General features: G+C 53.2%; 6 protein-coding genes, 1 long non-coding RNA gene and 1 pseudogene across 31 annotated transcripts in view; 4 read left to right on the top strand and 4 right to left on the bottom strand.

The window, feature by feature from the left end:
- Positions 1–17,397, bottom strand: part of Trip13 (thyroid hormone receptor interactor 13) — a 19,895-nt gene extending 2,498 nt beyond the window's left edge. Inside the window, exons 1-10 of one of the 3 annotated variants that reach the window (XM_087189156.1) lie at positions 17,114–17,397; positions 16,454–16,619; positions 13,243–13,372; positions 10,681–10,736; positions 10,012–10,102; positions 8,256–8,328; positions 5,494–5,557; positions 4,819–4,905; positions 4,519–4,625; positions 2,375–2,528 (exon numbers count right to left, since the gene is read on the bottom strand). In XM_087189156.1, coding sequence (XP_087045282.1) covers positions 2,375–2,528; positions 4,519–4,625; positions 4,819–4,905; positions 5,494–5,557; positions 8,256–8,328; positions 10,012–10,102; positions 10,681–10,736; positions 13,243–13,372; positions 16,454–16,619; positions 17,114–17,397 — 1,212 coding nt within the window. Of the gene's footprint in view, positions 1–2,374; positions 2,529–4,514; positions 4,626–4,818; positions 4,906–5,493; positions 5,558–8,255; positions 8,329–10,011; positions 10,103–10,680; positions 10,737–13,242; positions 13,373–16,453; positions 16,620–17,113 lie in introns of those variants that run through there. The other 2 variants (XM_004845119.4, XM_087189157.1) reach the window with 2 other exon arrangements.
- Positions 17,388–34,578, top strand: Brd9 (bromodomain containing 9). Of its 8 annotated transcripts, none has more exons than XM_087189155.1 (17): positions 17,388–17,523; positions 17,700–17,914; positions 18,150–18,282; positions 19,635–19,695; positions 20,186–20,330; positions 21,745–21,855; positions 22,471–22,583; positions 23,577–23,709; positions 24,433–24,508; positions 25,398–25,493; positions 26,501–26,633; positions 27,922–28,033; positions 30,038–30,076; positions 30,854–30,956; positions 31,901–32,068; positions 32,920–33,023; positions 33,115–34,578. In XM_087189155.1, exons 1-16 carry the CDS (start codon positions 17,472–17,474, stop codon positions 33,018–33,020), a joined length of 1,791 nt encoding a protein of 596 aa, XP_087045281.1. In that variant the 5' UTR covers positions 17,388–17,471; the 3' UTR covers positions 33,021–33,023; positions 33,115–34,578. The 8 variants fall into 8 exon arrangements, with proteins under 8 accessions (XP_087045281.1, XP_087045280.1, XP_012927816.2 ...); XM_087189154.1 differs by having other exon boundaries at positions 22,468–22,583; XM_013072362.3 differs by having other exon boundaries at positions 22,408–22,583.
- LOC147824587 (uncharacterized) lies at positions 28,032–45,666 on the bottom strand. The gene is made up of 3 exons (XR_015442148.1): positions 43,842–45,666; positions 29,196–29,332; positions 28,032–28,509 (listed from the first exon to the last, which is right to left on the bottom strand). It is a non-coding gene; the product is annotated as an uncharacterized LOC147824587 (long non-coding RNA).
- Positions 38,302–62,858, top strand: Zdhhc11 (zDHHC palmitoyltransferase 11). 14 transcript variants are annotated; one of them, XM_087189163.1, is made up of 9 exons: positions 38,302–38,473; positions 43,698–43,916; positions 49,138–49,313; positions 49,618–49,719; positions 51,013–51,137; positions 52,173–52,298; positions 53,021–53,127; positions 54,920–55,032; positions 62,110–62,858. In XM_087189163.1, exons 1-9 carry the CDS (start codon positions 38,318–38,320, stop codon positions 62,246–62,248), a joined length of 1,263 nt encoding a protein of 420 aa, XP_087045289.1. In that variant the 5' UTR covers positions 38,302–38,317; the 3' UTR covers positions 62,249–62,858. The 14 variants fall into 14 exon arrangements, with proteins under 14 accessions (XP_087045289.1, XP_021114227.2, XP_087045285.1 ...); XM_021258568.2 differs by having other exon boundaries at positions 53,021–53,176; positions 62,110–62,854; XM_087189159.1 differs by lacking the exon at positions 62,110–62,858 and adding an exon at positions 57,408–58,875.
- LOC147824586 (growth factor receptor-bound protein 2 pseudogene) lies at positions 56,435–57,036 on the top strand (annotated as a pseudogene).
- A 15,367-nt stretch (positions 62,859–78,225) lies between the features above and the next one.
- On the bottom strand, positions 78,226–81,316 carry LOC147824585 (uncharacterized). Its single transcript, XM_087189152.1, has one exon. It carries the CDS (start codon positions 81,314–81,316, stop codon positions 80,384–80,386), a length of 933 nt encoding a protein of 310 aa, XP_087045278.1. The 3' UTR covers positions 78,226–80,383.
- Tppp (tubulin polymerization promoting protein) lies at positions 80,956–100,627 on the top strand. Of its 3 annotated transcripts, none has more exons than XM_021258567.2 (4): positions 80,956–81,037; positions 87,462–87,779; positions 95,643–95,796; positions 97,153–100,627. In XM_021258567.2, the coding sequence occupies exons 2-4, from the start codon at positions 87,466–87,468 to the stop codon at positions 97,315–97,317; spliced, it is 633 nt and encodes a 210-aa protein (XP_021114226.2). In that variant the 5' UTR covers positions 80,956–81,037; positions 87,462–87,465; the 3' UTR covers positions 97,318–100,627. The 3 variants fall into 3 exon arrangements, with proteins under 3 accessions (XP_021114226.2, XP_004845174.2, XP_021114225.2); XM_004845117.3 differs by having other exon boundaries at positions 96,104–100,627; XM_021258566.2 differs by having other exon boundaries at positions 81,019–81,424; positions 96,104–100,627.
- A 3,680-nt stretch (positions 100,628–104,307) lies between these two features.
- Positions 104,308–124,122, bottom strand: Cep72 (centrosomal protein 72). Its single transcript, XM_087189200.1, is given in 10 exon segments — positions 104,308–104,787; positions 106,583–106,694; positions 108,999–109,053; positions 109,055–109,126; positions 111,573–111,769; positions 112,687–112,825; positions 113,779–114,080; positions 114,213–114,450; positions 116,442–116,569; positions 123,977–124,122. Coding segments are annotated over 10 exon segments (1,494 nt in total). The 5' UTR covers positions 124,062–124,122; the 3' UTR covers positions 104,308–104,621.
- Between the last annotated feature and the right edge of the window lie 14,378 nt (positions 124,123–138,500).

Raw genomic sequence — 138,500 nt, 5'->3', positions numbered from 1 at the left:
TCAGCTCGAGGCACATCAAAATCCACAGGGGTGCCAGGCTGACTCGGGCCCAGGACCCTGACTGCCTTCCCAAGAAGCATCCTGAGTTTGTTAAGACGGGACTGGGTCAGCAGAATGACAGATGGAGAACCGGGTCCCGGCACCTCCCATTACAGAGCGGCTGCCTGGAGTCAGACGCCTGTGCCAAGCAGCTGTGCTGAACTGGCAGGACGGCACCCTGGGCATCACCGGGACTGAGCTCCATGTGAAATGTCTCGGGTTGGAACCAGGACTGGGAGGCCTGTCGAGGGGTTTGGTGGGTAAGAAGCAGGTTTGTGTCGGGGGCTCTCAGTGGCACTCTGGGTTCTCCATGGCCTCGGGGGGCCATCTGCTGTGCCCTCCAGTGACACTTGGGAGTCCAGCAGCCCACCTGACACAGCATGGACTGCAAGATCCACACAGACCAAGGGCCCCAGTCACTCCCGGGCCACCAGGACCAGCCGCAGGTCAGCTAACACGCCTGAATGTCTGATGTCTGTAAACCACGGAGCTATGAAACTGGCCTACACTCTCAGCCGGTGTCCCTGAGACACCTGCACCTCGGAGCTAACTGGACAACAGCCCCCAGGCCACAGCACTCACGTAAGGGCTGCATTAGGAGGCAGAGGCTGCACTGAAAGCGGGATGCCAGGCTCCAGGCAACAAAGCCTTGTCCAGCACATCACCCTGGGTCCCGTGCACCTCCAGTCCACACCCATGGAGCCAAGACAGACACCGCACAGGACAGTGCTGGCTGGCGCCCTCAGCAGGTCCGCAGCGAGGCAGCTCCTGTCTGCATCCTCTGGAGGTCACGCCACCCTTGCAGAGGACAGTGAGGCCTGCTCTTCAGTGTCAGGTCCGCCCTGCTGGCCTGCGGCAACGACTTCACCATGACAACTGCTGTTCCAGTCCTCATTCCTCTGTCCTGCTCACTGCTCAGGCTCCCTAAGTGCAGAGCTCAAAGCAGGCTCCTGCAGCACAGGATGTCAGAGGAATGCTTGAGGACTACAACCTAGGAAGACAGCAGTTCCATGAACTATGAACTTCGGTCAGACGACAGCCTATGAACCATGACCTCAGCCAGAGAGAAGCCCTTTGAACTATGATCTTGTGTTAGACCACTGGCTGTGAACTACAACCTTCAGTCAGACAACAGCCAGTAAACTATGACTATAGTCGGACAGCAGCCCTAAGAACTACAACCTACAGTCGGAAGACAGCCTGTGAACTATATGACCTCAGAAGCAGCCCTGCAAACTATGACCTTCAGTCAGATGACAGCCTGTGAACTATGACCCTCAGGAGACAGTCCTATGAATGAAGCATGATCAAAATACATTTAGAATATTTAACACATTCATGACAAAGCCATAATCTGTGTGTCCGCTGCTGGGCAGCACGGGACAGTTATGCATATAACACCAGTGGTTCAAGCCTGTAGATTTGTATTAAGTTCAGAAAAGTTTATTATAGTAAAAGACACATTGCCATTAATCCCCTGCAAAATCCTCCCTCTTGCTTTGAACACACTTATCCCATTGTTCCTGGCATTTTCTGAAGCAACTCTGATAGTCCTCTTTTGTGAGTCTTTATGAGAAATACAGCAAAAACTGCTGCCAAGTGACAGATAAAAACATGACAGTGTGTCCTCATCCACCTCATTCACCAGATCTAGCACAGTGTGACTTTGGACTCTTTCCCAAGTCAAAATGACCAACAAAGATAGATGTTTGAATGGATTCAAGACACCAAGGCAATCACAGTAGTGCAACTAAAGACACCAAAGAGGACTTTCAGACCTGCTTCAGAAAGTGGCAAGAATGATGGGATGAATGTGTTTGAAGTGAGGGGGAATATTTTGAGGATTCATAGCAATATGTCTTTAGTTGTAATAATTTTTTAAAAATTTAAACACTTGGGCGGGGATTTAGCTCAGTGGTTCCACCACCTGCCTCACAAGTCCAAGGACCTGAGTTTGATCCCCAGTACCAAAAAAAACCCAAAAAACTTAAACACAGAATTTTTCATCACATCATATATGGTCTTGTGGGCTCAGCCTCTTTCTAGATAAGGTGAACTATGACAGGGGCACAGGTCTAAAAGAACCAGGGTGCACCCAGCAGGCTGACCACAGCCCACTCACTAAGCTACTCATCGGGTACCTTTGCCGATGAAAGCTGGCGATCACGCTGTGCCAGAGCAACAGATACCGAGCAGCCACAATTTAGATTATGCCACATACAAGGAACTATGGCTTTCAACTGAGGATGGTTAATACCAACGGAACTGGTTTGCTGTACGCTGTGCCCATTAAGAACAAATCAGAAAGCCAGCGATCGGGACAGCAACTAGGTACCTTCATCAGCTCCTCCACACACGAGAGATAGATTCTGAAGATGGCTGCTGCCGAGGGCGGCCCAATGTACTGCTTGATGTCAGCTCTGTCCACGAAGGCCACGTCGATCTTTTCCGTGATGTTAGAGGTGGTCAGAATCACCACGTTGGCATGCCTGTGTGGTCGAGGCAAGGACACAGGCACCATAAGCCTGGGGGACTAACGAGTGCTCCCTGCTGGATGAAAAGGACAGGGGACGCACGGCCTGTGGGAGGCATGGGGAGGTGGCTCAGCAGCCTCACGCAGGTGGCTCTTCTCAGAGCCACTTCCTGTGCAGCCTGCAAAGCCTTGCCACGACCCCACCTGACCCCAGCCCACGCCCACGGGCACTCCTGGCTGCCACTCTCCCAGGGCGCCTGCTGTGGTCACTCCTTTGCCTTTTGGAGAGCTCACCTTGACCTCACCTGCCTCACTTCCTCACCTCCTTCAATCCTGGGCCCCACCTACTGTAACCCTGGCACCCACCATTACCCCGGCCTGAGCAGGCTACAAGTCTCATCACCACTGACTTCTGCCCTCCAGCTTCTAAACTCCACAGCCAGCCTCCATCATCTGCTCTGCTTACCAACATCCCCCAAGGCCTGGCATGAGCCAGCAGACTGGGCACAGGTGCTCCACAGGCCCTGGGTGGCCTGCTACAGAGGGTATAACTACGCTGTCCTCCTGGGCCCGAAGTGGCATGGGAAGCTGTGAAGGGGGAGCCCCAGGGGAAAGATAGCCCCTCTGCGGGTGAGCAGAGCCGAGCCAAGGATGGAGACCTTCTAGGGTTGAGCCCCTCCCGCTGCTAACTTCCAGTCAGGTGCCTGGGGCAGAGAAGACAGGGTGCATTGGTCAGGAGCTGGGTCTGGAGAGCCAGGAGGGCAGCACAGTCAGGTCACATGGAGGCAGGAGTGGACAGGGCCAGCAGGGGTGGGACAGTCACCTAGACAGGCCCCAAGGCTATGGAGGGAACAGACTAAGTAGGGCCCAGGGCAGGTGTGCCCCCCACTCCTTCCCGAGCCCACATCCCTCATCCCCGAGGGGACAAGGAAGATGGTGACTCTCTTCCAGCTTGAGCAAGTATGTGGCAAGGCCATCAGTGTGATGGGGACATGGGGGGACCCCAGATAGGTGCGGTTTTGGGGTGAAATGAGTGGCCCAGGAGTGTCTGGTGTGATGACTGGTCTATGGCAGGGACTTGCCCACTCAGAGCCGTGAGCCACAGTAGAGGAGTAGGTGACACAGAAGAGACATGTAGGTGGAGAGAGGCTGCAGACAGGATGTGGGTGAACTCCTGGCCTGATGGGGGAGCGAGGCAGCAGGAGCTGAGGCCAGGAGAGCGGGGCTGGAGGAGTCGCCAGAGGAGAACACAGCCATGCACACAGTGGCTATGGAGGGCAGAAGCAGTGAGGCAGGACAGTGCGGGGCCAGGAGGACGTCCAGATAAGGAGGGGTCCACACCTGGAGAGGGGCAAGGAGGAAGCAGGAGCTGGGCAGGACCAGGCCAAGCCCCCCCTGCAGATCCCCCCCAGCTCCTCTCCAGGACACTGCAGACATTCTCTACTGCACACAGCAATGGCCTGCAGAAAATACCCCTCCGCAGGCCAGTCCAGCGCCACCCCACTGCAGAGCCTGGCTTGAGAGTGGCACCCAGGCCCCTGGAGGGAGAAGGAGGCTTTAGAGGAGCAGCTTGAGAGTGCAGATTATCAGGTGCTGGAGGCTGCACAGAAGCTGCTGGGATTCTTGTCTGAGCTGTGTGTCCCTGGGGTGGGCTGTCAGCAGTCACCCACGAAGCCTGCTCATCTCTAGCACAGGGCAGGACGGTGCAGACCACACAGCGCTCTCTGCCCTGGCCCAGGTGGGCAAGTATGCAGCAACCTCAACCCGACCAATGCTGGCGGTGTTGACACTAATGCCCAGTGCAACCGTGGTCTATTCTTTATCTTGCGCATTCCTGCACTGTGGAAAGTGCACCATGCCCATCTTCTGTTTTACATCTGTAAAACTTAACGAATTGAAGATTCTTTTCAAAAAAATAATTTACTACCTACGCTGCATCCAGCATGGAGAAAGACAGTCAATACTCAGTGTCAAGTGCATCTTGGCACTGCCCATTTGAGCCTTACCTTTTAATCTGGTCAATTTGGGTCAAGACAGCATTGACCACACGGATGGCATCCGATGGCTCCGCACCTGCCTGGCAAGCATTGCGAGCAGCTGTGAGACTTTCCACCTGTGGGCAGAGCGACAGGTCAATGGGGTCAGTGCCTGGACCCTCGCAAGCAGCTGGAGGACTAAGTGGGCACTGCCAGTGGGAGCACAGGGCCTGAGGTGTTGGGGCAGGGGCCCTGCGGCACAGAGAACAGATGGCAGCAGGACTGAGTGAGGGGAAGCAATAGCAAGAGGCAACCACTGACGGGGCCCACCTCATCAATCAGCACGAACACCAGAGCTTCCTTGTCATCAATCAAGTCTTGGATCTTCTGGAACATCCTAGTTACCAGCTTGCCACTCTGCAACAAAACACTCCTCAGTGCTGACTTGCAGTCCCCATGCGAGATGCAGCGGGCACTGCTGTTGTTTGTACCCCCGCTGCCCCCAGGCCTCACGAGCTCCTCAGAAAAGGCCCTGGATCAGAGAAGCCAGGATGGCCTGCAAGGTCAGCCCAGATGCTCCCCCTGCTGTGTGACCCCTTCAGCACTCCCTGTCCGACACCATGCTAGGCTTGAACACCCACCATGGGGACAGACTCATGCAAGGGGCCTTCAGAGGGGCACCCAGCCACGTCATTCTCTTGGGACTGTGCTTCCCAGCCCACATGAGCAAACACGAAAGACCTACTGCCTGCTCTGTGTCGGCTCCACGTCCTCTCCTATCTGCTGGGGAGGTCTACGGTGTGACCAACAGGGTCTCCCAGGCCCGGCCTCCCTCCAAGTCCCTCGGAGCTCTGCAGCTCCTCTGTGAGCAGTCAGTCCGTCACCTTCTCGGTTCACCCACTTCTCCCATGACCTTTCGTGTTCAGAGCATTCATCTCATATACAGGAGACTGCTTTTCCAACTGCCTGTTTGACAGTCCAGACATAAGAACATTTGATACTTACTTCTGAAAACCACTTGGAAAAGAGGCTGTGGCTGTTTATTTCAATGAACTGGCCGTACCGGTACCTGTGATGATGAGAACAGGTAAGAGAGCTGCTGCCCAAGCCAGGTCCAGCCCATCCTCAGAGGCGGGCCGGCAGCACTCGGGTCCCTTTACTGCCACATCCCTGCTGGGAACTCCTAGCGTGGGGAGTCACTGCAGTTCCCCAAAGGACAGAGGCACCTGCTCTGTGACTCACTAACTCTGAGAAATCTAACAAGAGGCAGTAAATAGTTCTAGATTATAGCAAAGTTTTCCCACAGCTCTGTTTGAATTAAAGAGTAAAACCTCTCCTTTTTAGCTAGTTGTAATTTATATTTCTATGTTTAAAGAGAATCACTAATAACAACATAGCAAACAAACAAAGAACAAAAACCCCGAAGTATCAGGAGGCTGGCAGGAGCTGAGCATTTTCTTCCTCCTTCCACGGTGTGACAGCACCTTCTGGCAGACCAGAGCCCTGGGCCACTCGACCACAGGAGGCGCCCTGACACCTGCGGACTGCAGCGCTGACTCCTCTGTCCCTCAGGTGGGGGTGGACCCACAGACACAGACCCCGGCCCAGCCAAAGAGGAACCAGGACCAAGCGAGAGCAGCCAGCTTGCTCAGGTCACAGGTCCTCAGAAGAATTGCTTTCCCAAAGTGTCCCTGGCATTCCATTCAAAGCCAAGACAAAGACAGATCGTAGCCTCTGCTTAACAAGGGGCAGTGGGAAAAAGGCTGGCATGAGTATTAAACAAAATTAACTGTAAAACATTATTTAGATAGGATGAAAAACAAAAGATTCTTTTTGCCATTTCTAAGCCACTTAATACATATTTCCAGGGTTTTGTACTTGAAAGAAAGTTGTACTTCTTATTTCTTCCCTCTGATGTTTTAAGAAACTGCCCCTAGAGATCTTTTTTTTGTTTGTTTGTTTTTTGGTACAGACTCAGGACCTTGTGCTTGCGAGGCAGGTGCGCTGCCACTGAGCTAAATCCCCAGCCCTCCCTAGAGATTTTTAAAACAGATGCATTTCAGTGAGTCAAAAGAAAGGCCAAGTCACTAAACACAAAGATAAAAATAAAGCAGTCTCCTCATGTGAAAATTCAAGACATTTTTGAAAAGAAATAAAACAGATGTAATAGATCTCAGGATGTCCTCTTAGTACTAGAGTATCAGGCCCTCGATCCACCCAAAGCCTCAGATGAGAAAACTGGACAAGGCAAAGCCACATCTGGTCAGGACCAGTCTGCAGGCAGTGGAGGTCCCAGCCCCGAGAGAGGAGCAGGGAGCCCGGCCACTGCCCTGGCTGTGTGGAGGGACCGTCCCTCAGTGGCACTGCTCTGCTGAGCTAAGGAACAGGCCAGGCTCAGAGAGAGGGAGGTAGCTGGGTAATGCAGGGCAGAGTCCCAGAGGGGAGATGGGGAAAACCTCCCTGGAAAGTAGCATGGTCCCGTGTCTCTGCTGAACACTAAGGCCAGTGAGCAGGGAGAGTCCGGAGCTAGAAAAAGGCTCTGTACATCTGTGAGCTGCGAGGGCTGGGACTCTCACGGCCACCATGGAGAATACGGATTTGTCATTCCAGGTCCTCCATGCAGACCCAGACAAGCACCCTCTGTGTGAAGACAAGACTAGCCCTAGAGCCCTGGCTAACAGCACAGAAACAAGGTCCAAGAACTGTGGAAGACATGACATTCATACACTTCAAAGCACCACCTTCAGTGTTTAAGACAAACGTGACTCCAAACCAGAGATAAGCCAGTCAGCGGAGACAGAGAGACATCATGACATGACACAGGCGGCAGGCCACAACATTCAACTTGTCACACATTTTAACAATATAAGGGAGGCAGAAAGGAAAGGTACAAAAAGAACCAAATGGACTCTTCAGAGAAACATCCTACCAAAAATAATTTCTTTCTTTTTTTTTTCAGTGAAAAATAATTTCACTGAATGGAATTAAAAGTAGATTAAGCAGGCTGGGCATTTAGCTCAGTGGTTCCGCTGCCTGTCTCACAAGCTAAAGATCCCAAGTTCAATTCCTGGTACCAAAAAGAAAAAAAAAAGTAGATTAAGCCAGGCTTGGTGGCACATGCTTGCAATCCTAGCACTCGCTCAGGAGGCTGAGGCAGGAGGATCACTGTGAGTTCGAACTCAGCCTGAACAACCTAGCAAGACCCAGTCTCAAGAAAAAAAAAGCAGATTAGACACTACAGAAAAATGATGAATTGAAGATGCAGCAACAGACATTGTTCAAAGTGAAACACAGATATTTTATGAAAAAGCACATCAGTGCCTTGTAGGACAAGATAGAGCAACCTCACATGCCAATAAATAGGTTCCAGGGAAAAGAGAGGGTAGGGAAACAAGTGAAGAATAACAACCAATGACTTTCCAAAATGATGAGAACCGATACCTGAAGTCGCAGAAAGAACTCAAGGAAGGATGGACAGTCCAAAGAGAGGCCAGCACTCCTCACCCAGTAAAAGCACAGTGGACAGAAACCAGCAAGGCCATCATGCACAGGACCTGCACCTGTACCATGCACCACCCTCTTGTCAGTGAGCCTGGACATCACTGGGACGCAGGCTGCCACAGATCAAGGCCGAGATCAAGTCCTGAGATCAAACTCAGGATCACGATACGCAGAAAAGAATCCACTACTCATGTAAAGCAATCAAAAGCGAAAGCTTCACACATTGCAAATCCCATTCCCACAATGTCCTCTCTGTCACCAGTTACCTGCTGGACAGTCTGATGGTCAGTTTCTGGGCTAAGGCTTTACACAGGGATGTCTTCCCAGTTCCTGGAGGACCTGTAACAAGAGCCAGGCAAAGGTGTCTCTAAGCCAGTGTAGTGAGTTTGCTGGAACAACAGTAGTTGCTTAACCACAATATAAAATAAGGAAGAGTTAAAAGCTATTGCTCTTACAGCAGGTACTGCTTGTGAACCTACAAAGAAGTCCGAGAGGAGCCATGAAATATCAATACACTTTAGAAAGTCCTCTTTCTTCCTAATTGGACCCTTCTTATATTCCTGACCCCTCCCCTAGCACACTGCTTCTTGGCCTGCAGCCCAGCTCAGCATTCTGGGAGGCAGCGATTTTTCTGGTCTACATCCTGTTGACGGTCCTTGTCCCACTTCCTCTATGAAACCTACCTACTTAGGCACCTTTCGAAGGCCACAGACACCTTCATCAGTGGAGAATGCCACTGAGCAAAGCTGCTGCTGCTGCAACCTGCAGCAGCCCCATCTCTACCTGCAGGTGGTCCTAAGTGGGTGGCACCCTGTGCTGTGTCAGACAGCATGGTCAGCACTGTCCCCAAGGGGCACGTGTGAGGGCCCAGAGGGAGGTTCAAGTCTTGGGGGCAAGCTCATGAAGGGGAGCATGGCACCAGTCCCTTTGTTACTCTTTTGGTTCTTGGCAGGGACACAGGGACTCTCGCCCACCACGTGCTCCTACTGTGCTGTCACAGACCCACAAGCAGCAGAACCAACCCGCCATGGACCGAAACCTCTGCGACTGAGCCAACATGGCCCATTTCTCTTGGTAAGCAGATTTTCTCAGGAGGCTGCTGCTCACTAGCACTGCAGCTAAGGCCAGGCTCTCCCTGTACATTCCCCATTTACTACACAGTCCCCAGACGCGGGCTCGAGGAAGCTGAGGTGCCCCACAGGGAAGACTGAGTGCATCGGTGGAACGTGGAGATTGCCTGAGTCTGCTGCTCCACAGCACTTTCAATAACTAAAGTGGAGACAAGCACCTGATTCCAAACAGTTCCTTTCATTAATGCAAATCCCTATGGCTGTCCTCTCTGACCTTGTTGCTAGGATGCCATGCTGGGGACCATCATGAAGCTCAATTACCCAGAGCTTCTGCCTCACCTTAACGTGGGCACTCTCGTGATCTCATTCAGTCCCCATCTCCTTTCTACCCAGTGGCATGGAAACAAAGGCAAACCAACACCATTTTCTCCTGAGAGAACCTGACTAAATTCCTTTTAAAATATGGCTTTTGCGGCTGGGGGTTTAGCTCAGTGGTTCCACCACCTGCCTCACAAGCACAAGGACCAGGGTTTGATCCCCAGTACCCCCCAACAAAAGGCTTTTGGGGTCAGGGATTTAGCTCAGTGGTTCTGGCACCTGCCTTGCAAGCACAAGGTCCCGAGTTCGATCCCCAGTACCAAAAAAAAATATGTCTTTTGCAGTCCACTCTCACTAAGTGAAGATCAGGAATACTATGCAGAAACACAAAGCAGTTTCTACCTGAGGGATTCTCATCAGCTAGTGAAATAATGCCATTACTTAATACAAAAAGTTGCAGGGCAGAAATCAGCTAGCTGCCAAAGGAAGGTCAAGTGACAAAGGCCTGTGACGTGGATCAGCATTTCAGAAAGGGATGTTCTGGGACAATGCTGGCTCCTGTAGAAAACAGAGCTGAAGCTCCTTGTGGAAGGACAAGACAAAAGGAAAAGCTGAATTTCGTGTCTGTTCTCACCGTGCAGGAGCACCACTCGGTTCCAGGTGATGAGGTTGCTGTCCACATTCTTGTCTGAGAACAGCAGGGTCGTCATCACGTAGTCAAGGAGCTGGCAGAGAAAGAAAGCAGGTGAAGGCCACCAAGGCAGTGCTGCTAGGGCTTGCTACTGAGGGACAGGTGCTCGGCAACTGCCTCCCAGGCTCTCATTTTAGAAGGCGACTCGGAGAAGCAAGAGGGTTAGCGTCGGCTATTACTACTGAGAGGCAAGAGAGACAAAATGGCTGCTTTCGCCTAAAACACCAACACTCAGCAAAGTCCCAGAGGGTCCCAGGCACAGAGCAGCCCCTCCTCCAGAACCCCAGCCGAGCCATGGAGGCACACAGCAGGCCTGCCGTCACGGTTCTGGGGAGCAGCGGGAGGTGGGGGCAGGTTCCAGGCGCACCCCGAGGGGGTGAGGTGCAGGGGTCCTGGCCCACTGTCTCTCCTCTGGCTCCCCTGAGGCTCCCCAGCCTGTCCCTTGCCCTCCTCCCCGAGACCAGGTCTGTGCTAGGCAGCGCTGGGAGACGGGGATCCCAGGCGGACCAAGTCCCAAAGGCTCCCGAGCCAAGGGGCTTGAAGGCACTGCAGAGCACAAGACTGAGTCTCTTCAATGAACAGGACATTTTCAGAAGAACCACAGGAACTTACATGTGATTTGACTTCCACGTCATACACTAGGCTTTCCCAAAGCCCATGGAATTCAGCTATGAGGAAAGGAAAAAGAAAGCCCTAGTTTTAGGAAGACAGACATCACACTCACCCAGGGGGTCTGTGTCACCCACCACCCACATGGTAGACAGTGGTTCTGACACAGCATAAGCACAGTTGTACATTTGCCTTCAAATATTAGTGTTTCTTAAACTTAAAGTTCTAGTCACATGACATTCTGACAGTTAACTAAGAGTAAAATAACTTTTCTCATGTCTTCTTATCATGCACAATTTTCTATACCAGGCCTGTGCCTTAACAGAGCTCTCCCCATGTGGCAGGCTAAATCTAGCTGTTGGCATGGCAGACATGGACCCTGACAGCAGAATTAACCCCAACCTGCACCAGCTAGAGCCCATCAGCAAAGCCCCCGAAGAAGCATGGAGAAAGCAGGAGGGGCTGAGCATGGCAGTCCCTGCCATGATCCCAGCACCCTGGGAGGCCCAGGCAGGAGGACCGCAAGTCCAAGCCTGGCTTGGGGAGCTCAGCAACTCAGGGAGACCCTAGCTCAAAAAAATTATTTTTAAATGGCTGGTGCCAACTGCAAGAGAAACCACCAACAGACCTAACAGACAACCTACAATGCTGGAAGAAATATTTAGCAGCTCTACTTCAGACAAAGGACTGCTATCTAGAATATATAAAGAACTGAAAAAAATCAGACCCCCCCAAATTCAAAGACCCAATTCAAAAATGGGCATCTGAAATGAACAGACATTTCTCAGACAAAGAAGTAAAAGCAGCAAATAAATATATGACAAAATATTCAACATCACTGGTCATTCGAGAGATGCAGATGAAAACAACACTGAGATTCTACTTCACCCCACAAAGAATGGCTGCTATCAAGAAATCAACCAATAACAAATGCTGGCGGGGGTGTGGAGAGAAAGGAACCCTTCTCCATTGTTGGTGGGAGTGCAGACTGGTGCAACCACTGTGGAAATCAGTATGGAGATACCTCAAAGAACTAGGACTAGAGGTCCCATTTGACCCAGATAGTCCCCTGCTGGTCATCTTCCCCAAAGAATTAAAAGAATCATACCACAGTGATATATGCACACCCATATTTATAAGCTGCACAGTTTGTAATAGCTAGAGCTTGGAAACAGCCCAAGTGTCCATTAACTGGAAACTAGATAAAGAAGATATGTTTTTTTATAAAATGGAGTACTACTCAGCCTTAAAGAATGAGAAACTGGAGTCATTTATAGCTAATGGATGCATATTGAGGCCATACTCTTAAGTGAAATAAATAGGACACCCATGTGTAAATACCGAATAGTTTCTCTAGTGTGAGAAACTGAAAGTGTAAACAAGGGTTAAAATGATTAAAATGAATAATTGATAATTTGAAATAGGAAAAAAGGTCCAAAGACGAAGAGGTGAAGGGAGGGGAAGAGGAAAGGAAAAGAGGGAAAGGAAAAACTATGAGAAAAGAAAAAAAAAAAAAAAGGAAACGAAGTCTATGTAAATAGGGAAGGGTGGAGGGGGTGAAAGGTGCACAGGTAATGGGGAATAAATAAGAACAAAGATACATCATGTACAGGTACAAACACCCAATGATAAATGGAAATGAACTGTATACCTAAAATGTACCAATAAAAGAACTAAAAAAAAATAAAAAATAAAAAAAACCAAATGGCTGGTGCCTCATTTCTTTGAGCACCTACACTTCACTCGTGAGGGTGTCCTATATCTAGAGGCTGGGCGTGGTAGCACATGCCGGTAATCCCAGCACTTGAGAGACTGAGGCAGGAAGATAGCCGCAAGTTGGAGGCCAGCCTGGGCTACATAGTAAGTTCAAGGCCAACCTGAACTACATAGCAAGACCCTGTCTCAAAAAACTAAAAAGAAAATCAAAAAAGACTGGGAATGTAGCTCACTCTTTAGCTTACCACAAAGGCCCTGGGCTCAATCTCCAATACTGCCAAAAAATAGGAAAAAGCAAAAGCCAAAGAAGAGAGAGGTGCCCACATAGGTATGACACTCATCCTGGAAGGCTCCATTTCCTTACTGTGAACCTGCTGTATGTGGATACAGACTGTGCCCCAAGGCCATGTATTAAATGTCTGGCCTCTACTTGTCACCAGTCACCATCGGGTGGAGATGGGAGCTTTAAGAGGCGGGGCCAAGTGGAAGGTCTTGGGTCATGGGCTGTGGCTTCACCAGGCATAGTGGGACATGAGGCCCCTGTTGTCCTTTCCACCTGGCCATGAAGTGAACGCACCTCTGCCATGTGCCTGGCCAGGATATGCTACCTAGGAACAGACCCTAAGCAACAGGCAACCAAGCATTAAACCATCTGTAAGCTGATCATCCCAAGCATTTGTTATGGTCACAGAAAGCTAATAGCAATATACTTTTCATCTCATAAAAGATAAAACATCCTAGAACTGTACAAAACAGACAGAATCTCCTCAGCGACTTGGCAAACCCAAGAGTGTACAACCCTCTGACCCTGGCCCTTCTCGGTGGCTCCACACCCATCTGGCCCTGTACCTGCAGGCAGAACCCAGTGATTTGCTGCGACTATGTTTTCTGACTCCTCCTCCAGATTCTCACTACTAGGGCCATCTTCATTCAGCTGGAAGACATGCAGAGCAACAGTGCAGGCACTCAAATCAATGGGCTGTGAATGAGAGAGAAGGCAAGTAAATCAACACACCTCAAAATCTCTTCCTTTTCAATTCCAACTAATTAGATGCTAAAATCCAAAAGTATGGTTGATTCATAGCCAAAAATGAGTCATCAGTGACCGTATTTGTCAATCACATCTTGTAGTTTCCCATTTCTTTTTTTGCAGTTGGTTTTTTTTAACTGTCCTCCAGTTTGGAACCATCAAATGTTTTGTTTTCATTTTTCTCAAAATCAGACTAGGATACTGAGTTTCAATGCAGAGGTGAAGGCCCCTCCTCACCTTGGATCAGCAGTACAAGATACACACCACACAACTGATAATTTTAGCCTCAATCACTTGGTTATGGGAGGACTGTGAGATTTTTTTACTGGGAAGTCATACATCATTCCTTTTCCATAGTTTATTGTTTGGAAGTGGAATAGTGCGGTCCACACCTCAGGACTGGTCGGGGGAGATCAGATGCTACCTTGTGAGGAGACCTACATACATAATCTGCAAATATCCTATAAAGACCCCCCCCCATTTACTTAATCACTTCCTTGTATCACTATGGACTGAGACATAGTTAGGTTATGATCTAATACTAAATATCCTTTTTGTTGGTACGATTATTTCAGATTTTGTCCACTTGGCATTAATTCAGGTTAGCTCCTGTTTCCATCTGACATGTCCTTATCCTTTTAGTGTTTCTGAGCATTCATAACTTGCTGGTACTACGAGATGATCCAGTAACTTGCCTGCCCAGCTATGGATATAATCACGTACATAAGAAACCAAGATCTCTCTTACTGGAGAACATCAGGGTCCTACCCAATGAGGAGTTGAGTCTCCACTAACTTAACACCAATAAGGCAGCACAAGGCAGAGGTCAGGTAAAGGGGGTACCCTGCTCTCCTCCTGCTGTGGGACACTGGGGCCCATGGGGTGCTGAGCTTCCACCTTACCAAGCAGCAACAGCAACCTGAAATGCTGTTTGCTCCCTTCCCTCAGCAACCACAAGCCTGATGGGAGCTGCACTCCCACTCCCAGGGTAGGATGATGCCCATTTGTTCCCCACACGTCTCTGAAGTCTAGTGAGTCTGCACCTCCCTTTTGCCTGTGTGTTATCAGCGAGACCCTGTGGGATGCTGAACACAGATATTCACCAGGCTCTCCACAAATACTTAAGATTTAGTAGAGGACCAGGGATTTAGCTCAGTGGTTCCGGTGCCTGACTCAAAAGTGCAAGGTCCCGAGTTCAATCCCCAGTACCAAAAACAACAAAAAGATTTAGTAGAACACTACCTGCCACCCCAAGAACTAGAAAATAACACGAATGAGAAAAGGTAACCAAAAATTGGACATCAGAACTGAGGAAAATCATGTTCCCTGAATGTTAGTGGGCCCTACATATAATTTTACATAATGCTGTATCTGCTATCATGATTCTGATATTACTATATATTCTTCAAAGTTATCTTCCTTTTGTACTAGCCAAGTCTTATTTGAATTTTCAGGTTTAGTTAATAATTCACCATACTGGCTATTTCTTGTTCAAATGACTGTTTTTTCCCCTGTGACTGGATCCTAAGTCTACAGGATGAAGAATGGCTGCTTGTCTGGGTCTTTTCTGAGAACTCTGTAAGTGCCAGATAGTGGTCAGAACTCCTTTGACATTAAGGCACAGAGAGACAGGGAATAGGAGGAAAAAAACCCTGTTGGGCTGGGAGTTGACAAAGAGAAACATTTGTTTTACTACAAGGTATTTGGTTTCCATTGGGGTGACTGAAGTAGCCATCAAAGGAAGAAGTTTGGGGTGACAGAATACACAGGTAGCTTATGTGTACACATGGTGGTGTCACATAACTGAGCTGGTTCCTTTAATCGATGTCCAAAATATTCAGGCACAGAATTTGAGAGATTTTGAATAACTTTGTTGGACAGACTGTTTTCTCCATGATTCAGCTCCAAGATGGTATCAAAGCAGATTAGTGGACTAATGGGGAATGGGAACACATGTAGTTTTCTGACTGTGCCTTTTCCCTCTTAATACAGCTTGGAAACATACTTCTATCAGTAGATGGAAATCTAGTTCTTCTTTTAATGCCTACATCCTGTTTAATGTAAATGTATCAAATTTATTTGGCCAATTTCTGGTTGGTAGAAGGTGGCAAAGTATTTCAAATTATAGGTGCTAACAATATGGAACAAATATTTGTCTGTATACATCTACAGAACTGCATATTAGTTAAGATAAATTCCGATGAGTGAATCTGCAGTCAAAATGAGATTATTAGTTTTCGCAGGGGGCCGGGGATTTAGCTCAGTGGTTTTGCCGCCTGCTATGCAGGCGCAAGGACCCAAGTTCGATGACTGGTATCAAAAAAAAAAATGTCATGGCTACCCCTAAACCCTCTAGTCAGGTTGTGCTAATCTGGAGAGCTTTTCCTTTCAATTCAGGTGGGCCAAAACCAAGGACCATAGCATCAACTCTTAGTCTTAAAAAATGTATAAAGTACACGTCATATGCAAAATTTCAGGGCCAAGCCCACTGTTTAAAGTGGCAATTCATACGGTGCTGAGTGATGCTCTTCCCTCAGGACACATTTCTAGTTATTCTTGTGCTGGTAACAGAATGGTCCCCAGGCACCCAGCTCACAGAGCACCCCTGTTCCCCCACATGGGCTAAGATGGTGGGGCAGACAGTCCATGCTCAGGAAGCAAAAGTTTCCAGACAGGGAGCCCATCTCCCCTCTGTGACCTGCACACTTCCTGCAGCCCTAACAGATGCTCCAAGCACTTCAGGACCACTTAGCCGACAGAGTCAGAGACAGGCGCACAGACCTCAACAACACAGCCCACTACTCTATGTGCAGCTTTCCAACTCCTGGGTTCCAGTCTGTCCTCTGCTCACTCGGAGCATCCTGACACTTGGGCCGAGTCTCATGCCAGCACCCAGCTCCAGGACAGACAGCCAGAACTTGTCTGCATCCAAACCAAAAGATAAGCAAATAACAGACAGCAGACAGTCATGATACCAGCTCTGTATCAGCTGGGGTGAACTGTCACCAGTACTTCAAATCAGTAAGTTACCTGAGGATCTTTAATCTTTAGGTCTGTGTCAACAATAGACACAGACTGTACATTTCTAGTCAGAAAAGGTTCATCAAACTCCGTCCATGAGTAATCACCAAACACAATATTATGCCTGTTGAGCAACTTTCGAACATTCAATTTTATGTCTTCTTTTTTTGCAGTGCTATGAAAACACAAAATACACAGAAAAGACCTAAGTTAAAAAACAAAACAAAAACAAAAACAAATTGAGACCATACTCAAGAAATTCATGAGCTAAGGATAGGCAGATCATGTGCCCACCCAGGGATCCAACGTAGTCCCACCACCAGCTCTGCACCCTCCGGAAGTCCCCTCCTTTCGCCACTGGAGAGGCGGGACGCTCGGATTCTTGCTCTCTTGGGCTATGGTGAGGCTGAATGCACACATCCGGTGTTTATTTATTAACACTGAACAAGAGCCCGCCCCTAGTCAACCAGGGCTGTGGCCGGCACTGCGGCTCCCAAGCCCAGGTCCCTTCCAGCCCGCAGCCGGCTCCAGAGCCCTGGCAGCAGCTCCCCCAACCCCCACACTCCCGCCCGCGGCCCCTCTAACTCTGACCCTGACCGCTGGGCTCTGTTCCCAGTCAGCCTCGGCCGCGTGAGGTCCCGGGGTCCACGCCCGGGCCGCTCCGCTCACCTGCCGCCGCGCTGCAGCACCTCCACGTGCACGGCGGGCGCCTCAGCTACACACGGCAGCGCCTGCTTCAGGTCGCCCACCGCCTCGTCCATGTCGCCGCCGCCGCTCCGGGATCCGCGGGGACCTGGCTGCAGGACCCTGTTGGCCCGCCCGGCCCCTAAACTCGGGGCCACCCCGCCCGACAGCGCTTCGAATCTGCCGCGCGCGGCGCACCGCCCTCTGACCCGGAAGCTCTCGCTGCGCCGCTTCCCCGAGCCGGAAGTACTCGGCGGCGGCTCGGCCATTTCCGGCAGGCGCAGGCCGGGCTTCCGGATGCGGCGCTTCCTTGGGTCTGTGGTCTTCGCCTGCCGTCGCAGCCATGGGAAAGAAGCACAAGAAGCACAAAGCCGAGTGGCGTTCGTCTTACGAGGGTGCGGCGACCGGAGCCGGGGGGCAGGCCTGGGGGGCGGGCGGGGTCCGAGGCTGGGGCGGGCTCGGTTGAAGACTCCCGCCCCAGCACCGGCCGTCCCCAGCACCGGCCGTCGGCGCCTGTCCTCCGCGGGGTCCGCATAGCCCCGAAAGATGCAGTGCTTCTGTCTGTTCGCAGATTACGCGGACGCGCCGCTGGAGAAGCCGCTGAAGCTGGTGCTTAAGGTCGGGGGCAGTGAGGTGACCGAGCTCTCAGGGTCCGGCCACGACTCCAGCTACTACGACGACAGGTCGGACCACGAACGGGAGAGACACCGGGAAAAGAAGAAGAAAAAGAAAAAGAAGGCGGAGAAGGAGAAGCACCTCGATGACGAGGAGAGGAGGAAGCGGAAAGTAAGGAGAACAGCGGCCACCTGGCCAGGGTCTCAGTTTGCCTGTGGCTGTCCCTTCGGTGGGGATCCAGAAGCAGAGGATCCGAAGAAGAGGCTTCGGAATGGCAGGGGGGCGCTGTCCTGTGTGGTGCACCCCAGAAGGGCTCCCAAGAGGGAAGACTGCAAGGCAGCAGAGGGATGCTGTCCAGTCTAGGTGTACCCCAGCTGCTCTGCCTCTCACTCCTCTGACTCCGCAGGAAGAGAAGAAGCGCAAGCGAGAGAAAGAGCACTGTGACACAGAAGGAGAGGCTGAAGACTTCGACCCTGGGAAGAAGGTGGAGGTGGAGCCGCCCCCAGACCGGCCAGTGCGAGCATGCCGGACACAGCCAGGCAAGAGCCTGCCCTGGTCCCAGACATGCACGGCACTGGGGTCCATTGCCTGGGCCATCTCTCTTCCTGCACCAGTGTCCCCTGGACCTGGGGTTCCTCTCTTGTCTAGAGCAGGGATCTGGAATCCTTTCAAGTGACAATAGGTCCCTAGTGAGATTTCTCTCCCAGGTACCTGCTGCCATGGTGTTTGGCTAGAGTTTCCACTGGCAGTGTTGCCCACGACTTGCTGGCCCCAGTCTTCCTATGTAGGATCTACCCTGCCAAGGCTTTGTGCTTAGGACAAATCCTGTCTCCCCCTAGGGATCTGCAGTGTCTCTTGGCTCTTAGGTGGCAGGAAAACCAAGACAGCTGGGGGTTGGAATGTACGACATCAGGGACAGGCCAGAGGGAGGCTAGAGCTGGAATTGGTTATCCCTGCCACCAGAAACTATGTGCATGTGCTGGGTCACCCAAGGGAAGTCTTGCAGTGCTCATAACTTCTGGGTCTCTGTGGCCACTTTTCAGAGTATCTTCTTTTGCCTGTGGGCTTGGCCCCCTCTGATTTACAGGGGCTGCTGGTAGGTGCTGCTGCTGCTGACCTGTGGGGAGGAGTGCCATTGCCTAGTGCCTCCTCTCCCCGTGAAGATCATTGGCATGGTGAATAGCAGCACTCAGTGGGTAGATCCTGGGCCTGTGGATAAGGAAGGTCAGACGCGAAACAAGAGTCAGACAGACCTGTCTGAAAAGTCAGCACGGTTGCTGAAAATTGCCAGTTTGATCTGCTTAACTGCCTATTTGATGTTCTGCATCCATCTCAGACCCCTGGGATACCTCAGAGTTAGTGGTGGCTGTGGTGGTTTGGGGCAGACCCTGGTCAATCAGGATTATCACTGTCAGGCTGATGGTGGGCCTGGAGATGAAGTTGACAGCTGCAGCTGTCAGAAGAGCGCCTGTGTGGTGTTTCTGTGCATCTCCATTCTGCAGATAAGACCAGAGGCATAACCAGGGTGAGCAGTCTAGTAAATAAATAACAACAAGGGAATCCAGGGTCAGCCTGTGTCCAAGCCTTTGTTCCTGCTGTACCTTTTCTAGAATGTACCTAGCCTAATGGTGGTGGGAGCTGAGAACAGCTTGATGAGTAGCAGCTCCATGAGACTGAATTGAGGGCCTTTTGGACTGATGTGGATCCTCTCCCACCCACCAAGCTTCATGGGAGCCATGTTGTGGGTATAGCTTCGTGTCTTCAGTTCTTGCTTGGGCATACAGTGCTGTGGAATGCCAGATGTAACTAAGAATTGAAATTGAGATTCTTTAATAAAGTGATGCTGGAATCTGTTGAACTTTGATTGTTTGCTTTCTTTTTAATTTGCTAGCTGAGAATGAGAGCACGCCTATTCAGCAGCTCTTGGAGCACTTCCTCCGCCAGCTTCAGAGGTACGCCTCACCTCGGTGTTTGGAAGGGCCTTTCTGGGGACCTGTGAGGCGCCACCTTCCTTTCTGAGGTGTTACTCCCACCCCAGCCCATCACCTGGGACGCAGGCTTCATCTTGAGTAGTTAGCAGCCATTCACTTGGGGTGGGCAAGCACTATGAAGCAAAAGCCAGAACTTCCTGGCTGGGGCAGGCAAAGGGGCCATGGACTCCTCAGCTCTGCCCTGGATGTCATCCACAGTGGGATGAGCCAGATGTCAGAGTTGTCTTGGCCTTGCTTATCAGGGCTAGAGCTCGGACACTGGTGGTGGGATATTTATCAGATCTGAACACCTACAGCAACATTAAAAGGCATTCATTTTGTTATTTTTTACTTTTAAGAAACAAAATTAAAACTTGGTCAGTTGTATTAAATTTTAGATTGTAAGGAATTTTGTGTCACTTCAAAATCTAGACTTTAGAATTTCCCACTTTAAAGTTGTCTTTGCTTTCAGAAAAGACCCTCATGGATTTTTTGCTTTTCCTGTGACGGATGCGATTGCTCCTGGATATTCAATGATAATAAAACATCCGATGGACTTTGGCACAATGAAAGACAAAATCATAGCTAATGAATACAAATCAGTCACAGAATTTAAGGTAAATTAATTTCATTTTCTGAAACAGTTGTGACAAAGCTGTGTGTGTGTGTGGTAAACATTTCCTTCACCTCAGATTGTTTGCAGTTGTAAGCACTCATGGATGGCAGCTCTTTGTTTGGGTGATGGTTCACGAACTCTGTTGTCAAGGATACTGGTTGGTTGAAAACATTTTCTCTGTGTTTCCATCTAGAAGCTAGACTACATGCTGTATGCTCTCACAAATGAGTTTCCTCTTTTCTTGTTTTTAAAGTTACTGTGCTGGTGTAGATCATTCAGTGATGTATCCAGTTTGGCCTAACTCAAGAGTGGATATTTTTAGAGCATGGTTTTCCTGATTTTTAGCTTGTTTTGTAAAAATTAGGCATTTAATTTTATTATTTTTTGAGTATTTGTATCTCTTGGTTCACTTTCAACTCTCTTCTTGGTTCTGGCCAGGCGAATTAGAAATTGCTTACTGGCTTGGCAGCAGGGCGCAAGGCAGAAGGAATTCTTGGTGATGTTGACCTTAGTATTAGGAGGGGCATGAGTTTTCTTTCTTGGGTTGAGTGATTCTGGAAAAGCTTGTCTTTCTGTTCATGTTTAGTGGAGACTCAGAAATAACATGGCAGCCTAAGGGAGTGTGGGGGAGAGGCGCACTCCTTAGAAGAGCCAGGCACAACCAGAGGGTAGGTTGTTAAGCAGTTTGCGCCCAGGTCCTCAGTTTCCTAGCTGTGGCCCCTACGTGTCACTCTGAGTGGCAGACCCTTGAGGTGAGCAGTGTCCCCTCCATCACATAACCACAACCAGAGAGGGACCTGTGCTCCGCGGCCTCAGCCTGCCCTGTGGGGCCCAGAGCAGAGACGTGGCAAGGGCACTCGCAAATGGGGCCTGCATCTCCATCCCGATTCCCAGCTCGCCTGTTGGAGGCATCTGCTGAGAAATTTGTGATAATTAAGTAGTAGTGTTTCTCAAGGAATTCACTTTTTCTCTAAATTGTAAGTAAGGTTGTCCTTATTTTCAAGAAAGTATTTTTCTGTTGACAGAAATTTAATTTCTGGATGGAAAAACCACAGAGGCAGAGGACACCCCAGATGTGTTACTTGTTATTCCTGTTGTGTCTGAGTCCCTGCTGAAGCGAGAGGGAGCTTGTGGAGGGAGGGAGCACGGGATAGATACATTTTCTCATAAATGTGTGTGTTACGCCCCAAACCCCGAGACTTTGGCCAGCCTTTCCCAGAAAACTTTTCACACAATTGACCCGTGAACAGCTTCAAAATCTCAGTGTTCTTAAAAGTTCCTTTTAGAGCAAAGACCAAGTTTCTTTTCCACTTAATTTCAGCCTTTCCCTTTTGGCCTCTTGACAGGAGCAGAGAACTCTGCTGTTGTCTGTGTGGCATCTCAAACTTGACGAAAATCCCTCTGTTTCTTCTCAGGCAGATTTCAAACTGATGTGTGACAATGCAATGACCTACAATAGACCAGACACTGTATACTACAAGTTAGCCAAGAAGATCCTCCACGCGGGCTTTAAGATGATGAGCAAAGTAAGAAAGCCGCTAACACAGTGAGCCAAGAACCAGAGCTGTGTTCTAACTTTCTGTGCCCATCAGACTCACGTGAATGACATGCGCCATCCATGCCACGCCCTGGGCTGACCTTCTGGTCCGGGGCTGCCCTCTCCTCAGTCGCTGCCCCCTGCCCCTACCTGTGACTCACGCGCTGCCTCCCGTGGGACTGGAAAGTACTAGGTCTGGGGGTCATGCTCACTGGGTCGCAGCCTGTCCTGCGAGTTTGTTTCATGGCAACCTCCGGGAACCCAGGTGGCACGTGCTTGTCTTCCTGGCTGACTTGAGTGGCTCCCGGTCTGCTGTGAGCCAGAAGCATGCAGCCCCTGCACATGCAGGCACCTGCTGTGCTCTGGTTGCCCCCTCCACCAGCTCTGGGCTGTGCCTTCGGCACCAAGCCCCACAGCAGCCTGCAGCAGCGCCTGGGCACTAGGTTGGGTGGGGGAGGCGTGGCCATCCATCCCATGCCATCGTCAGGCTCCGTGGCTGAGGGAGAGGTAAAGTCCTGCTGCTCTTCCTTTCTGATTCTAGGAGCGGCTGTTAGCTCTGAAGCGCAGCATGTCGTTTATGCAGGACATGGATTTCTCTCAGCAGGCGGCTCTCTTGGGCAGCGAGGACATGGCCGTTGAGGAGCCTGTTCCTGAGGTTGTCCCAGTGCAAGTAGAAACTGCCAAGAAATCCAAAAAGCCGAGTAGAGAAGTCATCAGGTAAGGTGTGTGGGAGGCGTGCTGCACAGGGAAACGGGAGCTTTGTTGAGGGGGGGGTGAGGAAGACCTGCGTGCGGCCTGGGCCGGAATGCCTTCCCAGACCAGCAGCTGTCCAGCCCAGTGACCACGGGGACCATGCTGCATGGCCCTGTCAGCATCTCACCCAGAGGTGCCTGCAGACAGTTTGGTACAGTGGTCTGGACACCCACCACATGCTGCTGCTTTGTCCTGCCACTGTCATGGCAACTAGAGCACCAACGGACATGGAAGGCAGTGGCCTTCCTGGTCCTCTTGGTCCCCTGACCTGCAGAGAGAGTCTTGCCATCTAGTGCATGAAGGCAGCAACAGAGCTGCAGTGTTTATTCTGAGTCTCCAAATCTCAGTCTGGGCCTTAGGACTGATGTTCACCCCACATTGTTGTATCATGGGCCACACATGTTCAGCCCCAGGGCTGAGGTTCCCTGAGCCATGGCTTACAACACCCTCTTACCGTGCAGATTTCCTGGGTGTCACTGTGGGGTGACCTGGCAGGGCGCTCGGGGCAGGGCCTGTCCCAGGGCAGGGAGGGGCTGCCCCCCCTCTGCCTTCCGTAGGAGGCAGGCATCTCTTCTGGCACTGTGCCCAGAAGTCCTTGACTGTTGGAGTGAAATGCTCTGTGCAGATCCTGGGGCAACTGCTGAGCCTTGCCCAACCTGTAAGGGGTGTCCTGCCGCCTCTCCTGAGGGGAGCTTTGATGCCTGCACCATGCAGTGTCCATCACTTCTTTTGTTCTCATGGCAATGAAAGTGTTAGATGAGGTGTGGCAGTTAGGAGGGTGCTGGCCCGTACTGACTCTTCATTCCAAGAAGGCAGGCTGTTGCTGCGATCAGAGGTGTCACGGTGCACCCCACATCGCTGCGGGACATGTGTGGGGAGCGTGGGGAGAAGCCAGGCTGGGGACTGACCTGTGGCACAGGGCTGTGCCCCGAGTGACGCCCAGTCCCTGCCTTGCAGCTGCGTGTTTGAGCCAGAAGGGAATGCCTGCAGCCTGACGGACAGCACTGCGGAGGAGCACGTCCTGGCGCTAGTGGAGCATGCAGCCGATGAGGCGCGAGACAGGATCAACAGGTTCCTGCCAGGAGGCAAGGTAGCCACTTGGCCGCAAGCATGCATGTGGCTCTGTCACCAGGCACAGGCATCAGTCTGCTTACCACCACGGCATTGTAGGACCTGCTTGGAACACCACAGTGGCCTCAGGCCAGGGGCCAGGCTGGCTCCTTCGGGTTCTTGGTCCCATTTCCTCAGTGGGGGCTGTGGCATCCGCTGGCAGGGCCACAATGAGTGTTGTGCGCTGTGTCCTCCCTGAATTCTGCACATGGTCAGGGCCACATGCTCACTGACTTGTCACCCCACTACTTGGTGGAAGCCCTGCCCTCCAGGCTCCCTGTAGGCCAAGCTCCCTTTGCAGGAGTGCAGCACCTCCCCATGTGTCTAGGCCTTCGTGTGTACCATGTCACAGCTGCTCTCCCCACGAGCAGCCTGCCTTCTGCCCCACACATGCAGTCCTTCGTGTCCCTCCCTACGTGGGTGCCTCTTCTCCTGGGGTCTTCTCAGTGGCAGGTGTTTGGCGGCCTGCAGGCTGGTCAGTGGTGTACCATGCTGTCCACTGGTGGGCTTGCCCAGCTCGCTTTGGTTGGGCTTAGCAAGTTAGCAGGGTGCTGTTTCAGAAGCACCATGTGGAAGGTCCGATGTCCTGAGCAGTGCTCTCACTGCACACTGTGTGGCAGACAGGCTCAGTCTAGGGTCCATGTGAGGAGGAGGCTCTGGGCTGGCTCACAGAGGGCCTGCTCAGCGTGCAACTCCCTTACAGATGGGCTACCTGAAGAAGCTGGGCGACGGAAGCCTGCTGTACAGTGTGGTGAATGTGGCCGAGCCTGATGCCGATGGTGAGTGCCCGCCCCGCTGCCTCTCTGCTGCCTGCAGGCTACCTCTCACCTCACAGCCAGAGACCTGTTCATACACCCACACCACCGTGAAGGACAGCAGAGCAGCCCTGCAGCCTCCTGTGTGTGCCCTTGCCAGCACCCCATGTGTGTAGAGCCTGCAGGCGAGGTGCACGGGGCATCAGTACAGCTGCAGGCTGAAGGCTACACCCTGGGGGCTGCTGGGGTGATGGTGGTGGGAATGCTGCGGGAGGTCATTGGTTGGAAGAAGCACTGCCACAGGCAGCATCACTCAGAGAGGATGGAGGCCGACCTCACGTGCGGCCTATGGGACTGAGGTGCACCCACAGGCACCCTCAGGCAGGCAGGAAGAGGCACTGACAAGGCTGCTGAGGCTTCCTGCTTTGCCAGGGTCTCACCGAGAGGTGGGCGGCTCCCTTTCCTCCCAGCCTTCCTTTCATGGTCTCCTGCGTGTCACTATTAGCACGAATGCAGTGTGTTCTCCATAGAGATGAGGCGATCAGCTCTCAGGTTAGAGAGAGACGATGTGGAGTTGAGGTCCCTGGGAGCTCGTTGTGTGATAGTATAGCAGGCCTGCAGTGGGGCGGACAAGCAGACAGTGGGATGCCTGGCAGGCTAGGTCCCCTCTAGGTGTGGAGCCGCAGTTTGGAAGTGTTAGACACTGTGGATGTGACGGCCAGAGACGTGGCATGTTTTCACTTTAGGGACCTTGGCTACTTAGGAGGTGAAATTGGTGTAAGTCCCTTGAGGGATGCTGGCTCCCCTTTGTAAGCTGCTTCTTAGATGGTGGTTCTAGTGTCTCCGTCCCTATCCCGCTGGTCCTTGTGCTGCAGAGGGAGGTGACCCCTCACACCTCTCATGTGCCCTGTAGAAGAGGAGACGCACCCTGTGGACCTGAGTTCACTCTCCAGTAAGCTGCTCCCGGGCTTCACGACACTGGGCTTCAAAGACGAGAGGAGAAACAAAGGTAAATGTGGGGACCCTGTAGAGCCCCTGGAGTCAAAGGCTGGCGGGACCTGGCTGATGTGGCAGGTGCTGAAATCGCCAGTCCCTTCAAGAGTTTCCTCACATGGTTTTGTCGCCGTGTCTGGATTCAGGTTTTAAAATTAAGACTGGTTAAAGTAATGGGAATAAAAGTTACATCGAGTGAGTTCTTTCTTCGCTCTTCGCTTTTACCCATGTATATTTCATCCACACATGCGTGTCCCCGCTTGGTTTGAGGCCTCATGTTTTCCTGTATGTGCTTGTGGTAAGCTTTCTGGGTGCGAGTGTGTGCTTCAGTGCACACGTTGTGAGAGGCACCAGGCAGTTGCTCCTTGGCCCGCCCTCCCTGGGAGGAACATTTCTTCTTCTCTTGGAGGCCATGTAGCCATCCGGGCTCAGATCTGGATGTGCTTCAGTGAAGTCTTCTCTAACTTTACTTAAGGTGCAGAAATGTGTTAGAAACCTACAATGAGCACTTGGATTCACACCCCCTGGATTTAGCATTTCTTCGGGTTTACTGTCCCTGGAGCTTTTTCAGAACACCCTTCCTGGGGATCAGGATGTGTCCTCATCCTTTCCCTGTCTTCTGTCTGTCACTCCCTGTAGGCCCCTGCCTGTGCTGTGGTGGGGTGCCCCGGAGGGTTAGCTGAGGGTCAACCCACTCAGGCAGGTCCCTGGAAATGTGCCATCTCTCCCGAGATAGGATAGCCGTGGCCTGGGCTTGAGTGTCTTTCTAGGACCCTCTTCTCTTGCTGTGGGTGTTGAAATTCTCCCGTGTTTGGGCCTCCTATTAAGTGGATTCATTTCCATGTCCCTGGGCAGAACCAGCCCTGTTAGGCTCAGTTCCCACAGTGTCTGCCAGGGGGCACTGGGAGTGCTTCATGGAGACAGGGAGACAGGGAGACAGGGAAAGGGGAACCAGAGAGAACTGCGCGTGGCCATGCTGGGTGCCTGAGCCTGAAATGGTGCCCCTTGTTTTCTCCTCCTTAGTCACGTTCCTCTCCAGCGCCACCACTGGCCTCTCCATGCAGAATAACTCTGTGTTTGGTGACTTGAAGTCAGATGAGATGGAGCTGCTATATTCGGCCTACGGGGATGAGACGGGTGTGCAGTGTGCACTGAGGTGAGCCTGGCTTGAAAGCAGCCCTGCCTGCAAGGGAGCCCCCTTCCTGTGCGGTGCACGTTGTTTCCCAGGGTGTGGTTTGGGGCCCACCTCTGCCTGTGGGGAGTCAGCCCAGGCCACAGGTGCAGGGGCAGCAGAAATTCCACGTGATCAGCTGTCCACCCTGGCCTGCCACAGGCTTGAAATGCAGATAATTCAATCACATTTTGTTGTTGTTGTTGTTGTTTTTCGATACCGGGCACCAAACTCATGACCTTATGCTTGCAGGCAAGTGTGGCTTCACTAGGCTAAAGCCCTGGCCCTCTCAGTTACAGTTTTGAGGTGGCAATGGTGGAGGCTGCAGCTTCATAAAGAGTCTCTGTATTTCACTGGCTGTGCTTGGTAGAGTTTGTTTCAGTCGTTTTGGAACATGTTTCTCAGCGGTTATGAGTCGGCTGGGGCCGCAGTAACACAGTTCTATAGCTGGGTTGTGGATGACATTTCTCCTCATAGTCCTGGAGGCTGGAAGTCCGAGATGAGGTGTCAGCAGGCTTGGTTTGGTTGGTGTAGATGCCATCTTCTCCCTGTCTCCCCCGTGGTCCTCCTCTGTTCACGTGTCCTGACCAGCTCTCCTAGAAGGACTAGGACTCCTACCTACCTGTATCGCCTATCTGAAGGCCCCATGCAGGCCTTTATTCCGTCCGAGAGGGCCCACATGCTCCTCTGCAGTCGTGGTTGCAGCATCCCTGGTGCAGGCCTGGGTTCCTTGGGACCTCCACTTCCTAGCAGCCCTCTGTGTTCCTTCTGTCCTGCAGCTCTTTGAAGTCTGTGGAGCCCTTCAGCCATGCTTGGTGCATGGATTCTAAGGCTGTGGATTTTTCGTCTTGTCTGCTTCTTAGAATTTATTAGTGCACTGATACTGCCCCACCTGCTGCTGCACTCAGTTCAACATCCTTCCAGTTGGCTTGTGATTTAGATCCTGGACCAGGAGGTGTGGGCACCCTCCACCTACAGAAGTTAGGTGCATGCGTTACTGTTCATACGGGTCGTGTGCACATTTTGTGTCTACACTACTTCCCACCGTTGTTTTCAAGATTCCCTGGAGGGCCTTTCAACCAGTTGGTTATAGACCACAGTGACAGTCTAACGAAAGCCGAGAGTCCACCCGCAGCTCACCGTGTGGGAGGTCTCTAGAGCACTGCAGAGGCATGGACAGTGGCTGCTCCTCAGGACCACCATCACCAGCAGCTGAGAGTCTCCGGATTAGAGGTGTGCTTTGTCCACCTGTCCCTCTTATGGTCCCTTGCAGCCTGCAGGAGTTCGTGAAAGATGCTGGGAGCTACAGCAAGAAGATGGTGGACGATCTGCTGGACCAGATCACAGGTGGAGACCACTCTCGGATGCTCCTCCAGCTGAGGCAGGTGGGCTGCGTGGGGACACTGCAGTGGTGCAGGTTCTGGCCCCACTTGGGGCCTTGCCTCTGTGGAAAAGCCCGACCCACCTGACTGGTTCCCAGGGAAGAGGGACACTTATGGCTGCTCTTCTCTTACTGGTTTTAAATTTTGCTTTAAAAAATTAATTATCTGGTAAAGAAACTTGTCACGTGTATATTGTGCATGGCCCCTTTCCTGAGTTTTGCATCTGTAGGGTTCCATGTGGTTCTTTTTCACATCTTCCGTGCTCTTGCATTACGTTCATCTTCCCTTTAATCGTGAGCATGTTCATCATATTTACTGTGGCTGCTTTTGAAGCCCTCATCCCTGGACCTGCCTTGGGTTTGTCACTCATCCTGGGCTGCTCCCATGCACCCCACAGCTCTGATTGGACCTGGGGCTTTGTGAATTGCCCTTGCGGGGACTCAGGCCCGGGTAGACCAGCCACATGCAGCCTCTGAGAACTGTGAATGTACAAGTTGGAATTTAGATGTCAGTGAGAACTTTAAAGACCAACAGAAAACAAACCAAAAAAAGTATTAACTATTTTATATGAGTTATATGTTAGGATACAACTGTTTTTTGTGTGTCAGGTGAGTAAATGTTATAATTAATTGCTTCTTAAGAGTGCTTTTATTGTGCTACTAGAGAATTTTAAATTAGGTGTGTACTTATAGTGTATTTCTGTTGGACAAGGCTGGTTGAATTTCTTCTACCTGGGTCATAGGGATCAAACCAAGGGCCTTGTGCATGCTGGGCAAGCACCGAACCACAGAGCTATGTCTCTAGCCCAAGACTGGTTGGATTTTATTGTCTTTCCAAGGCTATTGACATTTCTTTAAGTCAGGAAGTTAGATTACTGGGCGTCATCTGCCCCAGCAGGGCTGGTCTGGATAGTGTTTTGGTAGGGTAGCTTGGGTCTCTTCCAGTGGCCCGAGTTTCCTGTGGGGTCTCTGCTGGCTGGGGGACATTTGTCTGCGTGGGCTGTCAGAGTACTTGGCCCATGACACTCATGGTGGTTCTGGCCTGAGTCTTGCCCTTGCCAGTGCAAGTCCTCTCAGAGCTGTGCACCAGCCATGAGCTTCGCACCTGCTCTGGCCCCATCCTTGTGCAGGTGGGAAGCCAGGCTCAGAGCACAACATTGACTCACCTGCAGTACCACGAAGGAGGCTGCTCCCTGTGGCCCTGACACGAGGTCACGCGGTCAGCTAGCTGTGGACTCCAGTTCAGCTACTTTTCTGAGCGTGAGTGGTCTGCAGTTAGAGTTGAATAATTCCAGGTGCTCCACTGCATTAAATGATAAAGCACATGATACAGCAGAAACCTTTTATGAGCAAAGAGACCTTAAAATAATGGCCACATTTCTCATGAAAAGCTGGTAGAAATCACAGCATAACTGAATCTGAGCAGCCCTTCTGAGACAAAGATCCTAGATATGTGTGTGCACACTGAATGCCTGTGTGTGAGGAATGTTCACAAAACTAAGGTGTTTTTAAGGGGATCCTTTTGCTGGAGCACAAGACAAAGGTGACACACAGCCCTGTCCACCTGTGCAGGTGCTACCAGGGGTCCAGCTGTCCTGGGATGCCTGTCCCCATAGCACTCCCACCAGGCTCTGCGCTCGGTCACACCTGAGTTTAAACCACTGGGCCTGTTTTTCTGAGTTGCCCGTTTTTGTATTAAAAACCCTCAGCTACTAACAGCCTTGGGAACCCACCTGCCCCTACATCCCCTCCTGCCCCACCGTCCCCTCTGGCACAGCCACCTTGCACTGTGAACAGCCTAGCGAGACCCTTCAGCCCACAGGCCTAACAAGGCTGTGTGTGACAAGCAGGGCCCAGGCCAAGAAAGAGCCGTTGTGGTTTCGTGTGCGTGTGCGTGTGTGTGTGTGTGTGTGTGCGCGTGTGTGTGCGTGCGCGCGCGCAGCAGGGACAAACTGCCCTTCACATACAATTGCTCTGGACAAACCGGTGTCTACTTTGTTCTTTCCAGAGGAGAAACGTGCCAGTGCGAGCTGCGGACGAAGTGAAGGTGGGTTTCTCAAGTGAGCAAAGGCCTTAGACTCAGGAAGAGAGGGCACGTCGGCCCTGCAGTGGTGCAGCAGGACAGCCTTCTGTCATCCACTGGCGACCGACCCATGTCCGAGGAGTGTCATTCACCAACCATTTGGGTGACTTGAGGGTACAGGGTGGAACCACAGCACTTCCCTTCCAAGTCCAGAAGCAAGAATTTCAGAGCACCAGTTCCACAGGTGCTGTCAGAGATGGGGGCTGCCCAGCAGGTGTGGCATGCAACAGAGCCCGGCCATCAGTGCAGTGTGTGCCCTCCCCGCCAGGTGGAAGGTTGGGTCGCGTCCCCTGAGCCACTTGCCATGGCTTGCGTGCAGCTGGTCCCCAGGGAAGTGGCTGGAGCAAGCCCGGTGGCTGCTGGCTCCCCTTTCGGGTTCCCCTACACTGAGGAGGGAAAGAAGCCTTGGGTCTGGAATTTGCCACCTCGTGTCTGGAAAATGCCCTGGGCCTTGAGATTCTGTGACTTGTTGGGCACTATGGTGCCCCCGTTCCGTGAGGCCAGCAGGTCCTGTTGTTAGCACAGTTCCAGTAGCTGTGCTGCTCTGAGTCAGTGCTTCCGGATATGCATTTGCACATCCACTCATGACCCCAGGCCCTGGTCCTGGACTGCGGCTTCGGAGGCCAGTGCTCGATCTGTCTCACATTGCAAAGTGCAGTGACTACTGTCGCTAGCATGAAGCTGCACTTTTCGTTAAGCGTATTTTGGCATCATTTAAGCTTGCTGTTTGGTCTTTCGCAGGTTGGGGACTCTCTGGGAGACAGCGGTGGCTCCGTCCTGGATTTCATGTCGATGAAGTCATACTCTGATGTCTCCCTGGACATCTCCATGCTTAGCTCTCTGGGTGAGTCTTCCTGGGCGCTTCCCGTGTGGCTTCTCATGTGGACGCCTGTCTTAGTCACTCCTCCTTCATTGCTGGGGCAAAATACCTGACACCCAAAGTTAAAGGAGGAAAAATTTATTTGGCTCACAGTTCCTAGAGATTTCAGTCGGTAGTTTGCTGGCTCCAAGCCAGGGTGGCACCTGGCGGGGAACCTTGCAGAGAAGAAACAGTTTGCCAGCAGAAGGCAGCAGAAGCAAGCAAGGGAGCTGAACAGCCCCTTTCTGCCCTTTATCTTATCCAGACCACTTAGGGAGGGCAGCGCTCACCCCTCAATCCTGGGGCCCTTGGACCCAGCACTGCACCGCAAATAAATTGTAGCACCTCACACTCACACAGTAGATCCAGCCACCTGTGAAAGAGCCCCACCCATGACTGCATGAGGCTTTTGGGGGACATCTAGACACAGCTATAACAGTGCCCCACTGCCATCCCCATGGTACCATGGTGTATTGGGTCTCCCAAGTTCTGTGAGACTGGACACACATTAGCCCTGAGAAGATGATTGTGGAGGCCAACTGGAGGCTGCTGGGAAGCAGGCTGGGCTGAGTCTGGGTCTGCAGTGGCTCCTCGTAGGGCTCGGCACACAGGCCTGCACTGTCCAGGTCACCCATGTTTTCTGAACTTCAGCTAGGCCCCCAGGCCTGACGCTGTTGCCCACTCTGGTAGCTTTCTCAACATTGAGAGTCGGAGGTTGGTGTTTGTGCCTCAGGTGGCTGGGGTTCCTTGTGGCTCTTTACTGGTCCGAGGGTGCTGGGCACTTACCACTGTTGTCCGTGAGCTAAGCACCCTCTGCCGAGCTCCTGCAGCAGTGACCTCACAAGGGGTTTTGGTCCTGGGCAGAGGGTCAGCATCCAGCACCCATCGACCCTGTGGCCCAGGCTATCCGCTCGCCTCTGTTCACATAGGGAAGATGAAGAAGGACCTGGACCATGATGATGGCCACTTGAACCTGGACGAGACAGCGAAGCTCCTGCAGGACCTGCATGAAGCACAGGCAGAGCGAGGCGGCTCCCGGCCATCCTCCAACCTCAGCTCTCTGTCCAATGCTTCTGAGAGGGAGCAGCACCCCCCAGGTAGGCCTCTCCATGCTGGCAGTGGCGCCGTGGGTGGCGGCTCATGTAGACAAAGGCTGGCATGTGGCCCTGAATCAGGCCCAGGGCAGAGTGTGGCTCTGACACAGGAGCTTTGCATGGCCTCGGCCAGCCGTGCTTGTGCCCTCTGTGCCCTGTGAGCTCCCCAGTTCCTTGGTCAGCGCAGCAGACCCAGAGCAAGGAGCCCCAGGTGCCGCCGAGATGAGGTAGGGCAGGCTGAGGGGTGCTTGTGTCACTCCAGCTGTCCCCAGCTCCCGTGCCCTTCCCAGTTTGGTCTATGTCAGCCAGTAGCATGTTCTCAGTGTTTCTTTGGAGCCAGTCTGTGACTGTATCTGCCATAGGATATGTTCAAGGAGCCACAGGGCCACACTGGCAGCCTCTGGCTGCATGGACACCAGATCCTTGAGGATCCACAAGGACCTTGTGGGTCCTTCAGCATGCATTAGTTCTCTCTCTGGTGCTGGGGAGGGAACCCTGGGCCTCGTGCATGCTAGGCAAGTGCTCTCCCCCTGAGCTGCTACCCCTGACCCTGGTACGATTCTTTTTTTTCCTTTCACAAGGAAGTACTGCATTACCCATGGGCAGAACGAGTCTTGACGTTTTTCTGAGGAGGTGGTGGCACAGAGGCTTGGGGCAGCCCTCCAAGGAGGACCAGTGCTCTGGGTCCCTTTCACCTGTGGTCAGGCTGTCAGCCAAGCAGTGCCTACAGCAGGTCCTGGGCAGCCCTGGGTCTCTAGGAGCCCAGGAGGTAACATTTTCTTTTCCAGTGGTCACACAGCATCATTGCAAATCCATGGTGCCTGTTGGAATGCCATGTTTTCTACAATTTGCAGGGAGCCCTTCTCGCCTTAGTGTTGGGGAACAGCAGGATGGGACCCACGACCCTTACGAGTTCCTTCAGTCTCCAGCACCAGCAGCCTCTGTGAAGAACTAGTTTGTAGGTAGTCTTAAGAGTCTTGTGTTTTGTACGTTTGCTTTGCTTGTAAAATCTGTCATGAAAGACTTGACCTGTCCCCTTTGACCTGCAGCTTGGCCTGGGGAGTGCTGGCCTGTCTGTACCGGCGTGCCTCGTGTCAGGCACAAGGGGGCCCAGCATTGCCGCTGTACCATCACTTGGAGAGCACAGCGGTGCGGCCTGCAGCCTGCCATGCCCCTCTGCAGTGCCTCTAGCACCAGCCAGCTGGGCCCTTCCACTCCAGTGTGGACCACAGGCATGGAGGGCAGGCTGGTGGGCAGCCTGCATCTGTGCCTGCCATACCTCGGAGGGATGTGTTGCACCGGAAGACAGGCAACAACTGCCATGGGATCACCGTTAAGCACAGCGAGACATCCATGCCCTGATGTGTTTGTTGGTTGCCTGTGTGTACCACAGACTGCCCTGGACACAGATGCCAATAAAGTAGAGACTCCGAGCTGGCGAGCACATGCTTGTCCTGCCCAGCTGTGATGCAGCACACCTGTGTGTTCCACAGACCGCCCTCATGGTGGGAATGGGAGCGTGAAGAACCCGCCGTCTGGGGGCGGGGTGAGGACAGATGCTTGGTCCCCAGAGGAGGCTGTGATGGACCCGTGGCCAGCGCCCAGTGCCAGAGACCAGCATGGCTGCCCGAGACAGGTGAGAGGTGGCTGGGCGCTAAGGAGCCTCGCAAAGGCTTCTCTGGATGTTGGCGAAGGAGCCTGAGAGCCATGTGACAAGTCAGGTGGGGCCAGGCTTATACCCCAGAGGAACAGTGTCCTCACGGGGCCTAGAGGCCAGAGCTCGGCCACACTTTCAGCCGCTATGCCCTGGCCCTGCTGCTCTGTGGTTCTGCAACTCACACCCCACCCCTGAGCCACCACCGGAGCAGGGCTCCTGGAGCAGCAGTATTGGAGTCACGTGCTGCGCTGGCCAGGCCTCAGCAGGACCGAGGCTGGGGCTCCCAGACGGAGACAGCCGTGTTCCGCAGCAGGTCCCGAGGACAGGAGCCACTGCCGCTGTGAAGTGTCCACACTCAGCAGACATAACCACCGTGTGATGCAGACTGGGTGCCTCTGGGACAGACAGCGAGGCCAAAGCTGGGGTTGTGGGGAGCACGCGCACCCCCTGTGGGCAGTGTCTAACCCTGCAGATGGGAAGGGCCACACCGTCCACTGTACTCTTGCCACGAGTACAGATGGAGAGGCAAGGACACGGCGTTCCTCATGCCTCTCCTTGAAGAGGGAAAGGCCAGTGGCCCAAGGGCATTTGTAGCTGTAGCCAGACATGCTGGATGACATGCCTGCAGTCCCAGCTGCCTTGGGAAGCTGAGCAGGAGGATGGCAGATTCAGCCCTGTTCTGGGCAGCCTAGTAACTTAGTAAGAACCTGTCTCAAAGGGTTTGGGATATAACTCAGTGTGAAGGCCTTGGGTTCAAACTTCAGTGCGTCCCCCAAAAACCATTTTATTTTCAATTTTGTAAAATGTGTACCATAAAGCTTAGCATTGATTGCTCTAAGGGGCACGGTCAAGTGGCCTTAAATGTGTTCAGGCTCTTTAGTGGCCACCACGTCTGTCATCTTCCAGAACATTCCGTCACCTAAAGAGAAACCCTGTGTCCTCTGGCAGTCGGTGCTTGGACTGGCCTGTGGGGACTTCATGTGTGAGATCACTCACAGGCCCCCCTGCACCGGCTCCCTCCTCTGCCGTGGGGTTCATGTATCCGGCCCTTGCTGCCAGTGATGCTCGGGCGCTCCTGAGGTGGAACCTCCTGGTGCAGACTGTAGGGTCTGTGCATCAAAAGAGCCAACCAGGGTGAGGGCACAGGTCACCCACAGGCCGTGGTGCCTCTCAGGACAGGGAGGCCAGGGCGCATATCCCACAGTGTCTCAGACGCTGCATGCCACACCAGACAGACCACTGAGGACAGTGTGCTCTCGTGAGCTCACGCTCAGTGCCTGGCCTGCCCCGCCCCCGGAGTCCTTGAGGTGGGTGCCCTCCGGGCCCTGGGCACGCCTTAGGTTCCTGTCCTCCGTGGTCATGGCTCTCACCTCCCTCAGGTCCACAGCCCTCTGTGCCATCAGGGAGCTCAGGGCCAGAGACCCTAGTGGGCAGCCTGCTTTTTTGCATCAGGCCTGCCTGGGCCATATAGGGCTGGCAGCATGGAATCCCTCCTGGGGACACTGACATCTGGGTGCCGGGCCAGGGAATACACAGGTGGCTGCAGGAGGACCTGGCCAGAGCGCACTGGCCCGAGAGGTCTCCTGGCACTGCCGCCTGGTGGAGGTGCACAAAGGATGGGCCCGGCTTGCGTGGGTGGGGAAAGCTGCAGTTGTGGGCCGCTGTTCCTTGGCTCTTGCCTGCCTGATGAGGTTTCTGGGCAAGGTGGGACACTGCGAGGTTCCTCCTGGACAGCCTAAGCACAGGGGATCTGGTGCCACAGCTGTGGGGGCAGCTACCCAGCCCCTGCCTGGCAGTGTGACTCTTACCGAGGGTCCGTGACAATTTAGAGAGTTCTGAGAGGCCCCATCTGTGTCTAGGACATGGGAGCAGCCCCCAGAGACTAAGGACCCCTGCTGCTGCCTCAGGAACCTTGGCCCCCCAAGCCTGGCCACAGCACCTCCCCATCAGCTGGAACCAGAGGGCCTGATGGGGCGGAGCTCTCCAGAATGGGTTCCTGCTCCCTGGGTTCAAGCACTCTGATCCCTGGTGACAGCTTGTGGGCCTCAGCCACGCGACCTGCATGCAGTGAAGCAAAATCCTGGAAGTTGGCTATGGTGGCTGATGCTGTCCTCGGGTGTCTTAGTCACCTTTCCATCATGGGGACACAGCACCTGACACCCACAGCCTAGGGAGGCAGTCTGGTTTATTTGGCTCATGGTTTCAGGGGATCCAGTCCACAGTCAGCTCACTCCAAGGCAGAAACGGTGTGGCAGAATGGCATGGCAGAGGAAAACTGCTCGGCATGTAGCAGCCAGGAAGCAGCAGGGAGGAGTGGGGACGAGAGCACACCCTTCTGGTTCGCACCCAGGTGACCCACCCCTTCCCTCTGGGGACATTTTAGCTCTAAACCCTAACACAGCTCAGTGGCTCTGACCCATGGTCCTTTCTCTTGTGGCCTCAAGGTGGCTGCTTCTGTGAGCAGTGTCACTCCCTGGGGGCCAGGATGAGGGCAGGGCATGAAAGGACTGCCACATGCATGTCGCTAACAGGAAATGAGTTTCAGGGGACCCCAGTGGCATACTGCATGCGGCTGGGCATGGCTCTGCAACCCCACAACCTGGGAGGCCATCTCCAATTCTTCCATAGGCTGTGTCCCTGGTGGTGTCTCCTGAGCCTCAGCTGTGGAGGGAATGTAGGCCAGAGCTGGGGTGCAGGGCAGCTGTCACAGCCCAAGGACAAAGGTGAGCCATGAGGCCCACAGCTCCCTCCCAGGCCAGGCCAGGCCCTGCATATCAGTCTGCTCATGTTGGAGAAATGGGCGGTGTGGTGGGATCTGCTGGTGTGTGGCCCAAGGCTAGTCCCAGGCCCCTCTGCCGCAATCTAGCCACTCGGGTGTCTGTGGAGCCCTGAGCACAGAGCCCCATCTGCCCCAAGGCTTCCTCAAGGCTGTTATAGATGGGGAAATTGAGGCAGACTTCGCATTTGCAAGCTCAGCCTGGCCCTGGCTGGCTGGTGTGAACTTCCAGGTGTGGGAGCCTGCACTGGTGCCGCTGGGGTGAGGCCACCCCTGCCTTGGGACCTGTGCAGGCTCACAGTATGGCCTTTAGTGCTGGGAGCAAAGAAGAGGCAGAGGAGTCACCCCGAAAGCCCTCGGTCTGTGAGGAAGTGTGTAAAGTGAGAAGAGTGTAAGTGGGGGTTGTGCGTGTGACGGGAGTCCACGGGCAAAGCATGTGGGTGTGCGGGTGTGCAGGCAAGGAGGGTACAGGTGTGCGTGTGCGAGTGATGTGTGTGCACAGGCAAGGTGGACATGGGCATGCAGGTGAGTGTGCAGGTGAGGCGTGTGTGGGCGTGTAGTTGTGTGCAGTGTGATTGTGCCTCCAGATCTTCAGACAGGAAGCCAATGCAGCCCACTGCCACAGCTGTTAGGCTTCATGTGCAGCAGGCGTGAGCACAGGCTGGCCATCCTGGTCCCAGGGAAACATCTGGAATGCCTGTTTCCGTGAGCGACTGCCATGGGGCCAGGACTGAGCCTACTTGTGACCCACAGAGGAAGCTGGAGCCCAGCAGAGGCGGGGCAAGCTCTGGAGAAGGAGGCCTGCGTCATCCCGGGGGCCAGCGTATGGCATGGAGCTGAGGCTCCCGGGCGTCCCCACCCTAGGCCATCCGGAGCGAGGCCCTGGGTCCTAGGGAGTGTGATGCTGTCACAGCTGCCAGCCATGTGAGCCATTCCTGTGCCTGCCCGCCTGACATAGCTGCTGCTAGTCACCAGCATGGGTTTGCACAGCCAAGCCGGACACTGCAGCCTTGGCATGTGGCCCGCTGTAGAAGGCCTGGTCGGGTGGTGGGTGGCACCAGGGAAGCCACAGTAGACAGAAGGACGCACCCCTCTACTCCACCCCCTCGTGCACGTGTGTATGACCATGCATTCAGACAGTCAGTAGACCCCACAGTAGGGAGCCAGAGACTTCCTGGGCCTAGGGTTCTGGATGCTGTGGGCAGAGGGCTTGGGGGTGGGCAGGAGCAAGGGCACCTTGCACATGGGCTGAGGCTGTGCTGAGGACACGGGTTCCCCAGCCTGCCATGGGGCACTCACATGTCAGGAAGGAGCCTGCACAGTGGCGGTGGGCTCAGGTGGCCCCTGGGTAGCACATCTGCCTCGAGGGCCTGGCCTGAAGCAGGATTGGGGCGGGCAGCGTGGGGGTCGAGCCCCGCCTCCCAGTGGCTCGAGGCCCACGACACAGGACCCCTGAGCTGGGTGCCCAGCCCCCACAGCGTGTCTCCATGGCTGCCATACAGGTCTGTGAGGCGCCTGGGGTTCCATGGCTGCCGTGTGGACCAGGGAGGACGCACTGCTTCTCAGTCTGGCTGGTGCCAGTCTGGCTGGTGCCCGTGAGAGGTGCTGACTTTGCTGCTCAGCCTGTGGGAGAGGTGACAGGTCAGGGTGGGCAGGCGCTGCAGGTGGCAGGTGCTGTTTCCCACCTCACTCCAAGGGCCGCAGTGGAGGCTCGGGATTGGCTGGCTGAGGTTCAGACACCACACCCAGCAGCACAATCCACTTGGACTCCTCCGGAGGTCCCGGAATTTCTGCCTCGTGACACTCAGCAAAAGGGGCCATGCACAGGAAGGTCCGGATGGGTGGTTTCTGGGCTGCTGAGACAGGAGGGCTGCATGCCAAGGGAGACCAGTGTGGCTACTCACTGGCTGGCATGTGGGCTGCATCTGGTCTCCAGCCGAGCAGCGAAGTGTCGAGGCCCCAAGCGAAGGTAGAGGTGTGTGCAGGTGTGCATGGGTGTGTGGGGGTGTTGGGTGTGTGCAGAGGCAGTTTGTCTTCAGATCTTCAAAGGAAGACAATGTGGCGCACTGCCACGGCTGTCCAGATTTGTACACATGGGCTGGGGATGTAGCTCAGTGGTTTCTGCCACCTGCTGCGCAAGCGCAAGGACCCGAGTTCGATCCCCGGTACCAAAAAAAACCAGATTTGTACACAGGACTGGCAGAGGCATTACCCTCGGAGAGCCCAAGAGTGCCGGCCCCACGGTGTCACTATCTGATGGCCACTGCGGTGACATCCAGCATAGATGCCTGCATGGGAACCCAGTGGAGCCTCTGGAGGAGTAGAATTAAGGTGTGAGCTGCCAGGGCCAGAGAGGCGCCAGGCGCCACTCAGCCCAACAGTGCTGCTTTTTGGGCCAGTCACACATCTCAGACTCCCCCATTCCTGCGTTTTGGAACAAGTAAACAAGGGGCCCCAGCCAGACTGGGCAAGTGTGGGCCAGAGGGAAGCAGCCAGGGAACCAAGGCAGGGTGGAGGGACGTGAGGGCCCCATAGGCAGGGAGAGAGCGTCAGGAACCCAGAAGGATTGTGCTGCATGTGTGTGGTGTAGGTACTAATGTGTGCCGTGTGTGGTGCTCTGTGTATTGTATTGCATGTGGTGCATGTATTGTGGGATATCATGTGTGCTACATGGTGGTGTGTGTTCTGTGTATGTGTGCTATATATGGTATGTGTGGTATTGTGTGGTATGTCCTGTGCGTTTCCTCATGCTGTCCGCCGTGCTGTATGGTGCATGCGCTGTGTGTGTGTGCATGCTGTGTGTGGCACATGTGACATTGCGTGGTGTATGTAGTGCGCAACGTGTCCCATGCCTATTTCCTCATGCCATGCGCGGTGCTGTGTGGTACGTGCATTGTGCTGAGTGAGTGCCTTCCTGCAGAGCAGTGTTCAGAGTTGAGCCTGGGCCTGGCAGGAATGGGTGTTTTCCCCTGGCAGCTGATGCATTGCTGGGGACCCCATGGTTGGGCCCCAGTGCCCTGTCCCCTGTGGCTGAGCATTCATGCATGCACCCTTCCCTTCTGTCCTGGGACACATCCTCTCCCTGCTGCCCTGTGCGCCTGTGGCTGCCTCTTGGACATCATTCCCAGGTGGATGGTGTCCAAAGCAGGGGGAGCATGGGACATGGGTCCCCAGTGGCCCTCCAGACCAGGAGGCATCATTGTCCTCCTTGGGTCTTTTCTGACATTTGTCAGTTTGGAGCAGGCAGGGCAGAGTTCAGTCTAGAGGAGGAAGCTGATGCCCCAGGGCCTGGCCCAATGAGGATCCATGCATGGTGGGTGTATCTACAAGAAGGGCAGACGGGCTAGGAGGTGCCTTTTGCAAATGCTGAGTGGAAGTGGCAGGGAGTCTGGCAGCCCCCGTGGGGCCTACTTAATGAGCCGACTCCACCTCTGCAGGGTGCACACGGTCTTCCACTCCAAAGCAGGGAAGGGAGGGCCAACCCAGCTGACCACCCAGGGGCTGGTCCTGGTTTTTCTGACCTCCTAGAAAGTATGAACTCAAAGTAGAAAATTACACATTTTTCCCTTTACATATATTCTAAACTCATGGAAAGAGTATTTGGAATTTATGAACAGAAATGTTTAAAGAAGGATCAGACTCCACTGAAAGGGAGAGGTGTACAAGGACGTCCTCCTGTCCCTCTGTAGGGTGACATCTAGCCCCTCTGGTCAACTCAGGTGCTCTTGTCATCACTGGAGAATCCACCACAAGCAATCCCATAACCTGAAAAGAGACAAGGAGGCCGCAGCAGGCTAGGTGCTTGCCTCTTAGGTCTGAGTTAAACTTTAACAGGCAAATGGCCTCATAGGTCTGAGTCAAGGTTTAAGCAAGTACTTTGCCTTGTAGATCTGGGTAAAGATTTGACCAGGTAACTTGCTTTATTGACCTGGGTAAAGGTTTAACCACATGTCTTGCCCCAGTAGATCTGGGTAAATGTTTGATCAGGTACATTGCCTTGGAGGTCTGCATAAAGGTTTGACCAAGTAACTTGCTGCATAGATCGGACTGAGGTTTCACAAGATATTTTGCTCTGGAGATCAGAATAAAAGTTTGACCAGATACCTAGCCCTGGATATCTGGGGAAAAGTTTAACCTAGTCCTTTCCCCTGGGCAAATGTTTGACCAGGTACCTTGCTGTGTTAGCTTTCCTGTCACTAAAACACAATACCCAACATCCGTAAGTAAAAAGACAAGTTTCAGTTGGCTCACAGTTTCAGGGATTCAGTCCATTGGTCAGTTTGCTCTAAGGCAAAAACATCATGGTGGAAGGGCATGACAGAGCAGAGATGCTTAGTTTGTGGCAGACAGGAAGCATAGCAGGGGAACAGTGCCAGAGAGGAAGGGGCACGGACCACGGAGAATACCTAAGATCACACCTTCTTGACCCAACAGGACACACCCAGAAGTACACTTTACTAAGCCCCTAGACAGTTTTTTACCACTCCCTTTGACACATCATGATTAATGGTCACATTCCACCCCAGACACATCTCCTTAAACCATACTTAATCCATGCTTAATCTCCAAATAAGGACCATAGCAAATTCATAATTCTGCTTAACATGATACAACTGTCCCGTGTGCAATCAAAAAAGCACTAATTTCCTCCACAGTCTCAACAGTTCCAGCATTATTCAAAAGTTAAAGCCAATTCTGAGACTCAAGACAAACTGAGCCTCCATGAGAAAAGCAAATTGCATAATCCCAAGGTGCAATGGCACAGGGTAAACATTCCCCTTCCAAAAGGAAGAAACAGGGGAACAGAAAAGAGCTGAATCAAAGCAAGACTGAAACCAGAGTGGACAAACGTGAGGCCCTGTAGCTCCATATCTGGCATCTGGGCCACGTGGTGGTGAGAGGAGAGTTCCAGCAGTTTGGGCGGCTCCAGCCCCGTGGCCTTACAGGTAGAAAGAAGCCCACAAGACTTCTTTCTTCAGCTGGCTCCACTCATAGCCTGCAGCTTTCCTTGGCAGATGTTCCATGACACCTCTAAGTTCCTGGGTTTGCCACTGCACCTTTGGCCTCATCCCCACAGCTTCACATACTTCTCTCTCAGGGGCTCCTTGCTTGGCCTCTCTTATAATCTGGGTGGAAGCCTCCCTGACCCCACAAACCTTACATTTAGCATGTTGGTTAAAACAGCATCAGGTTGACAGTGTCAAGGTCTGCTGTCAGTGGAAGTAGTAGCCAGGCCCCCTTGGATCATGGCTGCAGCAGGCTCTGGTGCCTGGATGGCTGAGCACAATGAAATGAATCCCAGGGAACCAATTCAGTAGGAGGCTCTTCTTGGGCAGAATCCCTAGACTCTCTCTTCTCAAATGAAAGGTTGACGTTTTGTATCCTTCAGCCTGTGATGGTGGGGTCTTTCTGATTTCTGAGCTATCCTCAAAGCACTAAACTCTTCAGTAGCCACACCTCTTTTGGACCCAATTTTACATATGGTTTCTTCTGGGTCAAATTTAAAGTTTTTCAAAAATTTTGCTTTACTTTTTGACCTCAGTTCTCACTATAAATCTGGCTAAAAGTAGCCAGCAGTGCCCATGCCACAGCCTGAGTTTTGGCTGCCTTGAAATTTCCTATGCCAGATCAATTAATCCACCACCCTTCACCTCCGTCTCCCCCACTCTCAGGATAAGAGCAAAATATGACATTTTTTTTTTTTTTGCCAAAGTATAGTGCACAAGACTTCTAGCCCAACTGCCAGTGGAGCCCTTATTCCTCACTGAAACCTCATGAGCCTGGTCTTTCCTGTCTGCCTTCCTGTAGCATTCTAGTCATCTGAACTCTGACCAGATCATCCACCAGGCTCTGTTTACAGGAATTCAGGACTTCCCTAGTTGGCACCTCCAAGTGTTTCAAACTCCTCCCATAAACCAATCACAAAGGCTTCTGAATCACATGGTCAGGTACAGTCACGGCAGGACCCCACTCCTGATATCAGTTTTCTCTATTAGCTTTCCTGTTGCTGGGACACAACACCTGACACCACAATTTAAAGGAGGAAAGGTTCAATTTGGCATATGGTTTCAGGGGATTTGGTTCATGGTCTATCTCTGCCTTGCCACTCTGGCATCTGTGACTGCTCCATTGACCTTCCAGAGTACTATTCAGATTTTTGGCAACATCTTTCTGTCAGTTGGTGCCCTCCTCTGGATTTTGTATCTAGTGGGCAGTTGCATTTTCAGTACACATTATTGCCCCAGTACCATGGTCTCGCTTCACAATAGCCACACTCCCCTGAAGCTCCCCAGACATGTTCAGGCCACCTTGAAGCCCCAGCCCTGTGGCTTTGCCTGCCTGAGGTCACTCAGAGAGTACAGGAGCCCAGCAGCCACAGTGTGCTCCAGGGAGCCTTGTGGATGCTCAATTCACAGGGGACAAGAGTCCCAGAATGTTCCTCACATCTCTTCCTAAAATGCTTCCATCTGCTACTCTTTCTGAATGATTTTTCCCTTTGCATAAGGCCACATTTTGCAAAGCTCCTCTTTAACATCTCCCAGCCATGGGTGTCTTCCACACCCTGTCTCCAATGCCAGCCACCATCCTCCCCTGCTGAGCCGGAAGTGACCATGGAGCCCCTCCTGCCACTGTTCACCTGGGGAACCCTGCAGTGTCCAGAGGTCCCAGGGCTCCGAGGAAGGGCTAACCAGAGCCCTCTGCAGTGTGGCCTCTAGCTGTATTCTTGTGCGGCACTTGCAGAGGTGGAAGTGCTGGAGGAGGGGTTTCTGGCAGGTGCAGTGACAGCTAATTTGCTAACAACCCTCCTTTCCTGCATTTTCTTGGTGGCTTCAATGGTGTGCTGGACTTTCTTCTGGCACCAGTGGGTCAGTGCATGTTTATACACGAGATCTAGGAGTCACCTTGCTATGGTGCCTGGCAAGGGCTTCCCCAGAGATTGTACACGCCTGGTCATCTGGGCCCCTGGCCAGGTGAACAAATGTGTGCCCTTGGGTTCCACAGCCCCCCAGGGCTATCCTGTGGAAGTGGATGCCAGCCCACTCCAGCCACTCCCAGGTGTGCTGCAGTGGCTCGGGGCCATGCCAGGTGTCAGCCCTTGGTCCTGGGCCTGGGAGGTTCCGGTGATGGCTGGTGGGTCCCACAGCCTATCCCTGCTCCATCCAGGGCCTGATAGCCTCCGTGGCCCCTCTGTCTTGCAGATGGACCTCTTCAGCAGGAGCCTTCGACGGGTCCTCCCAGAAGCCCAGGGCATGAGCCTGAAGAGCCTGCCACGCAACCTGTCCAGGGTGAATGGCTGGTCGTTGCCCCTCCACCCCTTCCAGGCGGTCTCCTGGGCCACCTACCTGGTCTTCTCTGTTGTCAACTTTGGGATCATCATTCCGCTCCTGCCAAGCAGTTGGAAGTACATTGCCTACTCGGTATCCTTCTTCCTGGTGGGGTAGAGGTGGGAAGAGGCCTCTGCCAGTCTCCTAGAGAGCTGATCCCTGTGAGCTCTATCCCACGCCTGTGTTGGCCATTTGGCCCCACGTGTAGAGGCCCCACCTACTGCTGGGAGCAAGGTCTGAGGTAGTGGAAGAGCACTGGCAGTGGGGAGCCCAGGGGAGAGGGAGGGAGCAGCAGACCTGGCCACTTGGAAGTTCCTGACGTACAGCTGGGCCAGGTTATGTTGTCCTTTGAAGAGGGGAAAAGTCAGTGAAAAGGAGTTTGGAAGCAAGCTGAGCTCCACCACGCACCACTGCAGCCCCCAGCCCTATTAGTAGTTCACTGCAGCCTGTGCCACCCCGCTCTGTGCTGGGCGTGGCTACCGCATAAATGTCACGACTGGGCCCTTAGGGGGCTGCACCCAGAAGGCTATGAGAAGTGATGTGCTCCATGTCACACCCAGCTGGCCAGGGCCTGCCGCCTGTGATGCTGGGGACAGGCAGGCAGGCAGTGGGTGCAGAGTGGCTGTGTGTGCACGTCACATCTGGAGCTGCTGAGATGTCCTCCCCGGGGACATGGCTGTGCCCCTGCAGACCCTGCAAGTGAAGAGACTCAGGGCTGCATGGGAGGTGGGCAGGGGCAACAGAGGACACAGGTGGGAGCAGCTGTCCGAGAACCTTTGTTCCCAGCCTGGGCAGGGTCTGTGCTGTGCCTGGGGGCTTGGCCACCCATGAAGGGGGTGCTCTTCCCTGGAACGAATTTCCTTTAGGCAAGGGAGAGCAAAAGTGACCCCACGTGCCCATCACTCACCTTGACCACCAGGGTTCTGCAGACCATCGTTGTCTCTTACACTCCCTTCTGGGAGCTGCTTTGCAAGCCTCGGGTGTCAGGAAATGGTATCGTGCATGCTGCAGTTGCAGCTGGCAGGCCTTTCACTCGCTCCACCACCGCACTGGTTCATGACCAGGAAGTCGCCCAGCAACCTTGACACCACAAGTCCCTAAAATGCTCTCGACTTTGTCACATGCAGAGGATCCCCACATGGCTGTGGACCCATGGTTCCTTCCAGCCTTCACTGGGTCGGAGTGACCCGGCTGGCCTTGGGCTCCCTCGGCCAGCTGGCCTGATTCTCCTCCTCCCAGTGCTAGAGGCCTCTTACGGGAAGGCTGATAAGGCTTGATAAGGAATTTGATGTTGTTATAGAATAAAGGGCTGCATAGCTTTTCTGTTTCATCTCCTGTCCACTTGAGTAAGTTGTACTGTTCAGGAAATGTGATTATTTCATTTAACTGCCAGGTTTCCTGGGACGACATTGTTTGCAGCATGGCCGTTTCCTTCTCTGTATCTGTAGGGCCCTGCCACTGCTCCTGTCTTATGTTGGAGTTGAGTCCCTGTTCTTTTCCTTCGTTGGCCTTCATAGTGTTTATTGCTGTCTATAGAAATCAACTTTAGAATGCGTTAATTCTGTTTGCTTCTATTTTTAAAAAACTTTCTGCTTTCATTTGTGTTATTTCTTTCTGCCTTTGGGGTTACTCTGCCCTTCTTTTCCCGCCATCTTAAGGTAGAAACAGATCATTGATGTCAGGCCTTTTCTAGCTTCTATTGTAAATACTTAAAGCTAATTTTCCTGCAGGTGTGCACAGGGCATGCCCTCCCCCAGGCTAGCTGAGAGGCTAAGGCTGCGTCTTCAGGACGTGGGGCTCAGCTCTGAGGCTGTGGTACCTGGGCAGCTGCATCTCCCTGAGCGGGCAGGTGCCCCCCATCGGGAAGGGCTGAGCCAGCTGGCCATGCGTCTCCCAGGGCCCGAGGCTGCCTAGGGAGAGGCGCTGACCACGCACACACATCAGGGCACGTGCAGGCCAGGCTCTGCCCCTCACCCCTCAGCTTCCTCACAGCCTGGTGCCCAAGGGGCTGTATTGGCCTCAGTAGGGACCCCAGGAGATGGGCAGCAGCTCCACTTCCACAAGGAGGCCTTTTTGAGGAGGCTGGGGCTCTGGCCAGGCCTGGGTAGGCTGTGGTGGGAGGTGCAGCTGCCCGGGGCAGCAGACGTGGCCCCTGCCAGCCACGGCCCTCCCTCATCAGGTGCCCTCTGTTCTCCACGCAGCCTCTCCCCTCCCACCCTGCACCTGTGTACCGGCCTGCCACGCCCTCCTGGGTCCCACTGTACCTCCCCCACTGTCCTCCCCCAGGCCCCCTGTGCTTCACAGACGCTCCCAGTACCAGTGCCCTGGTCCCCAGTGCCCTTCAGCATGGCCTCCTGTCCACTACAGGTGGTGGGCGGGGGGAATCAGGAAACCCAGGGTCTCCAGCCAGGTTCCCCCTCTGGGCCCACACTTGGTCCAGACACAGAACCCTGCCTTCGTGGCTCATCTCAGCTTCCTCCTCTGTCCCCAGGCCCCTGGCCCCAGTTCGTAGAGGCCAGAATCAGCCAGGGTTTGGGCTGTGTGTGGCTATGGTGCTGAGCATCCGGCTCCACAACTGGACCTGCCTGGTTGAGGCCTCACAGTTCTAGCCAAAGCATGGCCCAGGCAGGACTGGCATCTCCCATGGCAGCATGGGCATCTGGGCCAGGCCTGCTGGGGGTGGGGGGCATCTCCCACTGAGAGAGAGAGGCTTGCTAAGTGACTAAGTTTCCTAGGCTGGGCTTGAACTTTCGATCCTTCTGCCTTGGCCACCCAGATGCTGGGATGACAGATGTACACCCTCACATCTGGCTCACAAGTGTCTTCGCTCAGTGTGAGGCCTGGGTGGGTGTGGGGGTGTCAAGATGCCGTCTGTCCCCAGCTATGTCCTCCCTCCACCAGCCCCAGGGAGCCCTGTGTCCAGACCCTTCCCGGGGCATGCTGGCCCTTTGGGTCAGGGCCCCTCATGGCCTCCCCTGCCCTCCGCGGTCTGCAGGAAGAGACCCCATCTCCAAGTCAGTCCCAGCTCCCGGGTGTGGGACCAGCCGGCCTGCCACGGTGCCTTTCATGCCTGTGCTGCGTGACCGGGTCTTTCCTCCGACCACCCGAGCCTGTGTCGGTCCTTCACCTTCTCCACACCCTGCACAGCCCTGTGTTCTGTCTGCTCTCTGCAGGGTCTCCATCATCCCAGAGCCCTGGCCCCACTTTTCATGCTGTGCCTCCCACCGCCTCCCTCAGGGCCAGCTTCCTGCCTGGTCCTCCCCACTTCCCATTCAGGGCACGCTGTGGCCACTGGAGGGCGACGGTGCCATCCCTGGCCAGCAGGGCCCCAGGGGCCGGAGCGACTGGGCTGGGCAGGTGGTGGGGTTTGCTCCATGGAGGCCCGGGCACAGCTGGAGACCCTGGTGAGGCCAGCTGGCTGCCACCCGCACCCCTGTGGAGGGAACCGCAGGGGTGGACTCCACACAGCTCTGTGAAACCCAGGGACATCTCTCTGACAGCCCGAGGCTGGGGGTCACGTCCTCGGCCGGGTTGTAGCTTCAGGCGAGGGGTCTTCAGCAGAGCCCTCTCTGAGCAGCCAGTTCCACTGCAGAGCTGGCCGTGGAGCAGATGAGGCAGGACCAGGGGCTGACTCACAGCTCCCTCTCCTGCTCTACTCCTGCCTGCAGGACAGCCGGCAAGGTTGCAGTGTCTGCAGGGCAGAGGGCAAGTGTCTCACTGGCTGGCTCCCTCCCACGGTTTGTTTACTAAACACAGATTGTTGCCAAGGACATTGAGCGTCAGCTTCTCAGCTCCCAGACCAAAACTTCCAGAGGAGGCCTGGGGCTGCCAGCCACCCTGTGCCTCACCTGTGTCCTCCTGACCTGAGGTGCCCGCCTGAGTCAGGGCTGACAGAGGCAGGAGCTGGCCCTGAGGCTGCACCCTGAGGTGGAACCCTGGTCCTCAGGTGACTCAGCTTCATGTCCAGAGGGGGCGTCTAGGTGGGGACTCTGCCTGGAATCTCGGGGTCCCTGAGGAAGCTGAACCCTCTCTTCCCAGATAGACCCTGCAGGTTTGCCAGGCAAGTCCAGGCCCACCCGCAGCAGGTTGGCCCCCAGCAGGATGTGTGGTTGTCACAGGGCATCTTCCTCGGCCCCTTCTGGGGCCGGTGGCCACACAAGCCGCCTCCCTGCCCACCTTTCCTGCCCCAGGTCGGCTGAGCTCTGCCCCAGCCCCAGGGCGGGAGCTGCCCCAGTCCTGCCCATCCATGTCCCCAGCCCTTGCCCTCCAGTGTCTCAGGCTCCCACTCCCACCTGTTGGCCTGGTAACCACACAAACAAGCAGCTTGGCCCGGGCTCAGCCTGCAGGGAGTGGTGCGGAGCCGCCCCGCACTGTGGGTCCTGCAGAGTCGCCCGCCTGAGCCCACGCAGACAGTCAACCTGCAGCCGGTGAGGCCTCACCTACACCAGGCATCCTGTGTCAGGAGGAGCTGGAAGGTGACGGGAAGGGAACCGAGATCCAGGGGCCCTCACAGGACAGGAGAGTCGGCCCTTGTGCCCTGTCAGGAGCATGTGTGACAGGCGCCAGGGCCCTTCCATGGATGCCCGGCCCCACCCTCCTACCACCCAGGCTTGGGCAATCTCTTCCCTGCAGACCCCTAGTGGACCCTCCTCGGGCGCGGCGGAGCGCCCTCCCGCCCCCGCCCTCTGGATGGGGCCGGGTGCTGCCCGCCGGTGAGCCTTGGCCACAGGAGGGAGCCTGGGGCTCCTGCAGGGGCTGGCTGCAGCCCGGCCTTCTCCTGCCGGGGCAGGGCGCACCCACCGCTGGGCACACCCTCGCTGCCGCGCAGGGACCTGCAGGCCCTGGCAGCACAGCCCTGGAGGCCCCGTCTGGGGAAGGGGCCCTGCACACTGTTGTTCGGTTTCTCAGGCAAGGAGGCAGCGCGGGGTCTGCGCGCCTGTACCCTGAGGGAGCACGTCCTCCTCCCGGCCAGGGCCACTCAGGCCTGGCTGCAGGGAGCCCAGGGGCCCTAGGAGTCTGAGGGACCCTACAAGTGCCCAGTTCCTGAGGGGGGGGCCATGCTTGGTGTTGGGCCCATGCATCCAGCTGAGGCTTGAGTCCCTGCTCTGCCACAGGAGCCCATGCCCCGTGGGGCCAGGCCTGGGACAAGGTCCACTGCAGGGCCTCCTCCTCTGCCGGGCTCCATCCCGAGTCTCGGGGTGAGCATGTGGTTGCAGGGTGGGGAGGGCCAATCCCCTCGGGGACATAGACAGCAGAGGCCCAGGGGCACTGCAGCCCCTCACCTGGCCCAGCCGTGTCTTCCTTGACGGCCCAGGTGATCGGTGTCGTGTTCCTGTTCCACTTGGTCGTCCACCTCACCGCGGTCACCATCGACCCAGGCGAAGCCAACGTCCGACTCAGGAGCTACTCCAAGCCGGTGCCCACCTTCGACCGCTCCCAGCATGCTCATGTGATCCAGAACCTGTCCTGCCACCTGTGTGAGCTCGCCGTGTGAGTCCCCCAGAGCCCGGCAGCCCCGCAGCCCTTGAGGCGATGGCTGAGCCTGCCCACCAGGCCAGCGCTCCAACTTGGGCTGGGGGCCCTCAGTCTCTGCACCTTCATCCATTCCCATGGTCCAGGGCACAAGGCAATCTTCCTCTGGCTTTCCAGAGGAGGAAAAGCCAGAAAGGAGAAGGCAAGGCCACTGTAGCCCCTGCTGGGTCACATCTTAGGTCTCGGGACCCCAGAGCACTGGAGTCCCAGCCCTGTACCCCACCTGAACATTTGGGCCAACAAGTTCTCTTGATTCCTCCAGGAATGAAAAAGCCAAGCACTGCAGCTCCTGCAACAAGTGTGTTGCTGGCTTCGACCACCACTGCAAGTGGCTGAATAACTGTGTGGGGAGCAGAAACTACTGGTGAGGGCTGGTGAGGGCCTCGGGGGCCTTCATGGGGTGCAGGCACATCCTGGAGGTCTCCAGCAGGGACTGGGCACTAGGGATGAGGGGCTGTGGTCCGTGGGGCGCAGGGGGAAAGGGCCCTTGTGGAGCCACACTCCCGGCCCCATGCAGCAGGCTCAGTGCCCACATCCATTCGTCCTGCACTGTCTTGTGGAGCTGTCCCTGGATGTGCCTTCAACGCCAGACCCTGAGACACTGGCCTGGCCTGGAGGAACCAGCTGGGCCTCCTGGACCCACTGTCCTCGGCCATCTGCCCTCTGCACACCCAGGCAGCCCTCCCAGTGCAGCAGGCAGACTGGGAGCGCCCAAGAGTGTCCAGGCTGCAGGTGGAAGTGGGTCCATGGGGCTCCCGGGCCGTGTCTGGGCTTTGGGTCCATCAGCTTAGTCCTCACGAAGACAGCCAGGAAGAACATAGTGTCCCTCCTCCATCCAGGCCCAATATGGGGGACAGAGGCCTCTGGCGGCTGTGAGCGTCACCTAAACCACAGGTTCAGTGGCCTTTTGCTTCCCCTGCCCTGCATGTGAGGGTGCAGCCGGCAGCCAGGTCACTGGCAGATGTGGGCCTCGACCATGGACAGAGCCTCAGCTCAGACCCCCGAGGAAGGCGGCCTGCTTGCAGGGACCAGCATGGGTCCTCAGGCCTCCAGGTGATGGCGCAGAAAGGGCTGCCCCAGGCACATGCCAGGCGAGCCTGCACCCTCAGACCCACCACGACCACACAGGCAAGGCCGCCGCTTGTGTGGGCCCTGAGGCTCTACGGGGAAGCAGGAAGCACAGTGAGTTGAGTGTGATTTGGCCCAAAACTGACGTGGTCTGCAGGGCCCAGGAAGGCCAGCACGCTCCTAGCTGCCCAGACCCTGGGCATAGCGCAGCCTCCCCGGGGCCAGCAAGGGGTGTGCAAACCAGGCAGGAGGACGAGAGGACTTGAGGCCTGGACAGGTTCGCGCATTCCCAGGGTTCCAGGAGGAGCCCTGCCGGGAGGGGCTCTGGGCACTGCGTCTTGTGGCCCACCTTTCTAGCCGAGGAGTCCTGTCCAGACAGCAGGGCTCAGCCAGAGGGCTGGGGAGCAAAGGCGTGGCCGTGAGGTTGCTGCCCAGTGGTGTCAGCCTGGAGAACTTGGAAGGCGGCTGAGAGGAAGCAGAGGCGGCCCAAGGGCTGTCAGGGCAGTGGTCAGGGTCCATCTCCCCGTGAGATCCCCACACAGGCTTGGCTTACCCTCGCCTGCGTCCCTCGCCTGCTCTGCCTCTGCAGGTTCTTCTTCTGCTCCGTGGCCTCAGCCTTGGTAGGCCTGCTCTGCATGAATGTCGTCTTGCTGTACATCTGTATCCAGCACTTCGTCAACCCCAACAAGCTCCGCACGGACTCCAGCTACAAAGGTATGAGGAGCATGGAGTGTCTCCCACTTGGGCTGCTCTGTGTGAGCCCTGCCTCAGCTCCGGCCACCTGTCCAGGAAGGAGTCCATCTGCAGCGGCAAGCCCAGCTTGCAGGTAGCTCCACGTCCATGCATATCAGTCACCCAACCCAGTGCTGGACAGACACCTGACACCTGCAGTGTAAAGGGGAGGCTCCAAGTGGCTCACAGTTTTGGGGGGTTTGGTCCATGGCTGGCAGCACATCACGGTGCAGGGGCCTGGTGGAGGATAGCTGCTCACCTCATGGTGGGCAGGAAGCAAAGGAGAGAGGAGCTGCAAACAAGAACACACCCGTGCAGGCCACGCCCCAGGGACCATCTCCACCCAGGCCCTGCCTCCAAACATGAGACCTCTGGGGACACTTGAATCTGTGACCAGTATTAGCCAAGGGCTTCCCAGGGCCCCAGGAGGCCAGGCCTGAGAGCAGGTGCACTGTGCCCTCTGACCTCTCCACAGCCTGTCCTGAGACATGTTGGGTCCCTGTGGGGCCATGGAGGCACAGTGGGCCAGGGGCTGTCTTCCAAGAGCCACCATCAGGAGGGTAGGAGCAGAAAGCAGCCAAGATCCACCTCTGACCACAGGTCCAGGAGCCTGGGCCGTGGGCAGCGAAGTCCACACTGAGTGGTGGAAAGGCATGGCTGGCTGGGCATGGCCCCCAAGGTGCGTCCACGTCCAGCACTGAGCTGCAGACATGATGAAGCATCTTGAGATGAGGATCTCGCCCAGCTTGTCCACTTCCAGGGACACTGTCCTTCTGAGCAGCAGAAGAGGAGACCCAGACACACAGAGCCTGCGTGGGGCGGAGGCCAAGGCTGGAACCCTGCAGCTGTCATGAGCCCAGGGGCGGCTACAGCCCAGAGATGGGAGAGGCAGGAAGGTGGCCCTTGGGGCCTGAGGGAGGACGTCTGTCTGTCCCTGCTGTCATTCAGACTGGGGCCTCTGATGTGAGGTGAAGGTCTGTGGCTGAAGCATCTCCGATTTATGGTCATTTGTCACAGCGACTGCAGGACACGGGCCTGGGAACAGCTCTGAGTCTGTCAGCTCCAGACATCAGGACATCTGCAGACCCCCAGTAGAGAGGGTGGAGCCTGCTGTCCCACGCTGGAGCATTCCCAGCCAAGATGGTGGGTGTTCGTGTTCGCTGAAGAGCAGCTCTGGGGGTTGCAGCTGGAACCGTCCCACCCACCTTGGACTTCTTTCTAAACGTGGGCTCTGCCTGGCGGCTGCAATCTCAGGATCCTGGAGCCCCCGCAGCCCTCTTCCCTGGCCACAAAGTGTCTTCTGAGGCAACTGCCACATCACCTGGGCCTTGGACTCCTGGGGGTGTGCCAGGAGAGGCCAGGGAGGCTGCAGCCCGGGCTGAGCCCCGCACAGGGCCTGGGCGGAAGCAGCAGGAGCAGGCAGCTCTCTGGCACATGCTGGTCCTACACAGCAGCGTGGTAGCTCCATTCAGCTCCCTGACTGTGGGACCCAGTGTCTCCCGGCTCACTGTCTGGAAGTCTGCGCAGAGCGTGACCTGCGCACGGCAGCAGAGCTGGCGTCCTCCAAGGGTCCCCGTCCTTGCTGTCTGCCACACAGCCCCCTTCACTCCTTGTACCTGATCCTGGCAGCGATTCTTTTGGGACGCTGGAGACCCCACCCTAGCAGCACCTTGCCAGGTGTGGCCTACAGTCTCCAAAGGCGGCAGGCTGGGGGTGCGGTCTGGGTTCGGGGACAGGGCAGCGATGGGACAGAATTTGGGGGCCTTGTCACTCACCACCTCTTTAGGCCACCAGGCAGGACTGCAGCGGGGACCCCATGTGCTGCTGCCTCCTGGATACTGACCCACGTGTCTCTGTCTCCACAGACATCAGTGCTGTGACCATATGGCTGCTGTTCCTGCCCAGGTGGCATGTGCCCGTCCAGACTCCCGTGGCCCTCTGCGTGATGGGCGGAGTGCTGATTGTGGGCATGGTCAGCTTCCTGCTACTTGGGCACCTGTTCATCTTCCACATCTACCTGTGTGCGTACACACCTAGCTGCCCACACTCCATCCTGGCCCTCAGGCTGCACACCAGACACGAGCTCATGGCAGAGGGGTCAAGTCACAGGGAGAGAAGGACAGTGGGTCCAGCTGTTATGTCCCAGGACCCGCAAGAAACATGAGCCTTTGAGATGAGTTTAGAATGTTCAGAGGCAAAAGAACAGGAGTATCAGGCAAGAACAGGATGCTGTGAAAGGAGAACAGGTGGGTTCAGCGAAGCACCAGGCAGAGGTTGTAGAGTGAAGTTGAGGTCCCCTTGCTGCGCACAGCAGAGCCACTCCCCTCCTGCTGTGGTGTCGTCAGTGGTGAAGCCTCTGAGGATTGGGCTGAAAGTCCTCCCGGAGGCTGCCTCATCCCCGCCCATCGCCTGAGGCTCACTGGACCATGCTGTGCCCACACAGACCCTACCTGGCCTGGGGAGACCTCACCAGCAGTGTCACCACTGGCTCACAGAGTGCTGTGACGTGGAGTTTTAAAAATGAAAGCACAATGCGGACCACTGGATTCAGCCTCGTGAGTGCAGCTCTGACTGCATTGGGAGTCTGTGCTGAGACCTGGCCAGTGCTTAGTGCTGCCTGTGTGCAGAAGGTGTTCAGGGTGTGTTTGTCGATGGGATAACAGATGTCTCAGTTACTTTCTTGTTGCTACACTACAACCCTAAGGAGGAGAGGTCTATGTTGGCTCACAGTCTGTAGAGGCTTCAGTCCGTAGTCAAGGCATAGGCTCCAAGGCAGGGTGCAGGGCAGAGGGCATTGCAGAGGAGAGCCATTCAGGGCATGGCAGGCAGGAGGGCTGAGCTGCAGAGAGGGGGAGGGCCCGAGTCTGGCCTGTGCTCTGGGGACCACACTGTGAGGCTCTGTGTGAGGCAGCGAGAGTGAGCACACTCCTGGGAAGCCACACGGACCTGGCGCCTGCAGCAGAGATGCAGGAGCCTCAGCCAGGGCGAGTGGAGGAGGCAGCATTTTGAAGGAGTCTGGGGAAGGACAGGGCTCCCTAGGCCAGTTGAGCTGGCTGCTGGCCCTGGTCACTCACTCGGGAGGACACAGTGCACAGCCTCAGGCTTCTCGCCTGGGGTCTGGGGTTCTCTGCCTCAGCCTGGCAGCTTGGCGGGGACATTTCCTGGGAAGCGTCTGGGCAGGTGCAGCCTGCAGACAGGCACATTATGACTGGTGTGGATGGCTTTGCACAGACAGGCACGCAAAGGTATGCTCAAAGGACAGCAGCCATGGGACAGATTTGGTGCTCAGCCCACCCAGCCCCGAGGCCTGGAGGCTGGGAAAGAGCCAGACGCCTCCGGCAGAGAGGCTGAGTCCCTGCAACTCACCAAGTCCAGGCCCGGCTGCCACCCCCTCTGCACCTCGACCTGGAAACAGGGCTCTGTGGGCGCCCTGCGCTTTCCAGAAATAATTGCAAACCATCTGCCTCCCATGCGTGGGCCTTAGGGAAAGAGAAACGGAGGCAGGCCCTCCGAAGAAGCGTGCACCGAGGCCAGCATCTGGCCCATTTGTGCTTTCAGTAACCCGAGGTACCCGCCCAGGTCTCAGCCCACAGCAAAGACCGGCCAGCCTCGGGGCCCACCATACCTGGTGCGCCCCACCACCTGCCACCCACACCTGGGTCCCATCCTGGCTCACGGGACGTGATACGGGGGCCGCTCCTGGGGAGGGTCCGGGTGGGCACCGCGCGGCTCCTGCTGAGCTGCCCTCTGCTTGCCCTTCCCAGTGGCCAAGAACAAGAGCACATTTGACTACGTCCAGCACACCCGCTTCCCACAGGGCCCGGAGCCGCCAGGGAGGACGCAGCGGGTGCTGCAGGTGGAGGAGGCGGCTCCACAGGTGTGCTGTGCCCGTATCTCGCCCCGGGCGGGGTTGTGTGTGTGGCACGTGACATGGGGCCGTGTGTGTGTGTGTGGGGGGGGTGTCTGTGCAGCTCTGGGAGGTGTGGCGTGTCTGCGTGTGATACACGTAAGTGTGTGTGCCGTGTGGCGTGCTGTGTGCTTGGCTGTGTGCTTGTGTGTGGCCTCAGAAGTGGGGTCCCCCACCCTGCTGGGCAGCACAGCTGGCTCCCCAGTGCCTGCTCCTGGCCAGCACCCAGCTCACTTCAGTGGGACCCTGTGTCCCTCGTGGCCTCCTGACCCACCTGCCTGGCATGATGGCTTCCTGTGCTCTCCAGGCGCTCAGTAAGGACCAGGTCCACCCGGGAAGATGCACTGGGCCCAGCCAGCTCCCAGCCACCCTCGCTGCGTCCGTTGGGGACACCGAGGCTGGCCTGCAGATGGCCTGGGGAGACCGCCAAGTGCAGTACACACCACCACAGGCTGAGTCTGGCACAGACTCGCAGCTACCTGGAGCTGCGCATGGGGCTGTGAGTCCACAGCAGAGCCACAGCCATGCAGCTCCGGGGGCCCAGCCCCAAGGCCCTCCCTCCACAGCCTGCCAGCCCTGCACAGATGCCGCCAAGGACAGAGGGGTGTGAGCTGACTGCGGCCCCCACCTGTGAATCTGTGTCAGTCGAGCAGCCCAAACCTCTTCTCAAGCTGTGGAGAGTGAGCATGCCTGCCCTTCCCGCCTGGGGCATGTGGCTGTGCAATGGGTGGCACAAGGGCCGAGGTGGGACAAAAGCAAGCTTCCCTTCCTCCATGGGGCCAGAGTTTGGAGCCCCACAGGCCACCAGCTGAACACACTTCTGCACTCACAAACATCACAGACCCCTTACACAGCAGCCTTGTGGTGCAGCCGCAGTGGACCCTTGGGCTCGAGTCTCCGAAACACTTCTGCTTCATATGAGCCCCTAGGCCTGGCTGTGTCTTTCCCACAGAAAGGCAGCATCCTTTCCAGTTACATGGCCCATGTGGTCACAGCTGACTCTGGAAGAGAGAAAATCCAGCTTGACACCTAAAAAGCAGTGGGAGCAAATGACCAACTCAGGATCTTCTCAGCTGGCTCTGACTGAAGCTGAGGCATTGCCAGTGACTGGAGCAGATGCTGCCCTCAGAACAACAAGGGGTCTGCAGCTGCTCGTGGTACTGCAGGCCAGGCGTGTGGAGGGCAGCTGCACTGTGGGTGGCATTGCGCTTCTCAGCGTGCATGAGGAGTCCCAGAAGGGAGGTGAGGCTGGGCCACTGTGCTGGGTCACCTCAGCTTCAGCAGGGAAGACTCCTTCCCCTTGCTTCCGGCTGCCGAGCACAACAGCGCTCAGGATGGGCCATCGCCAAGCAGGACTTCAAAGCTACTGTAGATGATGAGCCGAACTTCAAAAGGGGGGCATCAAGTTTTGAATGAAGAATGTGATCAGAAAGGATACAAAGCAGAGCTCAGCAGGAAGGATGGGTTCATCCCCAAGAACTACAGAGATGAAGCCGCACCCCTGAAAATCCCCAGAGCCAAGCAGAAGAAATGCTTAGCAAACAGCAGCACGATGGGGCCTTTCTCACCTGAGCCAGTGCATGTGCTCCTGGGGACTTCCCTCTCTGTCAGGTGCGGAATGTGTGCAGCACTTCCAGGTGCTCTGAGCCCAAAGGAATTTCCTCTGGGTGGTGGAGCTCACCTCTTTGAGTGGCACATGATCACAGAACAACATCTGTGTCATGAAACCCGCAGGACAGAGAGCAGGTGCCACAGCAGCGGGTGTGTGTCCAGGCCCTCTCTGCCTTTGACCCCGGAGGGCGGTGAGCTGGACTTCAGTCAGGGAGACTCCATTCACATCGCAGATAACTCAGACCCCTGTTGGGGGAAGGGCCTTGCCACGGGCAGACTGGCCTGTTTCCCCGAAACTCCGCCACCCTGGGAACAGAAACGTCTAAGAAGCAAGAGGGAGTCTTTAAAGAAGTGAAAAATTGAAAACACAAAAGAATTACGCCCAGCAGCTGCCTCTAGCAGCATCCTGCAGTAGCTCAGAACATTCAGCTGCACACTGCTGAGCCTCTCACTGTGTGGAAGCTTGCCAGGTGGGAATGGGGTTGGACATCAAAATTCACCTATCGGATGAAGTTTGCAGTTACAGATTCTCCTGTTTCCCTCTTGTGTCCTTTTGCTTATCTTTTGCTCCTGTCCTACATACGTGACATTTAAGGCTCCATATAGTCCCAACTGATACTAATAGCGAAAGAAGAGAGAGAGAGAGAGAGAGAGACAAGGAGAGAGAGAGAGAGATCTTCCCATAAAAATGTCCCTAGCACTCATAGATACCTTTTTTTTTCTTTTGAGATAAGGTCTCATTCTGCAGTCCAGGCTGGCCTCAAACTCATGATCCTCCTGCCTCAGCCTCCCAAGTGCTGGGATTACAGGTGTGTGTCACCACGACCAACTTCTACTGAACATGTTAAAACAGAAATACCAATTGCACAAAAGTCTTTCAGAAGGTGGAGGAGGATGTGGCAAATGGCAAAAACCACTCATAGAATATTAGCAAACCAAGTCCAGCAACGAATATACAGGATTGTACACTAGGATTAGTGATTTTATTCCAGGAAAGCAACACTGGATTAGCATTTGAAAATCAGTTAAATAAAGCAAAATATTAATAGAATAAAGGACAAAAACCTATGTGTCTGGCAATTAATGCAGAAAATGGATTGAACAACATCAAACGCCTTATGCTTTCTAAAGATCACAACAACCTAGGAATAAAAAGAAAACAGTAGTTGCGTTTTGGGGCTGAGGATTTAGCTCAGTGGTTCAGCTGCCTGCCTTGCAAGTGCAAAGACCTGAGTTCGATGCCCAGTACCAAACAAACAAACAAACAAACAAAAAAGAAAACAGTGGCAAAAACCACATAGTGCCAGTAGTTTCACTTCATACAGAAGACTGGATGCTCTCTCCTAAGACTGAGTGCAAGGCAAGGCTGTCCACTGTCCCACTTGGATGTACTTAAGTCTCAAAAAAGAGGCCTACAGAATACCAGGGGAGACTTTGTTCATAACCCTAAAAAACACATAAACAAGTTGGAATAATGAAGTACTTTAATGGAGATGTAGGGCATAACACCAAGACAAGATGTCACTCATTTCCATGTCCTAGCAACCGGAAACCTGTTACTTTTTAAAAACTATTTCATTCAAAATATTGCTGGACTGGAGGGCCAGGGATTTAGCTCAGTGGCACCGTGCCTACCTGGCAAGCACAAGGTCCTGAGATTGATTCCCAGTACCACAAAACAAAAACAAAAAACCCCACCAAAATATTATCAAAAAGAACAAGCTTAACAAAACGTGTGCAAATCTGCACCCTAAACACAACCAACTGTGGCCGAGAGAAGTGGAAGACAATCTGTTAAGTGAGAAGAGAGACGATGACGGTAGATTGGAAGACTCTCGTGAAAACAGTGTCCCGGGCTGATGTGCACCCCGACCTCACTGCACCCAGCAGCCTGGTGTTGTGCTTTAGGGTCAGCCTGTGTTGCAAGGGTCTGGGGCCTGAGTAGGGCGAGGGAAGGTGAAGAAAACGAAAGAATTAAAGCGGGGCCAGGCGGGACTGCCCACCTGCTCACATGTGAGTATCGATTTATTTAAGGCACGAGGAGGAAGAGTATAAACAAAGAGATGGGGCAGGTTGCTTTCGGTAAGTTGTTATTTTAATACATTTTGAGAATAACTGACTGATAAGACTGGTGGGAACAGAGACATGAGCTTGGTTTTAGGACCACGTCAACTAGGACTATAATAAAAAGTATAAGGAACATTTCTTTGTACCCTGAACTATTTATTTTGGTAGGGTAAATTGAGGCACAAAGGGAGGGAAATCATGAAGAGCAGGAGGTGAGCAAAATGCCTCCTGATGGTGGCCTGACCCTGAGCTCGCTCCCGACAGTTTAGATCTGTGTGGGACACACAAAAGCCTCATGTTCAGAGGGGGGTTTGGAAGTGACTAGACCTTGGGGACACTACACAGCAGTGGAGTCATCCATTGATGAGTTCAGAGCTAACTGTGCTGTTAGGAGAGTGGGCCTGGGTGGAAATGGTCACTGGGATGTGACCGGGGGAGTGGACTCTTGGCCCCAGCTCCTTCCTTCTCTTTCTACTTGCTGGCTGCCATGCAGGGAGCCGCTGTCCTCCACCAGACCCTTCCACCATGCTGGTTCTGCCTTGGAGCTGCCAACCATGGGCTGTACCCACTGAAACCGAGCCAAACACACCTCTCCTCCTTTAAGTTGCGGGTGTCAGGTATTGTGTCCCAGCGAGGGGAAAGTGACAGACATCTGTAGGGGTTTTGTTTGCTTTGTTTTGTTTTTTGTTTTTGGTGAAATCATAGGCTGATCCTAGAATGTGTGTGGAAATTCAGAAGACCTAGATCACTATAGTGGCCAGAATAATTCTGTATAGAACACAATTGGAGGACTTGTATAACCACGCTTCAAGACAGCGTGCGGCTGACATACAGACAAATGGAGCAGAATAAAGGTCCAGAACTAAGCCTCTCATTTCTGGCCAGCTGATTTAACAAGGCTTCGAAGGTAGTAGAATGGGACAGATGGTATTTTCACCTATTGGTCCTGGAACAATTAGGGACACTACACTCAGCCGCAATCATTTGGTTAAAAAAAATCTATTGACTTCTTCGCACCAACACAAAAATGCCTCCAAACCACACAAAACAAAGCCAATTAGGGACCTAAGAAAGCTAAACTTTAACACTTCTAGAAAAACCCAGAAATTCTTTGTGACCTGATGTTGGCAAAGTTCCCATCAGTAGTACACCAAAATCAGTGTCTACTAAGAAAAGTGGTAACTTAGACATTACCAAAATTGAAAATACTTGCTTTTCAAAAGTTGCCATTAAGAAAATGAAGTACAAGCCATTGACAAACTATTTCCAAATCATACAACTTGAACTTTCAAAAGTCAGTTATAAGAAAAACGAGTAAAAATGGGCTGAAGATCTAAAATCCAGACCCCTGGGTGGCAGAGGAGAGGGGTCATGTCACCCCACACTCGGGAAACTACCACGGTGAGGCTGCCATGTGCCTAGGATGGCAGACAACACGGAGTGCTGGTGAGAGGGGCTGCGGCTCGGGGGAGCAGAGGGCAAACTCCGCCAGGAAAGCAGGGGGCCCCTGAGAAAGAGGCTGCTGGAAACAACTGCAGACACACTCAGCCACCTCATCTGTGACAAACGAGCCAACCACCCTCACTGGAGGAAGACAGCCTCTTTAATAAATGGTGCTGGAAAAACTGGATTTCAACCTGCCACAGATTGAAACTAGACCCATATCTTTCACCATGCACTAAACTAAGATCGAAGTAGATTAAAGATCTAAATATTAAGACAGAAACACTAAACTTGCTGGAAGACAAGTTAGGTAGAACTCTCGAAGACATTGGCATGGGAAAGGACTTTATGAACAAAACCTCAGTAGCACAGGAGCTAGCACAGAGAATCAACAACTGGGATCTCATCTTATTAAAAAGCTTCTGCACTGCAAGAGAAACCAGCAACAGAGCTAAGAGACAACTTATAATGTGGGAAAATTTTTTTTACCAGCTGTTCCTCAGACAAAGGACTACTATCTAGAATATATAAAGAACGAAAAAAATCAGACTCCCCAAATATGAAGACCCAATTCAAAAATGGGCATCTGAAATGAACAGACATTTCTCAGACAAAGAAGTAAAAGCAGCAAATAAACATAAAAAATGTTCAACATCACTGGTCATTCGAGAGATGCAGATGAAAACAACCCTGAGATTCCACCTCACCCGACAAAGAATGGCTGCTATCAAGAAATCAACCAATAACAAATGCTGGTGGGGGAGTGGAGAGAAAGGAATCCTTCTCCATTGCTGGTGGGAGTCTAGACTGGTGCAACCACTGTGGAAATCAGTATGGAGACACCTCAAAGAACTAGGGCTAGAGGTCCCATTTGACCCAGCCATTCCCCTGCTGGGTATCTTCCCTACATGAATTAAAAGAATCGTACCACAGCAATATATGTGTGCCCATGTTCATAGCGACACAGTTTGTAATAGTTAAAACTTGGAAACAGCCCAGTTATTCATCAACTGGAAACTGGATAAAGAAGATGTGGGGTTTTTTTTAATATATATAAAATGGAGTACTACTCCCCATAAAGAACGAGAAACTAGAGACATTTATAGCTAAATGGATGGAAATTAAGGCCGTACTCTTACATGAAATAAATAGCACACACACGTGTAAATACCAAATAGTTTCTCTGGTGTGAAAAACTGAAAGTGTAAATAACAATCAAAACGTATAATTGATATTGTGAAATAGGCAGAAAAGGTCTAAAGGAGCAGGGGAAATGGGAGGAGAAGGGAAAGGAAAGAAGGGAAAGGAAAAAATATGAGAAAAGGAAAAACATGGAAACAAAGTCTTTGCAAACAGGGAAGGGTGGAGGGGGTGAAGGGAGGGCAGGGGAAGGGGGAAAATAAGAACCAGGATCCATCACGCACAGGTACAAGATCCCAATGATGAATGTAACTGTACTGTGTACATAAATGTAGCAATAAACTCAAAAAAATTAAATAAAATACACTATGTATTTAGAAAGAAAGAAAGAAAAAAGGAAAGAAGAAAGAAAGAGAGAAAGAGAGAAAGAAAGAAGAAAGAGAGAAAGAAGAGGCTGCTGCTGCGGCTCCCCAAGCCTCGGGCCCAGCAACCCAGGAGGCCGGGGGGGGGGTCACGCAGCTTTTGCAATACAGGGAGGACCCGGCTCAGAACGAGACTCCCCCAGTCCCTACACGTGTCTACCTCCCACCCTGGCTTCCACCCAAAGAGGAATGGAACAGGTGTGCATGTGTCACAGGGCCTGTGCTGCTCCACAGAGGTCCCTGCCCAGGACCCCGGATACCTCAGGCGCCATTTCTCCAAACCAGCTAAAATGGGCTTGAGTTTGGAGCAGCAGAAGCTCTTGTCAACAACCGCTTCTCTTCATCTCACGCATTTCCTTTCCAGGAGAAAGACGGCATCCCCGGTCCAGCTCCACAGGAGGAAGACGGCATCCCAGCTCGGTCCCCACCTTCCCTGGTTAAGTGCGAGCCTCCAGGAGTTGGCCCATCTGCCTGGGCCCCAGACCCAGCCTCTTCTCCACTGAAAGGGCTCTGCAAACTGATTCCTCCGAGATGAGGAATTTTAGATGAGGGGCTGACACAATAGGAATAGTTGTCTCACTTCACGTCATTAACACAGCCATGTAGCTTGTTGTGCAAACTAAAAGAATAACCCTGTCTTCCTCACAACTAATTAAAACTAACGCACAAAAGCAAGCATGTGGTTATTCACTTTCTACACCCAGACGGAGCAGGAGGGAGGTTATGTGTCCAGCCGCTCTTCCTGTAGGCTCTGCTGGCACTAGGTTTAGATGCAGAGCCGGGGGCAGGGCCTGTGCCACATGAATGTGTTCACGGGTGGCAGCTGTGCCTCGAGCATGGTGCATAGCTTCCCGCGCACATGGCTTTTCACACCAGAACCCCACCAGCCAACCTGCTCATCCCAGAGGTCGGAGTGCGCTCTGTCCTCAAAATGAACTGTATGGCCGAGAAGAGTCACTTCCTGTGAAGCACCCAGGGACAGGAAATGTGCTCGTGCGCCTCGGTCGGCAGGTTCTTTTCTGTTTCCCACTGCATTTTCCTCAGCCTGCAATGGGCACAAATGACTTTCTATTTTAAAAGGCACATAATACATTCTCCAGGCTTCGTGGTTGGACGTTGCATCCCTGCCCTCTGATCTCAGTCACTTTCACCTGGAGCCATTCGTACAATTAGAAATAAAAATGAAATTGATGATTAGAAGTTATTTACTTGAAGCTCCAGGCCAAACACACCCAAGCACACACATGTGCATTCGCACGTGCACACACCGTGCACCCCTCCCTCACACACATCCCCCCAGCCCTTCCCAGTCACTGAGGGAACCCTAACTGCCGAGCAAGCTGCCGAGACTGCTCTGGATCCTCACAGGATTGTCCTGCACACGGCAGCCATGTCTGCTCTGCACCTCTCCAGCGGCCGCTCGTGGGCTGCAGCTCCTGGGGACTTCGCTGTGACCAGGAAGAGGATTCTGCTGAGGGTGGGTCATGGCCTCACCAGGGAGGGGACCCCAGAGGGAGCGGCCCAGAGATGGTGCTCAGAGGGGGCACACGGCAGAGGGAAGCCACCCGCAGTGGTTCTGAGACCTGCTCCAGGTCCCCAGGAGGCCCAAACACAGGCGGACAAGGCCAGTCCCGCATTCTGGGTCCCCACTACAAGTCTGCCCTGGGCAAGGAGCCTCCTGGTTTCTTTCTTTTTTTTTTGGTACCGGGGATCGAACTTGGGAACTTGTGCTTGCTAGACAGGTGGCGGAACCACTGAGCTAAATCCCTGGCAGGAACCTCCTGGTTTCTTTCTCCCGGCCTAGCTGCCTGGATCACAGACAACAGTTACTCGAGGGAAAGATTTAGTAAAAGCTGATATATACACACTCGTTTCAAATTTTGCACCACAGCCACATGTGAAATAGAAATATCCTTCATGCCCTCTTTCCATGACATCCCAGGGTAACATGAGAACACCAGCAAGGTGCGTGTACTTCACCCTTTTTCTAGTCATATGCAAAAACTTAAAGCAGACACAAAGTTTGCAGCTTCCTGGTCATGGCCCTAGGAGCATACCATGGGCATCTCCTCAGGACATCACACATGGATTTGCTCATTCTCCCGGTGACTTCCTTGTCTCACATATGGCCAGGCCAGACCACAGCTGTAGTCAACCCTTGAGCACTGCTGGTCCCTCAGACTGTGGCCCTCGTTGGCTTTGCCAATGGAGATTCAGGAAGCGCTTTTGAGCCTTTCCTGTCAGGTATTTATTTTGGAGGACATCTAAAAGTCTAATGGCATGCACGTTTTAAATCTCCTTAGATTTCTTCTGGTTACTTCTCACAAAGGTCGGAGCAGTTCTGACTTCTTTCCATTCTCTCACTCTGTCAGCATAGGTTCTGTTAAATTCAAAACTACAAATGTATCTTTGCAGATCTAATTGGCTTTGACTAGGATTCTACCTTCAGGCACCAGTCAGGCCTGGCTGAAAAGGTTCAGAAAGCCCTGCCTACCAAAGCAGCTTCTCTTATAGTCAGAAGAGAGGCAGTGACTCAGAAATGCCTCAATGGCTGAGTCTCACTTGCCTTATGGTCACCTGGGTAGCTCTCAGTCCTTGATCTGGCTGGGTGCAGTTGCTTGGTTAGAAGTGTGTGCCCTTAGATTAGGATACATCTGTTCACATATCAGGCTAGCTTACAATTGCTATGTCCCCAGGCCACCTTGGCCAAACATCATTACCCTTCTATACAGACACGCTTATGTGAGCCTTAATTCAATTTACAGTATTAACAGTATAGTTTTGGGCCAGGGATTGAGCTCAGTGGTTATACCGCCTGCTTCGCAAGCGCAAGGACCTGAGTTCAATACGTGGTACCAAAAACAAACAAAAAACTATAGTTTTATCCAAATAAAATGTGATATTTTGATAAGTATTTCTTTACTAGCAGTGCAAATGAACATTTAAAAAATTTGTTTGACCCATTTTACAATTTTTCTTGTGTGAAACAGCTTTCAAATATTTGAAATATTAAGAGCTCTATACATATTAAGAATATTCATTTTTCTTTTTCTTTGCGGTACCGCGAATCGAACTCAGGATCTTGCACCTGCAAGGCAGGCCCAGTGCCACAGAGCTAAATCCCTAATGGAAAAATATTCAGTTTTCTATGTGTTTTAAAATATGTTTCTTCCCAGATATAGTTTTCAGAATTTGCTTAGTCATAACTTTTCTGAAGCTATATTTGCCAAGATTGCCTTCTGTCTTGCTCAAAAAGCCCTCTGTACTCTAAGGTTGTACAAATATCCTCCGTTGTACTTCATTAATATTATCATAATTTTCATTTGGCTCCTTTCCATCTTGATTCGCAAGCTGTCTTGAATTCATTTGAGTATTCAGATGGGCACTGCTTCCTTTACTAAGTACCTCACCTTCCCAGCGAGATGAGCAGCCTCTTTTCTGGGCCCAGGTCCATTTCTGGATGCTTGTTTGTGTGTCATTCACTGTGCCCTTAGCAGCTCTATTCTATTTTAATTATTAGACTTAATTTAATTTAGTTATAGGACTTTTAATTTCCAATTGGAAAATTTCCCTTTTAAGATTTTTTTCATTCATTATTTTTGACAATTCATACACATTTATTTTTCCATATAAACTCTAAAATCATTTTTTCCCAGTTCCAAGAAACTTGGTATTCAAACTGGAGTTGCATTAAATATACTCTTTCCCTTGGCAGGGGCCAGTGCCATCCCAGCACCCCAGCTGTGCAGGGGAAGTGAGGTCCCTCAGAGGGCCCTACCCTAGGGCCAAGGACCTGGGTGTGAGCTATGCACTGGCAGCTCTGTCCTGGTACGTGAACTTCAGTGGGCAGAGAAGCGGCCTGTGTCCACCAGGCTGCTGCCCGCTCTGCAGCCCAAAGCAACTGGGGCATCCTTAACAGCTTAGCCATTTTTGCAAATGCTGAGATTTACTTTAAGTTTTCCTTAGTTCAAAGTCAGGAAGTACAGTTCATATGGAAAGAATAAGTCCTTTCAAATAACCCAATCATTTTCTAAAATTTTTTTTACAAACTTGATTGAAAATACTAGTGTGTAAATCCTAATCACTTTGAATTTCAGTTCAAAGACTTATCTAACAGTGGTTCTTTAAGTAATATCCAAGAACATTTTCTCTTCCATCTCTTTATGGAAAGATCGGTGTGTAGCATGTGTGTGCGTAGTCTGCATATGTGTGCAAAATCAACCACAAATCCAGTTTAAGAGGTAAAAATTTAACTCTTGCAAAAAAAGTAGACAATATCTTTGTGATCTTGGGTAGAGTCAAGTTTTCTTTGATAGACAACAAAAACCCGATTAGAAAAAAAATAAGGAATGGGGCTTCATCAGAATTTAAATTTTGCTGTGCAGAAGTCACTATGAAAAAGTGAAAATATAAGCAACAGAATGGAGCAAAATATTTGCAGATCATATACTTGTATCCAGAAGCAGTTTTAATTCAATAATATGAAAAAACAATCCAGGGCTGGGGATTTAGCTCAGTGGTTTCGCCCCCTGCTGCACAAGCACAAGGACCCAAGTTCGATCCCCGGAACCAAAGGAAAAACAAAAATCCACTTTTTTTTTTTAAATCCACTTTTTAAAACTGGCAAAAGATTTGAACAAACTGTTCACAGAAGAAGATATATGAATGACAAAAAAAAAGTAAGGAGCTCACTAGAGGAGCAGAATCAATGTAAAATATATGTTTAGAGAAACAAGGGATTTATAGGTAGCCTCACAGGGTCAGAAGTGGAAGAGTCTCAATGGCTGCCTGCAGAATCAGAGGCAAAGAATCCAAAATGGTCACCTGTACGCTGGAGAGCTGGACAATCATAGTAAAAGAGGGCCAAAGGCCTAGAAGCTCATTGCAGTCATGGATATCAGTCCAGAGTGGAAGCTGAGGGTCTTCTCTGGAAACCTGCAGGAACTGGAGACCAGCATCATGTGAAGCCCGGAGCTTCTCTGAAAAAGGGGAAGGCTTCCTTCCTCTTTCCCTTTTTATTCCATCAAGTATAATGGCTGGAGCCATCCACATCCAGGAGGGTCTTCCCCTCTGAAGCTCACAGACACACTCAGATTTACTAATCTGCTAGAAGGTTCTTAAGTCAAGTTGACATATTACACTTAATGATCACAGATGCTCAGCATAATCTGAAATTTGGGGAATGCAAATTAAAACCACAAGAATCTACCACTGCACAAACATCAGAAGGGGTGCAGTGAGAGAGACTAAAGCCCCAAGTGTGACCATGTGGAGCCTGGAGCCTCACACACTGCTGCTGGGAGGTGAACATCACCGTGGAGCATCACTCGGCAGTCCCCTTCCTGTTTTCCACCAGAGAGCAATGGGGAATGTGTTCTGTGTAAAGACCACCACAGCACAGAACCAGGCTTCGGAGATTTGAAGTTATTGCTCCCAGTTCTGGAGGGGGAAGTCCAAGCTCTGGCTGTGGGAAGGGTTGGTTCTTCCGTTTTCCGCCATGTCTTCACAGGGCCATCCCTCTGTGCGTGTCTGTGTCCTGATCTCATAAGGACGCCAGTCCTGCTGAGTTAGGGCTCACCCTGCTGGCTCATCGAACTGTAACCCTCTCCACAGACCCCATCTCAGACCATCACACGAGGCACAGGGAAGGGCACTGACAGCCATTTGGAGGGGACACAGTTTAGCCGGAAGACAAGGACTGGGAGGAGGGGTGCTCTCCCACCATGGAGACCTTGCCTCACATCCAGCTGCCCCTGGGGCACCATCACTAATGGATTTGAATTGTGTCTGATTTTCGTTTTGTGAATTATCATTTATCCCTCACAGGAAGTACATAATGGCCAGGATTTACTTGAACAGGGGCAAGGTGTATAAACTTCATGGAAGTATTTTATCAATCTATAAAACAATCAAATACTCTTCTGTATCAGGCAGTGCTTGCTAGAGAAACAGATATAACACAAGACATATAAATATATAAGAGTGTATAAGATTGGCGTACAATGGCCGCCCACAGAGTCAGGTGTGGAAGAGTCCAGAGGGTCTGTCTGCACACCGAGACCGAAGTGTTCAGTCGAAGGTCTGGAGCTGACTGCAGTGTCCCGGGGGAGTCCGTATCAGGAGGCCAATGGGTCTTCGATGGAAGGCTGCAGAGCCTATACCAGAAGGCTGAAGGATTCTCACCATAAGCTGAAGTATCTGTGCTGGAAGCCAGGAGATGACGTCCAAGGTGAAGGCGAAGACTGGAGCTCCTCAGAGGAGACAGAGACCGACCCAGCCTTCCAGACTTCCCCTTTATACCGTCCAGCCCATGAGCCACCCTAGGGCGTGGAGTTGCTGAGCTGATTTGGTTAAGCCTTTCTCAACCACACTGCTCAAGCTGGCACAATCACTCAACCATCACATCGTCTTAACTCAAGTTACTTGGAAAGGTATCTTGATTTGATATCTTCAAATAAAATGATGGCAAAACGGGAAATAAAATGGTTTCACTTCATATTAGCACTTAGTCATTTGTGCAGCTTATTGCATTAATATGACTCAGGAAAATCACAGCATTCTGGGTTCTTCCCAACTAACCCTGACCTACTACTGCACGGAAACTAGAGCGTGCTGGGTGCTGGACCTCGATCTTGGACTACCAACCTCCACACCTGCACGAAAAACAGCACTGTTGCTTGATCCACTTACTAGGTGGCATTCATGCAGTGTGAGCAAACTATTCAGAATGTCAGGGAGAAGCAGAGTTCTTCAGGACACGGTTGGGAATGAGCCCGAAGATACAGCGCTAGAGAAGCCGCTGAACACCACCAGAGGTGTAAGTGATGGATCCCAGCCCAGCTAAATGAGGCTGAAAAGGGTTCTGAAATTAAGCAGGCTTCGGACATTGTAAAATGCATGCAGAAAAAACAAAAAACAAAAAAACAAAAAACGAAAAAACAAACCAGTCCAGCCGACTGAACATCTCATTCTTTTTGACCATTCCTTTTATGTGAGTGAGCCCCGCACGCATCATGCCCACTTTAAAATGAGGTTTGTATTACCAGCTTCAAATGTTCTTTACTAAGGATAACTTTATGTGTTCGAAATGTATTTCTTCCAGTCTGTCATTTAAACAAAATAATTGTTTATCATGTCTTTTGTAATGTGGAAGTCTTAAACTTTTCTGAAGTTAAATTTGTCAAATTTCCTCTTGTTTTAAAAAGTCTTCCTTATTCAAGGACTATTCAGATATCTTCCAGTACTCTTTGCTATTTTTATAATTTTGCTCCTCCATTATATTTTGATTTTCAAGCCTTCTTGAATTTTACTTATTTATTTACATCATCATCATCATCATCATCATTATTATTATTATTATTATTATTGGAGTTGAGACAGGGTCTTGCTATATAGTTCAGGCTGGTCTTGAACTCACTCTGTAGCCCAGGCTGGCCTAGCGATCCTCCTGCCTCAGCCTCCTGAGTGCTGGGATTACAGGCATGCGCCGCTATGCCTGGCCTTGAATTTATTTTTGTGAACAGCGAGACCTGAGATTATATTTATCCCAGTGACACAACTCTTGGTGACCACTTCATTTATGAAATTATACACCTCCCCCAACCCATGAAAATACCCTTTCAATATAACCCAGGTTTCTATAACCACTGTGCCCCAGATCTGTTTCCATACTTTTGTTCTGTCTTGGTGATCTGTACCCTACACCATCCTGCTTTATTGAATGTCATTTAGATTGATTTAATATCTGACAGACAAATCTCACCCCCTCTTGGAAAGCATTTTTTAATTTCTAAAAATGTTGGCAATTTAAAAACTTTAGTTGTTCTATAGCTTTTCAAAATTTTCATTTTGTCCTGGCTAAGGAATCTGGAATTTGGAGCAGAGTTGTGTTACGTGCCCACTTCAATAAGGGACACCCTGGAACAGTGTCCATGCTGTACACTCTGCCCGAAGACTTGAGACCCTCCTGGAAGTTAGTCTGCCCTTGGTGGGACAGGCCGGAAGTTCAGACCCACATCCTCCCTGAGTTGCTTCTGGGCTCCATCCTCTGGGAAGGGGGCTGTGGGTACCGCCATGGTTCCGGGTTGGACCATGAGTCCAGGGGCCTTGGGGGAGACTCACAGGCCCCATTCTGCAGCCTAAAGAAGCAAGTAGCTTTCACAGGTCAGCACAAAGGCAGTTTAGGAGATGCACACCATTCATGAGCTTCTCCAATCCAAGGATTTCAACAATAAAGGAATAAATATAACAGCGTGAAAAGGTCGTAATCTTTCAAATGACTCAATGATTTTTCTTCCAAATTGGTGTCCTTTGACTTAGTAAACACAAACCTCTTTAAAATTTACTCCAAAGTGTGATATCTCTCCTAAATAAGGTTTAAAAAAGGGCATTTTATCTCGTTCAACTGGAACCAAGATCATTAACTTTCACTTGGAAAATGTGTGCCTAGCTATGCACAGCCTCTCATCTCCACCTGTCTGCTGTGGTGGCCGTCCTCCGGGGGGCCTGGGTCTGTGCGGCCCATCCCCAGACATCTCCTGCACCTGTGTCAGGGCCTCTGGGTTGGGGCCCGGTGGCTGAGAGGCGGGCCTGTGACTGTTCAGCCAAGATGAGGCCACACTGTTTTCTAAGGCGGCTGTGGAGCTCACACCCTGGCCGCAGCAGGCGGAAGTCCTGTTGATCTATGCTCTCTGAGGCTGCAGCTGATGGTGCGGACTGGCAGCTTCTGGGCCTCTTCTGTGGTAGCCCTCTGACTAACGAGGCTCAACACACATTTGTCTGTCACACGGAGTGCTTGCTTCTGTCCCAGGCCCATTTTTTCATGAGGTTCTTGCGCTTTTTTTTTTGGTGCCAGGGATGGAACTCGGGTCCTTGCCCTTGCACAGCAGGCGGCGAAACCACTGAGCTAAATCCCCAGCCTCTTGTGCTTTTCATACCAACCCGTGCTAGTTGTTCATGTATTCTCAACACAAAGCTGCTTCCCTTTGGATGCATTACCGGGTCCTGGAGTGCAGCCTGTCTCGGTTTCACTTAGCAGAGTGTCAGTCCATGAACCAGAGCCTCAAATTTCAACAGGGTCAGGGTTATACATATTTTACAGCTAATATTCTTTGGTCTCAGTATATTCTTTTCAGCCAAAATATCTTAAAAGAGGCTCTGTCCCTTCTCCTGAGAATTTTAGTTGTTTGTTGCGAAAGCTGAGTTCTCTGCCTCTGGCTCCTTTGCCGCAGGCCATGAGGCAGGGCTCTGACTCCATCTTCCTGCATTTCAGTGGCTTCCACTGCATTCACCAAACAGTCTCCCCCGCACTGACCCCTAACCGCCACCTCTGTCCTGCCCCAGAGCTCCACACACGCATGCAGGAGAGGCTGCTCCGGGCTCTCCCCGCCATGCGTGCTCCGCCCCACAGTCACCTGGCTCTGCTTCCATGGCTCCTGAAGGCTGAACACGCTTCGCTCTCACCCAGGGAGGGCCCTGGCCATCCGGTGTTGCTGGCACCAGCCCGTCCTTCCTGTCCAGTCCTCCCCATCAGCCCGAGCCCCCACTCTGGCCTCCCAGACGCCCCCCAGCCCCTGCTGCTGAGCTGGCTCTGCACTTCTCCGTTGTCCCTCTCCTTGACTCCCTCCTTGCCTGTCTCCAGGTCTCCAGCGCTGGCTGCTCTCCACTCTCCCCATTGCTGTGCTGCAGGCCCCGGGAATCTCAGAGGGCTGCAGACAGGCGTGTTCCATCTGCCCTGTGCACCTGGAAGGTGTGTCAGCTCTGCACTTTACAGTGTTCTTCTTGAGTCACTTTTGGTAGTTTGTGTGTTTCGTTTTCTCTCTGGGACGCAGTTGTTGCTGTGCAGCCATGTACCTTGCCCCGCTGGTCCTGGTGCTTCTGCAGCATCGGCAGCAAGGCCCCGTGTCTGACTTCTGGTCTCAGTGGTTGAGTCAAGCTCCAGGGTTGCCTATTTTGCTGATCATTTCAAATAACCAACTTTTGGTTTCATGGAGTTCATCTATTGCTTTATTGTTTTTTATTTCATTTATCTCTGCTCTGATTTTGTTATTCTGTTCCTTCTAGGTTTGGGTTTAGTTTGCTTTTCTTTTTCTTCTCTCAAGTGTACAGTTAGGTTATTGATCTTAGCTCTGTGTCAGTAAACACCTCAAAGTGCTGATATGTTGTTTTCATTTCCATTCATGCCACGGTATTTTGTAATTTTTCTTGTGAATTCTTTTTTCACCCACTGATTGTTTAAGAATGTGTTGTTTAATTTCTATATAGATGTGAATTATCCTTTTTTCCTTCTGTTAGCAATTTTCAGTTTCATTCCACTGTGATTAAAGAGAGGGCACTTTGTATAATGTCAGTTTTTAAAAGTTTACTAAGACTCTTCTCGTAGTGTTGTGGTTTCACATGGGTCCAGCGTGAGGTGCCCGAGTTCCCTTGAGGAGAACGTGGGTTCTGCTGCTGGGTGGAGCATTCTGTGTTCGTCTGTTCAGTCTGATTATCTATGGTGCGGTTCAAAGTTGCAATTTTCTTTCTGAAATCTGTTTCACTGCTCTATCTGTTATTGAAAGTGGAATAGTGAAGTTTCTCACTCTTACTGTACAACTATTTCTCCCTTTCACTCTGTTCACTTTTGCCTCATCTATTTGGGAGCTGTGTCTTTAGGTTTGTCAATGTTTGTAATTTTTACAAAGTTCTTGCTGGATTGAACTTTTTATCAACATACAATATCTTTCTCTGTGTCTTATAATCTTTTGTTTTTCACTTGAAATCTGACCATAATGCAGTCACTCCAACCTCTTCTGGCTACAATTGGCATGCACTATCTTTCTATTCTTCCAACTCTTTGAGACTTCATATCGAAAGCGAATTTCTTATAGAGAATATAGAATAGATAATGTTTTTTGTCCACTCTGCAAATCTCATTTTTAGAGGGATTCATATACATTTAAAGTAATTACTGATAAGAAATTACGTATTTCCACCATTTAGCTTTTTGTTTTCTGATTGTGTTTTCATCCTTTGATTCTCCCATTACTGGCTTTTTCAATTTGATTGAGTGTTTATGGGGTGCCATTTGATTCCCTCGTCTTTCTTTTTCTGTATATTTTCTAGTTATCTTTTTAGGGTTTACCTTGGAGATTACAATTAATATTGTAAACTTACCGCAATCTAGTTCGGGGAACTCCAGCTTAGCTTCAGTGGGGCAAGCGTGCTCAGCTCCTACGCATTTCTATCCTTCCTTTTCTTTTTTAGTGGCAAGGTTACATTCATTAAAGGTAAGGGGAAAACAGCTCTGCAAAGTGAGTTTGGCAAGTAAAAGTAGGCCAGGGGCTCACCTTGCAGCATGAGGACAGCCACCATGGGAGAGAGAAGAGTGGGCCTGTCCCTCTTGTCCTGTAGGGCACTGTCGTGGGTTACATTTTATATCTCGTGTGCTCCTTAACAGAATTATTATTGCAGCGTTTATCTTTTACATTGTGTAAGAAAAAAGAGAAGTTTCAAACCAGAAGCATAATACTTGTAACATTGCTTTCCGTTTGTATTCACCAACATTCTTCATTTCTTCTTAAGGCTACAAGTTATCTCTCCCATCTCTTGCCTAAAGAATTCCATTAGCATTTCTGATAATGAACTTCCTCAGCTTTTGATTATCTGAAAATGTCTTAAATTTCCTCTTCATTCTTTTTTTTTTTTTTTTTTTGGCACCAGGGATCGAACTTGGGACCTTGCGCTTTTGAGGCAGGCAGCGGCACCACTGAGCTAAATCCCTGGCCCTTCCTCTTCATTCTTGAAGGGTAGATTTCTCAGATATGGAGTTCTTGGTCAAAGGGTTGTTTCTGTTTCTGTTTCCTTTTCAAGGCTTTGAGGGTGTTGTCCCTTGCCTTTGAGGCTCCCCGGTTTCTGACCAGAAATCTGAGTGAGGATTTTTTGTTTGGGATCAGTCCCTGTGGCACTCACGTTCCTGCTGCTTTCAAAACACTCTCGTGGGCTAGGTCTGGGTAATCTAGCTGTCATGCTTTTTAGATCTCTCTGAATAATTTTCTTGGAATTTGCTGACTCTTAGATGTGAAGATCCTTGTCTCTCATCAGACTTTTTTTTTTTTTTTTTTTTTTGGTACCAGGGATCAAACTCGGGTCCTTGCACTTTCGAGGCAGGTGGTGGAACCACTGAGCTAAATCCCCGGCATGTCTCTCATCAGAGTTGGAAAATTTTCGGCATCGTTCTTTACACATTTTCAGTGTCTTTTCCTTTCTCTGTTCCTAGCAAGACTGCTGGGATGTGTTGGTCCCTTGGCTCTGTTCCCTTCCTTCATTCTCCCCGCCCCCCGCCTCCCCCGCCGCGATGAGATGGGGTGATTTCAGTTGTCTTCAGGTTAAGTGATGCTTTCTTCTGCTCAAATTTGCTGGGCTCATCCAGGGGACTTTCCCTTTAAGGTTAGCGTCAGGGTCCTGAGTTTCTACCTATTCCTTTTCTTCATCCTGTCTGTGTTACCTTCTCATTTGTTCATACCTCATTTTTCTAATTTCCTTTATTTCTTTGTCCATGACTTCCTTCCACTTGTTGAGCACATTGAAGGCAGCTAATTTCATGTCTTTGCCTAGCAATTCAGATGTCTGAGTTGCCTCAGGGAGGGTTTCTACCAAAGTCCTTTTCTTCTGTGAATGGACCATATTTCTTGTTACTTTGTGTGATTTGTCATAGTTTGTTGCGGACTGGATACTCTGAGGATTATAATGTGGTAACTAGGTGGACACAGTGGTGCATGCTTATAATCCCAGCGCTTTGGGAGGCTAAGTAGGAGGATCTAAGTTTAAGCCTAACTTGAGCAATTTAGCCTCTTACTGAGACCCTGTTTCAAAATAAAAAGTGTGTGTGTGTGTGTGTGTGTGTGTGTGTGTGTGTGTGCGTGTGCAGAGAATCTCCATTACCGTAAAAAAAAAAAGCAGGTGGTAACTCTCAAAACAGGATTCTTCTACTCCACAGAGAGCGCAGCTTTTTACTTCTTGGAAGCTAGAGCCATCTGTTTGTGACTTTTCCAAACTATTTTTGCAAAATACTGATTACTTGGAACTGGAGTTCTCTCCCATGAGCTCTTTGGTTAGGCAATGATCTGGCAAAGATCTCCTTAAAGGTCTGGCTACAAAGGGGGGGCCTGTCACCCCAGGCCCTCCCACAGGCCCGTCAGGTGGGAGCCCCACTGCCAGGCTGCAGCACCACTGGGGTAACCACGGCGCACACCGGGTTTCCCAGAGAGCACCCTGCACATCAGCCAGCTGCCTGGGAACGCGGGCTTCTCTGAACAGGAGAGAGGCTGGGGGTGGCAGGTGCTGGCAGTTCCTGTGCACTCTGCCTGGGCAGAGAGTGGCTGCCTCTCTCTCCTTCATGCTCCTCGGGCTCGAGTTCCACATGCTGAGGCAGCATGAGGGTCTCGCTTCGAAGGGGCCACCTGAGGCACAGACTGCATGTGGTCCCGTGCTTCCTGCACCTGTGCAGCACATTACAGCTTCCTGTCAGTTTATGTTGAGAATGTCCCCAGATGTGTCCTGTGCTCAAGGTGGGCTTGCAAGGCCACTGGGGCATGGGATGCTGGGCTCAGCGGTGGATGGATCCCTTGCTGAGCTCACAGAGGACTGCTGTCGTGAATGGGATCTGAGTGGAAGAGAGGTCCCTGGGTGTGACGCGAAACCCTGTTGCTCCCTCCCCAGACAGGAGGAGAGGCGGCATCAGCAAGTGCAGTCACACCACATCCCCAGCCCGCAGGAGAAAGGCTTAGTGGGAAGTGACGGCCCCTCCCTGCTCACCCTGGAAGTGTCACCTGGCTGACTCGTTCTACATCCTGTGTCCCACTGTGTCCCCCTCCTGCAGATCCTGAGGAAAGGGGAGACATGTCAGCCTGTAAAGAAGATGGTGTCGCACCTGCAGCCTCAGCTTCTGGGGAGAAAATGCGATTATGCCGTGGTACGGTCTACCTGAGTTTGATTCTCTAGAGAGCTAAATATTTTCTTTTTAAAAAAAACACCAATGGAAAGTCTGGGCCATTTCTTTGCTCTTAATGCCAGAGTAACTCCAAAGTGCCACTGACAATGTCCATCTCCAAACATGGCCTGGTGCAGAAGGCTGTGGAAATATTGGTGGTCGTTGTATTTCCAGGCAGTCCACAATGTGTAGGTCGTAGGATGCACATGCTTACACTCATCTTTAAATCTGTGCTCAGAATTCTTTTCCCCAGTTATACTGATCTAAGTAAGATCTTTCACAAGCTACGAACTCCTGCAATTCTAAGATCGTTTTTGGTTAAAAGGCCCTGGCCAAACCTACCCTGCTCTCTGTTGACACACAGACCCGTGGGCTCGCACGAGCACTTGTTGTGATGCAACACAACAGACTGTCCATCCTGGGCTCAGGGAAAATTCCACTCTCAGGGGCAGAAGGATTTGCCCTCACAGGCAGGGCACATGTGGATTGGAGACCCACCTGCCATGCTTCCCTGGAACACAGCAGGCCGGCCCCCAGGGGTTGGGAAGCATGCGAATGCCATGAGTGTCCCGGCCCTCCCTGTGCTGTGACCCTGCTTCTGAGGCACAGCAGACACCAGCTGGATCAGCGATGCCTCATCTGCTGCTCAGGAGCAAGGTTCGGGCGCTCACTTCCTACCAGCAGCAGCCACCTTGGGTCCGGGCCCCAGAGCCTTCATGGTCAGTGCCTCATCTCACTTCACAGCCTGATCTTGAGCAGATGTGACTGGACCCAGAGGGAAAACGTGCAGTGCAAATTCCAAGAACTGGGATGTGGAGAAAGAGCAGATCCAGAAAGCCACTCCCTAGACACCCGGATCTCATCTGAGGTGCACAGGATGGGGTCTCAGGAGCCAGAGCCAAAATCATAAGTAGAAAAGTCGCAGATGAGAGCAGACCAGCCAGGGCTGAAGCGGGCTGAACGCGATCAGGAAAGACAGAGCATGGTGGCAGTGTGTGGGGTGGACGTGGAGCACCTGGGCCTCTTGAGCACTGTCCTGCTCACCAGGCTATGCTGTCCTCCTGTGTGGCCAGCAGAGGGGCTGTGGACATGACTGGTGAGGTCAGGGTGCTCTGGAGACGGCCCACTGTGGACAGCAGCAACCCTCAGCCTTGGACAGCTGACAGTGGTTGTGCAGACGCCTTGGTGCAGTGTCACTGGCCATGCACGAAGCACTTCTTGAGTGTATTTTTTATCAATATTCCCTGCACTTCCTGTCTTCAGAAAGGGGGTGGTGGCTAAGAGCCATTTGGTTGCTACATAGCCTCAGATTTAAGATATATTTTAAAGATTGTGAAATACAGACATAGGGCAGAAATGAGAAGGGGGCAGTCAGAGCCCTCGGGGTTGGTGACAGGGGACGCCAGGACACGTGTGCTGTCCCTATGAATCCCTGAGCTGTCCACAAACTGGTGAGACAAAGTTCTCAGGCCAGGAGCTGTCAGAAGCCCTGTGGGCACCACAACAACCCTCCGGGAGCAGCAATGTCCTGGACACCAGCTCTACAAGCGGAGGAGGGCAGGGTCTTCAGACTCCTAGAGCAGTGCTGGGTGCTCACGCTCCTGAGGCGGGTGAGGGTAGCCCCTGACGTGGCCAGTAACCACAGAAATTACCCAGAAGCCTTCGCCCCCCACAGCCGGGTGCACTGCCCAGGCAGAGGAGTGTGTGCTGTAGTCACTCAAGACCGCAGGGGACGGTGTGGCCCGAGAGCCTACTGCCAGCTGCTGGAGGAGGCCCAACCTGGTGCCAGATGGCCTCCCAAGACACTGTCAGGGCGTGCGGAGGGTGAGCACATCTCGGGGTCTCCGAGGTGCAGCTCTGGAGCAGGGCCAGTGCCTGGGGCCGGTGTGGGCTCTCTGCTGGTTAGTTCAGGGGTGACATTTCTCCAGGACTCAGTTTCCAAACCTCTGCAGCTGCACTCAAGCAACCCTGAAGCGACCCTGTGAGGTCATTACTGGTGCTGACGGCAGGAGTTTAATTTTAGAGGAAAGTCTGGAATGTTCTATAGGAAATTGTAAAAGTTTTGACAGCAATAAATGTGAAGCCAGTCCCAGCGAGTCCTCTTCCTCCCTTAGGCACAGGATGAGCCCTGGCAGGGGCCTGGTGGAGGCTGCAGAGGGCTGGACTAAGGGCTGGCCGTCGGTCCAGGCATCACAGGGAGGGAGCAGTAGTGTCTACCCCAGCCGGCCCGAGGCCCGAGGCCATGTGTCCTCCTCTTCCTCCTCCTGCTGCTGCTCACTTCCTGTTCCTCTCCCCCTCCTGCTCGACCTCCTACTTCTCTTTCTCCCCCTCCTCCTCTCCCGCCGCTGAGGCAGCACCTGACCAACAGGCCCCAGGTTGTCTATGGCAGGTCTGTCCACGTAGGGTGAACACCAAGAGACGAAACCTGCCAGAGCCTGCCAGTGGTGAAGGCCATGGAGACGACATGGGCCCTGAACCACACCCCCCACCCCACCCCCGTGATGGCTTGAAATGGGCTGAGGTCTGTCCTGGCATCGGGGACAATCTCAGGAAATTCTCGTCTCTCAGACGGGGTCCCTGTCTGGACCCCGTCCACCTCCTCCTCTTCCAGGCAGGACCCAGCCCTGCACCCTCCTCGGCCTGCAGTTCCAGTGAATGTAGGTGGACCAGGAGCTGGCACCCAGGGCCTCGGCCACTTTCAGCCACATTCCCCAAGGAACCTGCACTGGCCTCAGGACTGTGTGCCTTGCAGAATCAGCTGACTGCACACCAGATCCAGGCCGGGAGTGGCTCCCCAGGGACATAGGGCTGTGCCCCAAAGGCTCTCTGCCCTTGGTGTCTGGGACACCCTCAGTATAGTGCACCCCGGGAGGTCGGCTTACACCTTGGGTGGACCCATTCCCTCTGCACTGCCAATGCCAAGGCTGGGTCCCGCCTGGCAGCCCGGCTCCACCATGCCATTACATTCTGGCCTGGAGGAGGGTCCTGTCCCTCCCTGACACTTGTTGGTGTGATCAGCAGTGGCCTCCACAGAGGCTTCTGTCCGCCTGTCCTACCCACTGCAGCAGAACTCCACATGGAGTCTTGGAAGACCCAGGCCCCCACCCTCCCATCCCTGTCTGGGCTTGCAGTGTCCCTCAGGGCCCCGGAGAGCCTGGCCACCAAGACCTGGGAGATGTGACAGGACAGTGGTGAGGTCTGGACAGTCCTCCTGCTAGGAGAAAAGAGGGGTTCACGTGTCCCAGGAGTCATTTGCTGCAAGTAGCTCCAGGCAGGCAGGCCCTAGCTTGCCAGGAGGCTATGTCCCAGGCTGTCCCCTCCCACATCTTCCTCCTGGAGGGCTGGTGAGGCCACCCCCAGCTGTGTGTCCTCCGAGGCCCCCAGCCCAGCCACAGTGAGAGGCTGCACTCAGGCTCTGGGGCTCTGAGTGAGTGATGGGTGTACAGGCCACCCTGTCTGAGGGGCATTATTAGCACTGGGAAAGGACAGTGCCTGTCTCACTGGACAGCAGTGTGGACACGTGCCCTCTGACACTGGCCAGTCTGCACAACTCGAGCGGAACCGAGACAGCCCAGATCCTGCTCAGGGAATCAAGTACTGCAGGGCAGAGCCACCTGACAGGGCCAACTGGCCAGGTGGCCTTTTCCAAACTGGGATCTAACTTTCTGGACTTGAGGTGGCCTGGTGCCTTGCTCGAGGTGATTCATCAGCACTGTGGAAGTAACAGGCCTGTGCCCACAGGTCACTCATAGCCAGTAATGGCCCTCCTGGACTGCCCAGCTCCATGGGGGAGCCTGGGCCAGAGCCAGCCAGCTCCACACCGCTGCGTCCACAGCAGAGATCCAGCCCTGGTGTCCTCCTTTCTCCTGTCTGGGGCTGCTCAGGCCTCCCTGGCAACACGGACAAGGGGGTCCCTCTCCTGCCCAGCCCTCCTCTCCTCCTGGGGGACCTTGCATGATTCCCCTCCTGAAGCCACATGGACCTCCCCCTGAGGTTTTATTGGCAAAGAGTGCAATTTGACACCTGCTTTGGGGTCCCCCTGGCTGCAGCTCACACACTGCAGGAACCTTCCAGCGAGAAGCATTTCCAGTGCCGCGTGCACAGTGTTGATCATTTCCACTGCCTGGGGCTCTGTGGCTGCGCCCCTCGCTGATCCTCAATCCAAACAAAACCTCAGGCCCACAGAGGGCCGGTCAGCGCTGCCCTTTTCAAGTCTCCTGAGTCCTCTGCCTCTAACTGGGCACCTTTCAGGACAGCAGGAATTAGAAGAAACCTTTGGCCACTTTTGAGCAGAAGGAACCAGAAGGTCTGAGAGGAAGCAGAGCAGGAGAGGGACCATCCTGGAGAGGAGCAAGCTGTCTCCAAGGGCACAGCTGCGACCAGCCCAACCTGGCCGTGGTGTCAGAACCACACCCCGGAAGAGGCTGGCCTGTCACACGCCCAGCACCCCAACACTCCTGCTGCTGTCGCTGTCCTCTAACCTGGCTAGAGTCTCGGGGGAAGCAGAGCTCGGACTCACAGCAGCTTGGAGCCCGGAAAGAGCAGGGGTTGGAGGCCTGCAGCCAGGGCACAAGGACAGGGCCCGGGAGGGGGGCTGCGGCCAGAAGAGTGAACACAGGGACCTGAACGAGACCGGTGGTGGTCTCGGGGACTCTGCTTCTTGGCTGCGTCACACTAGAAAAGCTGGAAGCGACCCTCTAGGGGGTGCTGCGAGCCAGCGTCCCGGGCGATGCCTCGTCCCGAGGGTCGAGGACCACCCCGCAGCTGGCGTGCCCTCCCCACCAGGCGCTGCGGGCGGAGCCGGGCCAGGTGTCCCGGATGATCCCGGAGCCGCAGCACGGGGACAGAGCGCGAAGCCCTTAGCAGGGGTGGTGTGGCCCTGCAACCGCTCCCCGGTCCCGCCCCGCGCCCCCCCCCCCCCAGGGCCAGGTGCGACCCGAGCTCCTGCCCCGCTGGGCTCCCGGCCCGCCTGGTTCCCACGCTCCGCGCGGCCGCGCCCTGCGCCGAGCGGACTCGGGCCCCGGGCCTGTGAGGGCGGCCTTGTAAGGAAGGCCGCGGAGCGCGCGGGGCGGGGCCAGGGCGGGGCTAGGGGCCCAGCAGGGCGGGGCAGGCTGGCCGGAGTGGGCAGGGATTGGGGCCTGGGCGGGGCGGGGTGGGGCTGCGGGGGTCTTGAAGCGAACCCGAGAGGCGGGATGGGGCGGGGCCGAATGCCCGGGGGCGGGCCTGAGCCGGGTGGGCGGGGCCGGGCGGAGGCGGAGGAGCGTTCGGTCCGGTCGGGCGCGCGGCCGAGTCGGAGGCGCCTCCGCAGTCTCTGGTTTCCGAGGTAAGCGGCTGGGCGCGGCCCGGCGGGTGAGGACGGGCTCAGGTCGGCCACCCGGAGCTCTCGGCCGGCTGGTCCCTGCCGCTCCTCGGCCTTCGGATGCGCGGGGCCGCGGTGGGGACTGGTCGCGACCCCCGGTGGTCCATCGGCCGTGTGCCGGCGCGGAGGGGCGAGGCCGCCGAGCTGCAGCCCGGGCCCCGGCCCCGGCCCCGGCCCGGTGTCGTCTCCTTCGGTAACCCTCCAGGCGCCGGGGTCGGGGCGGGAGGCGCGCGCAGCTGTCATCGCCGCAGGTCGCGCAGGTGACCGCGACGCCTGAGCCACCCGTCGGGAGCGCGCTGTCCGCGCCTCGAGCGGTCCAGTCGCCTGACCCGGAGGCCCGCGAGGCCGGAGGTGCGATCCAGGGGCCCCGGGAAATCCTTGGTTGGGAGCGGGAGGTGGGGGTCAGGCAGAGTGTGGAGGAGCCCAATGCCGTTGTTTGGTCCTTTTCCTGAATCTCTTGGGAAATGTACCTCGGGGAAATATAAGGCGCCCGTCCCCGGGGAGGTTGGGGAGCAATCGGGAGCTGCAGATCTCCCTGCGCGTCCTCCTGGTCCCCGGATGCTGAGAAGAAGCAGCTCCTGGGAGAGGCTGCCAACTTCGCCGGCCTATTTATAGCAGCCGATGCTGGTGAGAAGGCCAGGAGGAGACGGGGGCCCTCGAGCACCCTGGGGTGAGCCCAGTGCCCTCACCCAGCCAGCCCAGAGTGGACCTGCCCTCTCCCACTGTCCAGCCAGAGCTGTTTCCAGGAAGGAAGGGTGGGGCTGCCCGGTGCATCTGGGGCTCAGGCAGGTCCCCCACCCCCCTCCTTGAGGGGATCAGTGTCCTCCTTGTGGGCGCGGCCACCACACCCAGGCCTCTGCATCCCTCAGCCCTGCGACTGCATCTCTCTCCCAGGCATCCTGCCTGAGGCACCCCCGCCCCCAGCATCCTCCACCCAGGGAACCCTCTCACCTCCCCTCAGCGTCCCCCCATCTCAGCTGACTACACCCTTCAGGGAGGGAGTCTCTTCTGGTCAGACCCTGGGAATGGCTTTGATGGGCTTTGCTGTGGTCAGCAGCCCCTGGAACCCCATTCCCCACGGGAAGCTGGCTTGCTGCTTTCAGGGAAAAGCCCTGTAGACACGTACAGTGGCTGTCCCCAAATCTCACTTCTCAATCAAGATTTAAGGTGCCTGGGTCCACATCCCTGCCTTAACTGAGCAACAACCTGCAGGAACTTGGTTGTGAGCTGTGATCTCCAAATGTCCAAACGCACAGCTTTATCTGGGGGAAGAAATAGAAAAGGTCTTTCCAAAAGTGAGGTGATGGCAGTGCTTGAGGAAGCGCATCTCCCCTTGCCTCCCCTGCCGGGCTCCTGCGACCCACCTACCCCGGACAGCTGTCGGAGAAAGCTTCCAAGGCCACCTCCTGGTGTCCGGTGGTCCAGGCCTCTGGCCCCTCCTCTGCCACCCCACGCATCTCTGTGGGAGTGGGGAGGGCCTAGCACACGGTCTCAGCTGTGAGATGTGCACTGGTGCGGGGGGATGTCATTCTGCTGTGCTCACTGATCCCAGCCACGGGGTCCTGTGAACATGGCTTTGGTTGCTCCCCAGTCAGGGGTGCCCTGGAGCACATGGCTGCACCTCCTTCTGGTACATCCAGAATTGGGGTTGTGGGGCCCCAGGTAATGAGTGTCTTCAGATTTAGTGCACAGGGCCCAGCAGCTTTCCCCGAGGCTGGACGTTTGTTTGCCTTCCCACCCTCCCTCTGCCTTTACAATTTGACCCCCTGGAAGGCACGAGCCACCACCTGATGCTGGGGTTTTCTGCATCTTCCTGACTCTGCCTTCTAGGCACTTGGCCATCCCTTCCTGTTACGCTGTCTGTCCTTGTCCTATCCATCCGTGGAGGTGCTCAGCGTATTGGGCAGGCCAGCGTTTGTCATGTATAGCAAGTGTCTCCTACCCTGGAGTTTGCCTTTTCAGCCTCTTCACGCTGTTTTCGTGGACAGAAGTTCTCGGTTTTGATCCGGGGACCTTCAGGGAGAGTGAGTTTCCTTCCTGTGCTGGAGGTTGACCCCACTGCACGTGAGTGCAGCTGACAGAGTCCCCTTGAGGGCCCCGTGGTCCCGGGTCTTTCCTCACCTCTCTGTGTGTTCTTTTCGTCTGCCCCATAGTCTGTGCTTGGACAGCGGGTGTCATAGAAGACAAATGTCCTGTGGTTGCCTCCTGCTGAAAGCCCATCCTACTGGGGCTGAACTCAGGCCTGACCCCTGGAGAACACCCAGCCTTGCCCTGTCTGGCCTCTGGCCCCCTGTACCACCTCCCCATGGGCTTGGCTTCCTCTGTGCCCCTGGTGAGGCTGCCACCTCTCCTGGTTACCAGGCTGCATCAGAATCCAGAGGCCACTGACACAGGGACACACACTGAGTGCCTCAACACAACAGAACCCTTCTGCCTGGAGCCAGAAGGAGCCCTCCTGGTGTGTCTGTTGTCTCTGGCTTGTAGTCACACCACTCTGGTGTTCCTAGAACAGAACCCCTGAGGCAGGTGACATAAGAGCAGTGATGTAAAGAGCAGAAATGCCTCTCTCACAGTGCTGGAGGCTGGAAGCCTGGAACAGGGCCCTGCAAGGTTGCTGCCTGCTGCAGGCAGCTCTCTTCCAGGATGCACCTTGCTGCTGCATCCCTCAGGGATGGAAATCCTCATAGGAGCGCTGTCGGGCCCTATGTTGGGCTGCAGAACAGCAGCCCTTGTGGGGCTCAGGTCCCCAAAGCAGGTGGGCATCCTGGTGGGTCTGAGGAAACCAAGGGAGCTGTGCCACCTCCCACAGGACTCAGGAGCTTGGCCACACAGACACCCACACCAGGGACACTGTTGTCCTGGGCAGGCCAGGCCCATGGTCAGTCCTGACCCAGGGAGCAGCGGCAGCGGACGATCAGTGCCCCTCCCACCCGTTCCCAGCCCTGCCTGCTCCTGGGTCCAGGGTGAGGACGTGTGGACCTACGATGAGCAGTGCTTGCTCCCCCCTGCCCTCCACTGCCGGGCACAGGGAGCAGCATGGGGTTTGGCTTCATTCTTGGGCCCCTCTGAAGGGCAGCAGGGTGGCCTTGGGGACCTGTCTGGACCAGCGGTCCGAGCTGACTTCCACCCACCTGAGCAGGCTGTTAAAGCCGCTGGGTCTCGGCTTCTGGGACTTGCTCTGTGCCCAAGTGCACAGGACCCCAGTATTGATTATGCCCAAAGCAGCTGTAGAGAGGGACGCCCAAGGGGCGCCCAGGCAGAAAAAGCCGGCCTTGTGCTAGCCTGGGACGAGTGGCACTCACATCGAATGTCCAGGGAGGAGCGGGCAAGTGGCCACATCATGATGAAATCAACAATGGCCAAAGGGCTGTGCTGTGCTCGAGTGGGCTTGAACTGAAGAGCCCCTTCGTTGGGGCAGCACAGCCTGGTGCCCGGGCTCTGAGGCGCCCCATCAGAGCCTGGGCTCAGGGTCTCACATGACTCCGGGGTGGCCTCCCCATGTGAGCAGATGGGAAGGAAGGGCTCTAGGGACACTGTCTGATTGTTCTCCCTCAGCACATGGTTCTCTCCCAGCCTTCAGGGTGCTGTGGCCTCCCCAGGTGCTGTTCCCTGGCATCCCCAGCCATGAGGGCCTTGGAACCCAGCACCCGGCCAGTGGTCACAGGAGTCTCTGAGAAGCTGAGCATCCCTGGGGGTCTGTGGCACTGCGCTTCCCCTGTGCCCCGCCCTCACCTGTCACATCAGCGTTCTGGCACCAGGCTGCCCTGGAGCCGGGCACTCGAGAGAGGGTGGTCCCTGTGTGTGTTGGGAGGCTCAGAAGAGGTGCCTCTCCCCCTTCCTTCCTCAGCCCAGTGGCTCGCACCTCCAGGCAGGGTGACTTACTGACTGCCCTTTGGAGCAATGTCAAGCCCAGCTGCAGGCTTCCTGACCTCCTGCAGGCAGTGTGGCCTGAGCCAAGTGCCTCTGGCACAGGTGCGACGTTACCAGTCGTCCCTGCACAGGCCAAGGGTACAGGAGCAGGGGTACAGGGACTTGAAGGGGCCGGAGCCACTAGCCCTGTCCAGAGCTCCTCACTGCCCCAAAAGCCTGCTGAGGGGCCCAAGGTGGACAGGTGAGGACTGGTCTGGGGCCTGCAGGGGTAGGGGTGAGGCGGCTCCCCAAAGCCCCCTGCCACCGGTGTCCAGAGCCCTTCCCCCAAGGGCCCACCCAGCAAGCGTGGGGTCTTCACTCCCGGAAGCAGGTGGCAATGGCAGGTGCCCCTCTGCCTGAGCCCACGTGACCCTGGAAGCCACAGTGCAGGGCCTGGCGTGGGCTCCAGCACCTCAAGGAGGGACAGCGCCACTCTGCACCCCAGGTCACCTAATCCCAGCCTCTGCAGCTGTCAGCAGGATTCTCCCAGGTGCAGTGCTGGCTCCTGCCATCAGAGACAGAGGCCTCTGGGCGCCCTCAGGAGGTCTAGGATCAGGGTCCCCATGCACCTGCTGACACCCTGGCCATTTCTCAAGGGATGTTCTGGCTTCAGGTGCCTAGTGGCAGCGGGTATGGTCACAGAGCACCTTTCTCTGCCAGGGCAGTTGCTGGGCGATGAGGGTGGGGTCAGGGTCGCCGGCACGTGCAAGGACAGGGATCTGATGAGGCCCTTGGCTAGCGTGGGCTCCTCCAGTGGAGGCCCCAGGGTGGGTGGGAGCCTCCACCTGGTCTGATCCCGCATTGCCTGGGCGCACTTGGACACAGGGACAGGCTCCCAGGGAGAGTAGACTGGAGCCTCAGGGTCCTGCAGCTGCAGGGAGGGGTGGCGGCCTCTGGCGCTGCAGGGGCCCCTTGGGAGGTGCTGGGTGTGAGAGCCTACCTGGCCGAGGGTCCCTGCAGCCTCTCCTCCGGAGAGCGGCTGTAATTCCACCTGCCCTGGCCTCCCCTGCCCTCCCCTGCAGATGCAAATCTGGTAACCCGGCCTGTCCCACACCCAGGGGATCGGTGACCGGTGTTGTCCTCCTTACCGCAAGGGGAGGCGGCTGTGCTGAGCCTCTGAGCCCTGGCCTGGGCTGATGCTGGCGCTGCCCCTCCCTGTCACCTGCTCTCCTCTTTGCCACCTAAGCCTCGTGGCGGCTGGGGGAGGAGGGGCTTGCCGGCAGGGGACTTGGTGGAGGCAGGGCTGGGACGAGGTCTGGCAGTCCCTGCGGTACATCCCTGAAGTTGGGCTGAAAGGAGCAGGGTTCGGGTGCCCTGCAGAGACACAGGACACACCCAGGGGGCGAAGCGCAGGCCTGGGGCGGTGGGCGGGCTGCAGGGAGCAGGTGGGAAGGTGAGATGTGCAGGCACTGTCCAGGGCTCACGTCCTCTTCCACTCCCTCTACATTCAGCCACGCCCTCTGCCCTGCCCGATGTCACTGTCACCCGTGTCCCTTGCTCGGTCCTCAGGTTCCAGCGGGTGGCAGAGGGGGCGCTGATTGTCCCTGTGGGATGCTGGGTGTCTGCCCCCTGGTGCAGCTCTGCCCTGGCTCTTGGTCCTCCTCTGCCCTGGCCTGGTCCTCGTTACAGGGTGACCTCTGCTTGTGCCCCACTGATCTACAAAGGCCCACGTGTGGGGACCTGGCCGTCAGGACCTGCTTGGTGACAGAGCCTCCTCTGAGTGGTTCTGGCTGCTCTGCGGACTTGGTGCCATCATGGGTTCAGCAAGAGCCACATCCTGTGGCCCCTTGATGACAGAGGTGGCATTTGGCTGCTCTGGTGGGGGCGGGGAGGGGTCTGTGAATCTCGGAGCCGGAGGCAGGCACGGCACCGCCCCCACAGACCTCTGTGCCTGCCCATGTCAGGGAGCCCTGACCACGTGCCTGAGCCACCTGGTGCCCATGGAGGGGACATTCACGTGGCCCCGAGCTCCCGAGCCCTTCGGGGGGACACAGCCCCTCAGCCTTCTCAGCCCCAGGGGTGTCCCCTGCTGCCCTGCGTGGTCCAGAGCACCACGACTCTCCCTGAGCCCTGGCACACACGGGTCCCTTGCCTAGGCACGGGGAGCCACATGTGCCAGGTTCCTGGGCTCCCCTCCTCAATGTCCTCAGGGCCACCCCACCCCGCCCTGGCCATGGCTCAGCCCTGAGTGAGGTAGCAGATGTCATGGGAAGCAGCTGAACTGTGGCCAGTGGGGACGTGCCCAGCTCAGACCCAAGCTTCTAGCCTGGGCCCCTGGGCAGCAGCCAGCAGGTTGACACTGCCTCCCGGGATCTGGCTCCGAGGGGCCCTGGAACCTGCAGAGACCTGCCTGTCCCCGACAGGCCACTTCCTGGCACTTGCTGCCATCGGCACCGTGAGCCTCCCCTTCTGTGGCCGGCCAGCCAGGGACGGGCCCTTAAGAAGCCGAGTGACTCTTTCTTTCTTCTCTCCTCCCTAGCATCATGGCCGACGGCAAGGCCAAGCCTGCCAAAGCCACCAGCAGGACACCCCCCAAGTCCCCAGGGGACCCTGCCAGAGACAAGGCAGCCAAGGGGCTGTCACAGGAGTCGGAGGCTGCCAACGAGGGGGCGGCTGCAGCCCCAGCACTCAGCGCCTTGGAGGAGGCCTTCCGGCGTTTTGCGGTGCACGGGGACACACGTGCCACAGGGCGGGAGATGCATGGCAAGAACTGGTCCAAGCTGTGCCGGGACTGCCATGTGATCGACGGGAAGAGCGTGACGGTCACCGACGTGGACATCGTCTTCAGCAAGACCAAGTAAGTGTGTGGAGAGGGCCCGGCGTGCACTTCAGCTCCCGTCGCCCGGGTCGAGGCCAGGAGCAGCGCCCCCGAGCCCCTGTGCCCTGGGCTGGGTGCCAACTGTCGAGCCCGACCGCGGGTCAGCGAGCAGTTGCTGGACCTGAGCGAGAGCTGCTCTGACGGGTGTTCCCTGCCCATGTGTCAGAGGTGGTGAGGGCCCGGCCCTCTACCCCATTGCCTCTCGCCCTCTGCAGCCCTTGCTGCTCCTCTCTCAGCTTTGGACTTGAAAGGACAGAGCACAGAGCAGCCACGCACACACCGGTAGCCCCTGCAGTCGTAGCATTATGCCCTGCTTGCTCTGTGTGCATGCACACGTGTCCCTGCGTCATGCGTGCATTTTGCATGTGTCATGGGTGCACACATTGTGTCCCTGCACCTGGGTTCATGTGCACATGCCTTTTCCCCTGCATATCGGGAAGCGTGCTGAGGTAGCGCAAGCGTGTCATTTCCTCGGGCTTCTCTGAACACCAGGACATCCTCCTCCTGTCACCATTCCCGGGCCAGCCTCCCTGTGTGGAGATGGCTCCACTTCAGCTTGGTTCTGCCGGCTGCTACTGGTGTGCCCGTGACTGCTGCCTTCCCTCCCAGCGGCCGTGGGCTTCTCAGGGGCTGGGTTGTCATCAAGACCCTGTGTCCTGCCGGGCCTCTCCTCCAGCCGTGATGGGTGGCACGGTCTTTATGGCTTCCTGTCACCACTCTGCTGGTGAAAGTCAGGTCTCCCGGGTGTAGAGGTGACCGGGGAGGTAGCGGTGGGGCCGGGTGAGGACAACTTGCGGTTGGGTAGCTGGGCTGGACTGGCTGTGAACCTGCCCAGGCCAGTCCCCAGTCGTGGCCCTCCCCAGGGGCTGCGTACTGCTGAGCCAGAACCCCTTCGGTTCCCTGGGGCCCTGGCTGGAGGCCCCTAGACCTCTGGGTGTCCCCTGACCCCTATGAGGAGGCCCCGTGGATGGATGAGCCCTGCTGTGTGTGGTCCTTGCTCTGTCCCCAGCCATCTCTGCCATCTGGTGCTGTCTCTTAGAGTTCAGTTGCTTGGGGCCAGAATGTGGCTCGGGGTCAGGGTGTGGGGCCCTTTCCCACCACAGAGGCCGCAGGGCTGAGCCCTGCCCTTCAGACCTCCCTCTGCCCTGGCTTGCACGTCCCTGCCCCTGGGGTCTTAGGGGCTCTGCCAGTACCAGCCCTGCTGGACAGGGGTTGGCTGGAGACCCCACACCGTCTGGCACATGGCCCTGGGCTTCTCCTAGCTCAGGGGTGGTGAACCTAAGGCACGAGTGCCACAGCTGGCTTTTTCTTATCATTGGAAGCTCTGAAAGCTTCGCCATCACTGTCCTTGCTCCTTCCCTCCTGCTCCATCCACAGCCACTCCGAGCAGGCCCAGTGTCACCTCACCGAGCAGGGACAGATCTCTTGGGCCCAGGTGTGCATCTGGGGGCTCAGGCAGCCAGGGCCTCGGCACTGCTGATGGTGGTAGCCCCTTTGTGGACCAACCTGGGGGCTCGATGCTTGCTGTCTCCAGACTCCTTGGTGACTGACACATGACTTAGGGGACAGGCCTGCCTGTGAGCCTGGGCCAAGGGGAGGCCATGTTCTCAGGCTTGTCATGGTGTAGGTCTGGGGAACAGACTAGCCCGGCTGTTCCTGCTGTCCCCTGGTGTGAAATGTGCAGCCTCCAGTAGCTCCTGGCCTTGTGTGTGGGCCTGAGTGGAACATTCCAGGCAGGGACGGGCAGGTCCTGTGACCGGGCCTTTCTGGTGGGCTGGCCAGCTATGGGTGAGGGCCAGTTATAGCTTGGGCCTGAATGGTAGGGCCCAGAGCCCCTGCGTGGTGGCTGGTGGCTTCCCAGCAGCTGGCCGTGGTGTCTAAGTGGAGAGGCCACATGCTCCACTTCCTGGCCTGTCCTCACCTGACCAGTGTTAGTCCCCAGGGGCAGACAGCCTGAGGCTCAGCCCTTGAGAATGTGCCTAGAAGGGCGGGTGGGAGCCTGGCAGAAGTGGCCTGTGCAGGCCGGGCCCCTGGAATGCCACAGCTGTGCGTGTGCACATGTGGGATGCGTGTGGGGCTTTCTTTCTGCTCTCTCCTTATAGGTGGCAGCCAGTGTGCTCATGATTCTCTTGGAGGACCTGTGTCCTTCCCACCCTAGGGGTGCTGGCCCCCCAAGAGTTGAGTCCCGTTTCAAGGGCTTCGGCTCTTAGACACATAGGGGCTGAGGTGTGGCCCACTTCCCACTGTGGAGCCAGGCTCTGGGGGTGCAGGCCGGAGAGTGGCAGCTGCAGCCCTAGCCAGGGCCCAACCTGGGTTCAAGGTCGTAATGCAGTCAGGGCAGCCAGGCTGTGCCTTGCTGGGCCTGGTGCCCAGTGGGCTGTGGGCACGTGGGAGAGGTGTCCAGCTGGGCAGCCCTGGGTCAGTGTCGATGCAGTGGCCAAGATGAGGATCCTGGGCGAGGGCATCTGGCCGAGGGCCCTCAGGACTCTGAGCTCTGCCTGGGGTGGCCACCTGCACCTCCCACGCCCTTGGCCTGGCCTCCGAAAACCTGGATTACTGGGTCCCTGTGAGCCCTCCCCCAGGAGGCCCCAGCTCTGACAAGGGTCCCCTGACCTGGCTCCTTATGACTCATTCCTCCCAAAGGGTCCCTTTTCTGGGGAGGGTTTCCTGACCCCAAGGTATGCAGGACCAAGAGACCCCAAACATATAACCTGTCCCCAAGAGGGATAGTGTCCCTAGGACTCTGGGGACTGTGGCCCCAGGAAGGTCTTGGGCCATGGGGAATGATGACCGTGCCAGGGCCTTGGGGTCCCACAGGAAGGGCTGGGAGCTCAGGGCAACCGGCCACCACGAAGTTCCCTTGATTTCTGGGGAATGGGGCCATGATGGTCACTGGTCTTGCACCTTGAGGAGTGGGTGTCCACAGTCCTGAGGACGAGGCCTCACTGCCTTGGGGGAGTTGAGGGCCGTGAGGAAGTCACCTAGATACTGCCAGGAAGTTGCCGACACTGACAGCACTGGGGAGAAAAAGTACAACTATTTCTGTTTTCGGGGCAGGTTGCCATGGCTCTGTGGGCGTGGGGCCAGCTGGGGTATCTGCAAGCCTTTGTTTAGGTCCTTGTCGCCATGGCAGCGCTTGTTTGTTTTGATGTTACTATGTGTTAAATTTTAAACAAATTTCTTGCAGCTCTATACCTCGTTTTATGGAAGACTATTGTTAACCTAGACTGCCCCCTCCTTGCAGGGGCTGGAGGGCCACTCCAGAGGTTCATGGGGGCCTGGGTGGGGCCCATGGAGACCGCAGGGCCACGGATAGCATGCGAATGTGCATGTGTGCACCTGTGTGTCTGTGCAGACGTGTGTGTGCGTCTCTGGGGGGGGGCACACGGGGACCTGGGCTGAGCTTGTGCCACCCACGCCTCCTGGCTTGACCGAAGACACCAGGTGGAGAGGCCTTGCCGGGAGTGGCAGCCTCCGGGCCCAGGCGCGTCTGCTGGGCCTCCAGCATCCTCTGCGGTGAGGTGGCTGCTCCGGTTTTCTGTCGACACCTGGCACCCTGTGGGGCCGCCAGGAGTGGGCGGCCAAATGATCACAGGTTAGAAGGAATGGCACGCTGGCAGCCACTGGCAGAGAGTGCAGTCCGTGCCCGGGCAGCCGGCAGGACCCAAAGGGAACTGACAGCTGGGGAACCTCAGTGTGGAAGCTGCTGCAGCCAACACGGCCTTCCACGCCCAGAGTGGAGCAGCACAGAGGCCTGGAGGCCCCGCCAGCACGTGACTGGGCCAGCCTTGGGAGGGGCAGGTACTGTGCGTGAAGCTACCTGTACACGTCTCCAAACGCCAGGTGTCAGGGACCATGGCCAGGCCCTAGGGAGCAGTGTCCACCCAGCCTTGCCCCACTGTGACACCCACTGTGCCCTCTGGTGAGGGGCTCCAGAGCCCAGCACAGCCCCCTGGGACATTGGCATGGTACCAGCAAGGCTGTGGTCCTACATCTGCAGTGCCCTCTCGTGGCCACAGATGACAGTGCAGGGCAGCCACTGCTTCAGCCTGAAGGGAGACCTGGGGGTTCTGGCCTCCACTGGGCGCCAGACAGGCCACATGGAGCATCTCTGGCTGGGGAGTCAGTGGGCTGGAGCCCCTGTGGCCTTGTGGTCAAGGCCTCCCCAGTTCTCGTGACCCTGCAGTGGCCAGGCCTCTCCAACCATCTGTGTGCAGACTCAAACACCAGGGAGTCGTCCGCATGACCTCAGGTGTGTGTCCGTGGTTCAACTCCTGCCCAGGCTAGTGTAGCAGGTGGACAGAGGCAGCTGACCCCCGGGCCACCCAGGAGAGGTGACCCTGACCCTGGCCCCTGTGAAAACGAAGGAACAAGGGGATGACACATTAGGAGGAGCCCTAAGGATAGGCCTGCCCCTCAGGCGGAGTAAGCAATGCTGTGGCCCCACGTGTCCCTCCATGCAGGCTGGTGATGGCTGGAGACCATACCTTTGGGCCTCGGGTGGCCACCACACAGCCCCCGAGCAGTGCCTGGGACCCAGCGGGGCATGGCTGCTCGCTGCTCAGCTTCTTGGCCCCGGCCCGGGGACGTCCCCCATCAGCTGTGCTGAGGATTGCTGGTTCCCTGAGATGGAGACCCTCTAGGCCCTGTATTTTCTGAGTGCTCGGGCTGGTCTGGTTATTGGGCTGCAAGGTGCCAGGGCCTTGGACCCAGCCCCACCCCAGTGTCAGCCCTGTCCTGGTAGGGTCCCCAAGCTACAGACAGGGCTTACTGGGCAGGAGGCAGAGGTGATGACTCCGATGGACCACTGGACCTCCTGACATGGGTCAGCGGTGACAGCCCCAGGCCCCTCAGAAGGGCTTCCCACAAGGCATATCCCCACCATCCTGGGATTCGCGCTTGGTGCAGTCTTGCTCTCCGCCCTCAGGAGCCCCAGCTCTGCCCTCTGGAGGCCACTTCTGCAGGCTCCCATCTCTCCCAAGTCATCCCCCATCTCTGCCTCTGGACACTGGGTCCCTTTGCCAGATGCCCATAGGCAGGCTGGGGGCGGCCTTGGTGGGTGACCCTGGGCCCTGCCTCTGTCCTGGGGTCTGTACTGGGCTCGGAGGGCCCCCGCCAGGCCCCATGTACTCCAAGAGCCCAAGCAGGCCTCATGCTGGCCCAAGGAAGCAGGGCCTGGAGAGCAAGCACAGGCTGTATGTGTGAGGCTACATCCTGTGGGGAGCTGGGTGGCAGAGCCCAGAGTCAGGGTGGGGAGGCCGGAGCCCTGGGTATGCCTCTGGTCCCGAGGGCACTGTAGAAAGGTCTGATGGCAGGAGAGCCTGCAGCAGATCACATGTCTCCAGGAAGAGAGAGGCATTGTCATTCTAGAACTTGCTGGGGACTGCTTTGGGCAGGAGCGCCTGTCCCCTGCGGGGAGCTCTCCATGAGCCAGGCTGACACTGGGGCTCCCTCTCCCCAGCAGCACAGAGGGACTTGTGGGAGCACAGGCTGAAGAGGACTCGGTGCTAGATGCCTGCTCTGAATGTGACCTCGGATGGGGGAGCCCCTGCCTGGGCCCTACCCCCTGGCGGTGCCTGGCGCAGAGGCTGTCCAGAGAGCTGTGTGTCCCGAGAGGGTCACCAGGCTGGCATCCGCGTCTGCCTGGGCCAGCCCAAGAGCAGGAGACAAGAGGTCTTTGATGGCCCAGGACAGTGTGTCCCCGGGGACCTTAGATAAACACCCGCCCAGGGCCCAGAGAGGAAGAAAAGACTGTCACCTCCAGGCACCGCTGGGCTGCAGGGCCAGCTGCCCCAGTGGCTGCCCACCCAGTGGTCACAGGGAGCAGCTGGTGTGTGTCGGGGCTCAGGGCCAAAGAGTTGGACCCACCCCGACACTGCACGTCTGCCCCATCACAGATGGCTCTAGAGTGTTCCAGGGCACATACTGCACTGTGAGACCTGGTACCCCCCTGGACTCTGGCCCAAGTGTGAGCCCTCTATGGTCCTCCCAGGCCCATGGATCTCCCCGGGGGCCTTACCCTCCAGCCCCTTTCTTCCTGGCTACGGGATGTTTGCTAAGAATGTCCCAGGTCTTCAGGACATGAGTGAATCCTGTAGCTGCTGGTGAACATGCAGGGCTGCTGGGGACCGCATGGTGGCATCTTCATGTCTGGTCCCCAGCCCAGCCAGTTGAGGTCCATTGCGTTGTGCACACCACTGGTTTGTCCTTGGGTTGCTGAGTGGTCTCATAGAACCCAACCTTTATCCAGCCACAGTTGAAGGGCATCTAGGTTGTTTTCAGGTTTGACAGGAGTAAAATCAAGACAACATTCAGGTGTGGGGGTTATGTGAGCGCATCAGCCTTCATTTGTCATGAGAACCCAGGAATGGGGCTGCAGGGTCCTCCGAAGTGCTCTGGGATGGTGCATGCAGGCTGTGTGTCCTCAGCTTGGGCAGGGCCAGTTCCTTGATGGTTCTGACCACCCGGTGTCAGATGATGGGCTGCCTCCACATGTGCACCTCTGCCTCCTGCATGTCTTCTCTGGAGAAGTGAATGAATGTCTGGGAACTGCCCATTGTTTACCCTGGGCTTTTTCTTTTAGATACAAGGTCTATCTTTTTAATCAGGTTTGTGTTTTGCAAATACTGTCTCCCAATCTGTGGCTTGCCTTTTCTTCCTAATGCTGTTTGAAGAGCATGGTTTTAAAATTTTGGTAGTTTGATTCACCCATTTTCTTTCATTATAGAAGTGTCTTGATGTCATTTTTGAAGAAACCTCTGTCCAACTCAAGGGCACAAAGGTTTTCTCCTAGGTGTCCTTCCAGAAGCTGGCCAAGGCCCCACAGGAAGGACTGGGATCTGTTCCGGGTTAATTCTGCAAGCAGGGTAGACTGTGGACAGTGGGGGGGGGGGTCGGTGTGCAGGGACCCCAGTTGTCCTGCTGTTTGCTGAGGCAGTCCTTTCTCCTCTGCTTGCCTCTACACCTTTGCAGATCAGCTGGCCACACGGTGGAGCCGCTGCTGGACTCGGGGCCTCGGCAGTCCCGTCTTGTTGGTGCGGCTCCACAGCATGTTTCAGAAGCCCATAGCGGCAGTCCTCTGGCTCTGCTCTTGGACCTGTCACTCTGGCTGTGCGAGGTCCTCTGCCCAAGGGTGCCTGTGTGAACCCCTGTAGGGCTCTGTGCTGCTGGGCCCGAGTACGGGCTGGGAGGCAGCCCTCCTCAGCCCACCCTGACGAGCCCCAGTGCCCAGTGCTGTGTAGAGCCTTTGCAGACGGAGTCTCATCCCCGTCGCCTTGTGTCGAGACAGCAAACACCTCTCCAGGTGGATTAGCTGGGGTCAAAGCAGAAAACTCTTAAAAGTAAGACTACAGAAGATAAAGAACAACTTCAGTTTCTTTTGAAATTGCCTGTGACCTCCAGAAGGTGGCGTCTGCGCAGCCCAGGGATGCGTTGCATGATGTGTGGCAGCCAGGTGCACGTGCAGGCTGGCAGCGCCCACTCAGGCTGCCCCTGCCTCGGTGACCTGGTCCGGCAGGGCTCTGGGGGGGCAGGTGTGGGCTGGGGAGGCGGCCCCTCCCGATCCTGCCCCGTGGTAACCTGACCTCAGGCTCCTCTCCCACGTTTTCTCTCTGCACTCATGTGGAGGCAGAACTGCCAGCCCCAGACCAGGATTGTTCTGGCATCTGGTGGCTCACAAGATCACGTGTCCTCAAAGCTCTTTCCCCGAAATTTGCCGTTGCTGGTCACCCATGGCCACTGCCTGCTGGGTCACTGTGGAGCAAAGCGTGGGGCAGGATGCTGGCTATGCTGTGAGCCAGTTCCCTGGGCCTCTGCCATTGGTTTGCGGGCTGCCGCCCACAGGGGGAAGTCCTGCCGCACCATCACCTTCGAGCAGTTCCAGGAGGCGCTCGAGGAGCTGGCTACAAAGCGCTTCAAGGACAAGAGCAAAGAGGACGCTGTGCGCGAGGTGCACCAGCTCATCGAGGGCCGGTCACCAGTCATCTCGGGGGTCACGGTGAGTGCAGGGGGCTGGGGGTGGGGAAGGGCCTGGAGGGTAGGGTGGGGCCTGGTTGTCCTCACTGTCCCTACCCTGGGGAGGCCACAGGCAGTCCCTGGAGGTCAGCACTGCACAAACAGGGTTGGCAGCACTGGCAGATGTGCCAGGCCACGAGCTGAGGGCTGACCGGGCCAGGAGAGGCAGGGGGCTGGACACGCAGCTAGGCAGGCTCACATCCTCGTTCACTCTCCCCATCCTAAGGAGTGGCAGGTGGTGGCACCCCGCACCCCGCCTCTGCAGTGGGCTCTTGGCAACTCTCTTGCAGAAAGCCGTGTCCTCACCCACCGTGTCGAGGCTCACAGACACAACCAAGTTCACTGGCTCCCACAAGGAGCGCTTTGACCCATCTGGCAAGGGCAAGGGCAAGGCCGGCCGCGTGGACCTGGTGGATGAGTCGGGCTACGTGCCCGGCTACAAGCACGCAGGCACCTACAACCAGAAGGTGCAGGGGGCCAAGTAGCCCTGCACCGCTGCCGTGGACACTGCAGGTGCCAGCTGGGGACTCAGACCTGTCACACTTCATTACATTCCTGTGCTCACCAGGCAGAACTCAGAGGGAGCGGAGGCCAGGCGACTGCCGGGGGGGCCACCCTGCACTTCTCTGACCTGACCCTTCCCGATCCACCTGCAGTTTCCAAACTGTTTCCCAGGATCTTGCCTCACTGGCCACCTGGCTTGCAGGTGAAAGGGGTTGTGGGAGCTGGCCAGTGTGGGACGAGTGGGCAGGCCCTCCCAGAGGCCGTGCTGACCCCAGCAGGCAGACACTGTCCAGGAGCCTCCAGGGCAGCAGGAGCCGATTAACGGACAGCGCAGATCAGACTGAGCCCACAGGATGTGGGTGTGTCTGCGCCTGGCCCAGCCTGCACTGACGGACGCCACAGGGCCCTCTGTGCTTCCTGAGCAGAGGGTTCAGCCGGGTCTCCTGGCACCCGTGAGCAGCAACCATGCAGGTATACAGTGGTGTGTGCTCTCACACACACATACATGTGCCCGGGGACCAGGTCCGTGCCAAGGGACAAGGGGAGGCTCCTTGGTTGACCAGGACAGTTTTCTGTTTGCTTTTCTAAGGGACAAGAAACGGTGCCCACATGCCTGTTCTCACGTTTGTCAGGGAGATTCACTGTCTCGCTGCTGTGACCTGCCTGCTTGTCCCCATCTCCCCAGGTGGGGAGACACAGTGCTGAATCACTCGTGCAGGGGGCAGAGCTGCACCTGTCACAGCCTGCCCTGCCTACTGAACTCCTTGGCCTCCCTCAGCCCCTGCCTGTGCCCTCTGGAAGTCAGTGTCCCTGGCCTGTTTCACACCACCTACAGGGTAGCACGCCAGGCTGCAGGACCGGCCCAGTGAGGACGCCTGTGCCCACTCACCTTCCCGTACAGAGCAAGGGCAGCTCGAGCAGCCTGCCTCCACTGCTGCACCTGCACGATGGCCAGCTGGTCCTCGCTCCTAAGGAGGACGTGGTGCGGGCCACCCGGTGACAGCAGCCATGGCCTGTGGGGCTCTTGGCCCGTGGGGCTGTGGCCTTGGAGAAGGCCCACATGGCCTCAGAAATGCCTCACAGGAGTTGGTCCACCCTCAGCTGGTCTCACTCCACCCCGGCCGATGGCTGCTCAAGGTAGGCACCATCTTCCTGGTCACGGGGCTGTCCCACAGCACAGGCAGCAGCAGGCCCTTCCTCACTGCCACAGCATGCGACACGCCTTCTGGCCCGAATGCGCTTGGTCACAAGTGCAGCTCCACAGAAGTCTGCCCATCAGCCCACTGAGGGAAGCAGGGTCCTAGGGCACAGGCCCCTCCAGAAAGGGCCTATCCGGAAAGCGGATGGCCCTGCACAGGCAGGCAGCCTCCCTGGGAGCCTGGGAGTTCACGGTGCCTGACACAGAAGACCAAGGAGTCGTGGCTCTCAGGCAGGTGCCAGCTTTCTGGGCTGGGGAGAGACAGGTGGGGCACAGACCCAACCCAGGCTGTATGCCTTGCTGACCCAGGCTGGGCTTCCGTGTGGAAGCTGCAGGCAAAAATGATGCATGGGAAACATCTGAAATAGCTCTGAAGGTGCAGTGTTTAATCTCATCACAACCCCCCCAAACCCCTGGGTTCAAACGCCAGTGACTTCATTAGTGGCCGCTAACAGGGCCCCAGTGCACTCTACCCCACACCCCGATGGCGCCTGCCCTCTCTGGCACCATGGTCCTCACAAGGCCCACTGTGGCCAGCGTCTCAGTCTGAGGCTTCAGTTCTCCTTTTCTTCTGCCTGTCCACCCTCCAGTTCCCTCCAACACAGCCGAGTCATACAGGCCTGACATGAATCCTAGGGTCAGGGCAGTGTTGGCAGCCCCATGCTTTGCACCAGGTGTGGATGCACCCCTAGAAGCCTCTCTCCTGCTCGGTGGGTTGTCAAGGATCTCCACATGAGGACCCAGACCACATCAAGGGCTGCTGTCCTGGGAGCACAGTAGAAAGTCAGATCTAAGCAAAAAGAACACATGTGCCCATCCTGAGGGCACCCACCACCCTCATGGGGAGGAGGTCCTACTAGCCTGGTCACCTAATGCACTCATAAAGCTGAGTGGCCAGTCCACAGGTCCTGGGCCCATCTCAGACCCCTGAGGTGAGCTCCTTGACAAGAAAGGACTCTTCACTTCTAGAGAATTTCCAGAATTTATTCCTGCTGACTGTGACAGACAGACCTCTTGGTTTTATGATGAAAATCAAGTTACTCTGCCTTGGTGGTCCTCCCATCCCAGCCCAGAGCCCAAGTGCCCTTGGGCTCCTGGAAGGAAAGCCCCTAGCCCAGGCTCTCCCGCCACATGACCCTCGGGTGGCATCAGGTGCATGTGTCAGTCTCCCTATGTCCCGTCCCTGTCCCCAGTAGCTCCCAAGGTTTCCTCAGACACATGCATAGGTGAGGACAGCATCCTTCTCCAGTCAGTTTCAAAGTGTAGCTCTGAAAACACACACTCCATCTCCATCACTTAGCAAGGAAGTGGTAGTAAAAATTAAATTGTGAAGACTTAGTGGTCACCATACTGTCAGTTTAAATAGTAGGACTCATCATGGCATCTCTGTGTATCTGCTGAACAGAACATCTGCATGGACTCCCAACTCCACTACACAAACAGACACATGCATCTTCCTCAGTCCGTGACTATTACCAACACACAGGCAGGGTGTGTGTTGCATGTTTATGTCATACCAGTCAGCTTCTAACATGGTTCAAGAGTTAAATGCCTGTAAGAGAAACCACACAGCATGCAATCTGACACAGGAACATGTTCCATCAGGAGGTGACACCTCAGAGCAGGGACCCGTTCCGTCAGGGAGAACATTCAAGAGACGGACGGTTCTTTCAGGTGACACTCAGGAGACAGGGATAGGTTCTGTCAGGAGGTGACACTTCAGAGCAGGGACAGACTCTGTGGAGACAACACCCAGGAGTCAGGGACAGATTATAGGGGTTGAGGGAACAATGTAGATGGTGTCTAAACATCAAAGGAGGAGGAGGTTGGAAAGTACTGGAGAATATGATCCTAGCAGAATATTTATTAATGCTATAGTATAAGCAACTAGTTGTAACTATGAAAATCAAAGCTCAAATTACATGTTTAAGATACACCAAAAATTTATATTTATACTGGAGTATTTTTACGCCTTTTAATATCCTTAGTCTTCTGTTTGGGGCAGGTGAGTCACACAGATACAGGTGAGTCTGGAAAGGCACGTGTAATGGTTCCACTTGTGTTTCCTGCCCCCTACCCCTTCCTGTCTGCTGCCTAGCCCTGAGTCCCAATGGCTGATGGGTCAGGGTGGGCATGGGCAGCTCACTCCTCCCACCCTCAGTGGTCCTGGGCTGCTAGAGCTGCTGACTGTTTTTACGAATAAAGTTTTACTGGCACATGGCCACAGCCGTGTGTTTATGATTGTCCATGGCTGCTTTGGCACCGTGACTGGAACAGGGAGGGGCTGAGACAGATGTCATGGCCCAGACACTGACAGTGTTTACCATCTGCCCCTTTATAGGGAAAATGTGCCTGCCTCTCTGGCTCACTTCCTCCCACAGAATCCTATAAGAGCAGGCTGCTCCCCGGTTCTGCAGCACACACCACGTGGGAACGCCTTGTCATCTGTTCAATACAAGGGTGACAATTTAGCTGTACTGTGAAGTTATTATTAGGCTACACTGTCTTTCAAACACTGAACCACAACTACTTTCTTCCTCTTACTACTGAGCACTCTGAACTCCAGTGGTTCAGGGTTGTGGCCTTGTTCAGAGGCATGTGACAGGGAGTCATGACAGGCATTTTGAGATGCTTAAGTTAACTCACTCACTCTTGTTTAGACCTCTTAAAAACTAAACCAAGCCAAACAATAAAGGAAACTTGCACAACTTAAACTTGAAAGGGATAATATACTACTAGTTTGTACTAAGTTTTTTTCAAGAAAGGGAAACAAATTTATATATATATATGCAATATATTTTTACACTATTTTATTAATGTTAGGGAGTACTGAGCACATCACTTTAGCGGTGTGTTGGGTAATGTTGATGTATTGGGTGTTCTGACTCAGAAAAGGCACTTCTGCAGATGTCTAAGCCACACTTACCAGGAATGTCTATGGGGTCTGATGGTCCCACTGTCCCTCCCGTAGAGCACAAAGCATTGTGTCACCTGTTGGACTTGCTGTCACGGCCTGGCTTGTAAACCATTAGTGAAACAGCTCTGTCTGTGTGCTTGCTGTTAACATTGTGTGTCAAATTGGTAAAGTGATGAATAAAGATGTTAAAACATGGATTGCTCTGTTTTCCTCAAAGTACAAGTATATGCAGTCTGCACTAGCTGTCACAGCCTTGGGCCAGTTGGGCCTTGACACCCACAGGCACAGCACAAAAACAACACAGGACCCCACAAGGGACCGCAGGTCGAGCAAGAGCCTCTGGTCACCTGCCTCCTGGGCTTCCTGGCTTACACAGGAGCGCTGCTGACCAACAGGAGGGCTGGTGACAGCCATCTGTGGGGTTTGAGACAGTGCAGCTCTGGGGAGGGGTCAGATTCAAGGACAGGATCATGTGTGAACTGTGCCTCAAGCACCACAGTTGCCCAAACACAGGTGTGCATCAGCAGCAGGCTGCCAAAAAAAAAAAAAAATCAATGCCAGTCTGACTACCAGACCAAGAAGCTGTTTTCCAAAAGAGGGTAAAACAGACGCAAGAGGCATGTACCGCCCAGCTTACGTCATATGACCTGGCACCGATACGTGACACCCTCAGGAAACCATAAGCTGCTGCTCCCATGAAAGTTACGGCAATTGCTATTACAGCAAGCGGTTGCATGGTGCTTACTATGTGTCTGATGCTGCCCTAGAATTTCATTCACATCTACTTGCTCAGGAAACCAAGTTTCAGTAAATCTGTGAAATGCAAAGGGTCAAGAAAAGCCCGGTATCCCAAATGTGGGACGGAAGGATGTGCCCAGTGTAGAATCGGCAGGAAAGGAGGCGGGGTCAGAGTTGAGAGAGATATCGGGATCTTGTCTGTGGACAGGGCTGGGATAATTGGACTCCTCTGAGGAAAGCACTGTGATCAGATCCCTAACCTTCACAGCATACACGAAAATCCACTCTAGGTAGAATATATGCAAAAATCCAAAATAAACAAAAATAGAAAATTTTCTGGAAGTCAACAGCAGGCTATCTTCATAACTCTGAAGATACAGGAAAAACAAGCTCAGTGCCTTAAATGTTCCTAATAATCAACATAGATGACTCTGTGACCTCAAATAATGGGGACTCCTCCTCACCAGCAGTCAGGCAGCTCTGCAGCAGACTCCACAGGGAATCCCCTAGTCACTAATCCTGACACCGTACCCCTGGAGCTGGAGGGAGCCTTAGAATGGATGGGTTGAGAGCCCGTCCCCAAGGACATTCCTCCACCTGCAGATGCGAGCAGCAAGGCCCAGGCGCTCCTTCCCATTTCTTATCAACCCACTATAATTTGGGGTTCCCATGAACCTTTCTTTTTGGGCTCAGTTAAGTTGCTTAAAAAGCTCACAGAACACACTCAGGAAAGGTTCACACTTACGAGTTTATCACAAAGCATGCGTAAAGGGTGCAACTGAAGAGCTGAACAGGGCGATGTATGGGGAGGTGTGGGGCTCCCAGACACGCTCCGGACACTACTCTCCGGCAGCCTCCCCACGTTCAGCTCTCCAGAAGCCCCCGAGTTCAGCCCTTCTCAATTTTTGTGGAAGCCTCATTATGCAGACGAGGGTGACTCTATCACTAGCCACCGGTGATCAATTTAACTGTCTGACCGCCCCACCCCGAGACCGGGGTGATGGTGCAGCTGAAATCCTGGGATCCTTCTTTGGTCTTTCCCTGCGCTACCTAGGCCAACAGTACACTAACTAGCACACAAAGGACCCAATCACTACTGAGACTCTAAGGGTTTTAGGAGCAGTATGTCAGAAAACTGGACAAAGATCAAATATGTATTTCACAGCATCACAATGACCATGAAAAGGGAGTTTTGCTTCTTTTTTAATTAGGATCCAAAATGCTTCGGTCATAAAGAAAAATACTGATACATTGAACCCTATTAAAGTTTGCAATTCCTCTTAAGAAAGACTATTAAAATATGAGAAGCAGCACTATTTAGAAAGCACACGGCTCAGAATTACAGGTTGAGTGAGTGTTCCTTATCTAAAATGCTTGGGACCAGAAGTGTTTCAGATTCAGATTCTGGAATATTTACATAGACTTACGGGTTGAGTATCTCTAGTGTAATTTTTTTTTTACAGTGCTAGGCTTGGAACCCAGCACCTTATGCACGCCAGGTAAGGGGTTTACAATGAACTTTCATAGGATGCTCAACCTATAAATAACTCCTGCAAATAAATAAAAGATAAACCTCCCAACAGAAAAATGGACAAGTTTGAACATTTACTGGACAAAAAAAAAATCTGGATGACCAATAAACACATGCAAAGGTGCTCAGTGTGAAGAGGCAGGTTAAAACCACAAGGTCGTGTATCACACACCTTCCAGGACGAAGAGGTCACAGACTGGAAATGCAGAAACATGAAGCAACACCTCAGGCACTATGAATGTGGGCAGGCCAGCAGGGCAGCTCTGTAAACAGTCGGGAATAACCCAGCAAAGCCACCAAGGGTGCATCTAAGGGTTACAGGGAACAGGAGCACAAAAGAATAACCCTAAAGAACCAAGGGGACTATTAGGACCAAATATATGTAATTACTGATAATAAAAAGTCACTGCACAGGCTTACACCACGTGAGGCACGTGGAAGGAAAGCTAAGTGACACACAACCAGAGTGACACACCGAGACAGCAAAGACTGGGGAAACCAAATGAGTTTAGAGACCTAGGGGCAATGTCCTGGTCTAGAGTCAATGGAGATCTAAGAGGAGGGGAGAGGCAGACACTGGCCAGATGAGAAATCTGAAGAAACTGAGACCCAAAACTCCAGATCTGATGGGAATATGAACTCATGGGTCCAAGAAGCTCAGTAAAACCCAAACGTAATAAACATGAAGAAATGGCACAATGGTCACTGCCTACTAGGTAATAATGGATTAAAACTACACTCTTAATACTTTTAAATAGTCTGACGGAAGAAGCCCACCCCACTGTGCCAACACTAAAGTCAGGGACATGATTTTCGGCTAAGTTAGAGAAACTGGTGCTGTCGGACACAACCACGTCTACACATGACCACGACAGGGACACAGCCATGACAGGGAGGAACAGGGCAGGAAGAGCTGAGGGAGAGGTGCTCACTCCCAGCTTCCACTCCCAGCGCCAGGACGCTAACACATGAGCAGATCACCATCTTCTGAGGCCGGGTCGTTCTCACTAAATCAAACCTTGTTTTAAAAAATCATCTTGTTTTACCAATCAAAGCAAAGATTACATATGTGACAAGTTTCCAAACTAAAAACCTAGTTTTCCGTGCTATTATGACAATTTTCAGATATACACTATAAAGAAGAGGCAGGGTTTGGGCAGGTATTTTTACTATCATATGTTAATAAAGGAAAACAGTATTTAAAAAGATTTCTCGTCTTTTTTGTTGTTTTTTTGAGACAGGGTCTATGTAGTTCAGCTGGCCTTGAACTCATGGTGATTCTCCTGGCTCAGCCTCCCGAGTACACCACCGTGCCCAGCCTGCTCACATCTTCTCAGTGTTACTTTTATTAAGTCCTGGAACTTATTCTTGCTCGTCTACCACCGTGTACAGCTTATTTTATTTATTTATTTATTTATTTATTTTTTGGTACCAGGGATCAAACTCTGGACCTTGCGCTTTCTAGGCAGGCGCCAGAACCACTGAGCTAAATTCCCGGCCCATATAGCTCATTTTATAAATGAATGCAATGAGAAACTTAAAATTTATAAAGAGCCACTTAAAAATTAACTTTTCAGAATGTATCATTCATTGATAAGGACTGCCACACAAGAAATTATTACTTTAATTGGCATACACAGTACATCACGTGGGGAAGAAAAGTGCTATGGTGCCTTCATCTCAGGCTATTCTGATGACAAAGCAATATAGTCTGTCTGTCTCAAAACAGGGGAAGGCCTGGGGTCCACCCTGTCATTTTAGGGTGCTTCAGAGAGCCGAGCTACAGCCCCTGAACGTGTCTCAATGAGGAAAATGTAACTAAAAACACAAAGAACAAGTCTCATCAGCGAACAGAGAGGCACAAAAGTGCACGCACGGCACTGTGTTGGCGGCAGAGGAGGTGCCGGGCTTTGGGCAGGATCAGCAGGACTGGCGGCCCCCCAGGCTGGCGCTGTGGGGTGGGAACAGGGCTGTGGTCTTCTTGAGCTCCTGGAAGCTCCAGCGCATCTGCTCCACCTCTGCCCTGTGCTGGGCCCTTTCCCTGCTCAGCTCCTGCAGGAGGTGCTCGCTGGTGCTGAGCAGGGAGCTGGAAACCACAGGGAGGTGATCGCTAGACTCCTTCCCACACCGAAGCAGCACTGCCCTCTTACCGCCCCACCCTGGTCAGGATCTCTCAGCGTCCAGGGACACCAGGTCCACTGCCCAGGGCCTCATCACCTCTACCACTGCCGGCTGCCTGTCTGCTCAGCCCTTCCCCACAGAGGCACAGGTGGGCCTGCCTGAGCCTCTGCCCAAGTGAGAGCAGATGAATGAGCTGAAGGAGCAATGGGTGGACACATGGGGCCCCCACACTGGTCCTGCGTGGCTCCTGGAGAAGAGGATGGTAACTTTTGTGGCCAGCAAAACAACTAATTCTAGAAGGAATCCAGACAGTAGTGTTTCTAATTCCCAATCACAGGTAGCAACATGGATGTGTAACAGTGCCATAGAAAAGTCCCCTCTCTCTACTCCTGTTTTTGTGGAGACAGGGTATCACTGTGTAGTCCAGGCTGGACTTGAACTATGTAGCCCAGGCTGGTCTCAAACTCCTGGTGATCCTCCTGCCTCGGCCCCCCAAGTGCTGGGATTATAGGTGTGTGCCACCATCCCTGGCCTCTTCTCTACACTCTTCACCACCTTCCCTGGAGAAGGGCTTCCTAAGTGCTGCTGTGTTTTCCCCACTCTTTGCTTCCAGTGTGCCTGCTCACTGAGTCAGCAGTGACAAAGGACATTTAGGACAGCACTAGTTTAGACCATGCAGGCTACACTGACTTCTGCCATTTCACCACAAAGATGGCCACACCACAGACCAATCCACTGTGTAGGCACTGGACCTGTTTGCTTGGATCACAGAAATACTTGGACAGAGTCAGCATGAACCCCAGAGGCCAAGGCCATATCCCACTGCATTTAGAAGCTCTGCGCCCTGTCCTGCCCACATGTGGGCTACAGCCTGACTGCTAAGGCCTCCCTGCTCTGTCAGAGATGCCCAGGGACTCCAGGGAGAGGTCAGCCTGCCACTGCCCTGCCTCTGAGATGGCTGGTTCTTCTGTTCTCCCCACCCAGTCTCAGCTCAACCTCCTCTCCTTCCCTCCCCAGTAACTTAAGCCTGTGGTGGGGCCATGTGGGTTAGGGCCTGTATCAATCCCTAGAGAGTCAGTGTGGATTGTGACCAGACTACTCCTGAACATAAGGATGGGTGGTCGCCTCAGCGAAGGAAAAAGGAGAAAAGAGAATGCGAGGGAGGAGAGTGAAGGGACAGGCAGAGGTGAGAACACTGCTGAGCCCAGGGAGCCCAGGCTCACGTGCTACATCCCCAAGGCACGGTGTGACAGCTCTCCCTGCTTAGCAACTTGCCTCTCTGCCCAAGGCCAACTTCCTCTCCATACCCAGCCCCCACCTGCTTTCCAGCACATATTTTTCTGAATAAAAGCTGAGGCTCTGTCTGGATTGTCCCAAGACCCCCAAACACAGGCAGGGAGTAAAGATGGGATCTCCATGTTTCTAAGTGGACAGCCACAAACTGCACAGGACCATGGCCCAGGGAAACTGGACACTGTGCTGCATGTCACCATTACTCATGTGCCTCTTACCTCTCATCTCCCCTGGCCACGCCTCCTGCTCACACTTCACAGAGTGCTGTAGCATAAAGGGCCTCACTTTTCACCAGGAGGGGGACATTCATGGAAGTTCCAAGTCCACATGGAGACACATGTGGGTCTCGGACACCAAGCACTGAGACAAATGCCAACTGCACCTCTGCCTGCCTAGGATGACCTAGGCCAGCTCCACCCTCCACGCCCCCACCCCTTCCTTGGCTCCCGGGCCGGCCCCGTGGGCACCTGTGGCTCTCCTGTAGCATCTGAGTGAGCTCCTGAATCTTGTCATAGTGCTTGAGGTGCTGCTTTAGTTCCACAACCTCACCAGACAGTTGCTTGACACTCGTCTGAAGTCCTAAAGGAGGAAAAAAAGTGGCACTGTTTAGTGAAACTCATTTCTATATTTTCAGCAATGCTAGTTTAAACTGGACCTGGGTCACAAGAAAAAGAATATGGCTTGGAAAAGGTCCACTTTCATAAGGGATCCAAAGATGGGGGTGGATATAGGTGCTGAGGCCCCATCGCTAGCTTCCTCTGAGAGGTGGAAGTGGTAGCAGGGCAGGGCCCCTGAAGAGCCCCATCCCCAGGTGGAGAGGAGTTATGAGTGTGTACCTCCTGTACTGGATCTGCCTGCTGGAGAGTGTCTCTCCTATCAGGAAGCAAACCATGCCTGAGGGGATCTGTGGCTTGGGGAGGAGCATTCAGAAGCCCGTGGTGGCCACATGTTTCTGATGAGCGTCCTCTGATTTGGTACTCATCAGTGACAGAGCCTGTGTTTGGTTTCTTTCTACATAGTTCCTGCCTTTCTTGGTTTCAACTCGAGAAGGAAAGAGACATATCATTTACTGGCTCCCTAAAATCCAAATGCAGGATAAAAAGAAATCCACCTTTAGATACGAGACTGTATAACACACATCATCAGAGATGAGCTAGCCAGAGAGGGCAAGTCAAGGCAAAGGATAACCAACAAACCCAACAGCAACTGAGGGCAAACACAGTGTGCTCAGGCAAGGTAACATGCTTTGGGATCTGTCTACTCAAATTCCTCCTCAAGGGCATGAACAGGAGGTATTCTGGGAAAGGGCAGTGACAGCATCTCCCAGAAGCCTCATGTTTGTCAAACACCAAGAGTGAGTAGATCAGAAACCAGAACCCCATGAACAAGGGATAAGGGAGCCTTACAACCGTAAACACAGGAGCCTTGGGACAGGCCCAGCAGCCCCAGGTCATAAACAGTGTCTGCATCTGTGAGAAGCAGAGGTTGGCGGTGGGCACCGACAAATCTGAGGGGAGAGAGCCCCCAAGTACCCTGATTTCCTGGGTCAGCAAGAGAATGCTGGTAGATATAGAAGGGGTTCCATCCCTCCAGTGAGGTGAGACTAGGGGGTCTCACGCAGACTGGAGGGCTGACTGGCTAGCTCCTTCTAGAACAAGGCTCACACTGCAGAGAAAGGCTGGTGCAGAGAAGTCCGACAGTGCAAGGGCATCAAGAGAGGGCTGGGGAGGAAACAGGGCCTGAAAAATCCCCAAAAGGAGGAGGTCACATTTTGGATCTGTAGTCAGAAAAGCTACACTAACCCTGTCGTCTTCTAGAACAAATGTCGTATAAAATGAAAAGGAAAGTACTGCCATCAAGTCTGACAGGCACTATAAGAACATAAGACACTGACAGCCAGGCCACAGGGGAACCCATCATATCAGAACAAGGAAGGACAAACAGGAATTAGAGCAGTCTGAGTCCAAATCAGAAAACTCAGGACAGAATTAGCAATAAAGAAAAGGAATTACACTAGAAATGAAGGCTAAGATAGAAGGAACCCAACCACGAGTAAATGTAAGCAATGTCTCCAGAAACAGAAAGTTTAAAGGGGAAAAAATTTACATTTACAAAAGGAAAATGAATATAAAGAACTCCTACCACTCAATAAAACACCCCAATAAAAGTAAGTGGGCAAGAGGTCCAAGCAGATACCCTGCCCAAGACAGACCCGGTGGCATGCCCCATCTATGGTCCTTCCTGCTGCAAAGGCCACGGCAAGGGGCACTTCCTTCCTGTCCTTTAAAGCCCCCCTGAGAGACATGAGGAGAGGATGCATACTGTCTATCCCCACGAAGTACAAACTGACCCAGAGACACTGCCATGGAAACATAAGACAGCATTACCAATGATTCTTTTCAGTTGGAACCCCAAATACTAAATGCACGCCTCTTAAAATGGCAAAACAGAACTAAAGTAAATGAAGAGCAGAAAGGCAAATTATCTGGACCTGGAGGAAACAGTGACCAGAGAACCGACCTCAGAGTGCCACTCAGGGTCAGGAACACAGCCAGAGCATGCTCCCCTGCGGCAGGACCAGGACGCCTCCCCAGTTCCTCAGCACCACACCAATGGAGGACACACACAAGGTTCTAGGAGCCAAAGGAAACTGTAAGCAGTGCCCTCCACACACCTGCCCTGCTGGCCCTTGGGAAGCTGTTCCCCTATGCTCTGCCAACATGGCCATCAACATAAGGACCAACGAGGCAGGGGCACCCATCCTGCTCGGACAGTACCTGCTGCCTCCCCTTCCTGGCGAGAATGATTTAGAATGCGGTCTCCACATGCACATCTAAAGTCAACTCTCAACAAGCACCGTTACCAAATAAACGAGAAACTCACCAGAGATCTGCACATTTAACGCAGCTGACATTTCTCCATTTTTTACTTCTTTTTTTCATGTTAAACAACAGAGATTTTAAACTATTATTCTCCTCCAAAGATCTATCTAAATGTTGTCTCAAGATATCCTAAGGGCACAGAAAACAGACTTAAATAGACAAGTCAAATTCAGTAAAATAAATATATTAAAAGGAATTAAAACTCTTTGATGACCAGCACTTTCTTTTTTATATAATTCTAAATGACAATGAGAAAAAAGCACCCCCTTCCTGAGCAATGCAACTTCCTTCTAGGAGGGAGGGGAACCCATATTCCAGATCCTTGAGACATACAAGGCTACCTTCCCAGTGACCCTCAGGTCTTGTGCAGGAGGAACAGCAGGTGGTGACTTGTGGGTCCTCCCTCTCCAAAAGCCCTCAGCCTTTGTCCACAGTGAGAGTCCCTCCTGTGCCTCGGGTCCTCGGTGACAGGTGGCTATCCAAGGTGGACCAGGGCTCCCACAGATTTGCAGTCTCACCTGCCCATCCCAGGTACCTGCAGGCACAGCCAGCCAGCTGGCCTGGGACTCCACGGAACCCCACCTTGCATCTTTCAATGCCTCCTGCAATGAGGCCAATGCCCAGGCTCTTCCTTCCCTGTGCACTCTGAGGCCACACAGAAAGCTGTCAGTGGCTGGCTATGTCTAGCTCCCAGCTCCTGGCTACAGTCCAGGCTGGTGGGCACAGGTGGCAAGGGACAGAATGTGCCCACCTTGGGCAGTGCCACTAACTTGGAGGCCACCCTAGGCACACAAGGTTAGTAGCAGAGCCTCCACCTTCGCTGCTGCCTGGCCCTCTGCAGGCACACACACCAGAGCCAGCACTGCACAGCGAGCACTCGGGCTTGGCGATGAGCCCACACGCCGCTCCTCTCAACACTCCCAGCTGTCCCTAGGTGGTGCCACCACATGGGCTCCTGAACACCCTGGCTGGTTGCTTCTTCCTATAGCTGGGCCACACAGGAGTGGACTTGGAGAAGACATAGGAGCAGGGCTTGGTCACTTGCTCAGACAGGGAACTCTGGCCTGCACTTGTCCTGGAACTGAGACCGCTCTCTGAGACAGTGCTGGTCCAACTGCATAAGAAGGCGAGGGACCAGGCACCACAGAGACCACACCTCTGTGCATGAACTCTACATGACAGCAGCACCAAGCTGACTCAGGCTCCATGGGTCTGGATATACTGGTTCTGATCTGATAAGATTCCCAGTGTGTACCAACCTGATAGTCATTGTGGGCAGTGTCCTCACTGCAGGCAGAGCCATGTCCCCAGGCTGACACTGTCACACACAGTCCACATTTTGCCCCAGGCTGTGGTCCAGGCATACTGGACTCTGTCCCTTTCTAGATGAAAAGGCCCATGTGCATGCAGGAGACTCACGGTGTGTGCAAGGGCCAGAGGCTCTCTATAGAACTGCATTGTTTTTCTTTTTTCTCTAAAAATGAAACTTCACATGGGATCTCTCACAAGGATTCTCATAGAGGATTTAGCACAGGTCAGTAATTCCAGCACTCTGGGAGGCTGAGGCAGGAGGATCGCAAGTTTAACTTAGTAAGACTCTCTCAAAAGTTTTTTAAAAAGGCTGGGGATATAGCTCAGCATGAAGGGCCTGGGTTCAATCCCCAGTACCACATAAATAAATAATTATTTGCCCACCAATTTCAGATCCCTGTCCAAGAAATCCTTCGGTGTTTTCAGCCTGTTTTAAAATGAGGCCAGTGATCCAGGGGGCCAGATGGGCAGCTGCTGCAGTGGTGGAAACCCCTGTGGGCCCTCCTCCATGGCCAGAGGCGGGGATGTCCCCACACTGTGGAGCACCGAGGCCTCCTAGGAGGTGAGACAGTAGCCCCGGGCAGGGGCCCTGCTCAGCGACTTTCAGCAGCCCTCCGACTGATCATGTGCTGGTCCCAGATGTGCACCTTGGAGTGCAGCTCTGCACACCCATCAAGAGCTGGCCCAGTGGGTCAGTGTTGTACCTGGTGGGCCTAGCAGCAGCTCTGCAACCCAACCCCCACTCTGAGACAAAGCCCACACGTATGGATGTTGACAAAAGAGAACACCCCCGATACTTTCAAACACCACAGGACCTTCTAAGGGTCCCATCCAGCTCTGGTTGCCTTTGGACGCCACCTGGTGGGAGATGGTTGATCAGATCACACAGGGCAACCTGCTGCTGGCTAGCACCAGGATCCCCTAGCTAAGTGCAAGCTCACGTATCAGGACTGGGACAAATATGCTGCCTTGAGCATGGTTTCATCCCCCAGCCCCCATCTCTCCCATGTAGACCTTGTGAGAAGAGAGAGCAACCAGTGGGCAGAGCTGGGACTGTCACCCCCAATTTACTCCACCCATGGTCTGGATATGCTGCAGTCAGGCAGCACTCCTGAGGTGTCATGGCCCTGGAGGGATTGGAGGGGGCACAGGCAGCAGCCTGAGAACAGCCAGGGCCAGTGACAGTTTGCAAAGTCACACGTCTACCTTCACCCCATTGCAGAACAGTCCCAGAACGTGTGGAAACAGTGTCAGGCTCGCTCACCATCTCCTGCTGGGTGCTGCTGAGCTCTGCTGTCCCCTCATCCATGGTCTCGGTGTACTGCTGGTGCTGCTCAGCAAGCTGCCTGTGCAGAGACTGATTTTCAAGGGCCAGGCAGCTGACTTCTACATCCCCAGGTGTGACACTGCCCTGAGCTACTGCCAACTCTTGGACAGATGACAGAACATGCCTTGCCTGGGCTAGGAGGAAAATGAATTCTATTACATACTTACCAATGAAGGATGGACTACAAACAAGACATGTCCAACACCTGGGTATATGCCTGGAAAACACTGGGGCACACAGGGACAAAGGCTATCAGTGCCTCCAAGTCATGTTGTTCAGGCTTCCCTACATGCCACCAAGGTGGGGGGGGAGAAGAACAGAAAAAAGGAGACCCTGATATGAAGCCCGCACCTCTGGGCAGCCACGTCTAGAATGGTGTGGGGGTGCTGGACACTCCATGATGGGCAGCAGCCCTGGTGACACAAATAAGACTCTAGCCCAACATGAGGGTTAGAGATTTGGGGTCAGGATCAGGGGGCTGTAGCTCTTTAGGGGTTCCTGATTCAGGAGGGGCTGAAGGGCCACAACACTGAGTGGACAGGGGACTCAGATCATTGTCCAGGGTCTGCCACTGGTGAGTGAACTCCTCGGGGACACTAGCACACAGCCCAGGCTACAGAAGAAAAGAGAAGGCAGCTGCAGGGCTTTAAGTGCAAACCTGATGATAGAGCCCCTAGTGTGAACCTACAGCAAGTCTGGTCTGTAGGAGGGACTCGGGCCCTGTCTAGGAAGGTAATGCTGTGGTGGGCCCACAGCATTACCCTGTGACCTATATACAACCAAACCCACCCAGCAGACTGGGAGAAGACCATAGCCAGTTTCCAGCCCTCCAAACCCCTGTATGAAGACAGCACACATACAGCCTTGGACTATGGATGGCACTTCGCTGAGAGCTTGGCTATCCTGCTGGAGCAGAGACCACATCATCCTCACAGGAGCATGTTAATGTCCAAATGCTGAGACAACTCACCTGATTCTAAACACCTGGCAGATTAGAAGCATCTGCCGAGATGCTGCCGGGAGGGTAGAACCACCTTAGCTCAGGACTCACCTAGGAACGTCTCATTCCTATGCAGGGACCTGCAGCCACTCCAGTGCTTATCTACCAGGTGGAGGAGCGCCTCCAGGAGCACCACCTCCAGAGGAGCCCTCCTCCCCAGCGGAGCTGCCAAGTGTGATGCGGGAGGTGGCTGTGATGGAGACAAAGTCATGAAACCAGCTTTCAGTCCATGAGATGACTGGTCACTGCAAAGATGAGCTCTCTTAACACTAGCATGCCTGCAGGCCCAAAACACACCTCCTGCCATGGAGGGGACCTGGCCCCAGGAGGGGCACCTCACAGCCAGCTGTGAAGCTGACAGCTGCCGGGCACCATCTTGGCCAGCGTTAAGGACAGCCAAGTGCAGCCCCGACAGGGGCTCAGAGCAACGAGGGCGTGGCCAACACTATGCCTCCCTTGTTTCCACCTCCTGTCCAACTCAAGGCTGACTAGGAAAAGTGAGACCTGCCCCTGACCACCCAGAAGTCCTGCCATGAGCATCTCCAGCTCTCAGACCTGGAGCCCCCATTTCCACTAGGAAGCGTCGCCATGCCTCAGTCTGCCTCCAGGGCTCTGCCCAACACAAGGATGGCGCCCGACGCCTGCTCCAGGGACTCTGGGTCCACGGCTTCCTCTGCTCACCTGGGTGGCCCTTGCTCATGTCTCAAAGCCTCCAATGGTACGGCAATGTTGTCCACAGGACTTCTAGGTTCCTCTGAGGGTGGAAAAACTCGCAATACCTAATGAGGATGAGCCCCCTGGAAAACCACCTGATATACTTCCTCTTCCACATGACAGAGTCACTGTGGCTCCAGATGGTCATGATGGCTCATTCCAACTTAGAAGATCCACATAAACAAGTGAGATAAAAACACCTGCAATGTGTGGCTATGCCTCCACCCCAAGAATGGAGTACTGCAAGGGATATGGTGGAGCTCAGGAGCAAATGCTAAGGAAAACTAAGCTAAGCAGCGGCTTCATTGTGGGGTCAGGTCAGTACTGAAAGGTACAAGGTGGCCCCACAAAGACCTAATGACCACTCCACTCTATTGCCTGGTCAAGGAAGCAAGGCACTGGCCACCAACACCGAGGCCCCAAGCTCACCACTCTGGAGTTGCTCAGGCTGTGAAATGTCTGCTCTTCAGCCTCCAACACCCTGGAGAGAGAAAAGGCTCTCTGGCTCCGGCCTCCTGAGCTGTCCTGCATGGTCAGACTCTCCCTGAGGCTGCAGGGCCCACCAGCCCTCTCCGGATGGCTCAAGCACTCCTGGTCTGACAGCTCCTGGAACCTCCCACCAGGCATCCTGCACTTCCTGTACCTTTCAGGAATAGGTGAAGGATTCAACACCTTTTGTGATGACAAACTTGGCTTCTGAGAAGAGGAAGAGTGCTCAATATCTGTGGAGTCTGTAATACAGAGATAACAGAGGTACTTAGAGAACTGTACATATAAGTAAATATACAGAGACAAGAAAAATGTCACAGCTGTAGTCAACCCTGTGGAGAACGTCTGCTCAGAAAGACCCTCCATGCCATGACCTGGGTGGATGCTGGTACAGGGGTGTAGGCTGTGGACACAGCAGGCCTCAGGTTCCCCATGTTGCAGGGGCAGCTCCCCACAGGGCTGGTGTGGAGCCAGCTGCTCGGGGAAGCGCATGCTGGAGCCAGCTCTCCTCTTATCATGACCCCTCCTCACGGGGTCCCCACACTGGTGCTGGATGGGTGCAGGGCTCAGCAGGTGTCTGGACTCTATTTTGTTAAAAATATTTTTAGGGTTTTATTTCATTAATATTGTATTTTTATGTTTATGAAAATGTATAACATCTATAAGCATACTTTCTGTAAACTGATTAAGATGCCTGAGGGGGCTAATTGTGAAGCAGCTAACACTGCAGTGAATCCCAGGCAGTTCTGCAGGTGGGCCGAGGGCTGATAAGACCCCTATGCTCACCAGAGAGTGACAAGTGGCAGTGCAAGAGAAAGATACAATCCATAAAACAGAATACAGAATAAGCAGAGTAGTCAACTGCTTTTGAACAGTATGCCAAGGTAATTAAATGAGAAACAGTCCTTTCAATGAATGGTAGAACAAACAGATCTGCTAGAAGGGGAGCAGGGGAGTCCTGGGCCATTAACTAACACCATACATAAAAACTAGCTCCAGAAAGATAGCCTCTTTAATAAATGGTGTTGGAAAAACTGGATTTCAACTTGCCAAAGATTAAAACTAGACCCATATCTGTCACCATGCACTAAACTAAAATCAAAGTGGATTAAAGATCTAAATATTAAAACAGAAACACTAAACTTGCTGGAAGATAAGTTAGGTATAACTCTTGAAGACACTGGCACAGGAAACAACCTTATCAACAAAACCTCAGTAGCATGGGAACTTGCACAAAGAATCAACAACTGAGATCTCTTTTAATTAAAAAGCTTCTGCACTGCAAGAGAAACCACCAACAGAGCTAAGCAACAATCTACAATGTGGGAAAAAATGTTTACTAGCTGTTCCTCAGACAAAGGTCTACTATCTAGAATATATAAAGAACTAAAAAAATTCAGACACCCCCCCCCAAATATAAAGACCCAATTCAAAACTGGGCATCTGAAATGAACAGATATTTCTCAAAGAAGTAAAAGCAGCAAATAAACATAAAAAATGTTCAACATCACTGGTCATTCTAGAGATGCAGATGAAAACAACACTGAGATTCCACCTCACCCCACAAAGAATGGCTGCTATCAAGAAATCAACCAATAACAAATGCTGGCGGGGGTGTGGGGAGAAAGGAACCCTTCTCCATTGTTGGTGGGAGTGCAGACTGATGCAACCACTGTGGAAGTCAGTATGGAGACACCTCAAAGAACTAGGGCTAGAGGTCCCATTTGACCCAGCTATTCCCCTGCTGGGGATCTTCCCAAAAGAATTAAAAGAATCATACCACAGCGATATATGTGCACCCATGTACAGTGAAAGCTTGGAAACAGCCCAAGTGCCCATCAACCGGAGACTGGATAAAGAAGATGTGGTTTTTTAATAAAATGGAGTACTACTCAGCCATAAAGAAAGAGAAACTAGAGACATTTATAGCTAAATGGATGCATATCGAGGCCATACTCTTAAGTGAAATAAATAGGGACACACATGTGTAAATACCGATTAGTTTCTCTAGTGTGAGAAACTGAAAGTGTAAATAAGGATTAAAATGATTAAAATGAATAAATGATAATTTGAAATAGGAAAAGGTCCAAAGGTGTAGGGGTGGTGGGAGGGGAAGGGGAAAGGAAAGAAGGGAAAGGAAAAATTATGAGAAAAGACAAAAAATGGAAACGAAATCTATGTAAATAGGGAAGGGTGGAGGGGGTGAAGGGTGCACAGGGAATGGGGAAAAAAATAAGAACCAAGATACATCATGTGCAGGTACAAGCACCCAGTGATAAATGTAAACGTACTGTATACCTAAAATGTACCAATAAAAGAATTTAAGAAAAAAATAAAATAAATAAATAAAATAAAAAGATAATCCATTGGAAGCAGAAAGCTGACTTTGGTCTTCAAAGTAGTTTAAAGATGAAATGTGATGTGTAAGAAATCTAGCTCGCAGTAAACACCAATAAACAATACAACATTTATGTATCATTGTAAGTGTACAGTTTATAAGTATTTCATGCATAGTTACAAAATATATTACATTTACTGTAAATATACTTTCTACTGATTTTGCAGCAATAAATTTTCTTTTAAGAAACAAACCTAAAACTTACCTCTAGACTAACCAAAGAGTTGTGTGAAAGATCTAAAGACTTTAGACTTGTAAAATGCATCAGAGAACTGCCTAGGTGAGTAATCTTCTCTTGGTATGTTCCAGGAATAGATAAGGACTGAAGTTCAGCTAAAAATAGACAATTAAAAGATTTTAATCCTTCTGAAATTGAAAATAAATATGTAACAAAAGTCTAAATTATTAGTTTTTAGAAATGCAACAGATATGAAGATTATTTGGCCAAACTGCTGTTGGGCTGTTGAACCTTTTCCTAAACCCACTTGTGTACTTCCTTGCAAAATTCCATGTTATCAAAGAACTCTCTTAAGACACATCAGCAAGGACCCCACCCTTGATACCCACTCACCCTCAACACCTGACCAAGTTCCTCACTCTCCACCATCCTGGCCTGTCTTCAGAAAAAAACTCCCTCTGATTCCTTGTTTCCTCTTAATAATTTACCACCCACTGACTGCCCCCACCATCCTGGCTTGGCTACAAATACCCACATTGTATTCAGAGTTGAACCCAATCCCTCTCCCACTGCAAAATCCCACTGCAGCAGTCCTTATACCTATCCAAATGGTCCAGAACAATCTCCTCTAACTCTTCTTTAATAAATGCTACTGAATGTTTTTCTTGACACACAAATATAAAAAGATTGAAAGGCATAAAATGTTAACACATTTAATCCATTTGGATAACTCCCTTCATTTTTCTTCTTGTACATTTCTGTATTTTCCATGTTTTCTTATAAGATATTGTATAATAAGATATCTTATAATAAGATATTCATAATCTGAAAGAAAGTCACTTAGCAAGTTTAAGCCCATCCTCTGCAACTTAGTGACTTCTCAAAATAAAAAATAAAAAAGGGTTGGGAAGGTAGCTCAGTGCAAAGGCCCTGGGTTTTAATCTCCAGTACTGTTAATAATAATACAAAGTTTGAATATCAACATTAAAGAAGAGGGACTGCATCTAAAGTTTCAGCTTATCTTTTCTCCAATTTGACTCTAGCCCATCCCCTCCTTCTTCCTACTTGGCTGCTTTCCTCTGAGCCCCCTTCCCAGACCATCCTCCTCCGGCTCTGCTTGTTCTCTTAATTAACTGCTCCGCTCCAGCCCTTCATGGTCCCTCCACACAGGGACCACAGTCTGAGATCACCCGCCCTCAGACATCAAATGCTTGGCACACCACCCTGCCTCTGCAAGGCATACTCAATGCCATTACAAAACGTTTCTTTAAAATCAAAAAGACAGTTTGGGTCTGAATAAGCAAACACTTTCCCAGGAACATTTATATGCTAAAATAATTAAGTTTACAACATGGTTTAAGGACTTTCAGTTCCTGATGGATTGCACTTTGTAACTCCCAATTTAATACCTGGTACCCTGGACAGAAATGCACAAGACAAGCATGGACTTGGAGGGAGGGACAAAGACCGACTGTCCAGGGATCGCAGTCCTCTGGAAATGACTGACCATGTGTGTGCACATGTGCATGTCTCCTGTACATCCCAAACTAAGCACCCAAAACTCCAGAAACACCAGACACAGACCTAGCCTGCTCTCTGTGGTCAGAGGCCTAGGAGAGGCCTGGCAGGACAGACTCAGACATTAGTGCTACTCCAGCTGACACAGAGGCCCATGTCAGTAGACCTGACTTCTGTCCCAGGGCGGCATAGCAAGGGCTTCTGTCTCTAGAGCGTGGCTGCCAGCTCAGCAATAAGGCCACACACGTAGCAGGTGCCAGCAGTGAGTGAAGAGATTCAAATAGGAAGTAGGGACTCACAGTTCACAAAATGTTCACAGTATGAAAAATGACCTTGAACCAGAAAAATCTCTATTTGAATTAAAAAACATAATCGACAGACACAAATAAGATTACAGGGAAACCAGAACTGACCTAACAAGGAGTTTAAAATAATTGTCATAAAATTACTTCAACAAGCAATTCTGAACATTCCTAAAACAAATGAAAACACAGTCTTGGCAAACAAACAGAAGATATAAAGAAAACTGGAGGGCCGGGGATTTAGCTCAGTGGTTCTGGCGCCTGCCTCGCAAGCGCAAGGTCCTGAGTTTGATCCCCGGTACCAAAAAAACCCCCCAAAAAACAAAGAAAACTGGAGATTATAGAGGGAAATGATTCTAAAAGAGTGAACACAAAGACGAACTGACTGAAACTGTCTAGTCTAGCCAACACAGGAAAAACAGACTATAAAAATAAGCAGAACTTCTGAGACTTGTGAAAAAAAGACCCAATATTCATTCATAATATTCACAGCATTCTAACTGAAGCTTCGAAGTGAAGAAAAAGACTGGATAGCAAAAGAATACTTAAATTTGAAAAACCAATGGCTGTAAAATTCCAAATCTGACCAAAAAAAAAAAAAATCCAAGAAGCTTAGAAAATCCAAAAAGGATAAACCCCAAAATGCCATACCCAGACACACCAGAATCAAACTTCTGAAAATTAAAGACAAGAATCTTGAAAGCAACCATGTAGAAAAGACATATTTCCTTTAGTGGAAACAACTTAAGTGACAGTGGATTACTCTTTAGACACCATGGAGTTCTGAGTGGAGTTTTTCAAGTACCAAAAGAACTTTCTACCCAAAAATCCACATCTCCTGAAAACAGCACTCAGGATTTAAGGTAAATTAGTTTCAGACGAAGAAAAACTTATGAGAACTTGTCACCAGGAGATCTGCCCTAAGATAATTGCTTTAAAAAGTTCCTCAAACATGAAGGAAAGAAAATAGAAGGAAATCTCAAACATCAGGGCTCAAGAAAGAATCACAGAAGAGGTAAATGTAGGTAAATGTCTCTGGCTTAGTTACTTAAAATGTTAGGTGGTTGTAAAAAAAATCGTATCACTAATGTGGTTCTCAAGGTATGTAAAGGGACTATTCAAGCCTAAATTTTAAGATGGGGATGGTAAAGAAACTTCAGTGGTGCTAAAGTTTTACTTTTCACTTGAACATGGTAAGATGTCCACACAAGTAAACTGTGTTCAATTACATATTTATACTGTAATGTGTAACCATGAAGAAAACCATACAAAAAGACATACTCTGAAACAGAGAAGTCAAAATGGGACACTAAAAATATTCAAGTAAACCACAAAAAGGCAGGAAAAGAGGAACAAAAAAAAAGGAAAATAAAAAACTACTATAGTGGCACATTTAAGTTCTGGTATAGTAACAATTACAATAAATGTAAACAGTCCAAAAATATTACTAAGAGACAGAGACAAACAGTGGATAAAAATAATGAACCAAGAAACTCATTTTAAATATGATGACAAGGCAAGTAAAAATTTAAAGTAACTAGATGGGAAAACATTTGCCATGCAAATGCTGATCAAAGCTGAAGAATCAGGCTGGAACTTAGTGGTAGAGAGCTTGCATGCATGAAGCCAACCCCCTGGATTCAGTCTCCAATACCACCAAAAATAAGTAAAGACAGAATACCTACACAATTATCAAAGAAAGTCTTAGTTACTTTTTCAATGCTGGGACAAAATACCTGGCACCAACAAGTTAACGGAGGGAAGGTTTATTTTAGCTCACGGTTTGTAGAGGTTTGTCTATAGTTGGCTGGTTCATAGCAGAGTAGCATGGCAGAGCGACACGGCAGAGAAACAGTTCATACTGTGGCAGGCAGGAGGCAGAAAGGAGCCTTCCTTCCTTCATTCCCTTTTTATTCCACTCAGGTTACAAGCCTACTGATTGGTGCCACTTACACCCAAGTAAGTGGGTCTTCTGTCTTCAGCAAATCCATCCAGCCATACTCAGAACTATGCTAATCCAATTAGGGGACTAATTTGGTCATCATAGCCATAATCCACTATCACACACCCATGATCCAGTCACTCCGAAAAGCCCGACCTATGAGCACATGAGGCTTTGGGGTAATATCTAGATACAAGCCAAAACATTCTGCCCTTGGTCCCCAAAAGACATATACATATTCCTTTAAGCAAAATGCATTTAGTCCATCTCTAAGAATTCCCAAAATCCTAACACTTTCAGCATTGCTGAAAGGTCCAAGTTCAAATTCTCCTCTGAGATTTAGGGCAAACTCAGCTGTGAGTCCCTGTAAAAATGAAAAGTTAAACCCTCCCAACATACAATGGCACAAGATAAACATTTCCATTCCAAAAGGTACAAATAGGAGAACAAAAAACAATGGGACCAAAACAAGACCAAAATCCAGTAGGGCAAACATTAAATCTCATAGTTTCATCCCCAGCATCTGGGGTAAGATATGAACTCCAAAAGACTTGAGTGGCCCTGCCCCTACGGCACCGCCGGTGGTTGCAGCTCTCATGGCTTCTCTCTTGGGCTGGCTTTGCTCACTCTTTGCAGCTTTCCTCAGATGATTCACATTCCCTGCTTCTTCATTTTTTGGGGGGCGGGGCTCCACTGCACCTTCAGCTTCATGCTCACAGCTTCACAGAAGCACACTGCCTGGCCTTCCAGGCCTTTTGAAATTTGGGTGGAAGCCTTCCTGACCCCACAACTTGTGTATTCTGCATGTGCCTAAAACCAGCACCATGTGGATGATGCCAGGATCTGCTGCCACCTGAAGCAGTAGCCAGGCTTCCTTTTCTCTTGGCTATAGAGGTGGAGTGCCTAGATTCCTGAGCACTGTGAACTCAACCCCAAGAAACAAATTCTCTAGGTTGCCACCATTCTGGAACATGGTGCTCTGGGGTTCTCTTTTCAAAGCAAAGTCATCAACCTTTGCAAGTTTGAGGCTGCAAAAGGTAGAGTCCTGCTGGTTCTTGTGATGCACTCAGGCCATCTTTTCTATTGTCCAGTTCCAAAGATCTTGGCTGCTTAATGCCAATCCTTTTAGCAACCAAGTTCTCCTCTACTCCATCTTTGCAGTAGGCAACTTTACTGGGGCTTTCTTTCTGGCCAAACTCAAAACTTTTTAAATAATTCTGCTGGGCCCTTTGCTCTTGATTCCCAAGGTAGAGCTGGCTAAAAGCCATACCACTGCAACATTACACTGCCTTGCCATTTCTTTTGCTAGATTAACTAGTCCACTGGCCTTACTCTCAGTCTCCTGCAATGTCTCTGGACATGAGTAAAAATGTAGACAAATTTTCTGCCAGAACATAACACACATGTTCTGGAATCCAACTGCCAAGACAGTCCTTGTTTCCAACTGATATCTTTTGAGCCTGGTCTTTTCCAGCTGCACTGCAGTCAACATTCTGGTCTTCTAAGCTCTAACCAGAATCTTCCATCACGCTCTGTTCACAGCATTCTCGAGCTGCTTCTCCAGTTAGCATCTCCAAACCTTTGCAAACTCTTCTCATAAGCCAGTTCCAAGGGCTTGTGAACCACAAGGCCATGCAGCATCACAGTAATAACCCCACTTCTGGTACCAAAATCTGTTCATTACTTTCTCATTGCTGGGGCAAAATATACAACACCCACAAGTTGAAAGAGGAAAGATTTATTTTAGCTCACAGTTTGTAGAGGTTCCAGTCCATAGCTGGTTCCAAGGCAGGGTGGCATAGTAGAGGGACGTGGCAGAGGAGAAATAGTTCATGGTATGGCAGGCAAGAGGCAAGAAGCAGCCTACCTTCTTTCATTCTCTTTTTTGTCCATTCAGGCTAAAAGCCTCTTGGTTGGTGCCACCCACACCCAAGGGTGGGTCTTCCCATTATCCATACCCAAAACTATGCTAAATCAATCAATGGATTAATCCAGCATCAAAAACTCTCAATCCAATATTACACACCCATGATCCAGTCACTACCAAAAGCCCCATCTATGAGCACACAAGGCTTTGAGAGAATATCTAGATACAAGCCATAACAATGCCTCAACAAAGAAAATTAGGGACAAAAAGGACCATATCATATGCTAAAGAGTCAATTCACAAAAAAGATAGAAACAATCCTAAATGTGTAAGCACCAAACAACAGAGCTTCAAATCACATGAAAAGAGATAGCAGACCTACTAGACAGAAAATCCTCCTGCTTGAACAGACCACACCATTAGCCCATGGATCTAGCTGACATCAGCACTTTACATGTTCTCTTCAAGGACATGGGTAACATTCACCATACAGACCAGATACTGTGGCACTCAACAAACCTGCACAAATTTAAAGAAATTAAAATCAGAGTACTGTATATTCTATGACCATAATGGAATTACACTAGAGTCAATAACAGAAAGATAACAGGAAAATCCCCAAACATGTGAAACTTTATAAAAACACACTCCTAAATAATCCATAGCTCAAAGAAGTCACAGAGGAAATTTTAAAAACATTAAACTGAATGAAAATGAAAATAGGACATTAACAAAACTCGGGGCTGCAGCTAACAGTGCGTAGAGGGAAATTTATAGCACTAAAATATTTAAGAAAGTCTCAAATCAATATTTTATATTTTTGCCTCTAGAATCTGGAAAAAGAGCAACATACATGCAAAGCAACCAAAAAGAAGGACTAATAAAGAGAAATGATTTAAACCAGAAACACACTGGAGAAGAGCCAACCCCAAAGCTGCTCTTCCACCAACATTTAGCCAGGTGTGGTGGCACAAACCTGTAAGCCCAGCACTCTGGGTGGCTTAGACAATCCCAGCCCGGGCAACTTAGTGATTTAGTGAGATCCTGTCTCAAAATAAAAAATAAAGGGGCTGGGATACAGCTCAGCCTAAAGGTTTGGGGTTCAATTTCCCAGTGTTGCAACAACAAAAAAAATCAACATCCATAAATTTCTAGCAAGACTTAAAAAGAGGACAAATTAACAATATCACGCATGAAAGGCTACTGATAGACTCCAGTCATTACAGGGCAGTAAATACATGATATAAACAACTCTACATTTAACAACTTACATAAAATGAACCGATTCTGCAATAACCCCAGATGATACTGACAATATAAAAAATGTTCTAAAACCACCAGAGAGATAAACAGAAATCTCCACGCCCATATGGCTTTGCTAAAACAATTCCATGAACCCTTCAATGAATTCGCACAAGTTCTAGGCAGGTGCTGGTGGCACACGCCTGTGGAAGATCGCCAGGAGTTGGAGGCCAGCCTGGGCTCCACAGCGAGTCCAAGGCCGGCCTGAACTAGACAGTGCGATCTCGTTTCAAAATTTTTTTAAAAAATTAGCACAAGTTCTACAGAACCTCTTGTCAAAGAGATCATGATGCCTAAAACAGCCCCCAAAGAAAACTTCCTATCTCCATGCTTCGTGATCAGACACGAATATCCTCAGCAGAACAGGAGCAAGCGGAGTCTGTGAAGACCCGGAAGACGCCTGGCGCGCCCGCGGGGCGGGCACTCCCACCCTCGGATCCCGGCTCCCAAGCCAGAAACCCGGGGCGGCCCCGCCCTGCCCCGCGCCCCTCCCGTGGGCCCTGTCGGCCCAGTCGGCGCCTCGCTGGTCCATCCGCGACCGCTGAGAGTGACGGCGTCAGCACCTCAGGGCGCGGACAGCCAATGCGGCCGCCTCGGAGAAGCCCGGTGCCAGTCCCCGCCCGCAGCGCACCCAGGTCGTGGTGAGGCCCCAGGCCGCTGCGCTCCCCAAGCGTCTCCTCACGCAGCACCAGCCGAGAACCCGGCGCGGGCGCCATCGTTCAAACTCGTCGTCCACATGCCGCGCCTGCGCAGGTGGCGGCCGGGGCGGGGCCGGGGGAGGCCCTGTGGGCGGGGGCCGACTGAGGTGGGCGTGGTCGCGGCGCACGAGTGGGTGGGGCAGGCCGAGGTGGGCGGCCGCTTGCTGGGCCAGGCCCGCCTTCGCCTTCGGAAGTGCCCTGGCGAGGAAGCCCGAGAGGGCGTGGAGACCCGAGTTCCCACCCCTTCTACCCTGCGGACGACCTCGTTCGGCCAGGACATCCAGGTGTCCTTGTGTCCCACCGTATCTGGTGTGTGAGTCTAGGGCCTCAGAGCCCCCCGCCCCGCCTGTTCCTTTTCTTAGGGGCCCCACGGCTCACGCCGGAGATGAGCGTGGAGTCGAGTAGTCGGCGGGGATGCTTTACCTAGGGGGTGTTCCCAGGCGAGGGAGCTTCAGACCTGACCTACCGGCGGGTCCGGCTGTGGGGCCTCCATGCGGGCAGCAGGAGGTGGTCACTGCTGTCCCCTCCTACCTGGGAGCTGCTTCAGAGGGGACCAGAGAGTCTTCTGCTCATCCAAGGAGAGATGCCAGGTGGGGTCCTTGGGGCCCCCAAGTGAGACAGGCACTGATGGGCAAGGCCGCTGAACCCTGATGTTGGGGATAGCCAGAAAAGAAAAGTCCACTGTGCCCTTGGCTGTGACAGGTGTGGGGACTCAGAGGGCCAAGTCCATCTCTGCCCTGGTGTCCACCAGGTGGGACTTTGTGCATCCAGGAGACTGCAGATATCCTGGCTTTCAGAAGCAAACAAGGCAACAGAAGACCTCTGTGGCCACCACCCAAGAGGGGGCACCTCAGGGCAGGCACATGCCAGACTCGAAACGCGCTACCTCCTGCTTCTTTTTGCTAGGCCAGCTGAGGCAGGTCCCTGAGGCAAGTGGCCTGTTGCCAAGACACCAGAGGGGTCTGCCTGTTACTGTAATGGAAGTGGAAACAGCAACTGGAAGTAACCTCTGCTTACTAAAAGACTGCATCTTCATCACAGAGAAGGACAAAGATTAGCAATGTAGCCTGCAGAGGAGGCAGCTTTACACCCATCCTTTAACTGAGTTTTATGAGCCTGTATGCATTCTGCAATAACAAAGTTGTGCCGAACGTTGTCGTGCATGTACCTGTCACAAGATATTCTTTAACATCAATTATTAAACATCATTTGAAGTGGTCACATGAGATCATGAACCAGATTTACTTGTGCCATGTGATGCTGGACACTGTACCTGCTTCTGTCTGTTTATGGTGAAAATCTGACTGGATAATGTTCTACTTGGGGTGCTTTGGAGTGAGCCAGTATCATTGGAATTGATCCCATGAAAGCACAGAGCAAGGGAGGGACACACCGGGTGGAGGCAGGGGTTGGGTGCCCTGGCTGGCTGCATCCAGGACCGCCCCTCTGAGGGCCACCCTAGCAGAAGTGACACTGTCTACAGGCCAGTGGCTCTCTCCCAGCTTTGGGGGTCTGGGCCCAGCAGAGTTCACAGTGTAGTCTTTCTGTCAAGTTTGGGTTCAGTACGCCTCCGGAGCAGGCATGGGTGATTCTCCTGAGACAGGAAAACCGAGGCCCAGGCTCTCCACACTTCAGATGCCTCACTGCACCTCAGATGCCCACGTCATCCTGGGCCACCACTTGCTGGCTTTCCTCCTGGACCCTGCCCCTAGCACCCTTGCCCTCCAGAAGATGGCCTGGTTTCTTTGCTCAGCCCCACTGGCTCTCCTGCTGGGTTTCCTGAAGCTGGTGTTTGCCAGATGTGACACAGGTTGCCGAAAGCCTGCCTGGCGCAGTGGGGAACTGCCCCAGACCCACCAGCCCAGTGACCCTGGCAGGATGCAGGTGGGAGAGGCTCCCTGGACAGTACTTTCCCCACCTGGTGCCTCAACAGGTTTCCGGAACCTTGCAGGGAGGCCCCCGCTTCATCCTATGTGCAGTCTGTGTCTCCCCTGAAGAGCGCAGGCCACAGGAAGGAGGTGGGTGACCTGGGGATGTTCCAAGGCAGAAGTCCTGTGGGTGGGGCTGGCACCTGGGAGTCTCTGCCCTTCTCTCACCCATGAAGATCTGTGGCCACCAACGGGGTGTGGCTGAGGTGGAATGAGGGAGCTAAGAGGGCCTTTTGGCCAGGTCAAGCCTCGAAGCACGGCCAGGGAGGCACAGTGGCCGCTGCTCTCTTACCTGTGTGCTCTTAGCATACATGCTCTGTGGTACACTCTGGGTTAGTGTCTGTTGTAGGTGGAAGCTGCCCCATGGCCTTGCCACCGAAACGTGGGACTACAGCAAGGCTCCACTGGGCTCCTGACGAGCAGGAGGTGCATAGCTCTCTCTCCCTCATACATGCGTGCCGGTGCACAGGCTCACACTCACTCATGTTCTAGCTCCTCGCACAGTCAAAAGCTCCCCCTCAGCCCCAGGACCAGGTGCAGAGGCCAGTGCCACTACCTGCTGGGGAAGACTCCCAGCTAAGTGGGAGAAAGCGCCAGTACTGACCGCCCCTTGCTGTGGCCGAAGCATTCCCATCCGATCCTGGGCTCTGTCGAGGTGCTTGGCCAGGCTGCCCCATTGGTGACATGTGACTGTAGGATGGTGAGGGCCCCAAGCCCATGGCGGGGGTTCCTTTTCCACTTGGGAAAGTCAGGGCAGAGCCCAAGGAGGGACAGAGCTGCAGCTGGGTTTGGGGTGGACAGAGGAGTGGGGAGCCAGGAGACGCCTGCAGCTAGCTCACACGAGAGCTCTGCCTGGGCCCCAGGCCAGCATCCGTGGCTTGTGTGCATACAGGACGGGCACCAGGAAGACAGACAGATGCTTGAAGCTTATGCTTGTGGCTTTCCGGCTGCAAAGCAGGGCATCCCACAGCCATACTTTGTCACTCCAGTGTTCAGTGTTGAGATCAGCACTTGGGATGGGACTGGGGCCTGGGCTGAGCCTGGACATGCAGGCACAGGCAGCATCCCGCAAATCACAGCAGCACTTTGCCTTCCAGAAGTCCACCGCCAGCTTGGCATTGTGTGTGGAAAGCTGCCGCGTGAGAGGTTTTGTGAAACCCAAACACACCCTGAATGGGGTGCTTGTGTCCCCTAAAGGCCACATGCCAAAGCCTTAACCCTAGGGGAGGGAAAGGAGGGGGGTCTCTGGCTTCGAGGTGGCAAGGTAGAGCTGCCCAAAGCTTGCTTCCTCTCCCTCTGCCAATGGGAAAGTAGGGAACACCCTCACTAGATCTGAGTCTCAGCTGCACCTGGATCTAGGGCACCAGCTCCAGAACCCTGAGGAAGGACATTTCCTGTTTAAGCTCCAGCTTGCGGCATGGTTATGGCAGCCTGAGCCAAGACGCCCACACCACCACAGTAAAACCCTGTAGAATCCCTGGCGTCTCAGAATATCGCCTTGTATGACTAGAGATTTGGTAGCTTGAAGAACCTTGAGAAGTTTATTCTGGGTTATCCTGGTAGGCCTGAGTGCCATCACGTGTGGATTGGCTTTTCTGTCACTGAGACACAACACCCAACACCCACTATGTAAAGGAGGAGAGGTTTACTTGGCTCATGGTTTCAAGGGATACAGTCCATGGTCAGCTGGTTCCAGGACATCATTAGCTCATGGTGGTCAGGAAGCAGAGGAGGGAACAGCCCCTGGGAAGAAGGGGCCAAGGACCAGAGAAAGTCCCCAAGGTTTCGCTTCCATAATCTACCCAGAGACACCCAGGAGTGTGTTCTACCAATCCCCTGGGCAGCTCCCAAGGCAATCAAGCTGACATTCCAACTTAACTGTCACAACCTCTGCCCTTGTAGGAGACAGAGAAAACACCAAGAGGAGTCAAGACAGGTGTAGCCAATCAGACAGAGCCCAGAGGCTCCTGGAGACACAGAAGCTAGAAGCATGAAGGATCCTCCCTGGAGCTGTGGAGGGCACATCCTCTGTTCACATCTGTTGGGTTTTGGGTCTCCAAGGCTAAGCAAGGATAGCTGTGTATTGTTTCACACCTATTGACCTAAATAATCAACAGAGATCCTCCAAAGACTAATATGTTCTGCACTGACCATTGCAAGGAGACACCCAGGGCATAGTCAAGGAGTTTGGGGCAAGACGAGGGGGACTGCACAGGTCATTTTGAAACAGAGTCCTTGCCTACCTGGGCCATACAGAGGCTGGACAGACACGTCCCTGCAAAAGTGTCTGTGGGCTGGGCAGCTGATGTGCATGGCATGGCTCTGAAGCCTTTATGGTGGTAGTCATGATCAGGCACACATGCATGAGTGACAGCTTTTACATCCACCTGGCTTTGTAAATTTATTTTTGTCAGCTTTGATACAAGTTCATTTTGCTTCTGACAACTTTCACACGTTCCAAGTTCAATAACATATGGCAAGAAGACCACAGAAGTCAACTTGGCCAGACCCTAACCAGAAACTGTTCTCAGATGCAACAGTCTCACCCAAAGTTCCAGACACGGCCGGGTTGGTCCTGATTTTATGTGCAAGGACTGTTGCTCTGTAGAGCTGTCCTCCAGCCTGACTGTATTGGAGCCCTAGGCTTATCTGTGGAGAAGGACTGACGGCTTCAAGTCCTGGTCCTCTGTTTCCCAGGAGCTGCCCCCAGCAGGTTCCTAGCACAGGGACACACAGGCCCTGCTCACCTGGCTGCCTGGCCCTTGTCTCTGGGGCCAGGAACTTCAGAGGGTGACTAGGGTCAGGATACAGTTGTCCTGAGAGGTGCCAAGCCCACAGAATACCCCACAGGTTCCAGGGCCCATGCCTTGGGGACATTCCAAGGACAGCTGACCTGCAGCCACCATCTTTGCTGAGCATAGGTTTTCTGGGGCAGGTGCATTGCGGGTGTTGTCTGGGCAGGAGTGAATAGAGCCAGGTCTCCTGCTTGGCTCTGACCCGCACCCCTTGCCAGACCCCTGGAAGCCTGGACAAGACCACACACCACAGCTGGCCAGCCCTGTTGGCTCACCCCATAGGGTTTCCTGTAGGGTCTTCTCCTGCTGGGGTTGTGTCACCCCAGGGGAGGACTGTACTGCCGTCTGAGGTTGTGTACTTACTTAACCTCACTTCCTGCAGAGGACTTTTTCCTAAGGCCCGTTTTCAATGTAGAGGAGCCAGAAGCAATATCCTTTTAAAATCCAATTAGCACACATTTTTGTTCATTAAATAAATGTGTTTGCTTGGCCCCAATTGATTTTTCAGATATGCAGAACAATGGGCTTGACGCACCTGTTTGGGCTCACAGCCTCCTTCCTCCTCAGGACCTTTGAAGTCTTGGGGGCAGCTGCACCTGGCCCTGGGTGGGGCAGGGACACACACCTGAACTCCCACCACCTCCTTGGGACCTTTGGAAGTTGGCTTTCAATCTGCCGCCATGTCCCTCTTCTTGGAATCCCATGGTAGGAGGCCAGCCAGGAGTGGCCAATGCACAGGCCCACTTCTATCGGCTCCTGGCCATGGTCCCAGCAGCCCTCGCATCCACCATCTTTGCCCCATGGCTGCCCTGTTCACTGGCCGCCATCTCTCTCAGCTTCCTGCACCTGTGGGAAGGCAGGGCCCACCCTGTCTGTCCACCAGCAGATGCCTGCTGTGTGCCCTGTGCTCTGCTCTGGGCGCTGGACAGGAAGTGAACTGAGGAGGGCAGAGGGCAGACAAGAGCCATGCCTTTCCAAGGCCGCAGTTTGTCAGCAAGGGCTGAGGAGTGGGGCCCGAGCAGAGGTGGGGAGTGGCCCACTCAGGCTGGGGCGTGTCCTAGCAGAGAAGAGCAGAGCACTGGGCCACAGATGGCACTCAGGCAGGAGGGAGCACTAACCAAATGCCAAGCATGCATTTGTTTTCTACCCTTTCTATCACTTCTTGCTCAAAACTGGTTTTCTGCTGGTTTCCATCAGGTCCCTTTTCTCACCTACTCTTCCCTGCATTTGGTGTTCCTCTGTTTTGTGTTTTTGAGATAGGATCTTGCTATGTAATCCACGCTGGCCTTGAACTCACTATGTAGCCTAGGCTGGCCTCAAACTCAAGGTGATCATCCTGCCTCAGCCTCCCAAATACTGGGATTACAGCCATGCACCACCACACCCAGCTTCTTCCTCCATTTTTGTAATGGCCAGCATGATGCCAAACCAGCTGGCAGCTATCGGGCATGAGGTAGTTTTAGTTTTTAAAAATTAAATACCATGTCTGGTACCATGTTTAAAATGTCAAACGGTTAATTTAATGTCCTTGAAAAGGAATATAAACATTTGGAGTGGAACTCTAAGGAAGTCAATTAGACAAATTACTAAAAAATGTAAGCAAGTATTTTCAGTTCTTATAGGTAGAAATTTTGTTGTTTACACACTCGTACTTTGGTTCATTGTTTTTGGTGAAGTATTCATTGGATTTGTGTAAGTGGCTCATTTTCTAATTCCTGAAGTGAGCAGATTCTCCCGTGGAAAGAGTCTGCATTTCTGTGGGCAAACATCTCAGCAGGGAGCTGGCAAGTCCCCAGCTGCCCTGCACTGCCCAGCCCTGCCAGCGGGGGGCGCCTGTGTGAGTGAAAACCAGCGCCTTAGCCTCAGGTGCTCTATTTCCTTTCTCTCCTTTCTTTTGTGCTCTCAGGTGCGCAGTGGCACCACACTGTGGTTTTAATCTCCATTTCCCTCATGGCTGATCTCATGTTCTTTGATGAACATGCGGTTTCGGTCTTTTGCCCATTATTTTCTTATCGTGTTTTGTCAAGGGTGTCCATGTTCGCTTTCTTTGCAGCAGTGGAGAGTGGCACTCAGTTCTGGTCTCCCCGAGCTCACTGCTGGAGCATTAACACGAGGCAAGTGCCGTGTGCTCATCCTGTGTTCTGTGACCTTGAGAGGCATTGTTGTTGTTAATGCCTTGGCATTTCATACACACACAAGGGGCCCCTGCACACAGGCGGCTCCACTGCCTTCTTTGAACCTGCAGGACTGTGTCTTTCTCTGCTGGGTGGCAGTCGCGGGGCCCTCAGGCGCTGTTGGCAGTGAGTGGTGAGCACAGAAGCCGTCCCTCCCTCCCATCTCAGGGAGCGAGCACCTGGTGTCCCCTCTAAGGGTGATGGCAGGTCTCCGTAGGAGGTAAGCTTCCTCAGGTTAAGGAAGTTGCCTCCTGCGCCGGCTTTGCTGAGGCTGTGGGATCAGTAGTCCTGTCTCCTTGCATCGCTGGCCTTAGCTATTTGCATCTTCTCCTTCACTGGTCTGGTTAAATGTTTATCAATTCTATTGATCTTTGATTTTTTTCTATATTGTCTTTCTGTTTTTCATTGATTTCTCTTATCTGTTCTTTCTTGCTCCTTGTTTAATTTACTCTTTTAAAAAATGTTTTCTTAAGGTAGAAACTTAGGTTGATTTCAAATTTTCTTTTGTTTGTTTTGTTTTGTTGAAACATGGTCTCACTATGTAGTTCAGGCTGGCCTTGAACTCATTATGTAGCCCAAGCTGGCCTCAAACTGATTGCAATCCTCCTGCCTCAGCCTCCTGAGTGCTGGAATTATACCTGTGCACCACCATGCTCGGCTCTAATTGTTTTCTTTTGTTTTATTTATTTATTTATTATTTATTTTTTGGTACGGGGATCGAACTCGGGTCCTTCCGCTTGCGAGGCAGGCGGTGGAACCACTGAGCTAAATCCCCGTCCCTCTTTTGTTTTAAATATAAGCATTTATGCTTTTCTAATTAAATGCTTCTAATATACACAATTAATTGTATACATTTTCCTCTAAGCACTAACTGGTTTTGATAAGTTGGATTTTTATTTTCATTTGTTAGGTAATTTCTAGTCTTTTGGGACATCCTCCTCTCCCTGCCTCATCTAAAATAACTTCCACATTTAACTTCCACATATTTGAGGCTTCCAGGGTCGTTTTCTGCTACTCATTTCCAATCGACTTCCACTATGGGTTCTTGTTTCGGAGGTGTCAAGGTGTGTTTTATGAGCCCAGCAGGATCTTCCTGTGTCTGTCCCAGGGTGGTTAGGATGTGTGTTTTGGTGGAATGTCCACAGATGTCAGGTGTCCAGCTGGTTGGTGGTGCTGGTCACTGTGTGTGCCGATTCTCTGTCCACCTTGCTGTCAGTTGCCTGCAGGGCAGTTGTGATGGACTGAGTTGTCCTCAGTGTCTCTGTGTGGATGCCTTCATCACCAGAGTGACTGAATTTGGACACAGGGCCCCTAAGGAGGCAGTGGACACCATGCGTGTCATAAGGGTGGCCCTGACCAGATGGAACAGGTCCTCTTGGGAAGAGGACCTCCACACGAGAGCACTGAGGACAGGCTGTGTGAAGCACAGCGAGTGGACGGTGTCTGCAGCCCATGGACAGAGGCCCCACCAGGACCAGCCCTGCTACCACCTCGACCTGGGGCTTCCAGGCTCCAGAACTGTGAGGACTCAGCTTTTGTGTTGGCTACTGTTTCCCTTCAGCCCGAAGCAGCTGCAGCTCTGTGCTAGGTGGCCCATGTGGAAGGCCGCGGGGTCCTCCTGTGAGCTGGCCTGTGGGTGATGCGCGGTGTCCCTCTGTGTTCCTCGGCCCTTCTGCCTCTCTAGTGACTGCTGCAATGAACCTTCTCTCACTTTTAATTTACCTATGTTTTAGATTTAAAGTGGGTTTTGCAGGCAGCATGTGGATGGCGCTACTTGCTTTTGTGCAGTTTTAATAATTTCTATCTTGCCACTGGTTTTGATCATTCACTGGTGACCAGTATTGACATATCTGAATCTAAGTCAGCTATTTGTTACGTTTTCTATTTTTTTTTCCTTATCTGCCTTTTTATGGACTTTTGGGATTTTCTTAGTATTTCATCAAATTGATTTATGAATTGGTTTTACTGAGTCTTTTTGTAGTTCCGTTAGCAGTGACTGTGAGGACGGTCACACACATTGTCTCCTCGCTCTGCCCTTCAGTGCACGTGGAGCTAGCATGTGGCCCTTCGAGCTGGCACAGGGGCCTGTCAGCACATGAGCCTCTTCTGCCACTGAGTGTCGTTGTGCACTGTCCTGCCACACAAGTGGAAAATTCCACCATCCAACGTCCTAAGGCTGCTTCCAACAGCCACATATTTTCAACATGCATCTACGTACTATCTACATTTTAAATATAGTGGTTTAAAAATAAAAGGATGAGCCAAGCAAGGTGGTGCACATTTATAATCCCAGCACTGGGGAAGCTGAGACAGGAGAATCGCTGCGAGTTCGAGGGCAGCCTGAGCTACATAGTGTGTTCAAGCCAGCCTGAGCTACAGAGAAAGACTCCACCTCAAAAAAATTAATAAAAATAAACAAATAAAAGGATGAAAATGATACATCGGGCAAACACCAATGAAATAAGCCCCAAATGGCTCTGTGAATGTCAAACAGAACAGAATTCAGAGCAAAGAAGTTTCCCAGGGGAAGAGCAGAGAAAAGTGGTTCCTGGTGCTCCCTGGACACTTTCTCCCTCCCATGCCTCCTCTCTTCTGGCACTCTGTCGCCTCTGATGTCCCCTCTGCCTGGAGACCTTCTCAACACCTTCTAAAGCAGGCGCAAGAGCAAAGGTTCTGTTCATGTTTGTGTTTCTTCACCGAAAGAGTCTTCACTTGCCTTTGTTTCTGACGGGTATATTTGCGCATTCTGACTTTCCAGTTCTCTGGCTCTGACTTTCAAACTTCCTCCAGGGAGCCTTGGTAGTGTCTGGGGAGGAAGTGCTGCCCCTGGGGCCTGGTTCCCACAGGGAGCGTATTGCTGCTTTCTGACTGCTTCTGGCACTGAGTTAAACAATGTGGACAGACACTCAGTTTCCACCATCACTCTGCTGAACACCTGTCTCCCACGCCTAACCCTCTCTGATGCATGTGGACCATGGCAGCATGCCAAACTATCAGTGTCCTTTGGGGGAAAGCAGAATGAGGTCCCGAGAAGACAGAAGAGGGAGCTGGCCGCATGGGGCTGTGCCCTACGGTTTGTCCAAGCCCAAATACCCGGCACCCTGACCTTGTTTGGAAACAGGGTCTCTGCACATTAAGTTAGGAAGAGGTCTCACTGGAGGGGACACGGCTGCCGTCCTTATGAGAAGAGGGACACACAGAGGGCAGACAGCCAGTGGACACGGGCCAGGCTGGCAGGGCTGCCATGGCTAGGAGAGCCAGGAACACTGGTGTAGGAATCAGGAAGGCTCTGCCCAGGGCCTTGGCAGACCACAGTCCTGCCGAAGCCTTGAGTGTGAAAGAAGCTACCCAGTTTGTTGTCATTTGCTGTGCAGCCCCGGGAGACTCACACATGGTCTTTTCTTCTGTATTTAGCCTCTTCTCCCACAAGTCTTGCAGGGTTCCTCCTGCCAAAAATGCACTGTCCCCCCTTGGTCACGAAGAGAAAGTTGCCCGTGGATTTAGGCATGGCCTCGATGCTGACACGGGGCAGAGTTCTCTGACCAGTGGGAACTGAGGACGCAAGGGCTCCTCTGCCCAGGGCTTGGGGGCCTTGGGCCTTGGGCTGAGGGATGGCCGGACGGTCTGCTCGTGGTTCCTGCTGACTCAAGGGAGGCACTGATTTTGGGTTTTACCCTGAGCACAAACACAGTGTGTGAGTCCCTGTCACATGGATGGCCCACAGATAAGGAGGGATTCTCACAGGACCACCCTCCGGGTTCCCCCAGACATAAACACGGGTGCTGCTTGTGGTTTCTGGTTCCAATCCCTCCTCGTGTCCTGGTGAACCTCAAGCCCAGTTAACAACCCTTAGTGTAAATACTCTCTCTCTCTCTTTTTTTTTTTTTGGTACTGAGGATGGAACTCGGGACCTTGTGCTTTCAGGGCAGGAAGCAGAACCACTGAGCTATGTCCTTGGCCCTAAATACTCTCTTTTCAACGCTTGTGTGGTTTCTGACTGACCGTGCCACCATCTCTGACACATGAGTTTGGCTTGGTCACTGGAGACTGAAATGTTATGAAACTACAAAGACTGCGAGTCTTCACTCATTCTTTTAAAGAGCCTTTATCTTTAGGAGAATATTTTCTCTTACAAGCAAAGGCTGAGTTCTCTTCAGAGCTGTGTGAGGTGAAGTAGAGTGGGGATTAGAGACTCCTTCCGATCCGAGCCCTTGCCGCAGGCTGCCGGCCCCATGGCTTTCCAAGGACATGGATGCTACAGTGTCTCACATTAGCCCTAAAGCCAACCCCCACCAGCATCTCAGAGTGTTCCTGAGGTCTTAGAGCAGTAATGTTTTCCCATCTGGCCATGAATAGTAGCAGGACAATGGGCGCTGCAGGACAGAAGAGCACGTGCCAGGTGCACCGCCATCCTGGTCCAGGCAGGCTGAGGTGGCCCCTTTCACCTAGATGCTGCCACCACCAGTTCCATGGTGGAGGTGGGGGTGGGGCAGAGGAGGCTGTGAGAAGGATCCTGGGTATCTTTTCCTGGCGCCCAGTTGACCTGGTTAGAGAAAAATGAGTTTTATCTCAGTTTCCCTCCGTGGGATAAGACAGAAATGGAGGTTGATGGAAGGACCCTCTGGAAAGGCTGGGTTACGGGCCATGGGTTATGCGAGGCATTCTTCAGCCCCATCCATTCTCTTTCCTCACCTGCCTACAGCAGTCTGGGGCCAGGGTTTGAGACCTCTGGACCCTGGGTTGTTTCCCTGAAGGTTCTGATTCTGTTACCATCAAGGGTACGTTGAAAGCTCAGGGGAGGACCAGGTGGGTTAGCCAGGTGGCCCTGATGGGCAGCTAAAAACTAATGGCCAGAGACCACCAGAGCCTGCCAGAGACACCTCACTGACCTGTTAACTTACCTGTTGGCTTCCTGGGTTAATCCCGTGGTGAACTGGAGTATAAGAAGTCTGGTGGAGATCAGTGAGATGCCTGTGTGAAGGTTTAGAAATGGAAGACACTGAGCACCAGTGGAAACTTAAGATTCAGCACAGAAAGAGCATATTTGCAGGTGTCACGGGAGGCCCTTGGAGGGCCAGGTGAACGTGGAGCAATCTCTCAGAGACACACAAGAGACTGGATGGGATTCAGAGCCAGGCGGAGCTTATCGGAGGAGGAAATTCTGCTGCCAATTTAAGGATTATGTTAAAAGGATGTGATGTTTGTTCATGGGTTCAATTAACTCCTGTGTTTGTGCACACACTTCCCAGGAGGTCCCTTGGGCCCTGAGGCTTCCCAGTGGCCTTGAGCTTTGCCCACGATGCTCAGAGAAGCAAAAGCAACACTGGATGCGGCTCCAATGTCCAGTGTAGACTGCCCAGCCCCATGTCTGGCCCAAGGCATCCACATGGCCAAAAGGGTCTTCCTGGCATTAGAGAGCTCTGGCCCTATGGCAACAGCTGACAGGCAGACATGCTGCCTTGGACAGGAGGCCAGAGCACCCCAGGGAAAGGGTGGGAATGTCACTGGGTCAGACACCCTCCTCAAAGCTCCAGAGTGTGGAAGCTGGGCCAGGCCCCAGAGGATGAGTCTAAACCTCCTGTCACCCAGGGCTGTGGCTGGAGTACACGCCTGCTCGGCTGGCTCCTCAGCGGCAGCCACAGCACCTCCAGGCCCCTAGCCTTTTTGGCCAGAGCACGGGGTAGGATCGGCCGGTCTTTCCCAACTCAGAATGCAGTAAGGTATTTATTCCTTGGTCTGGTCTCATCCCTTCAATACACATTTCCCACCTCCACCTTGATATATTTCTCATTTTATTTATTTGTCTGTTTATTTTTGGTACCTTGGATCGAACTCAGGACCTTACACTTTCGAGGCAGGCGTCGGAACCACTGAGCTAAATCCCCAGCCCTAAGTAAAGTTTTTTAAATCCCCCAAACAGTTGCCTCCTGGCGATACTTTCCCATGTAAGTCTTGGAACAACAGTGTTACTCCTTTTCTTCCTTCCATTATGTACTTCTGTGCACACCTGTTCAGTTTGAAAATCAGTTTCCAGTTCTAATCCACAGCAATCTATCATCGACCTCCCTCTTGGAGACAGAAGCCTCCTTCTCTGGCAGTAAGAAGCCTGTGTGCTCTCGCCGCGGGGCGTGTTTGACCAGCCCCCTCCAGGCCACCCCAGCCCTGGTGCCCACTCCCTGGAGGCCACATGCCTTGCCCATCGTGCGGTGGCTTCATCGCCCAGCACACCCTACTCTAGCCACTCGGTTGCCCATCCTGACGCCAGGGCCCTGGGGTCATTCTGAAGCCTAGGGGCCCCTTGAATACACCCTCATTCTAGACCCTAAGTGGTGCAACCCGGCAGTGCCGGCTGCATGGGGTGTGATCCAGGCTCTCATCCCACAGTGTTCCCAGCTGAGACAGAAACACCGATAAAGAACCAATTAAACTCTGCTTCCTCACAGGCTTTATTTTGTGTGACAGGCAGAGCCTAATCTCTGGGGTGGGTGGCCGCTTATCTCCCACACCAGGGAAGTGGACAAAGGCTTTGAACTCCTGCCGGAGAGGGGTGGCCTAGGATGGCCTGCAGGAGGCGGTGAGGCCCCAGCTGCCCAGGACAGGGTTAGCTGTGGTCAGCGAAGGGGAGGGGCCAGGTGTGGGTGGGAGGAGCTGGGAGGGCGGAGGGGCAGCCATGCCCACCCAGTCACCAGCGGCGGAGGCAGCTCCCCATGCAGGTGAGGTGCCCACCTCATCAGGAGCACACTCTGCATGCAGGCAGGAGCAGGCCTGCGTGCCGTCACGCCGCTGGCCTGGCCGATGTGCGCTGCCCATCCCCGCATGCTTGGGAGCAGCAGCCTGGGGCTGGAGGCCCCCAGCCCCCAGAACAGCAGTGGGCTCCAGGTGGTCAGTCTGCAGTGGCTCTCCGTGCAGGCCCCCTTCCTCACCACAGCATGGACACTGGTGGCCCTCCTGTCCCAGCTAGGTAAGCAGCCCCTGTCGGGTTGGGGCTTCTGTTCTCATCCACAGAGTGAGTTATGGCCTTGCCTATGCCCTGCTCGGGCAGCGGGGCTTTCCTGGTTCATCTCATGCGTCCTGGGCATCACAGTCTTCCAGTAGGCCCTGCTTTCCCACATGAAAGGCCATCAAGGCCCCTGGTCAGCAACCCTTCACCAGGGTCTGCGGGGGCTGGAACGTCCTCTCAGTTCCTGGTCCGTGGTTGGCCAGCAGGACAACAGGAGAGAGGCCATGCCCCGAGCTTGCTAGGTTTTTAAGGAGTCACTGAGATGAAATGCCCCCTGCACACACCACGATGCTGCCCCTGATCCTACAGCCACAGTTGGAGGAGGACCCGGTGCCTGGTTCCATCTATCTGTGCAAAAGGGGCTGGGGGCATGACCTTTGCATAGTGGTCAGCTGTCCCTTTGCAGCCCTTGGTACTGTTGTGTAGATTTCTATGCTGCCTTGGCAAAGATTCATGTCACACGCCCACAGCAGCACTAGACTGTAATGTGCACAGGGCAGGATGCACCCTGAAGGGCGAGGCAGATTGGGCTGTGGTGTCAAAGTGAGCTAGGAGCCCGC

This window comes from Heterocephalus glaber, unplaced genomic scaffold (assembly GCF_053883595.1).
Source record: "Heterocephalus glaber isolate CG9 unplaced genomic scaffold, H.glaber_assembly_v1.0 deba00001537, whole genome shotgun sequence".
In the NCBI taxonomy this organism is placed as follows: Eukaryota; Metazoa; Chordata; class Mammalia; order Rodentia; family Bathyergidae; genus Heterocephalus; species Heterocephalus glaber.
The sequence above is the reverse complement of the archived record's forward strand: the minus strand, read 5'-3'. Positions and strand labels throughout refer to the sequence as shown.

Coding starts and splice junctions, on each gene's coding strand:
- Brd9 (XM_021258570.2), top strand. CDS start 17,472: ATGGGAAAGAAGCACAAGAAGCACAAAGCCGAGTGGCGTTCGTCTTAC. Junction 19,696..20,185: donor TTCCTCCGCCAGCTTCAGAG/GTACGCCTCACC, acceptor CTTTGCTTTCAG/AAAAGACCCTCATGGATTTT. Junction 22,584..23,576: donor CCGAGTAGAGAAGTCATCAG/GTAAGGTGTGTG, acceptor CCTGCCTTGCAG/CTGCGTGTTTGAGCCAGAAG.
- LOC147824585 (XM_087189152.1), bottom strand. CDS start 81,316: ATGACAGCTGCGCGCGCCTCCCGCCCCGACCCCGGCGCCTGGAGGGTT.
- Tppp (XM_004845117.3), top strand. CDS start 87,466: ATGGCCGACGGCAAGGCCAAGCCTGCCAAAGCCACCAGCAGGACACCC. Junction 87,780..95,642: donor ATCGTCTTCAGCAAGACCAA/GTAAGTGTGTGG, acceptor TGCCGCCCACAG/GGGGAAGTCCTGCCGCACCA. Junction 95,797..96,103: donor CAGTCATCTCGGGGGTCACG/GTGAGTGCAGGG, acceptor ACTCTCTTGCAG/AAAGCCGTGTCCTCACCCAC.
- Zdhhc11 (XM_004845124.4), top strand. CDS start 38,318: ATGCACAGGAAGGTCCGGATGGGTGGTTTCTGGGCTGCTGAGACAGGA. Junction 38,474..43,697: donor GGCCCCAAGCGAAGGTAGAG/GTGTGTGCAGGT, acceptor TCTGTCTTGCAG/ATGGACCTCTTCAGCAGGAG. Junction 51,138..52,172: donor CACGGACTCCAGCTACAAAG/GTATGAGGAGCA, acceptor CATTTGTCACAG/CGACTGCAGGACACGGGCCT.